The sequence below is a fragment of the Falco biarmicus genome, chromosome 16 (assembly GCF_023638135.1).
Source record: "Falco biarmicus isolate bFalBia1 chromosome 16, bFalBia1.pri, whole genome shotgun sequence".
Classification (NCBI taxonomy): domain Eukaryota; kingdom Metazoa; phylum Chordata; class Aves; order Falconiformes; family Falconidae; genus Falco; species Falco biarmicus.
This window is the reverse complement of record NC_079303.1, coordinates 6,048,264-6,174,538: the sequence shown is the minus strand read 5'-3', so window position 1 is coordinate 6,174,538 and position 126,275 is coordinate 6,048,264. Positions and strand designations below refer to the sequence as shown.

The window sequence follows — 126,275 nt, the reverse complement described above, 5'->3', positions numbered from 1 at the left end:
AAGCGGGTGCTGTCTAATATCAATGCAATTCTAATATCAGTGCAATCTGCCGTGGAAATGGTAACGCGTAGGCTTGACCTCTCAGGCTGAACTTTCAGGGTAATATGTGGGTGGTAATGACCTCTGAGATTGCAGTACGTCAAGAGGCAGGAGATTGTCTTCTGCAGGACATGATTTTACCAAGTTGGCTCCAGAACTGCCGGCGCAGTGCGGTGGTTTAGCTGTCTAATCCCATTAGCTGTCTTAGGAGCAGCTATTTTGATTGTTCCACAAACCTCTTTGCTTTAAGCTCATAAACCCTGTGACTAGATAACTGTGGAGAGGAGATGTGGGCAGCAGGGTGCTGGCATGATGTGAGGAGGCCACATATGTGGTGTGAAGGCAAACCTGAGGTCCAGAGCCAGAAGTGGTGGAGGTCAGCCTGGCTGCGTTCACCTGGAGCTCCCTGGTTGCCTCTGGACTCACAAGCTGGGCAGCTCTATCTCCTCATTTTTAAAATCTTCCCTTTCTCCTAGGGCAGGATGAGACAGCTATAACTTGTAGAGAAGTCCTAATCTTGGGAACCGAAGTGTGATTAACAGAGTTTGCAGCTGCCTTGGACAAAGACGTGATTGTCATCTCAGTTTAATCCGTTTGTCAACTGTTTAGCTCTGCTTGTCGCAGCAGTGATGCTTCTAAATGACAGTAACGCGTGAGAGCTCAGACCTGGCAGTAATTTTGTTTGCAGCTGGCAGACAGCATCCACACACACCGGCAATGGAGCATGGCAGAGTCACTCCGAAAGCTCGTGAATTGCAAAGACAAATTTTAACTATAAGTACTGGGACGCAGCCACAGACATTCAGGCCCTTGGTTTATCCATGCAGTAAGTGTGCCACAGGGAATTCCAGGTCAGCCTTCCCTGTCCCTGAGGGTGTGCTGCAAGCGTAGGACCTGTTTAAAGCTGGAATTGGGGAGGAGGGGGAGGATGACAGAGATTCATCAGCTGATGGCTTTCTTCAGGCCTGAATTCTCCTTTCTTGTTTCCCTATGGAATTACCATTGGTATCAATGAGGTGTTGGATTGTTCAACCTTGCCAGAGACCGAAGGCTTGGTCAGGGACTATATGAAGTGTTTCTTGAAGGCCATTTTTAATTGGACTCTCCTCTTTTCCCCATAAGGAAAAGGAACCTCATACTTGATTCAAAGCTTGAAGAGTTTTTGTGAGGACTCGGTAAGACTCCTCCTCCGCAATGTGCTGCTGGGTTTATTTTAACAGAAATAATTGTCAACAAAATCGATTGTTGGTTGTACATTATGAAAATGTAAGGGTGAACTTGTCTGCGTTCTTATGTGCTGGGATTCTGATCTTAACTTGTGCAGCTCTAGGAAGAGCCATGCATTCGGCACCGGTGTCAGGCAGCATTCCTTTTCCATAATCTCCTGCTGTTTGTGTCAATTGTTTTGCTTTTAGCTAAATAGTGGCATATTGCTGGTACATCTCCCCCCAGTTTGTGTACAAGGTGTGTAGCCTGCTCCTGCCTCTGCCCTGCTGCCCCTGTCTCTGCCACTGAACGGGTTAAGAGGGATTTTCTGCCCCAGTCATGACTGGCAGGACTCTTTCCCTTCTGCGCCTTGGGCAGGATCTTTCAGCTGTAGCTGTCTGGAGGGTTAATTTGAGCAACGTGACATAGTCCTGAATGCAACAGATTCTTACCAAGTCTGGGAGAGATTTTTAAATAGGTGAAAGTCCTCCACTATTAGAGTCTGGCAGTGCTCTGGGTGCAGCCCTGAAGTGTGGATGTGTTTCCATACCCTCCAGGATGACTGTGCCATTGTGTGTCTCCATGCTTCAATTTTTCCATTTGTGACACCCCAATAAGCCTGGAAGCTAGTATTACTCTAGCTAGTATATTCTGTATTAGATGGCTGTAGTGGCTTTGTGAGGGAGCCCAGAAAAGATAGAATATTTAAATTATTTTTTTTTTCAGCTGTGCAGCAGCTGTAGCCTGTTAGGAGGATGGCTTTTTTAAATAGCTCTGGGCACAAGGCACAGATCTGTGCCATTAAACCCAGATAACCCTCTCTCAACTTGGGCATGTCTGTCACTGTGTGAGACAAGTGCCCCCCTTCCCCAATGGCCCGTGTCAGAAGGGAGGTGCTGCCAGAGGTACAGGACCACCAGCCCACTTGCTCCCAGAGCGGTCTCACCGAGGGGGGCTTCATGGGGAGGGTGAGGCCACCACCCTCAGCTCTTCCCTGGGGCCCCCCAGCTGCCCCTGGAGTGGAGCCAGAAGCACAAGTGAAACCAATTTGCCCATCGGTGAGAAGGCTTTGAAAATAAACATAGCTAGAAAGCACTGGTACTGTATAAAATATTTATTGATTTTGCAAAATGTTGTAAAATGCAACTGTAAGAAAAATAAGAAACCGTGCTGTGCATCTTGCACATTTTTATACCAACAAAAGGTATTTTTCCCCCCACTGCTGCACAGCAGCAAATAGAACCGTTCACTCCTTCCGAGCCCGGTGGTCTCCTCCAGGCAGCCCTTCTCCCTCCTCGCTGGAACCACCGCGGGTACAAGCAGACAGCAGAGTCTCTCGTGCGTGGGGCGCTCAGGACGCATGCGGTCTGGTCACCAGGGCCCTCTGCACCACCGCCGCCTTCGCGCCCTTGCCCAAGATCACATCCTCCCGTTTCTGGGCGAGCATCTGCCCTCGCCTCGGGGCAGGTGTCCTCTCCTCCTCCTCCTCCAGCCTGCCCTGGGCGGTGAAGGGGCTGCACACCGTCTCCACCAGGCCGATGACCACGCCGAGGAAGGCCAGCACGCTGCCCAGCACGTACAGCTTCACCATCTTCCTGCCGGGCTTCTGGCTCAGCATCTCCCTGGCGAAGGGGATCAGCTCCTGCACGGTTTCCATCTCCCGGCGGCCGCTCGGAGGGTGCCGGTTCTGCAGGAGAGGAGGGGGCACGTCAGGCACCGCCGGGCGCTTCTCCCCGCGCCGCTCGGACCCCCCGCCCGCCCCCGCCCCGCTCGGAGCGCGCCCGGGTGATGGATGTTCCGCCCCGGCGGGGGCTGCCCGGCAGCGCGGACCCTTCACAGCCGCCCCCCCCGCGGCGTGCCCCCGCGCACCCCCTTACCCAGAGCCGGGGCGGTGGGCGAGCGCTGCGGGCTGGCTCGGCTCGGCAGCTGCTGCCCGGCGCCACCGCCGCCGCCTTATATGGCCGCCGGGGCGGGCGGGGCCGGGGCGGGCGGGGCCGGAGCAGCCGCCAGCACGGGCCGCCCCCCGCCGCCTTGGCCGCGCTTGCCCTTGATCCGGCCAGGCTAAAAAAAACCCCTTTTTATTTCTTTTCCTCCCCCCTCTTCTTTTTTTATCCTTCTTTCCTTTTTTTTTTCCTTTTTTCTTTTTCCTTTATTCCCCTGTCTTCTTCTCTTCTTTCCTTCTCTTTTCTTCCTCTCTTATCTTCTTCCTTTTTTCTCATCTTCTCTTCTTTTTCTTCTTCTTCTCTTCTTTCCTTCTCTTTTCTTCCTCTCTTCTCTTCTTCTTCTTTTTTCTCATCTTCTTTTTCTTCTTCTTCTTCTCTTCTTTCCTTCTCTTTTCTTCCTCTCTTCTCTTCTTCTTCTTTTTTCTCATCTTCTCTTCTTCTTCTCTTCTTTCCTTCTTTTCTTCCTCTCTTCTCTTCTTCTTCTTTTTTCTCATCTTCTCTTCTTCTTCTCTTCTTTCCTTCTTTTCTTCCTCTCTTCTCTTCTTCTTCTTTTTTCTCATCTTCTCTTCTTCTTTTCTTTCCTTCTCTTTTCTTCCTCTCTTCTCCTTTTTTTCTCATCTTCTCTTCTTTTTCTTCTTCTCTTCTTTCCTTCTCTTTTCTTCCTCTCTTCTTCTTTTCTTCTTCTCCTCTTCTTTTTTCTCATCTTCTCTTCTTTTTCTTCTTCTCTTCTTCTTCTGTTCTTCTCAACTCTTCTTCTTCTTTTCTTCTCCTTTTCTTCTTCTCTTCTCTTCTTTTTTCTCCTCTTCTTTTTCTTCCTTTTTTCCTCCTTCTCTTCTTCTTTTCCTTTTCTTCTTCTTTTCCTTTTCTTCTTCTTTTCCTTTTCTTCTTCTTTTCCTTTTCTTCTTCTTTTCCTTCTCTTCTTCTTTTCCTTTTCTTCTTCTTTTCCTTCTCTTCTTCTCTCCATCTTCTCTGCATCTTCTCTTCTTCTTTTCTTCTTCTACAAAACTCATTACTCTTTCCCTCCCCCCACCCCCCAAAAAATAAATTGACCTCAAAGTCTGATTTCAGAGCCAAGACATCATACGTGCAACTTGCAGTGCAGCTCCATGCCTGCTTCTGTAAGAAATGTTCAATATATTAGCAGGAGCTTTGCTGAGCCAGCCCTTTGGAGCAAGGGAGAGAGTCTGTGCCCATAGCTCATAAAATATTACAGCGTTTGGGTCTAGAGCTTGGTTTGTGCATGGTCCCATTCAGCAAAGAGGTGTCTTTGCTTTGCTGCCCTTTCTTGCAGTGAAGTGGGTAAAAAAAGTGCCTTGGGGAGGCGTAGCAAAGGCGTTACCCAGGACAAGGCGTGAAGACGTTAAAGGTTTCTATAGGTGGTTCATGGCAAAGGGAACCATTAGATAGCAGATAGACGTGACGTGTGACAGCACATTGATGTCTTGGAAATGAGAGAATAACTGGGAATTCCCAAGCTAGTGAAAGTTACTGTTAAGACCCTGTTTTTCAGTTTTCCTACACTTGATGCTGAAACTCTGTAATACCCACTTGTGTCACTCCTTGTGATTCACCTAAAGGACAGCACATTTCCATTTTGGGGAAAAAACAGAAGGCTCCACTGTCACACTTCTTCCCTGGCTTGCTGCCGAAGAGCGTTGCATCAATAACACACAGCAAATTACATCATCTGCTGGCTCCGTCAGCACACATATACTGCACTGGCTGGGAGGGCCATATGCATTTCAGTGGCTGCTGACCTTAGGGAAGTTGCTAAAGCCGCAAGAAGTTGTTGGGATTTACAACTTCTGATTTCGCATGGCAGGTGATGGTGTCTGGGCAGATTTCTCACGTGATCCGTGTGGCTGAGGGTGGGAATTGTGCTGCCAGGGCAGCAATACAAACTACCCCACGGTGTGAGCTGATGCGATAGCAGTGTTTTTAAGGAGCGGTTGGTGTGTGGGAAGAGGTGAAGGCTCAGAGGGAGCCTTCGGAAGATGCTGTAAAGGAGGCTGCAGCCCAGCGGCTCCCCAGGCTGGATTTCCTGGAGTGGCACCCCGGGGTGTTCGAACCCTGGCGAGGCACAGCCCGGACGGTGGGCAGGCGGCCCCCAAAGCAAACTGGAGCTGGAGGGGGCTTGTCCTCAAACCAGGCAGAGAAAAATGGGGGTTCTCTTACTCCGTGCCCCCAGCACATGGAAAAGGACTGTGGCACAGGGAATGGGGGTTTGATGCTGCTGAGCTGGGTTTTATCTTGGCCCACCTGGGAGAAACCTCCGTGTGATGTGAATGACTGGGGCTGTGTTTCCCCTTCCTGCTGCTGCTGCGACATCGCTGGTGCCGCAGCTGGCGCATCCGTGTGCCTGGCAGAGCCGAGGCTGAGCACCGCTTCTGTTCTGGGTGTGGGACGGGGCAGAAGAGAGCTCTGAGAAATGGGGGAACTGCTGGAGCGTGTGTTCATTAGCTAGAGAACTTCCTTCTTTCATTAGAGGTTTTGAACACCTTCCTTTCTGGAAACCTGCCCTGCGAGGTGATACTGCCCAAATTCTGATCGAAAATCACTGAACTGGCTCATAAGGGTTGGATCAGATGATCTTTAAGGTCCCTTCCAACCCATTCTCTGATTCAGTAATTAAAACCAGCCTAAAGTCTGGCTTCTGTTGGGGTCACAACTCCAAATTCTTGTTTGCACTCCTCCATGCTGTTTTCCTGCCATCTTCTCCTGCCCTGCCCGGGGTTCTGGGCATTAACGCCCCACTTGGCTCCTGACGGTGGGAACGCGGGCGCTGACTGTCCCGCCTCACAAAGGGACAAGCTGCTTGAGTTTGTTTGGGGTTTTGTTTTGGTCGTCCCCCCCCTTCCTTGCTGAGCTCTGCTGTGGGCATGTGTGGAGCAGTGAGTCACCCCTCGCTCCTCACATCCCGCACGTGGGAGGGTGGCTGGTGGCTTTCCCCACTGCCACCCCTCCTGCCACCCGCAGCACCCGCCCTGGGCGGGAGAGCATTGCACAGCAAGCAGAGCGCTCCAAGGAAACACTGCTGGTGAAAACTTGGGGATTTTTCTGCAAGTTTTGAATGTGCTTAGGAAACTGGATTGCAGGACTGGCTGTAAAAGTTGCTAAAGACTTGTCTATCCCTCCTCAGCGTCTGCTTTTTTTTTTTCTTTAAATAAAAGGTCCTTATCTTCTCTGCCAACTTGGCAGCAAAGGTTGCAGCTGATTCCTGCATTCAAGCTGTTTTTTTCTTCTGCAACGCTTTGAAAAATGACCATTGCAGAAACGATAGCTGAAGGAGACAGCAATTAGACAGGGAAAGTTCAAGGTCACCGTACCTCCAGCCAGGGCTGGCTGCATGGCGAGGCTACCAGCTCTTTGCAGTGTAAGATGTGCTCTCGCCTTCCAGCCCCAGAGCATGATGAGCAGTGTGAGCTGCTCAGGCCCTGCACAAACACTCGAAAGCAGCATGTCTGTGCAGTGCACAGCCCCAGAAACAAAGGTCAGTGTGAAGTGTTGGAGTAGTGACATTTTGCCTAAAAAAAGTTGAGGTGTTTTTTTTTTGGTTTTCTTTTAGCTTTTTTTGGGGTTTTTTTTTTGTTTGTTTGTTTTTTTTTGAGGCAGGATTTTCTTTGCCTCCCGAGCCTTCTATTTCAAGGTCTCTTTTCCAACATGAGGGCTGGGAATGGTACTTTTTAATTCATTAAATACTGATGGAGATGTCCGTGCAATCCTGAAGTACTAAGAGCTGGAGCTGTGGGGGGAGCACAGAGCTCAGGATAATTCTAAGCATTAACCAAGCAGCTGATAGTCATCTGTGGCAAATGCCTCTTATAGCAGCACTCAGATTGTGTTGATTTAATTAAATAATATTTAATTCAATTTTGTTTTGAATTTGAGTAACAAAGTCTGTGCAAGCTCGTTGTGTGGACATTTAAATTGGATTAAGAGTAGATAAAAGGATTAATGATTAACACTAAATTAGACTAATTTTAGCTGTTCCTAATCTTATTTAGGAGAGTCTGCACAAGGAGGTTGTCAGGTTTAATTGCAGCGTTGATTAAACCAGGCTTTATAGCTGGGAGAACTGCAGGAGTTTAACGTCATCTGGAAGAAGGGCTCTGCCTGAATGTGTAAAGCAGTGTGAGCACTTCAGGCTTAACCTAAATGTTGCTGGCTGGGGGAAGGCCCAGGTGTGTGACTGCTCGGGGTGCCTCAGTGAGACGATGCTCCGCAGCCTGGCTCCACTCACCGGCTTCGCACGCGCTGAGCTTGGCTGATGCCTGGTGCGCAGCGCTGGAGCTGCCAGCTCGTGTAACGCTGCTCTGAGTTTGCTTCGGGGGCGCAGGCGAAGGTGCGCTGCAACCATTGCTGCGCCGGGGCAGCTCTGCAGGAGCCCAAAGTGAAGTCGCCTGCTTGCACGGCTTGCTTCGCACAGGGATGACCTTGGTGCTGCTGTCGGGAACCAGAGCACCGGGAGTGACGCGATGGGTGGGTGTGCGTGAGGAGAGGAGCAGGGAGCATTTCCAGCTCTGCAGAAGGGCTGGAGAGGGGTCGCTCCCCGGGCTGTGAGCCCTGGGGCTTGCAGGTGGCTCGGCTCTGGTTTCAGCTGTGGCCCTTGGCCGGCGCTCAGCTCCATGCTGGCAGCGTGGCCACGTCCTGCGCAGGGGCATGGCAGGCGCTGGCCATGCCGCGGGTGCGTGCTGGTGGCTTGGCAGGGAGAGCTACGCTGGGAGGTGCTGGAAGGGAAACAATCGTGGTGTAAGGACCAGCCCCTGCTGCCAGAGCATCTCCATATGAAGCTCCAAGGAATCTTTGGGACAGCTGGCCTGCTCAGGCACAAGTATGCTGTATGTGTTGTTCCCCCAAAACACTTGAGTCAAATGGGGTATAAAAAGAAAAGGAAACCCCAAAGGCCAGCAAGGCATATTAAGGGCTTGTCCCTATTAAAAATGAATAAAATGATAAAACTTTGGTTTCATTACTCCGGCAGTTTGCGCTGTACTGAAGCACTGCGTGCCTGCTCGGTGCGTCCCCGCGAGCCGCCATGGGCACAGAGTGAAGCCAGGTAAATGTGAAGTGTGGGATGGCCACGTGGCTCAGCCGTGGTGACCCAGCTCTGCTGTGCCATCTGGAGGAATGGTAGCTGCCTCCTGGAGAGGAGGAGGTCACAGAGAAACAGCCACAGGGACTTTGGTGCTTTGCACCTAATATCACCCCGTTTCGTGCAGTTTTGCACCCTGGTGGTCTTCCAGCTGACCTGTGGAAGGCCTGGCCAAGTTCCTTTGTCTGAATCCAAAATATTATTTTTTTTTTCATTTTGTATTACTTACCTTGGAGGAAGACATTCAAATGCAATTAACACAATGCTTTTGTTCGAGAGCTGTGAGTGTGGGAGGCCAGCCCCACGGCGAGTGGCACCTTGGCCTCGGTGGCTACTGGAGGTCCCTTCCCAAGCCCAGCCCATGGCTCTGGGTTTTGTAGAGTTGTGGAGGGGAAACTTGAGCCAAAACACTGAGCTGACCTCTGCTTCTTGGAGGCATTTCCCAAAATATAGTGTAGTATCATCTCAGTGGGTCTCAGCAAGAGCACTGCTGAGGTGGAAGGATGTGTTGCCTCATCTGCCACACGTCCGTGTGGGACAAGGGTCAGGCTCTGCTGAACTTTGTCACTGGTAAGCGCGAGCTCTGCGGTGGGGCGTGCTGGGACGTGGGACTGTGCTCACCTGCTCCAGCCTGATGTGCCACCCGGGGAGGGGAGCAAAGATGGGGCAAAACACTTGTATTTTACCCTGGCAGGATCAAACCCCATGCATGGTGAGTCCCTTGTTCCAATTCCAGCAGGTGGGTGGAGGAACAAGCTGGCAGCCAGGAGCAGAAAATAGCGTGATCTCCTTTTCAGTCACCACTTGCAGTGTCAGGGCAGATATAGGGCTTTAAGGGGGCTCCTAAATACCCCATTGGTTTAAACTTTCTGCCAGCGATGGCTGCAGGTGGAGGCAGGGTAGCTGTGCAGAGGGGCTCACTGGCTGGCAACAGTGGGAATGCAGAGACCCCCTCCCTGCTCCATCACCATAGCCTGGAAAAGCCAAAATCCTGCAGAAAACAGCCGGACACTTTCCTAATGGAATATTTTCCCCTTTAGAAAATGTGGACGTGACAAAACCAAAGATGTTCCCCTGCAAGGATAACTTTATCGAACCTGGTGGAAGCAGGCAGGCTTCCCAGCCCGCTGACCCTGCCAGCATTGCTGCCCTGTCGGTGTGCGCCTGGGGAGGGCTGTGCTGCGGGAGGTGGGCAGCCACAGACCCCCCGCGCCGTGCGGGCTCCTGTGCTGCTGGTAGCTGCCTCCTACAAAACAGCAGCATTAAGTATTGTTTAATTTTGATATGCTCGAGCTATAAATGCGGGCTCCTGTGCTGAGCTTGTGTGCATCTGAGCATGTGGAAGGGAGCTGGCAGGGAAAAAAAAGAAAATTCTGACCTAAGGGCGAATAGTGACTGCCTTTGCTTTAGCTGCCACCGGCCCGGTGCGTGCTGTAGCGGGGCCACAGAAGACGGCAGCAGCTTACGTAGGCTGAGTTGGAGGCGCACTGCTCCCAGGGTAACTGGAACTTAAACCTAAACTAGGCCAGCCAGTTTTCAGTTCAAAGTTTTATTCGCTTTCAGAGCAGGTGTAGAGTTTTCAGGACATGAATTGGAATTTCATTAGAAATTCCCGAAACGCTTTTAAAAGAAAATACGACAATTAGCACAGAAGGTGTTTTAAATCGTCTGCATATGCTGGAATGAGGAGGTGGTTTGCTGGTCAGGTTTTAATTAAAATGGAGAATGAAAGATTAGGTGGAGGAAATGTTTTATTACTGAAATCAGCAGAGAGAGTTGTCAAAAAGTTATGACATGGGACAGCATTTCTTACCCCAGACAAAACCAGTTTCCCTTTTCCCACTTCCAGCTCCAGGTCTCGTGCCACCTTCCAGGTTTTTGCCACAAATGTTTGTGTGGGTCTAACAAGACGCACGCAGGCAGTACCTGGCCTAAGGATGGAAAGCATGGGAGGTTTCATCCCAGATCTGGGAAGGCAGGGGCCAGAGGGACTGGGACTCTGGAGTCTGCCCTCCCCTGTGTCAAGATCCTGCTCGGCATCACTGAGCAAATCACCCCTCTTGTAATAGCAGCCACCTGTATAGCAAATGTGCTTTCAGGAATTGTGTTTCAGGCATTTATTAATCCTTCAATGAAAAATGCAACAGCAGCATTAAGTATTGTTGAATTTTGATATGCTCGAGCTATAAAATTATACTCAGTTAGCATCCTTTTTCCTTAATGGAGGTTTTGTGTTTCAAGAGATTAAGTGTTCTTGCATGCAGTGCTCTGCCCCGATTGCCAGTTACCTTTGTGCTCCTCTGAACTCCAGAGAGAGAAGTTGGAAACTAATCGAGCATGATCATTCTAGACTGGTCAGTGCTGACTAATTGGTATCACACCTTGGCTGAGTCAAAAGCTACTGAACTCGGATGGGTTCCTTGGAAAAGCTCCTGAAGGAGTAAAGTGCCTGTAATTCAAACAGAAAGCAAGCATCTGATCAGAAGTAAAACAAAGCGACTCATGCAGGAGTCACATCCTTTTCAGCTCTGGCTGCCGCCGCCTGAGTGCATTTGTTACCGAGTTCACTCTGGGTGCAGCACCCGGCGGGCTGCCCGAGGATGATGAACCCGCGGTGCCTTCCTCTGCTGCAGCTCCATCGCCATCGGAGCCTAGAAAGACTGTGGGGAATGTGACCACACGTGGTGGTGGGGCTCTGGCTGAGGACCCTAGTTAGAAATGCAGAGGCTTGGCAGGGATTAGCCATCGCAGAATGTGAGCTTGTGACACGGAGTGACACACGTGTCCCCAGCTGGCGGGGCTGTTCTGCCCCCTCCCTTGTTTTTGGAGGGAGATTGGTTGTTGAACAGCTGGCTGTGAGTCATTTCTGTTCCCAATGCTGTGACCTCTTCCCACCTGAAACTTAAAATCAGCCCAGCAGCACCTTTCTTGGTTGCTGCCAGCGTGGGAGGGACACGGTCCTCTAAATCATGTCCCCTTCAGCCCACCGCTGGCACGAAGACCTGATGCCAGCCCACTGCCACGGGTACAGGATTGCACAATGTGGAGCTTTTCTGCCTCTGACAAGTGCCTCTGGGTAGGAGAGAGAAGCTGCTTAGCAGGTCACACACGTGCACCACAGAGCAGGAGCTCAAATTATCCTGCCCACACCGATGTCACCAGGTGTGAGGAGGCAGCAGCTCGGTGATGGTGTGGGAGCTCCTCAGGAGCTGGTCACACATCTCAACCTGGAGAAGAGACAAGGCGCAGGGGATCCCTGATGCAGCCCCCTGGCCCTGATGGGACTCAGGAGATCGGGCTGCAGTGCTGCTCCAGGCCGTACTCTGCAGGCTTTACTGTGGACAGATGACAGCGTCGCCCTGGGTACCAGGGAGTGAGGACGTGTTACAGATTGAGACACATCAAGACAGCACAGCCAGCTAAATACAGAGGAGACATAATAGTAAAAATGCACTATGAAAAATGAAATATAAATGTTGTAGCAATCCTCTGTGATCAGTGGGAAGGAGCAGAAAGATGCTGCTGGGACTTCCAGTGCCTTTTCCATTTAGCCTACTACGGCACCAGCCTGTGCTGGGCTGTCAGAGCCCACAAGCCTTGGAGGGCTGGCTAAGACTTTCCCTGGGAAACAAATAAAACTGCAGGAAATGGTGCTCCGACTCATGGGATGTACCCTGCCCTAACACGGTGTCAGGGGACACTGCTGCTTTTTTTCTTTTGTGCTTTTATTGATCTGCAGTAGATATTTTGAAAATGAGACTGTTCCTTGCTTTTGTTCTTGTTTGAACTTGCAGAGCCTGAAATTCCAGGTGATGGATTACCTTGCTTTGGCAAGTCACTGGAGGCAGGCTGGAGGAGCAGAAGATGATGAAGGTATTTTGGTTGTGATTGAGGAAGCACTTCGCAGTTCTTGTTTGTGTGGCAGAATCGCAGTGTCCCATGCTTTACAGTAATTTGGGGTGGAGCATCACCATTTCAGAGCATATTAATGCTCAACATTGCTGAGCTCTGGCAGAATCAATAGGTGGCATTTACAGTCTTCCCAAGAGCAGCTTCAGCCTCCCCGTTAGCCCACCACTGCTTTAGGGTACGGCTTTATACGGGGCAGAGCAGGCACCCAGCAGTGGATGTTTACCCAGGGCTTGCAGGAGTGCCACCTCCAGCATCCCCAGCAGCCTTTCAGAAACCCAAATCAGTCAGATCTTCCTCTCCTTTGCCTTCTCCAGCATAGTCACCCACCAGAGGAGGAGGCTAGGGTTTGGTGGGATTTCTTGCAGAGGCTGGGGTGGGTGGTTAGCGCTTGGCTGCATGAGGTTGCACTGTCGATGGGTTTGACTGCATGTGGGTCTGCTCATGGCCAGAGTACAGGAATGGTGACGGCAACTCGCAGCTCGTCTCATCTCTCAATTTCTCTGTAAAACATTCCAGTGTTTCTTCCTGTTTCCTTTTCACTGCCAGGTGAGATGGGGAGGAGGCATCATTGCAGGAGGAGGAATGTGGTGTTACTGCATTGCTGAGCAGTAACAGGGTAAGGGCAGGCACACCCCAGCTGCCGGCACACCTCAGCGGAGGAGAAGCTGAGCCAGTGCTTCACATATTGTAGCCTTAGGGACAATATTTTTTTTCCCAGCTCCCTATATACCTTTTCTCTGAGCTTCTGATCCTTGGCTTGCACATGCCTGTGTTGCTAGCATGGGGAATGGGGAGGAAGGTAGCGCACGCCAGCAAAGCAACAGGAGCAAAGATCCAGAGTCATCTGTCGTGCTCTGCTCAGCCGCTGAGCGGTATGGGAGAGGATGTGATTTTGGGGTTGTTTCAGTAAAGTAAATGGAAAAGGCTTGATGCAAGTTTTTACGGGGATGAAAAACTGGTTCAGCTGAAATGCAGCATGTCAGCAGTGCCTGGGGGGGTGGGGGTGGTGTGCAAGCTGCTGAGCTGCGCTCCCAGCTGCATTCACTGAACACCCTCAGTTTAAACACATTTGTTAAAATTTTGGTACTTTGCTGGCACAGTAAAACAAATAAACTTCTGATAGTGTTTCCATTAATACTCATGTAAAGCACCAGTGACCACTCAAACAGAAACTGCAAGAGAGCTCTAAATTAAGTCTGAAGTAGAGGAGAAAGGTTTCTCATCAGCTGGCATGCAGCGACGTACCCAAATAAGAATTCTGTATCTTAAAAAATCTGGCACACTGACTTTTTTGACTGCTGATGAGTTCACAGGACTGCATTTTGTAGGTAACTCTCAAGGACCTCTTGGACAATCCTGTCTCTTGAGAAATCCCAGTGCTGCGGACCGGAGAGGGGCTGTGTGACCGAGCCTGCCTGTAACACCCGGGCGCTGTGCTTGAGGTCGCCTTCGCACTGAAGTCTGATATATGAACACACGATGTGATTACAGTTCACGTGGACATCCCAAATTAGGCTTTAAATGATCAGGTTGAGGTGCTGATAGCAGCACTGCCTTGCCATCGCGATGCAAAGCAAAATGTGCAAAACCTGAGCGGGTGGGTAAAGCCGTGCCGGGGCTCTGGAGGGAGCTGGTTTCAAGCCGACTTGGTGGTGTCCTGGTGGTGGCCGTGTGAGCCCGGGTGGGTTAGCTGTGATGGGCTTTCACTTGCCGGTTACCTGGCTTACACTGCCGTCATCCTCGTCTGAAGTGATTTATGTCTGCAGCCATGCGCCCTGTCTAGGAGCTGTCATGAGTTATACAGTAACTGGGCGTGTATGTCTGAGGATCCCTGAATCACTCCCTTTATCGTTACTGCACCCACAGGCACCTTCTCTCCCAGGTGAGGCAGACGCGTGTTAAAAGCCAGGAGAGGAGAGGGCCGGGGCTCAGAGGGCTCTGGCGGTTGCAGGTCGGCTGCCGGGGGCACGGAGGGGGAGAGCCCTTGCTGTGAGCCAGGGACGTGCGGGACACTGCGGGGACCGGGGACGGGGTGAGGTTTCTGGCTGCTGGGGGTGTGCTGGCAGCACTGCTTCCCCTGCACTCTCCCGCCGGGCTTCGCCACAGAGACCCTGCAGGAGACACATATTCTGCAGGGAGTTTTAAGAGTTGTTTTTTTTCACAGAACGCGGCTTTGGGCCATCGCGTGTGCTGGCGAGTTTTGATCTGGAATCGGTTCTGGAAACGCAGGGCAAAGGGTGAGGCTGGAGGACAGAAAATGCGGTGTGCCTGGGAAGAGGTGGCTGTGGGGGTGTGTACGGGGAGTGTGCCTGTGCCTGTGTGTGTTGTGTGTGCGTGTGTGCATTGTGTGTGTGTGCGCACCTCATGCTCCTCAGGGCATCGTCTCTAGCCCTGCATTGCGACCTGGCATTGGTGCCGGCTCCCTGCCCATGGCACATCGCGGTGCTGGGGGCTGTGGCTTCTCCATGTCCCCACGGAGCCGGCAGTCAGCAACTCCAGCTTTGCTGCGAGCAAGGTGCTGTGCTGGTACCTGTGGTTCACCTCAGCAATAACATAAAGATCCAAAGATAGTGTTTGGGGAAGAGGGCAATCTCATACGGACTTCAGGGGAATCTTGTGCGTGCTTCATGAGTTAGATGAAAGGCTGGGATTCTTTGTGCATTACATATAATCTGAGCATCTGATTTTCCTCTTAATTATTCTTGATTTTTCACCCATCTTATTCTGTTGTAGATCAATTGAAATTATCTCCCTGTAAACTGAGGAGGAACGTGGAGGACCTGGACTGAGCTTTAGCCTGGCATTTTCTGCTCATTTTTGCTCATGCTGAAAATTCTTCCCTAGGTGTGTCCCTGGCAGCATGGAGTCACGCTGCCAGCTTTGGCCGTGGGCAGTATTTGTCCTCTTGGGTAAGGCTCACCATCCAGTGTTTCTGAAAGGATACGGGGGAAGCTGACTAAACAGAAACACTCCTAATGTAAGCTTTGTATTAGCAGCAGTATTGTGGCAGCAGCTGGGAGACCGGTGTTTGATAATGGTGCTGGTGTTTGGCAAAAGGCTGCTCTCTGACCTGAGCAACCCACTATGGGGCTGGCTGTGCAGGTATATAACAGGGGCCACCAAACAGGGCTGTTCAGTATGATGGGCAGGGAACTGAGCATCCCTGCAGCCCAAACGCTGGGGTCATGGCAAAGAAGAGTTTCAGAAATAACTGTTAATACAAAGCACTTTAAAAGTGCCTTTTTCATATTAAAACTGAAGGTAATTCAGAGGCAAAGTACCTTTGTCCTTTTTGCCATATGCATTGTGTAGGTCATCCCACGCATGACCTTGTAGTCGGCCTGTTGTAGAAAACAGCCGATGTGCAGGTTGATGCCTGTGTGCCACCCTGACACAACCCCAAGTCCTGTTTTCCTGCTGTTCCAGCTGCCCCGCAGCTGCTGGGCGCACAGCAAGCCTGCTCCCGTGGAGCCTGCTACCCCCCCGCCGGAGATGTCCTGCTGGGACGAGTCCACCTCCTGAGAGCCTCCTCCACCTGCGGCCTCACCAAGCCCGAGACGTACTGCACACCCCACGGAGAGGTACGTTCACCTCCTCCCTCTGCGCTCCTAAACCTCACGTAGGGATCTAGTGCCTTTACCCATCCTGTCCTTCCTACCCTTTTGCAGGGATGCGTTTAACCTGTTCCAGGTGTTTATCCCCCTTCCAACCGTGCTGGGTTGTTGCAGCATCTCTGGTGTCCCCTCAAGCCCTTCTCTACCATCCCAATGGTTGAGAAGAGGAGCAGAGCACAAACGCAGTGGCAGGGAAAGGGCAGTAAAGCTCTGGCGCGAAGCACTGGAGGCAAAGGAAACTTTTGCATCCGAAATATCCCAAGCCTTCCTATCCCCAGACTTTTTAGTTATAAGTTAGACTCGTATTTCACTCATCAAAAATGGGAACATTTCAGGTCTTTCACAAAGACTTGGAAAAGCTCCTGAGCTGAACAACTGTTTTCAATTACGCTGGCTGTGCGGGGGCAGGAGATCACGCTGGGCAGGATGACGTTTCAGCCAGCTGCGGGTTCCCAGGCTCCAAAGCTGCCACCAGATCAGAGGAAGAGTTTAAGGATAAGTCTGCCCGAGCACCGAGCTGAAAGCTGCAGGGGTGGTGTCCCTTCCTAGAGCTTTTTTCTGTCAGTCTGGCAATGTTAACCCTGTGAGAACCGTGGGAGGAGATGGAAAGGGAGAGGGTTCAATGCAGGACAGGCAAAAAGGGTGTTGGAAAAGATGCTGGAGAGGAAAGGAAATGGCAGACCTCCAGTGTTTTCTACAGTGAAATCCAGCTTGAGAAAGGCAGCCTTCTTTGGGTTTTAATTCCCTTTCAAGTTGAAGGCCAGGACGTGGCAGTAAGTGGATTTGTTGCAGAACTGGTGGTGTTCTCCTGGGCCGGAGAGATTTTCACTCCTCTGTGGGCTCAGGGGTGGCTGTTGGCTGGTGTGAAGCTGAGGCAGGTCCCTGGCCCTGAGGGGTGCGAGCATCACATCCTCCTGGATGCTGGGCTGGCTGCGGCGTCTGTCCTTTGCCGGCTCGTGTTCCAGGCTGACCGTGGTGGTCAGGCATTTCCGCCGTTCAGGCTCCCACTCGCTTTTTTGGGAGCTGTTTTGCTGCTCCCAGGGAGCAGGGCTGTTTGCAAACCCCTGCTGCTTCATGCAGGTGCCGTGGCCCACGGACAGGAAAAAAAGCAAGCAATTAGTTCTGCTCTGACTTCATCTCCTTTTTTCTTCCTCATTTCTGTTTATACTTGAGGAACATTGTACATACATGTACCTCTGAAATCTTCGCTTAACATTGACCTTTGACACGTGGCGAGGAGGCTTGTACTGTGGGAAGCAAGTGTCTGCAAAACCCTGATGAAGCTGGTCGTCCTAATGCCAGCTGGAGTGGACTAGTTATCCCCTTTGCCTGGCCTGGAGAAGAGTGGTCTTCAGCTGTGGTCACCGGCATCACCGGTGATCTCTGAAGCAGGAGCTGCGCATCTCTCTGAGGGCTGTTGTACCTCCAACAGAAATGATCCACTCGCTGCAGAAGTAGTGAGTGAGGGCTCAGGGTGGTACTGCGGAGGAAGGCAGGGAGCAGGATTGCAGCAGTCTCTTCTAGTCTTCAAGCCCCTAAAATATTTAGTTTTCATATTCCTTATACCTTGCCTTATGAGTACCAGAGTTAAATGGAATATGGAACAATTAATGCCGGTACGTTGAACTGGATTCTCCAATTCTAGCTTTGGGAACGGGACTTTGCTTCTTATATGTGTTCCTGTCCTTCACTGAAATGAGAGATTCATCATTACTGCTAGCAAATTCCTCAAAGACCCTTAGTTCCATTCTGCAGCTGTAATGGCTAATGGGGGCTTTCAGTATACCAGCTCCTATCTTTGCAGGAGAAATCCCCATGCATTGAGCATTTCCTAATTTTTTCCTCTCTTTTTCTACTTACCTAATTTAAGCAAAAATTAGTCCCCTGATCTCAGTTTTCCTATTCTTATCCCATAAAAAGTAAGCACATATAATTTATTGGTTCTTATGGCTTTTTTTATTTTGTTACAGTCCTCGCTCTCGTTTTGTTGCCAAATAGGTACAGATTTGGAGCGGGTTTTGCAGTCTCAGCAGAGGGCATGGGATGAGGGGTTGCTCTTGCTGGCTGGTGTGGCGGTGCCAGCTGGCGGGCCCGTGCTGTCTGGCCCCGCTGCCTGCCCACGCCGCCCCCAGGGTCCTCTTTTGCAATCCTGGTGGGTCACTCACAGTGGGCATCAGTTTCAGCCTCTGCTCCATTGTCTGCTCCGGCTCCAAATCCCTCTAACCTTTATATTTTGCACTACTGATTGCTCCATTCCTTGGCTGTAGGCTCAGTCTAGCGAAATCCAGGAGGGACACTCAGCATTGCCATTTATAGCGCAGGGGACTGCAGCGATGATTAGAAAAGTGATGGGGGTGGAAACCAGGCAGACCAATGCTCTGGCTTGGAAATCATTTAGCGCTTGGGAACTGGCTGTTCAACACAGCAGGGGAAGTAAAAGCCAAGAGGGAAACTGAAAATAAAATAGAAAAATAAGTGAGTCTGAATTTGGAGTTGTAAAGGCGCTGGTGTATGTGGAAAGCAGCTCATTGACCAAGGTGTGTTTCATGGCCCAGTTAATTAATCTCTTTATTTAAATGCTAAGTATAGCACTTTGGTAGGAATATGGAGCGTCTCACACTGCCTAGCTCTAGCTAGGGAAGGCATGGTGTGGCTTTCACGTGGATTAGCAGGTTCCCAAGTCCCCTGGCCTGGCCCGGCCCTTCCAGGTGACAGCACAAGGGCTGTGCATACCTTCGGCTCTCTGGGTACCCGTGCCGTCGTGTGTTTGCACCCCGTGAGATGAGTGCTTCTCTAGAGGGAGAGCATCTCTTTCCTCTGGGCTTGTGCGATGCTTTCAGTTTTAAAGACATATTCAGAACTGGAGAATAGCTACAGGCTTTTCTGGTTGGTTTCTTAATCTAGAAGAGATTCTTCAAATACCCTGCATGCTGCTGTGAAATCTTTTGCCAAAGAATAGGCAAGAGAGGAGCGAAGCTGGGTGTCCTTGTGCTTGTGTGGCTGCTCCATTTCCTGCATCCTACAGCAGAGCAGTTTGTGTGGGGTGACTACGTGGGTCCTCGTGCCCCAACCCTGGGAGGTTTTGGATATTAAAATGTTGTTTGCATAAGGTCAAGGACAAAGATTTTCTGCCTTCTCTCACTTGCTTTTCGTGGGCACTTGGTGAATGTGAGGGATGAAGGATGGGAAGTCACCTTTGTTACCCCTTGTGTCATGGTGAGGTGGGGTCATCAGGGTAGGAATTGAGAGGCACCGGAGAAACCGAATCCGTACCTGAGTTGGTGGGAGGGGAGTGGGAGCCACGGGGCGGGAGAGCTCCTGGCACGGCAGCGGGTTCCTCCTCCTGCTGACAGATGGTCGCAGCTGCCTGGCAGGAGTTGGTCTGTAGCATCTCTCCCTGTGGTGTCTCAGCACTGAGTCGTCTTTGGTTGCTTCCAAAAATACAGGCCAATGTCTGTGGAGGAGAGTATGTGCAAGACTAATGCTTCTGCCTGCTTTATTGCTAGCGTCTGATGGTTACATCTGCTTGCCCACCTGCATGAGTCAGTCGGGGAGCTCGGTACTGATCCAAGACATGCTGCCTGCTGGGTGCTTCAGCGGGCCCTAGGCGTGTTGGAACAGGGGAGAGCATGCTGAAAAGCCACTGTGCCTCCCAGCTCATTTGCTTTCCAGACCCACGTCGTCAGTCAAACTCAGGATTTTTTACACAGAAAAATGCATCCACAAAATCGTCAAATAACCATGGTCAGACGGGACTGCAGGAGGACCAATGCCTTGCTCAAAGCAGGGCTTCTGGTTTGGGGTATTGCGACATCATGTCAGGGGTTTGGACCGAATAATTTGTATTCCCGACCTGTTGAAGGTAATACAGCAACCAGGAGTTGCTGCTTAGTGCTTATCTTATTCTGGCATTCAGACACACCCCGCTCTTTGCAGCAGGGATATGTCCCTACTTGCAGTGAATGTGCAGAAGAAAAACCCTATTTCCCATTATTTTTTCCTCCTACTCTTCCCTTCTCTGTATCTTTTTTGCCACATGACTGCAAATTGACACATATGCTGGGAGACATCACGTCATTCCCTTGCAGACAAGTTGCAGAGGCAACAGGACCCCGGCAATGTGTGCGGGGCGTGGAGATAAGCTGGTGCAGTATAGGTTTTGCAGACTGTCATCCTGGCAGATTTAAAACGAAGTTTTGCTGGGGGAAAATGATGTGAGAACAGACGGGGTGAGGAAAACAGGCACCCACATGCTTGCGTTTAAGCAAAGGAAATGAACTTCTTTTCCTTAAAGCCCATACCTAGGATGTTTGTGCACCTTGTGTCTCCTTCCCCATCTCTGCTGGCGCCTCTGAATTTGGGGGTCACCAGTAAAACCAAGCTGAGGGGCAGAGCCCTCTAGTTGTGTTTTGAGCATGGCCTTGGAGCTCGTTTTCCAGTGTGACCTCTGACTAGCCAAGCAAGGATGTGACATTAGATGTTACGGCTAGGAGACAGATCGGTGTTTCAAAACCAAAGCAGTCCAGTGCAGCAGACACCAGCTGCTCGCTGAGATGTTCAGCTGTGATGCCATAACCGTGGGTAACTTCTACCACCTCTTCCCATGGGAAATGTATAGAGTGCTTTGCAGGTGAGACAAGCGCTGCTCTGCAAGCCTGGCACAGCGGTGTCCTGCAGCTGGTGTTAACGGGGAATGAAAATGGGTTGAAAGAGAGAATTGCGTTTAACAGGTGCCTTTGCTCCCAAGGTAACTTATTCTTGCTGCCCACCCTATTTTTTAATAACCCTTGATCTCTCTGTATGCAGATAAATTCCCACTGCTTTCCAGACTGTCCCCAGATACACTAGGAACTATAATCACTGTCCTTATACAATATTAATTGTGCAAGACCACACGAGGCTGCCGTATGGGAGGCTGCGTGCCAGGAGCCCGACTGACACAGTGCCTCTCACTGACACGCAGCTGGGCTAAATGCGGAGCCACCAAGGTCTCCGCAGCTATGAAAGGTCTTCATTTCATGACTGGAGAGAAGCAGCTTCCCATTTTTGCTGATGAATAACTTCAGTTTATTTTGGGTTGTGCACCTATGCCAGGAGGTTTTATTTCAAGGGCTCTCTACTCATATTAAAATGGCAGCTAAAGCTACTTAAAATACTTTGGTCAGAGTCCATCAGCTTGAAATTGTTTGAGGTTTTCTGCCCCTGCATGAGCGGGGAAGCATGGGAGGCTGGTCGGCAGCTGGTTCACAAGGTCAGAACAGGAGCAGAGCACCAAAAACCCGCAGCAGAGCTGTGGAGATTGCACGGGTGAGGGCTGGCTCTGCGCCCCTGTACCTGCATGCACCACACAGGAGTATCCCAGCGCATCATGTACTATAAGGGCATTTTTACAATAGCTAGTTGTTCTACATGGCTATTTTTTTTTTTTCTTTCCACCATTTATTTCTGAGACATGAATCTGTTTATTCTCAACATACTAACTTTCCCTCCAAAATGACAGCGTTGTGGATTACCTTTCCAAAGGCTGGGATGAGTTTCCTTTAGTCTCTGAACCTCCATAACCCGTACTGTGGGCAACTCTTAAGTGTAGCTTGGAGGCACAGAGGGCAATCAGTGGTTTTCACGCAGACCTACAACCTCTTTTACCTTCCTGTAGACCTTTTCAGCCCCACACCCATAGCTGCTCAGACACGTACCGATTCCCTTCTGCTGTGGTCCCGCATGGGCTGGGGCGCTCGGTGCCTGGCAGGGAGGGGACGACGTGCTGGAGAGCCCAGGGCTGCCCTGGAGGTCGGTGACCCAGCTTAGACTGTGACCTCTTCGTTTCCATTTGTCACGTAGCCCAGCAGCCCCAGTCTTTTCCCGGCAAGCCCAGCTCCGAGGGACCTACTGAGCCCATTGCTACGCTGGGAAAAAACCAAGAAGGGGGGAGCTGGGGAAAGGTGTGAGCTGGGGAAATCTCAGCCCGGTGGTGGGCTGTCATTTTTGGTAATTCCCTCTGTCCTGAGGAACTTTGAGACATATAGTCACAGTCAGGAATAGCAAATCCTGCTGTTGTGCAACAGAGGGGTTTCACAATTCTCTCCAAGGACGTGAAATGGATTTTGCTTCTAGTGTTAATTTTAGCTTTAATTAAAAAACACGGGGGTGGGGGGAAGAGAAAAAATAGGAGCAGGTTTTTGCAGGGAGCTCAGCTCCCTGGCTGCCTGGGGAGGGTCTGTCTCACAGTTTAAGCCCCATTTTGACTTGGTGCAGCATTGTTAAGTGTCCTTGCAGCTTCGTTGCCAGGATCACATTGTAGCTACTAGAAGGCACTTGTGACTTTGGCCCTGTGAATGGTCTAGTAAGTATGCATGAATCACTCCTAATGAATAATTTAGCTGAGATTAACCTTTCCCCTTGCAGAAAGCCTTTCTTCTCCCTTTGCTAATCACAGTCAGAACGGTTGTGAAGTTTAATCATTATTAGGAATTGTTTGCTAGATTACTTCTGTGGATAATTCCTGTAGCTTCCTGACAATTTGCTGCTAGTAGTCATTATCTGAAATGAGTTTTTCTGCCTGGACCCGATTATATTATTACTGATTCTTACTGGCAGAGCCAGGAGGAGTTGGTAGAGCCAGGGAAATTGCATGATTATATATTTTTGAGTTCTCTGTTTGCTTACTTTGCAATATTGTTATAAATATTGTAGTTAGCTAACTCCTGTGTGGGATATTTATAGACAGAGAACATAAAGACTGTGGAAAATATTATGGAAACAGATCAGTTTAAAGTGACAATCTCTCCTCAATAGCTGCCTAACTGCTGAAAGGTTCCCAGGTCTGGGTTTAGTTCCTAAACCCAATCCATGCCCTGAGCTCCCATCTGTCTGGTGCTGCCCGGCCCCCTCGCCGTGTGCCGCTTGGTGCTGCGGCATCAGCATGGCCTGGGCAGCTTTGCATCTGGTGTGGTACCAGTTAGTGCTTTCTGGTCAAGGGCAGCCTACTCCTTGTGTGGGTTTGTGTGAGAGCAAGCAAAAAGGTAATTCTGGGCAAAATTTTCTGTTAATTTTTCTTGAAGTTAAAAAAAAAAAAAAAAAAAAAAAGCAGTTCTTATGAAGCCAAGTCCCTTCTTGTAGGAATAAGCGACCTGGCTGGCTTAGATGAGCCTGGTTCAAGAGTAAGGCAATACATGTAAGCCATGAATTAATCTTTTAAAAGGGAAACGAGAAATGTTGGTGGCCCGCTGGCCACCACCTCCCGCTGCCTCTTGGAGCAGGGATCTCTCCCTACCCCAGCATGTGTGTAGGGTCATCCTTGGTGTTGGGGTTGGAATTGGCTGATTTCTTGTAAGTATCAGATGGAAAGATTTTAGCACAGAGGTGATTATAAAGTGCTACTTGTCACTTGTCACGCAGTGTCTCCGCTCCCCCACTGAAAGCTGATCTCATCACTGGGATCCCAAACATGCTGCTGTCTCTGGTGTCACCTTATGCCACCCCAGCAACTGCCAGCCCTCGCAGTGGGGTATCGTGTTGCCTTCCCCGTGTCGGCGGTTAGGCTTTGTGCCAGACGTGCTCCCCTCCTCTCCCCCAAACCCGCTTTCCTTCCAAGATGACCCTTCTGGGCCGTCCTGTCCTGTGTCGCTGAGACCAGCGCCGGCCATCGCTGGCAAACACCACACTCCATCTTCCCCAAGTTCTCAGGCTTTGGGACGTGTCGGTGTGAAGCACGTGTCCCACTGCCCCGTTTGGGTGGCTGCTGCCCAGGCCGCTGGCAACTGCAATTTCTAGTTGAAATGTTTTACATCACTTTTGCTTTTGGGAGAGCGTTATCCCATGGCTTGACCAGCTCTGTCCGCCTCAGTGCGCAGCCCTGGGAGCCTTTGTGAAGAGTGGGATCTGCTCTTCCTTTCCATTTCATCAGGCTGGAGATGCCAAGCCCTTCGTTTTGTGCCTTGAGTACCAGCCTTCCCCGCCCCGGCAGCCTCTGCACCCCCTTGCGTTTGCTCCACTCCGAGCATGGGTGGTACTGAGCGCTCTGGACAGGGCCTGCCTGTGTCCCCCATGGGATGCTGCTGCAGGCTCTGTCACCACCTCCTATGCTAACATCCCTCTGGGACCTGCCCTTCCCCACCTTGGCCTCACCTGGGTGCCTACCCCCTGTTGTGTGGTGGTCCTCGCCCAGCCTGCTTGCCTACCCTCTACCCTGCACCTGCCTCTCCCCTCGGCCAGCGTTTGGACCTTCCCCGCTCCCCATCTCTTGCTCAATCACTTCCCTGCCACTTTCTACCCATTTCTGAGCCTGCTCGTGCGGCCCCATGCTAGTGGCTGCATGGAGCGTTGCTTGGTTAGTGAAAATTTGGGTATTTGTTTGCTCCTCAGGGACCCTGTTTTCTCCTGTCCCCATGTTCCCTGTGCCACATCTCTGCTTGCTCCTTGAATTACTTGCTCAAGTGATGGGCTGAACTTTGAGCCACTCGACTTCCCACCCGCTGACTTCTCACCCGCTGAGCTGTTTGCTCCCGCTCTGCTCCCCAGGGGCACTGAGCATCGCCCAAGGCTTCTGGATGCGAGAGAAAGGCCTTTCTGTTCACCCGAACAAGCAGCCCCCTCGGCTGTGTGGAAAAGGCAAACTGGTCCTGAAAAGCTGGAAAGAGCTTTCTAACAAGCATTGTCATTGTGGAAAACAGGGAGTTTGCTTAAAAAAGGCATTTGTGGTGGTTTGCCAAAAATGTGTTTTAGTCGAAAGCATTTTGGTTTTAGTTTTCAGTCCATAAAACCATGAATTATGTTTTTTAATGGGGTGTGAAGGAGACAACTTGAGTCCTGTGTACCATTAGTCTTGCTGATTGCGGTTCTTCACGTCTCTAATAAACCAGCTTTACTGATGCTGAGTCTGTGCTACGCTTGGGCCCCTCGCCTGCAGGGTCCGCAGCGGGGTCTTTCCCTCTGACTGAGCCAGGACAGTCACTTCCACCTGCTCTTTCTCTTCCAGTGGAGCATGCGATGCTGCAGGTGTGACTCACGGCTGCCGCACGCCTACAACGGCCACCGCGTGGAGAACGTCCTGTCCTCCGCCGGGCACTCGCGCTGGTGGCAGTCCCAGAATGGTGAGTACCACTGGGCATGCTGAGGTCCCCAGGACACTACAGCTCCTCATCCCTGGCAGTAAACAGCACGAAGGGAAGAGCAGGAGGTGTTGAATCAATAGATTGGAAGGAAAGGAGAAAATAACTGACTTGGCTCAGGCAGCGAAGCAACTTATTTTCCTTGAAGCCCTCAGTCTGCACCTCTGAAGCTGCCTTTCTGTACCCGCAGGCATCGAGCGCGTCTCTTTGCAGCTGGACCTGGACCAGACATTCCAGCTCAGCAGCATCGTGCTTCACTTCAGGGTTTGTGTGCAGCATCTCTGCTTGTGAGGAGGTCACAGATGATGGCAGATGGGCCCCGTTGGCTCTCCGCGAGATGTGGGGTTCACAGTGCGCAGCTCCCTTTGGGCTCCTAATAGGAAGCATGCCAGGGTCCCCATCCCTCCTTTCTCCCTGTTTTTCATGGCCATTCTCCCGGGTGCTTGGGAGGAGCACAGCAGGGTGATGGGTTCCCATCCCATGAATGTCTGCTGAAGAATCTCCTTGGTGCTGGTGTGTACTTTGTGGCTGCAGCAGGGCTGACCGAGGGGAGGTGGGGACCCACAAGTTGTTGGTAAACTGCAGGGGAGGGGATTGCCCCAGCACCCTCCTGAGACCTGTGCCTGGAGGGAGGAGGAGGAGGAAGGCATCCCTAGACCCCAGGGTGGGAGCCAGCTGGGATGTGCGGTGTTACAGATGTGCCTCTTTCCCCATTCTGCAGTACCTGCTGCCCACTGCCATGCTGATAGAGCGCTCCACTGACTTTGGCAAGACCTGGGAGGTGTACCAGTACCTGGCCTCTGACTGCGCCGCTGCCTTCCCCCACATCCCCCGGGGCTCCCCGGAGAGCTGGCAGGATGCTCGGTGCCAGGTGCTGCAGGGGTACCCTCTGCATGGCGGCAAGGTAGGATTTGTGGGGAGGGACTGCCATGTGTGCCCGTTCTCCCTGCTGTGACCCTGGGTTTGGGGTGGGTGGTCTGTGCAATGCTGCAGAAACACGTGGTGGCCTGGAGGCCTTTTACACCTATTACACCTGGTGAGGGATGGAGCCTGTGGACATCTAGCATGGCTAAGGGGAGTCCTTGGGAGGAATCCTGCTCCTCTGGGAGGAAAGCCCTCACTGCTTTGTGACAAGCGAGGTGTTACATTGGTTCCTTGCAAAATCCTCTGCACCTCTGAAGTCTTTTAGCTGTGTTATGTGATGTTCTGCAGAGGCAGGTCCAGAGCACGTGCTTCCCAGAGCATAAGAAGAAAGCACCTTGTGTTTCCTGCTTTTTAACATTTTTTTTTTTCCTTCTAAGGTGAAATTCAGTGTCCGAGACCTGGCATCTACCATCACTACCTCTTACAGCCAGACCATTGACAGTAAGTGACTGGCCTCTTTCATATCTGAGAAAGGGAGAAGGGGGGTGATGCACCTCGTGCTTCTTCTTACACGTGATGGAGAGCGCTGAGACAGGGTAACCCCATGGGGGAGCAGATTCTCTGCAAACAGGGCCTTGAGCTGCATGTTAGACTGCTGCCCTGGTGCCTCTGAGGTAGCAAGGAACAGCGTTTGGTCTTTGCTGATGACTCCAGCTGCTGCTCTTTGTGCAGCTGCCTCTGTCCCTTGCTCCAAGCCCTCCACGTGAACCGCAGTGCCCTTCTGCAGCCGGTGCCTGGGTGCCTGCTGTGCCCTCACCCCTCTCCTCCATCCCCAACAGGGCTGGGGCAGTTCACAAACCTGCGGATCAACTTCACCGAGCTCCCCCACATAGCGCGCCAGGGCTACCGCTCGCCCAGCACCTTCTACGCTGTGACGGAGATGCAGGTGCTGGGGAGCTGCTTCTGCCATGGACATGCTGACCGCTGCGACTCTTCGGGAGACCTCCATGCTGCGGTGAGCATCTGGGCAAAGCAAAAAGCCTAGAGATGAGCTCTGTGGTATCAAGCTCCATCACATGCCCTGAGACAGCTCCTCGGGAAACCTTGACTGGGATGACCAGTGGTGGGATATGAGAGTCTTTCCTCTCGCTGGAGTCTGCGTATAACTGGGGGAAACTGCCTCATTTTGCCTGCAGCAATGGGGTGGTGGCCACGGGACAGCAGCCTGTGCTACCCCCACAAAAAAACCCACCTTTTTTGTGTTGGGAAGAAGGTGCAGGGGCTTTATAAGGAGTTCCAAAGCTCAGTGGCTGTGGGAGGTCATGCTCTGGGGGCAACTGCTCCCGCTGGCACTGGGTCTCTCGGCTGGGCAGAGGATGTGCAGGAGGTTTCAGCAGGCTCCTTCCTGCCCAGGAGGATTTGCCAGTGCAGGTTGTTAGCTGTTGTGGGATCTTCCTGGCCTCAGCTTATGATTGCCCGCTGATCATGGTTGTCCTTGGGTGGGTGGTAGAGGTGGTGGGAATCACCCTGTCACTGCGAGTGAGGAGCAGCCTGTCCCTCGTGCTGCCGCAGCCCTGTCTGGGTGCTGGAGCTTCATCTCTGTGCGGGGAGCCAGGGCTGCGCGGGGGCAGGAGCGGGCCAGCCGTATGCCGGGAAGGTGGGGGGAGGATGAAGCTCTGAACTGAGCAGCTCCCATCCAGGAGGGCTAAAGCATCATCTCTGCAGCAGGTCCACGGGCACTGTGTGTGTCAGCACAACACTGCCGGTCCCAACTGCGATCGCTGCGCTGCCCTCTACAATGACCGGCCGTGGGCACCCGCGGAGGACGACGATCCCCACGAGTGCCAGAGTACGGCGAGTGCCTTTCCCCGCTCCTCTTCCCGAGACCTTTCCTAAACCCTTCCCAAATGTGAGCAACGGGAGCCAGCTCCGAGACCTTTTACTGGGACGCGTGTGGGGCTGGATGTTAATGTGGGTCCCTGCAAAAGGCACCCCCGACACGTTTGCACGCGGGGCTTTGCTCCGCAGGGCTGCGGGCGGGTGGTGCTGGCTCACGCACTGCACCAGCGCTCAGCCACACTGTCCGACCGATGCCACTTTCTCTGGGGCAGCGAGCGGGTGTCACCGTGTCACACAGGGGACTTGGGCACCCTCTAGTGCTGCAGCTGCCACTTGCCGGAGGGGTTTGCAGGGTTGCAGCACTACCTGGGCTGTTTTGTTGGGCTTTTTTAGGGTGCAACTGCAACGGTCACTCGGCATCGTGCCGCTTTGACCCGGAGCTGTACCGTGCCAGCGGAGGGGTGAGCGGGGGTGTCTGTGATGACTGCCAGCACAACACTGAAGGCAACAACTGTGAGCAGTGCAAAACTAACTATTTTCGCAACCAGCAGCAAGATCTCACCCATCCTGAAGCCTGTTTGCGTGAGTGCCCAGTTATCCCCCCATAGCACCTTTCCTGGAGCCCCCGGCCTCCCCTCAGCCGTCCTATTTCTTGCATGTTTCCAGCCTGTGAATGTGACCCGGATGGCACCATGCCAGGCTCCATCTGTGACCCGCTGACAGGGCGCTGCGTGTGCAAGGAGAATGTGCAGGGGGACCGCTGCCACCTCTGCAAGCCGGGGTTCACCCAGCTGGCTAACGCCAACCCCATGGGGTGCCGCAGTGAGTATACTCTGAGACACCCCCTGCTTCCCAGCCTGCTCCCACCCCGCCTCTGTGCTCAGCATCCTCAAGATGAGGAATCTGAAAAATCTGAATGGGATCTGGTTCCTGGCCAGCTTTGATTTGGGGTTTCCAAGTCAAAGGCCTGTTTTGCAAAGGCTTATAAAACCTCCTTGCTCAGGCTGCCTCAGGTATCGGTTTGGCAAAAAGCAAAGGGAGGTTTTCTGGCAAAAAAGCAAAGGTTGGGCTGGAGGGAAGCTGAGGCCTCTGGGGGTGCTGAGTCCTGCTGCAGCGCTTGAGGGGTTAGCACAGTGTTGGAGCAGGGCTGTGGGTCCTTTGTGCAGCGCGCAGGTATGAAGGGAGAGACAGAAGAGCTCACCTCTGGGTGGTTGCAAGGTCCTTCTGTAGACCTGGCTTTGTGGGAAGCTGGGCTGGTGCTCTGCACCCATTTTTAATATGACAAAACCCTCCCTGTTTCAGGATGCACCTGCAACGTGCTGGGAACGCGGCAGGACATGCCCTGTGACGATGAGACGGGGAGGTGCTTCTGTCTGCCCAACGTGGTGGGGAACGACTGCGACCAGTGCGCGGCTGAGCACTGGGAGATAGGGAGTGGCCAGGGCTGCCAGCCCTGTGGCTGCCACCCGCACGGCTCCCACAGCCCCCAGTGCAACCAGGTACCACCCAGCCCACCCTGAGCATCCTCAGGGTAGATTCAGCATCTTTCAGCAATATTTCTTTTTCGTTTCCCTGCCTTCTTTCATGCATGCACCTGCAAGCTTGCTCTATTTCTTCCTTTCCCACCTCTGCAAATGCTGCTGCAAAGGGCTGCTGGTGGCTGTGGTGGGTTTGAGCTGCGCAGCCGAGTGCCATGGCCAACGGAGCCGTGTCCCCACTGGGGATCGTTCAGAGCATTGAAACCACCTGTTGGATGGTTCCATCATCCCCTCCCATCCCATCCATGGGAGCCTCCACAAAAAGGGCTGTCTGTTCCCTGGTATGTCCTGCTCTTATTTTCCTTTTTCCATTTCCTAGAAAACACTATGACAGGCTATTCAGGAAAATGAAAGAAGGTAGTAATTATTGAGACACGATTAAGCCATTTTAAAAGGCCTGATATTTAGAAAGTAAGTCCTAATAAGAGATCTTCATTCAGGCAAGGCAAGTTAATTATCCTCATTTGTCAAAGAAAAGCGTGTGTGTCACTTCAGGCTTAAGAGACAACTGGGAAAATTAAAGTAAAATGTAAAAAAAAAACCCCAACAAAACCGTGACAAATTCTAAGAGCCAAAGACATGTCCCAAATGAGCTCAGTGCAGGGAGGAGACCTGGGATTGCAAAGTGGCTGCCTATGGGCTATTCCTTTGTCTTTGAAGCAAAGCTTAAAACTCTGCTTTGCGGTGCTTGGGCTGTGCAGAGACTGTTGGCATCGCTGTGGCAGAGCCTGCAGCCTGGCAGGAGCAGCACGGGCATGTCCTGGGGCGCAGGCTGAGTAGAGGTTGTCTGGCTTTAGTGTTGGGAGCAGTCGAGGGAGGGCTTTCCCTGGAAAGTGCCCAGAGCTGGGTCTCCCTGATGTGTTTCTCTTTCCCCAGTTCACAGGACAGTGTCCGTGCAGAGAAGGCTTCACGGGACGGACGTGCTCTGCCATGCAGATGCAGGTTTGCCCAGACAGGCACTACGGAGTCATCCAAAGAGGGTGCACAGGTAGGGAGCATCCGTCTCGCTTTGACGTGGTGTTTCTTAGCGCTGTGAAATTAGAGGTTATCTGGGAAAGAGCACCTGGCCCGTGTCCTGACATCAACATTTCCCACGTTATTTTGCAAGAGAGCTTCCCTGTCTGGAACAGTCTCCCAGTTCATCCCCATCTCCCAGTTCAGCCCCATCTCCAAGTATCCACCAGTACCCTCCCAGCAGCCCTGGGCAAGCCCCTTGGCCATGCTGGTCTGGTTCTGCAGGGTCAGGGGCTCGGCAAGTTGCTGGGCTTGGGGGCTCTTCCCGTTCCTCTGCCATGCCACCTTCTTCCCAGGTGCTGCAGGGTCTGACTGGTGGAGCTGGGCTTTAGGTTGTGTTGGCATCCAATTAACAGGGTCTGGTTTTATACATACGGGGGCTGACAAGAAAGCTGGGGAGGGGCTTTTTACAAGAGCATGTAGTGACAGGACAAGGGGGAATGGCTATAAACTGAAAGAGGGGAGATTTAGATTAGATATCAGAAAGAAATTCTTTGCTGTGAGGGTGACGAGGTGCTGGCACAGGGTGCCCAGAGCAGCTGTGGGTGCCCCATCCCTGGAAGGGTTCAAGGCCAGGTTGGAGCAACCTGGGCTGGTGGCAGGTGTCCCTGCCATGTCAGAGGTTGGGAAAGAGATGGTCTAGATCTAGATGAACCCAAACCATTTTATCATTCTATATATAAATTCATTTTTTCTTGCCTTTTGGTGGGCTTCACCTCTATATCTCTCCACCTTTCCATCACCCAGAGTGTGACTGCGACTTCCAGGGCACCGAGGATGTGGGGTGTGACAAGACCACGGGCCAATGTCTTTGCCGCCCAGGTGTCACTGGCCCCCGCTGCGACCAGTGCCAGCGGGGCCACTGCAACACCTACCCTGGCTGCGAGCTGTGCCACCCTTGCTTTCGTGCCTATGACGGGGACATCCAGCGCCTGCACCTGCGCCAGGCTGGCCTCAGCAACTCCACCTCACGGATGCCCCTGGGGAGTGGGGGCTCCCGCCTCGGCCCCCGCCTCTCACAGGCAGAGGCCAACGTGCAGCAGGCGCAGAGCATCCTCGGCCACTCCTCTGTGACAGAGCAGAGCTTTGCCCAGGTGGGCAGTGCGCTCGCTGCCATCAGGTGAGGGAAAGATGCTGCTAATGGGGTGCATCCCTTAGCCGGGAGGAGTTGCTGGCTTTTTTCAGTCTGTGCGCTCGTCTTACTGAGCTCCTTGCATGTGTTCTGATTTCTTTCTGTACCTGAAAGTCTTGCTCTGCTCATGAGGTCACCAGGGGTGCAAGAGGACAGTGCTTCCGTATATGCCTGTCCTGTGCAAAATGTTGCAAAGGCAGGAGGCTGGCGGACAGGCTCCGGATAGTCAGCATCCTCAGGGCTTACTCAGTGTGCCTGGTCCCTGGCTGGGCACAGCCCTGCGAGCTGGCCTGGTGTGGGGGAGCTGCAGCCCGGCCACACTCTCTGCCACCTCTGCAAACCTGCAACGCCACAGCGTGTCCTCGGCTGCCAGCTCTCTGGGCTCAGAATTGCCTTTTCACCGGGTGCTGGCAGTGTCCCAGCCCAGATGAGCCCTGCTCTGTCTACAGGTGCTTTGCTCTCTACTTGAACTCACATTTTCTGCTTTTTCTCTCCCAGAGAGCAGGTCCAAGGCATAAATCCTGATCTTCATTTTCTGGATGAGACTGCCTCTCTATCAAGGGAGCTCGAAGCCCTCAACAGCAGCTTGCTCATCACTAACACCCAGTATCAGAGCAAGAAGACCCAGTTTGAAACCAGCCACAGCACGGATCTGTCAGGTACAGTGCTGCAGCTGTAAAATCTCTTAATTTGCAGCCATTAATTTAGCTCAACGTGACTGTGCCTGGTGGTTTCCCAGTGGCTGGGTGGATGAGATGGAGTTTTTAACCTGCTGTCAGCTTAGGAACAGCAAATAGATCTTCCCTCCCCAGTGAGAGGGGTGCTTCCTACCCAGCCCCTGGCCCATGACCCAGGGTTTCACTCTGGTGGGTTTTTTGCTCTGGTTTTGGGGCTAGGCAGCCCGCTCCGCAGGCACTGTGTTCCTCTCCCCCAGCCAGCACAAACTCCGCTGCCGCTGCTGGGGTGCAGCAGAAGCGGTGGGAAGGGGGGAGCCCCGCTGGGACCGTGTCACTGAACCTGGGAGGAAGCTGAGATAATGACGGCTGTGTGCAGATGGAAGGGATGGAGGGGTGGGGAAGAGAGCCAGGTGGCTGTCAGGCGCTTAGGAGAAGAGCTAATTAAGCCCTGTGATGATGCTGGTGGTAGGCTGCCATTATATCCCTGCTACAGCTAATTCTCTCCCAGTGTCTTGTTGCTGCCCCCCCCCTCCCCGCTGCAGCGGCTCAGCTGGCCCGGGACGTATGAGCCGTGGCGAGCGGCTGCTGCCCGGGCAGGTTCGCTCTGCACCTCGCCGGCCGAGCAGGGCTCACGGTCCGTGTCCTGACCGCTCTTCTTGCAGGCTGTACCGGAGGGGAAAGGTGGGCCCTGCTCGGAGCCAGGGAGGGGGTCCTGCCCCACCAAAGCCCTTCTGGGCTGCACGGAGCGAAGCCTGGGATCAGCACGTGCACGTTGTCGTGCTTTAGTTTTGTTTCAATTTTAACCCCAACCCAGAGTTCAGTCCTTCAAGGAGAGCTCTGCAGCTCACCGGAGGAATGGCTGAAAGGCATTTGGCAATAACAAGAGCTTTCTCATTATGCGTTAGTGACTAATCATGCTGGCTGTGTCCCGCTCTCTCTGTGCACGCAGTGTGTAGTCAGTGCCTTCATTTAGGTGACTGTGCTGCATTTATGAGTCACGGAGGCATTTGTGTCGTTTATCGGTTTTATTCCTGCAGGAGCCTTCAAGACAATCAGATCTGCTTATCAGACATCCACCAATGCCAGCAGCCTTGTTGCTGGTGCCTCTGGGCTGCTGGCCGAGTCCCGGGAGAGCCGCAGGAGTGCCGCGGGGCTGGAGGGGGGGCTGGCAGAGGCCACCTCCAGGCTGCTGGCCCTGAAGGGCGAGATAGCCTCATCCCCCAACCTGACCCCTGTCATAAATAAGGTGAAGATACAAAGCAGTTTTCTGACTTCCTTGCTGCAAGTGTCTAGTTTTCGAGAGGGCCCCGTAGTGCTCAGGAGGCAGACGTCTCATCCTACAGTCATGCATCTTTCCTCAAACAATCTGGCATGGCAGGACAAAGTCTCTGTCCAGAGAGGCTCATAAATGGCATCCAAACAGCCTGATGCTTTGGGGCATCAGTGGAGAACTGTTTGAGCATCCTTTCCCCTGCCTGGAGATGACAGATACCAAAGCATTGCCCCCCGCCCCCTCCCCAGCACACACTTTTTCCTCCAAGGACTCTCTCATGTGTCAGTTCTTGTATCTCAAAGACCCACTTAATTTCTGGATGAGGTTTCTTTTATTTCTCCTTTGCTGCTTTGTTATTGCCATGGAGATCCATTTCGGTGTCTCCTAATGTACGGTTGCTGTGGAGACCACCAACCTCCCCTCTCTGCTTTTCAGGGCACCAACATGTTCCCAAGCGACCAGCCAGTGCTGGTGCTTGCACTGGCTCTGGGTTTGCATGTGCCCCTGCTGCAGTGTGCTCTCTGGTGGGTGGTAGCTCCAGAAGATGCTTACGATGAAAACCATTGATGCCCAGGCAGAAGGGCAGGGTCTTCTCATCCCATTCCCCCTCCCAAAGCAAACTACACAGGTTGGAGAGGGTTCCCCTGCCACGAGGGATGAGGTTCTGCCCTGAGAGTAAATGAGGTGTTTGTTCCATGCAGACATGCTCTGTTATGCTTCATGAGCCACTGGGGTTTAGCCCCTCGTTGCTCCTGTTTATGCTCTGGCTTGGGGTGGTGAGGAGATGCCGACCTTGTCTCAGGTGAGGGCATTCAGCACTGCCGTAGCTCTGCCTGCCCTTCTCTGACACAGTTATGGTCTCCAGTCATTGGGGCTGTGCTGCAGGCATTGCCACCAGCCCTGCTGGGATGGATGGCTCCATCCCTCACCCCATGCCGAGCTCCTGCGGCACGAGCACAACAAGTTCCCCAGCTCCCTTGGCGAGGGTCTGTCAAAACTCTGAGCGCTGTGACGTGCTGGTTTGCCTCCCCAAGGGCACCGAGGTCTCACCAGTAAGCCCAGCGCCCTCGCTGCCCCACCACTCTCTCCCTCTCCAGATCTGCGGTGGCTTCCGAGTGGAGACATGCACACCTGCCCGGTGCCAGGGGCTGCTCTGCCTGCGGGACAACAGCACTACCTGCGGGGCCACCCGCCCCTGCCGCGGCATCTTCCCGCTCGCCAGTGCGGCCCTCGCCACGGCTGGGGAAGCTGCCAGGGAGTTTCGCAGCCTGAGCACCCGGCTGCAGGAGACGGTGCAGCTGGTGAGTGTGGCAGCCCTGCCTGTCCCACGGCCGAGCCCCGCACTCGGCCCTGTGGTATCAAGCAGCAGAGCCTGGGGACGCAGCTGTGGAGGGAGTGAGCTGTCATAAATACCCAGTCGCAAAGTCTGTTGGAGACTTGATCAGTTGGGCGGCTTTGGAAATTCAGGCATTTTTGCGTAGGAGACTTGCTGCTGCGTGTGTGGGTCCTGCCTCCCCTCAGCACAGGAGCCGCAGAGCTGAAGGCACGTGAGCGGCTCTGGAAATGTCACGAGGAAGCCTGTCCTCCTCCTGGTTTGGGATTAGCATGGCAGAAGGGCTGGGGCTGCAGCAGCCTCCCTGATTCCGCAGGTCTATCTGCTCTTACCATTTGATGCAACCTAGTAGAGCACGTGTGTTGGTGCTGTTGCAGCTTCTTTCTAAGGTGCTTGCAAAGATAAAGTGAGTTTGCAAAATAATTCAAAATCCATTTCAAAGGTGTTTTAAAAAGCTAAACAGTACCGTCCCTCTTGGACAGCTTCCTTTGCAAAGCCAACCCTCAATCTTTGACATTTACAAACCTTTAAAGTGGTGGCATATTAAGAATGAGGAATAGCGTAATTTCAAAGTGCCTTGCCCAGTTCACTCAGAGTTGAGGTAGGGCTGTTGGGCTTCCACATCAAGAAGAAATAGCTCCATCAGGATATTGCTGTTTGCAGGTTAAAACGACAGAGATGTCTGCAAACCAGATTCAGAGCAGTACTCGGCGGCTTGTGGAGCAGATGACCGTAACGAGGACCCAGATAGAAGGAGATGTGCGGCGCATCCAGCAGTTCATCCAGCAAGTTCGGAACTTCTTGTCAGGTAGCACTCTAGAATCTGTAAAGCATGTGTATGCAGGTTGATTTGTGTGTGGAAAAAACCTACTTTTTACAGTAATGTTATGTATGAGAGTACAGTACAAGGGAGGCAGCTGAATGGCTCACCCCCAGTTAAGCTCTCACGTATCCAGTTTATCTGCAGGTGGGTATTTATGTCACAAAGGTAGTGCACATCCTCTGAGGCAGCAAGGCAGGCTTGGACAGTGTTTTCTGAAAAACAGAGAAGAAATTTCAGCAGTACACAAGTCTGACTGTCAGCAATTGCAGTTTGGCCAGCTGATTTGCTCAGGCTGAACTGTGCGTTCAGATTGACGCAAATTAATCCCGACTGTTTTATCTGTGTCAACTTCCCTGCAGTGCCACCAGGGCAAGTCCTGTCCGCTTCCTTACAGAGGTGTTTGGGAGCCATCTATGAGGTCCACAGAGCAGGAGGTACCGCATGGCCTTGACCTTCTGTACCTGGGACTTTGTGGAGGGGTCTCCAACATCCCCCCAGGAGCAGCTCTCAAATATTACCTCTAAAACAATGAGCTGAATTAAGGCAAGTGGGAAGCCGTGGAGGAGGTGGGCTTTTGTCTGTAGCACGGACCACAGCTCGCTTCGAGTCCCGCTCTCTGCCACGGTGCCTTGTGCCATCTCCAGGGCTCGGGGGCAAACCCATCCCCATGGCAGGCGCTCCCCCAGGATTTGCGGTCGGCATTGACCCGACACAGAGAAGCTCACCGGCAGCGCTCCCTGACAGGAGATAAACAGACTAACCTTCTCTGGAGCAGGCTATTAATCGGACGAGAATTCCTTGTTGTCCTATAAACCAACGGGATGACTTATTGTTCGCAGACAGATTGTAATAACATAATGAGCCTCACGAGCATTAGCTGAATAAGAGAATCAGGTCACTCAGTGCTGCCTGGTGTTAATGATGAGTGAAGATATTTGAGCTAATCGCTGGGCTAATGTCCCTTGGGCTCTGCCTGCTTCTGATTCCTCAGATTTATTAACTTTTATTTGTGAAATAAAAAAAGGCTTGTCTTGACACACAACCTCATCTGCTCAGTGAGGTGTACCTGACTGTGCCCTGGGCTTAGCCATGGTGTTCTCATTGCCAAATTAAAGGTGTCATTGCGGTCCCTTCCTGAAAGTTTTGCCGATGTGAATGAGAAGCACATTGAATTCAAGGGGATTAGATTCAGGTGGATCCTGGCAGCTGTCTGAAATGAAGAGACTGTGTGGAGAGCACGCATGGCTGGCTGGCTGCCCTCATCCTCCTTTGCATTTGTACTCCCACCTTTCCCCTCTCCCTTCTCTGACACTGTCTGCCCCTTTGCTCTGTAGACAAGGACACGGACCCTGCCACTATCCAGGAAATCAGTGAGTCTGTTCTCTCCTTACGTCTCCCCACGGATGCTGCTGCTGTCCTGAGAAAAATGACTGAGATCCAAAAATTGGCGACTAAGCTGCAGTGCCCAGAGAGCATACTTGCCCAGACAGCCGAGGACATCGCAAAGGCCAAGCAGCTTCAGCAGGAGGCTGAACAAGCCAGGTCGGTTGGGGTTCAAGGGTTTTTGGCAGCTGAGGGTTACTCAGCTGGAGTGAACGTGGTGGTTCTCAGTTGGGTTGAAATCTTGCATAATCTGAAGTTTTAGGCCAGGATCATCTTATGTCCGTATAGTGCCTAAAAGAATGAGTCTGCAGTCTCCACAGACACCTCCCTGGTGCCCCAGTACCAACAAGAAAACCTGGCTGCCAAGAATAAGTAGTTGCTGTTATAGATACGAGAACAAAACAAGGTCTTTACCAAAAGTAATGGAGGCTTTTCTCTATCTCTTGAGTCCCTGTGATGAGAGATGACAGGATTGCCCTAGTATTACTTGATATCGGTGACCTACATCCTAAATTGCACAAGAGAGCATGAGGAGATTAAATGGGCTATTTGTTTTCTGGGTGAAAGTTGGGAGGATTATCCCATGGTCCCTTAAAAAGTAATTACAGAGTGTCCTTGCAAATTTGGAGCATCTACTTTGTCACATGTTGACTTGCAGCAATATCCCAGAGAGAAGGTTAGTGGGATAAGTATGTAAACTCCTTGGTAGTGTCTGACACCTGCTTAACCTGCTGGAAACGATGAGCCAAGGGAGCCTGGCTTTCCTGAACAGCCCCACTGCAAGCAGAAAAGTATTCACTGAAACCGGTTCAGTGGTTATTGCTTTCCCTTCAATACTTTTTCTTGCACTGCCTCAAAATAAATGCGTCTAACTAGTTTGAAGGAAGGTGTTTCTCTCCCCTTCTCAGTTTGTCTCCTCTGCATGGGGGTATGAGGTGGAACTGACACTTCTCTTGAAACCTGCTGGAGTGCAGTGTGTCCAGGTGTGGGGGTTTGTGGCTTTTGTGTGAGAGAGGTTGCAACCTTCTCAATAACCATCCTGATGCTTCTCAAGCTTCCTTCTTTTGTCTCTGCAACCTTGACTTCCAGTCCATGCAATTACCCGCGCTCACTCCTGGCTGTTTCCCATGTTTCCCCAGGAACCAGGCGAATGCTGTGGAGGGCAACATGGAAGAGGTGGTCAGGAACCTGCGGCGAGCAAACACAGTGCTCCTGGAGGCCCAGGGCGCTATCAGGGGCTCTGGCTCTTCCCTTCGGTTCATCCAGGAGCGCATTGATGAAGTGAGTGATGCTCAGTGACTTCCAGATAACGATACTGTGCCCTGCTCACTGCTCCTTTGAAACTTCCCTGCTTGGTAGAGTCCTGCACCATGCAGCCGGGAAAGGGGATCTGGTGATGCTTTTGCTGTAAAAATCTCTTCTTTCTGCTGTGCCTCACTTGTGTGCTTCTCCAAGCTCCAGTCATGGTCCCTGCTGGGGCCTGCAGGAGCTGGGGCTGCTGCGCTGCCTGCTGAAACCCCACTTCTGCGACATACCTGTTGGGCAGCGCAGAGGAAAAAAACCATCAGCAGCGGGGTTTGGGGTTTGGATTTGATTTCCTTAACATGGAGCACTCTGCTTGTAGATTGAGGCTGTTCTTGGTCCAGCTGACAAGAGTGTGAAGTCCATGGCAAGCCAGCTGGACGTGCTGACGGAGAGGCTCTCACAGCTGCAGCGCGGCGCGGACCAGAACCGCCTGCGGGCCACCGACGCGCAGCAGACAGCTGGGGTGGCGGGCGAGCAGGCCAGGGGCGCGCAGCAGGTACGGGGCTCCGGCTGGCCACCGGCCGGGGTGGGCACAGCTGCCTGCCGCCTCCCCGCTGCCGTTAGACAGCAGAGCCGGCTGCGTCCTGGCGTGGGTTTTAGATAAGACAGAGATTTTCCTGTTCAAGCTGTGGCTCACCCGCTGTTGTGTCACTTATTAATGTCACGCACGGTATCCCACTACTGAATTTTTCCAGGACCTTTCTCAATCCTGATGCCTTTTGCTGGAAACTTATTTTTGCTGTATCTCCTGCCTGAGGCAGAGCAGCCCATACAGCTGTCGGTCAGCATCTTTGAGAGAACATCACAAACTGTGAAGCGTTTGTACGATAGCACAGTGACAGAGCTCTAGCACAGTGTCTGTTTAATATTTAAAATGGTTTCAACACTGGAAAATCCCCTTCCCCCCCCCAGTCTATTCGCTTGATACTACCTGTACTTCTTATTTGCTTTTCCACAGGCTTTCGAACAAGTGAAACAAATGTACGCTGAGCTGAAGAGAAGGATGGAGCAGAGCCCAGCACTGGGAGAGCAGGGCAGCAGGGTGCAAAGCATAGACCTGGAGGCACAGGCTCTTTTTGAGGAGACTTCGGCCATAATGCTCAGGATGGAAAGTAAGACTCTTTGTGAACTCACTGTAATGATCTCATGCACTGGGGAAAGGCTTTGGACTCCCAGAGGGGTGAGGGGAAAAGAATTACGAGGAAGACGACATGCTTTTGGCAGTGAGACGGTGCAGATTTGGGCTGTATCTGCTGGTGCTGTGCCAGTAAATTTAGAGTTTGCAAGGGGGGGCGTGCCGCCGTGGAAGGGACCCCCTGCATGCGGTGCCATTGTGCCCCCCTTTTCCTCCACGTGCTTGCTTCCGTTTTTAAGCATTCAAAACTAATGGCTTTGTTCGGAGCAGTCGTTTCGGGTTTTTTTTTTTGGCAGGGGAGAAGGGGGAACGCAAGATGGTCGGCGTTTTTCTTGCCCCACCAGAGCTGTGCAGGAGGGAGGTGGAGGCTCAGCCCAACCTGCTGGGGAGGGCAATGGCCTTGGTGTCTCCCTCCCGTCCAGCTGCACAACCCTTTCCTGCCCTCTCTCCTCAGCTTTACAGACAGAAATTCAGGAAAGCAACAAGGCTTTGGTGTCCAAGTCGGCCAGGCTGTCGGGCCTGGAGGAGCGGGTGGGCAGGATCCGGGACGCCATCAACACGCAAGTGGCCTACTACGAGAGCTGCTCCTGAGCGGGCGCCCCAGCGGCGTTGCCTTCCTTCTCTGCAGACACTGACTTGTGTATTTATTCCCATTTTCTGGCTGGAGTTCTCATGTGCCTATTTTTAGCAAATGGAGTCTCTGTACCTCTGGAAAACAGCTGCACTGAGCCAAAGGAGCAACCCCACGGAGAGGGCTAACCTTGGCTGGCCTGGCCGAAGCTGCCCGGTGGTTGGGGGAAACGGGGGGAGAGACATCGGTCTCTGATGGCAAATAAAAATATCCCCAAAGCTGTTATTTCCACAGGGCTTTATAAACCAAGAAAGTATTTCTTTTTCTTTTGTTCTTTGTTTTAGCCAATTCAAGCTCTTCAAGCTGAGTTTCATGGTTCAAATTAAAACCCTCATGTGGGGTCTTTTAATACCTTTATCTATATTACAGTTAATCCTTAAAACTTGCTGTGGCTTCAGTACTTCTCTCCTAGATCTTTCTTCAAATAACCAGACCACAGAAATGGAGGATTTTATCTCCGTTGTATCTATACAAATAAGAGGAACACAATCTCGTACTCAAAGGTGAAGTCAAATGTCTTGTTTGACTTCCCACCACAATTTGCTTATTTGCCAGAAAAACACCAGAGTGAGCAGGACTGCAGATGCACGGGGAATGCTTTACAAGGGACTTAACAGACCATTTCCACATCAAATTTCTGTGAATAACCAAGAGGCACTTTACAAAACAAAAGTCAGCTTTATTAAGCAAGTATTTATTGTGCAATTACAGACTTGGAAGCAGGAAACTTAGACCTTGCTGTGATTATTATCAGACATATGGAGGTTGCTAGCAGGTTGTCTCTCCTCTTGTAGCTGAAATGAGAACTGCACAGCCCGGGCAGCTGGTGGATGCTGAACTCCAGAGTGCCGAAGCCTGAGAGTAACCAAAACCCAGGGAGTGAATAGGGTGAAGACTGTAAAAATAATTGACCTGCCACTGAGTAAAACTCTACATGGCTTTGGTTTATAGGATTTACATTGTGCAGTGCACTTCTTATGCATTGGACAACTAAACAGTGTACAGAAACAAAAGCTTATAGCACTGAGCAATGTATGGATAATATACACTGAATATGCTAGCAGTAGCCTCAGACTTTGCGTTGCCTTCTCCCAGCTTTAACAATCCAGAAACACTCCAAGGTCACTGCATGGATGGATTCCTGGGACTAACGTGCTGCTTGGAACCAGTCGGTTGCTGCTTTCTGAGACGCTGCTGCCTGCCTGCTCCTGGCAGGACACAGCCTCCTTTCTTGCTTGCACTGCTGATGTCTGGCTTTGAAGTGCAGAAAAGAGTAAAACAGCCCTTCTGTTTCTGCAAGAGAGAGAAATTCTGTTGAGGATTGAACTTGTTTCACTAGACTGCTGCCTTCAGAACGTGCTCTGTTAATAAGCAGTAGCATGGGTGTTAGGGACAGCTTAGATCTCTTTGTGTGCCCTAGTTATAAAGGGTTGTTACATGTCTGATCATTGGAATGGATCTTTTTGGAGCCTATAGTAGATTTTACTTGCATTTGTCTCTTCTAGTAATCCTTTGTATATTACAGTCCCGTCCCTACAATCTCATCAGTAGGCAGTGCCATAAAATATGACAGGTAGCTCACTTTATGGAGCTTTTGTGGAGAGCTGTGCTAGCATATGCTCACCTTTGAGGAACATTCTTTATTGCAGGATCTAATAGCAATGCTTCTTACCGCTCATATATCATGTGGTACAAATGATAACAATTTAGCTAGTCCGGAATTAATCCAAGCTGTAGTCAAACAGGATTTTGAGTGTGCTCTGCTCAGCTACAAAATGAACCCCTCCATGCTCTACTCTGGTGACAAAGCACCTTCAGCTGACCTGCCTGGACCCAACCTGGGAAAGGGCACAGCCCCTCGGGCTGCAGCGATGTCCCGCCTGCGCTCAGCCGCGGGCCAGCAACCTGTTGTCAGCCCTTTGCTCATGCCCATAGCTGAGACCCAGCTGAAAAGCCCCAATACCAGCTGATGGAGCTGTTTCATTCCAGTGTGATTCCCAGTGAGTAGCTTTGAGTAATAGTAGGGTTCGATATGACAGGTCCATGCTTGGCTTCCCCGCACACATTCCTGGGGCAACCCTGTTGTAAATGTAGAAGTCAAATTCAGAATCACTGGGCTGGCCTTAATGGAGGCTGAAAGATGATTTCTTCCTTAAAAGATGTTTTAGTTAAGGCTTTTTCTGTTGCAAAAAGCCTGTAAGTCAATTTATTTCATGTACAATCACTTTGCTGTTTCTGCCTTTCCCTTTTTTATGCCATAATGGTATTAATTAAAAGCAGCTGGTGATTGGGTTGCAGATCACTTACCGCTGGCGATGTGGGGAGCCCAGTGGCTGCCTCCTTATCACATGATCAAACAGACTCCAGTTTGCCCAGTGCCACAGTGAGAAGAGTGTTTACTGGTTTTCATTGGAACAATAACTTCTGATTTGAAATGACTGCTTTGAAATGGAAGAATCGGAAAAGAAAAGAAAAAAGAGAAACAGCAATATTTACAATCATTCTGCAGGTGAACTGAAATTGTGTTTTTAATACAAAGAGCATCAGCTGCTGAAAGCAAAGCTTAGCTGGGTGCGAGTCAACACTGCAGCAAAGGCAGGGTCCAGTCGCTTGGCACCAGCTGAAAAATTGGCATCAGCAGCTTTAACCACCGGCAGTTTCAGTTTCTGGAAAGCAAATGGGCTGGAGCCACCGGAGCGTGGCAGCGGAGCCTGCTGCCTCAGCTCCCTGAAGCTTTGCCACGCTGCCTGCGCGATGTGCCTCACCTGATGCTGGTACGAGCATGGAAGACGCTTGGCTGGGCACTGCTACCCGGCCAGCCAAAGCATCTGCTTCTGTCCTTATTCCTCCCTCCTTTCTACTTCCACCTGGGCTGGCAACTTATGTGCCAAGGAACTCCTTCCCGAGATGGTTATTCCCGTACACCTCATTGGAAGTTATGGCTAATGACTGGGATACCTACTGGGATTTTGCAGATTTTTTAAGCAGCACAGTCTCGGAGCAGAAGGAGGTCTTTGTTTTCTCGTGCCCCATGCAGGCTGGACTGCAGCCACAAGAAGTTCTGGTGGGTGGGCTATAGTTATCCGGCAGGACCAGGTGGCTGCCCGCGGGCAGTGCTCCGTTCTCCGAGTGGCTTTGCAGCTTCGTCTCTGTCATTCCTGTGTCTTGCTCCAGCTGCGTGGGAGGGTTCGGGCAGCCCTGCGTGGGGACTAGGGGGAGCGATGCATCCTTGTCTTCATTTGGTGCTTCTGGCTGGGTGGCCACCATGGCTGTGTCGGGTCTGGACGCCTCTGAGACTTGTATAACCGGGGGGCTGTTTTCAGCCGCCGCATGACCGTTCATGTGGAGCTTTCTCATGTGGTGCACGACGGCCGCGGCGTTGAAGGCTTGCTGGGGAAGAAGACAAAAAGCCCACAGTGAGCATTGGGGGATGCCAGGCTGGGTGGGTGCTGTGGGCCAGCAGACTGGCCCCCTGAGGGCAATGGCTGTGTGTGGGGAGGGGGGGACAGTACTGTCCCGGTTAGCACGCACTGTCTGTTTGCACAATATGTGGGAAGTGGGATGTGCTTGTTCCTGGCGTAAACATCGTAGTTTCCACTGAGTGCAAACTGCTGATGCTTTTGAAGATTACAACCACTTCTACATGAGGAAATTGGGGGAACAGCTGTAAATTACCCCACAGTGTGAAATGGAGACTAGAGCTGAATTTTGAACATATTTAAAATGCTATTGTACACGTGCTTCTTAATGGCATTTTTCTCTCCACCTAAATTCTGACTAAAATTCTTGATATAAATGAAGTACCAACTTATCTTTGAGGCTGAAAGGAGGAAAAGCTGGGTTAAGCTCCCTGAAAGACCTGCTGATGGAGCATCAATTTCACTCCCTCAGTATAAAGGCAATTATTTCTTTCCCCCTCCCCATTACTTTCTTGGTGAGGCCACTCCAGCGCAATGTTTGTGGCGAACCTACCAGTATGTGTTGCAGCAGGGAATATTGGTCCAAACATAGTATAAAGAGGAACCACACACAATTTTCAGGCAGCCTTTGGAGGATCTCAGCTTTTGGGTGCTTACCCACAGGGCTGAAGCCTTGCTTATTGCTAGGTGGCAGCAACTGGCGTTTGTTAGTGAAGTGGCTCTAGGCTCCCACCAGCAAACGACTTACCCTCCATTTGCTCTTTGCAAAGTTTTTCTGAATCTGAGCGCTGACAGATGGGTATATGTCACGGTGAAGGGCTGTATTTCCATTAATCCTGCAGATGGGGAGAGAAGAAAATGGGCTCGTAGGCAGATGGCATTTGTAAGGCATTCCGCATTCTGGAGGCAACTAACTGCTTTGTACGTTCAATCAGCAATAATTAAACCCAAAGGAAAAACAGCAACAAAATGTAACACAAACACACACTTCAAAGCTTGGAAAAGCTTGGGATGGGATTTCTTCTTTGCCTCTGTTTATGGAGGCAAATATGCACAAATTGCATCTTTAATTATTCATCATTTTCTTTCTTTGCACACAAAAAAGGAACACCCAGGGCCACGCGGGGGCAGGTGGTGACGTTAATAAGGGGGGCTGGGGAGACACCCCTGTTCGCAGCTACCACCGAGGACACGGAGCCCGATGCGGAGGCTGGTAAATCCCCGAGGCCACCAGCTACTGCCGGGGCCCCGGTCCCCTCACCATGGGTGCCGCAGGGCTTCTTCACAGGTAAACCTCTTGTTTGGGTTTTTCTCCAGTAAGTGTCTGATGAAATCCTTGGCTGTGTGGGAGGGGAGGAGAAGCAGAGAGAAAAGGTTATTTCGTCCGTGTTCCGAGGTGCGATCCTAACAGACGGGGCAAACGCTAGTGCATAAACATCGCAAGGGTCAGCCCCGGGAAGGAGGTGTTGATACAGCTTCATCACTCCATTAAAGGGAGATTTTTGTAGTGAAGGGCTCCAGATGAAAAAATGTTAGCCAGGGATGTACCAAACTTCACGCTTAGATTATGTGAATTTGAGATGAATTATTCAGCTAAAGAGTAACTCTAAAACCCATAAGACACTGCAAACTGAGCAGATGTAGAAGTTGCTTTAAAGAGCACCTACATCCCTCCTTTTTAAAAAAATCTTGTTTTCTTTTTTTGAAAGGAGGGTTGTGGTGTTTGTTAATAAGTCCTAACAAACCTCCTGCTAGTTTTGTTTGTATGTACAAAAGATTGATGTTCAAAATACGCTGCTAAGATGCTGGCTTCAGTAAACTCGGTGCAGGCGAGCTCCACAAGCAGATTAGTCTGGTGGAAGTGTGCAGTGGTGGCTGACACGGCTCGCTGCGTTGCTGCAAGAAAGTGTGATTTGATGGGAAGACAAGCAAAGGGGAAGAGAAAAAACCCCAGAAAAATAAGGTTACCCGCCCTGGAGTTCCTCTAATTCTAAGGGAAACCTAAGCCCACTCTGAGGTCACTTATCATTTCTGAAAAACTGGGTTATGTTTAAGAGAGGCTTCAGCCGAGGATGCTGCATTACAGGCAGGTTGCAAAGTACCCCAAGCTCTGCCAGTGCAGCCTGGCTTTGGTGTCATCCCCCCACTACCGCAGTGCCAGGAGCCTCTGCAACCGATTCCCATGGCTGGGGGGGTTGCTGCTGTGTGGGTGACTCAGTTCAGTGATTCATCCTTTCCCATCCCTGCCGAAGCAAGCGAAGGGCGTTCGGGGGGTGTCCGGGGTGTGTGGGGGCTGGTGCAGGCTCGTGCCCACAGGTCACTGGGCTCTGGGTAGCAGCTTGTGGGGGGAGCGCAGGGCTTTACCTGATGGAGCTTTACCTGACTCGGAGATATCATCCCAAAACGGAGACTCGAACTCATAGTAGCCTTCCTTAATCTTTTCAAACAGTTTGGATTCGGTCTCTTCGTAGAAAGGAGGATACCCGCACAGCCTGGAAGAGCAGAAAGCAGCGGTGCTTCAGCACTGCCGCCCGCATCTGCACGGCCACGCTGGGCACGCGCGGGCAGCACGAGTGAGTGAGCAACAGAGGTGGCTGCTCTATCCATCCATCTGTCCTCACAGCTAAGCATATCGGTAAAGCTGCAGAAAAGAGTTAAAAACTTAACTACAGCAGCGAAAGGACAAAGCCACAGCTGGTACATAGCTGCGTGGTGTGGGAGGAAATGAAACAAAAAGTATCGAGGGAGACTGAATGATATTTGTAGGCAACTGAAAAAAAATCCAAAGCATAGGATGAGGCACATAATGGAGGAGATGTGATTCCTTTCATCTCTGCTCCAGTACTTGATTCCCCACATCCCTTTCATTTCTATAGTCTAGTGAATCTGTGCAAAGGCAGAATAGAGCGCTGCTGTATTTCCGCAGCAAAATGGGAGGTCTGGTATCACCTCCACTTGCACCACTGCTCTGCAGAGGTGTATGAAGCGATGAAGGAGTTGGGAAGCTCATGGAAAAATAATTGGGATGCTGCTTGCTCTTACTCACAGGATGTAGGTGATGACCCCGATGGACCAGCAGTCTACGGCTTTGCTGTATGGTTTCTGGGCAAGGACTTCAGGAGCTGCAGAACAGCAAAACCAAATGAAAATTCTGAGCAATAATAAATTATCCAATAGTGGGAAAAGCAGTAGCTTCTTGTACACTCAGCCTCTGAGGTGCCAGTGCAAAGAAACAGCCAGTAAGAGCCCTATTTACCAGTTGGATTGGTCTGTGCTTTTTGTATCTATTTTGTGCCATTGAATAGAAAGAACAACGGACAATTTCTGCCTGCATCCTGAGGTTTTAACCAGTAAGCTGTGGGTGAAGCCAATGCAGTCTGGTGGACGTGAAGCAAAATCCTATTGTGTTAAAATTATTTCCGTAATTGTTTGATAAATGCATGACTAACACTGAAATATATGGCTTTGAAAGTTATCTTTTTCTTTGTACTTTTAAACATTCTGAGATTTTTCAGTCTCTACCCTCATTTGTAATGCAGTCTTTTACGTGGGCCATGCAGTGCATCTGTGGGTAACATGTTGTTAATGTAATTATATATTCTTTTCCTTTCTTCTAGGCAATGCACTGTATGTGCGCAACCTTTTTTCCAGACAGTCCACTGGCACGAGCCCACTCCTGGTCCTTACCAACGTATCCCGGAGTCCCACAGGCAGTGGACATGATGCCGTTCTGTTCCATTTTAGACAAGCCAAAATCCGTGATCATGATTTTGGAGTTCTCTTCAGGAGTAAGGTAAAGAAGGTTTTCAGGCTGTGAATGCAGAGCGGTCAGAGGTTGAAATTTATGGTAGAAAAATGGAAAGGAACAACAGAAAGTCGTGGGGCAGAGCAGGCAAAGCCTGCAGTCACGCCAGCTCCCCGAGAGGTCCCACCTTCAGGTCACGGTGAACTATTCCGTTTTCATGGAGGTACTTCACTGCTGTCAGGACCTGGTGGATCACCACACTTGCATCTTTCTCAGTGTAAACTCCTCGTTCCAAAATTCGGTCGAACAGCTCTCCCCCGGATACCCTATGGAAATGGTAGTTCAGAAAGAAAAAAAATTTAAACAAAGCTAATCATACTTTTGTGTTAAGCAAGCTAACCTTCTGGTCATTTTACAACTCCACCTCTAGCAAAACTGTTCCTTGGGCAGCAGTTTTTGTGAGGCTGAGGCTGATGGAAGCTCTTGAGTGCAATTTCAGGGTGCCAGTAAGCGGGACTGGTGAGCCCAGGGGATTTGGTTAAGGGCACGAGGCACCTCCCGGCAGGTCTGACCGCAGGCATCCTGCTCTGCCTCCAGGCTCTGGTCCACGGATATATGTTTTTATGTGATTGTTTCCTTTAGCTAAATTTGCAAGCTAGCAGTAGCAGCCGGGTGCTCAGAGCTGATGCCCGCAGCAAGCTGCTTTCTCTGTAGCTGACATGTTGCCCATTTTCATTTCTAGAAACCCTGCATGGCACAGCTTTAATTAGAAATACTTCTGTCTCTGCCCTGCTAAACTGTGATGAATTAATTTGCATAAATAGATCCTCATCTTGGTTTAGAAACTTGCTGCTAAAATGAGCATGGGCCAAGGCAGTATGAGAAGTGTCCAGGTTAGTTCAAACCACGCGGCTCTCGCCTGGTGAGTGAGGGGTGCTTGAATCGCTCCTGTGCGTGCAACTTTTACGTGTGAGGGACTCCTGTGTGTAGGGGCAGAAATGCAGTGCATCGCCCTCGTCCTGCCACTCCTTCCTCTGTGGCCTGCAAAGAAGTGGCTCTGCTGATACTTACAGCTGCATGACCAGGTAGAAGTGGGTTGTGCTCTCATAAATATCTTCTAAAGTCACGATGTTTTCATGCTTTATTCTGCAAAGATAAATGTGGGTCAGAAACAAACCTGGCAAGGACGAAGGTGGCTTTTCAAGTGGAGAATCCAACAGTCCTCTTGCTTTAATTGCCAGTGAAAGTTCACTGGGTTGTTCTGTGGCTGATCTCCCTCACCCTGCGTGGCAGAGGATCGTTGATGTGACTGCAAACTCCCTTTGGAGCACCAGGCACCAAAGCGGAGGACCAGACCCTTTGTTTCTAACAGCTGCCTGCTCTGCGTCAGGTGCGTTTCTTGGACTGCAACAGCGTTTGCTCTGTCCCTCCTTCCCCTGCGTCTGCTCTGCTTCATCTATTTCCTTCCACAGATCTGGGGCAGCACGGCTGTGTTGGGGTTACAAACCCAGCCAAGGAATGATGGAAGAAACTTTACTAATCTACTAATTCACAGTAATCTTTATATATTCTTTTAAAAAGAAAGACTTATTTCTTTATCTTATTCTTACTGTAGAGCCACACGTTTTAGGAAGGGACATTTGTTCTACTTTACGTTACAATGTCTACGTACTCACTTTTTCAACACTGCTATTTCGTTCTCCAAGCTGCTATCCCTTGTGAGAGGAGACTTCTTGATGCATTTCAGAGCAAAGAGCTTGCCAGTGCTTCTTTGCTTCACTAGGAAAACTTCTGAAAAGGCACCTCTGCAGAGAGCAGAAGAAGTTGTACTTCAGTATATGCTGCTGCTGTGAACAGGAAGGATACTCACAGAGAGAAAGAGGAAATAGCAAGAAAAAACAATACGGTACTCATTTAACTCTAAGTGGATGCTGGTTGTAAAGCTAGAACTGCATCTCCAGCAGCCCCGAACTTAGGATATTCAATGCAAGATTATGCAATATGTAGAAAAAAAAAAGCCAGCCACAGTTTTCTCTGTTTGTAGAGAAAAGATTATTATTGCTTAGTTCATCATGAAGCTATGTTGAGGCGGTGGACAAAAAAGACCCCTGCAATGAAATGAAATCGCATCCTTCAGCACTGCCTCAGTCAAGAGTTTTACCCCGGCCTGTGCCAGGCTATGGGTGAGCTTTGGTGCTGCCCAGTCCAGGGCACACCCGGGGGCGGGGGGGGGGCAGGCAGATGGCAAACGTGGTTTCAGCGTTCAGGGATGCTATTGCAGCAAACCCAATAAACAAGGGCAGTGCCTCGGGGGTGCAGGAGGAGGCTCCGTCACAGAATCATTTAGGTTGCAAAAGACATTTAAGACCGGCGAGTCAAACCGTCCTCCCCGCAGGTCCGGTACCGCGGCTCACAGCTCGCTGCTGCTCCAGGAATTGTGCGCTTGAACCCATTGGGACGGGGGCGGATTTTCCTGGGGGAAGCGTGAGCCCAGCCGAGGGGCTGTATCCATAGCCACCTCGTGCTGGGGTGGTCTGCAGCTCGGCTGCCCACTGGGGTTAGCAACCCCCCCGTGGAAAGGTCTCAACAGCCTCCACTCTAAGAGGGACAAATTCCTGCTTAATACAAATTGTGTTTCCTCGGAGTCCCCATCGGCTTAGAGCCGTCCTTCACTTTCCCTGGTCAGCGTCGCCCTGAGGACTGAGATAGCCAAACTGCAGTGAGGAGAGCCCAGTTAAACTGCAGTTTGGGTATATCAGCCAATGTTCTGTATATCCAAAGTGCAAAACAACTGGATAACCTCAGTTAATATTCTAATTCGTCATCTGCTGTGTTTTCCTTTCTGCAGACACTGCTCGTACCGTTAGTGACAAAGTGACAATGAGTGTCATCTACGTTCCTGATAAGGGTTCAGCCCAGTGCAGCGATGAGCAGGTATTTATAACATGTCTAAAGCTCACAATCCTGTTAAAGGTTTGTCTTGGGCAGCTGAACACTTGTCCTGGGGTAGTGACAGTGCATACTTTGCCAGGTCAGTCCTCAATAATCCTTATCAAATGAGCAACAGATTAATTGATGGCAGTTAAATGGAACTTGCCACTGAGTCTGCAAAGCCCTGCAGGGAGCCGGAGGGCAGAGCGAGGAAGGTGAGCGCGGAGAAAGCACCTTCTTGGTTGGGAAGCTATTGCAGCAAACCCAATACGCAAGGGCAGAAACCCTCTGTCTCCTGTAACCCCCTACACAAAGAATGCAGCACGCTGTGCCGAGGGATGGGCTGAGCACGGAGCTGTACCCATCTGGCATGCGGCGCTTTGCTCGGGTGCCTTCGTTAGCAAGTGGCAGCCGGCGGTGACGCAGGGGGCTCCTCCTCCTCCTGTGGGCCCTTGGGTGCTGCCAAAACAATGTGCAAGACCACTGGGGTTGCAGGGAACTCGGCTGTGCCAGGACTGGTTCCTAGCAAGGAACCCCCCTGCTGAAACCAACAAAAAGCCCCATAGATTTTTGGGAAAGCATTCCAACAAATTAATTAGAATCTTCACATCGCTCTGTAAATGATATGTAATAGTCTTCTCTCTTCTGGCCCAAAAAGCAGGTGGTGTTGGGAGCTTTTCCTTGTGTCACACATTTTTCTCCTTTCATCGATATAAAGTCTGAAGGCTGTTTCATGGAAATGCCTTTTAAGTTCCCGAGAGCATTCAGGGAATAGACAGGGACGTCCTTGCTAAGGTCCCTAATCCAACAGCTGTGGGTGCTGGGGAAGGCGATGGTAAGTTACCAGGTAGTTTTAGGTCCTGGATCTTCATTTATGTTCTTCAGCTAGCTGAAGTGGTGCATGTGGAAAAAATCCCAATTTCTAATGCTAAATTTTCCTATTAATGTAATAGTAGGAAATGAACAACCTACAAATCAGATGCTAGGGCATCTGTTCTATGTATCTGTCCCAAACAGTTTATAATAATTATACCCCTTATTAAAAAATGATAAATCAACAAGTTGACTAGGAGAGAACAAAGCTTTTTCTAATCTCATTTCTTTAGAGAAGGCTGCTGGATAATTCAACTGATTTCTGAGGCTGACCAGGAACATGATAATTTAAAATGTTGCTGAGCTCTGGGGTAGCTGTTTTTAGGGAGCTTTGTTGTGGTTTCTGAAGTCACAGAAAATTTGGCTGTGACAGAACTTGCTGGTGGAGGTAATTCAATTCCTCCTTCACCACCTTGGAAATGTTTCCTTATCTCATCCGCATGAATAGGCAAATTAAGCCGTTAGCCTACAGAGAAGTATTGTATAACTTGAACATCCTTTTCTTGTTTCATCCCTCAACTGAGTCAGAGTTGAGAGGCTAAATATATGACTTATTGTTACAATACCTCTCTCTGAGCCATCCCTTGACCTTGCTTGACCTTGCGGCAGCAGCAGACCAGTGTGCTCAGTGGGAAAAGACCAAAACTTAATGAAGCTGCTGTTCAGGCTTAGTGGGAAAGGAGGAGAGGGCAGAGCTGACCGGGAGCCTGGGGCTGGTGGGGAAGTTGCTGCTTCGGTGCTGCTTGGCAGGCGTAAGCCATGAATCAGAGCATCAGCAGCAACCGTGCAGCAGTGACGGGGCACCCCCACACACACCTGGAGACTGGGGTTTGTCTCGGAAGGAGCTGCGTTCTTGGGACATTGGCCAGTGCCAGATGGGAGCCGCTGTCTAGAGGTGGCTCTGCCTGGGAAGCAGCTGCGGTACTTACGATCCCAGGGCCTCCATGAAAATGAATGTTTTTCGGATGTTGCTCGTCTGTTTCTTCCAGGAGCTGCTGTCGTCCTCTTCCTTGCGACCCATCTCCTCCAGAGTGGAAGCAGGGAACGCTGTGAGGAAGAGGAAGAGGAGTGGTGACTGATGTGGCAGGTGCTCGCATGAAGAAGACGACTACCCAGGAGCTAGCTGGATTCAGGATCCCGTGAATGGCTTTTGCTTGGTCAGAGGAGTCGGACTTTTCAAGCATGTGAAATTTTGTGCTGCTTTTTCTACTCACAACTGTTTGTGCTGCACGTGCCCTTGACGGTGTGTCCCGCTTCAGCCATCAGTGCAGCATAATACCAGATCAGCTGGGTAGGAGCTGGTGGCCATATGGTAATACTTTCTTGTCAGTATACTCATTTAGCGCGTGTTGGCAATTACAAATGTTTATATTGTGCTTCATATTTAGTGGTTAAAAAAACCCTTCTTGAAAAGTTGCTAATTTTACCTACAGCATCTATGACTTAATGGATTAAAAGTTAGGTGCAAATAGCAATGGAGATGGATTATAGTTGAGCTGCTTTGTTGCTCAAATAATAAATAGTTTAAAGAGCTCATGACTGCAGGGAGGGGAATTGATAGAAAACGTTTTGTTGATCTGTCTTGTGCAGTTTGTGCTGCTGTCATCTTTAATTTTTGTTAATTGACAGATTGCTTTTGCTCTGAGTCATAACCTTCCCATTGCCTTTTTCTGGCAGGGCTGCAATGCCAGGGTGCTGGCTGGTGGGAGAGCGCCGGCGAGGCGAGGGGGTGCCCAGCCTTTAGTGTCCTGCCCTGCTGGTGCATCTCTGTGCTGCAGACGGGGAGCAAGCAGTGCCAGCGTGCAGGGGGGTGGCAAGAGCAGCTTCCAGAAAATTCAGCTTTCTGGAGTCACCCAGCTCTGCGGGGCGGCAGCTGAGCTCATCTCGGCGTTGGAGGACAGAGCTGCAGGACATCTGGTTTGTCGGTAAATGCAGCCGTGGGACTCCCGGCTGATCCACATGTCCGAAACATGCACCGCCGCTCACGGGCAGCTTGCCCTTGGTCAGGTCCGGGTCCCCCACCTCCCCCCCACCCCCACTAAGCTCTTTAGATGCGGGCTGGGCAGCCCCGCTGTAATGCAGAAAGTGACACTGTCAGCCCAGGGGGAGCTCATCGGGACGGTGGGAGAATTAGAGCTTGCACAAGGTCTGGGAGGTGTGAAATGTTATACAAACATCTAAGCCCCATTAATAAGATCAGATCTAACATTACAGAACTGGAAGTACACTGGAAGGTGAGAAAGAAGCCCTCAGGCTAGAAAAAAATAATAATAAAAAGAAATGGCTTGTCTACACTATCGGGATACAAAAGAAATGGGCTGAAAATATCCCCAGGCAGCAGGGGCTTGGGTGCTGATGGCAGCACGCTCAGCACATGGAGCAGCCCCTTGGTATGTGGAGCATCGCACTCCCTGAGAGCAGGAATGCCTGCCCCAAAGACTATGAGATACAGCCGAGCCTTTGAAAGATAAAGCCCTTTTTTTTTTTTTTTGTGTAAAAATAAGTGTTTGGAAGAGGCAGAAGTATTAAAGCAGAGAAAAAGCTGAAAGATCGTGTGTCATGACAGACATGTTAGATACTGAATTCCTCCTGAACCTAGTTTATTTCCTTAATTAGCACAGTTTCAGGGTTTTAAGCTCCTTGACACAATTTTTTAAAGGTTAATTTAACATTATTGAAAACAAAATTGGCTCACTTGTAAACAGTTGAAGGCTTCAGTCCATAAAATCACCAAAGGCCAGGGTACACCTGATCTTTATTTACCTTCTGGTTTCTGATGCATGTGTAACTCCTAGAAATACAGCTCCTTATCAAAACCAGCCATACGCTGCTGTTTAGGATCTGTGAAGATCAAAAGTTCTTCACAAAAATGCCCATGAGTTAGTAGAAACATTTCTGCTGGTATTTTGAGCCCCCAAATGAAGCTTTCTTTTGCAGTCATCCACCCATCCCAAATCTCTACAGATCTGGAATGTCAAAAAAAGAGAACTTTCAGCAGAGACATGCAGCTGCCGGTGGAAGGTGAGTTTCACCCACTTTAAATAAATACCAAATGTATGATGCCAGTACGGTGTTGAATGATGGGTAAAATTCAGATGACCTCTCTGAGGTCTTTCCAAGCCTACTGTCAAACAAAGAATACGAACTAAAAAAACAGAAAAAAACCAAACCCAAAACCCAAGTAGGTCGGCCTGGCCCCAGGGACAAACGGTATTTTAGTCTCCGTTCCCATGCAGCTCGGCTGGCACAAGGTCTTTGGGGCAGCCCGAGAGTGGCGCGGAGCAGAGATCCCTCCTGGGGAGGCTGGACCATGCTGGCAGCCCCAGGCAGAGGTGGCTGTGTGCCCCCCAGCAGAAGGGGACAGTGGAGCCACGGACACCCACTTCTGTGAATTTGGCCCATTGGAGCACGTGTCAAATTTGCCCAACATTTGCTCATTGAAGCTTGATTCCCTGAGTATTTTCATGTTTAATTCTTTGTGAATTCAAGTTTCTTTTTTAAAAAGGATTTTGCTTCCATAGGAAGGTAGTACCGTGTTTTCTTTAGCCTCCTGTGAATCATCTGTTCATCTTATAGTTCCTCCTTCTGCCACTCTCTGCGTACGGCAGTTGGTTTTGCTGCTGGCTGCAGGGAAGGCTGGATGAATAGCTCTGACTCCCTACACGTGTATTTGATTTCCTGCTTTCTCAGTTTCCCTGTGCCATCATGAGCAACTCATCTCCTGCCTCCCCTCGCCTTCCTGTGAGGAAGGGGGATAAACGCTGCTATTTTGAGAGCAAAATAACGAAATGTTTGAATTGCCCAAAATGAAAAGCTGCATATGTGCTGGGGTGATGAATGCTTGCCCACCTTCCTCCTTCCTCCTACTGGGTCACGTTCTTCTCAATACTTTTTCCTCTTTTGATACACGAGAGAGTGTTTGTAGAGGGGCTTGATGCAGGATGCAAGGGCCTCGGTCCAGCCACGATTACGGGCTGATGAGACCCGTGACTTTCCTGATGCAGGCTCCGGGAACTCCTCTGACTTTCTCTCTCAATCTAGTTAAGCCACTTGTTGCACCTCACAGCAGTTTGTGAGAAGGTAACGTTTGATTTATTTGTTGTCTGGTTTTGGTTATCTATTCAGGCACTGGCTCAGCAATGCCCTGACCTTTCTCAGTGCTAGTACACAGCATATGGGTACGTGGGGTTCAACGTATCTGCTCGCTTAGCTGAAGAAACTTTACTTTCCACAGGAATAGAAAACATCATAACAAAAGTTGGGCAAACAGACTCTGTGCTTGGGTGAGCAGGTTCTCCTGCCATATGATGTGTCTGTCTGTGCGCTTCCATCACGCTCCTGACATACATTTTTGTCAGATCCATCCTGACACCCCGTTCACATCTGCATCACCCCTGGATTGGTGGGCATGTCTGCCAGCCACAGCAGTGGGATGCACGGACAGAGTGCACCCAGTATGCACTTGAAAAATGCATCATTTTAAACACCTAATCTAGAGAAGGGTCCGTGTTTGCCCTTTTGCCCGTTTACCTTTTGATAGTGCAGGAACAGCGGTGTGTTAAGATTACATAATAAAATGGAATTGATGTAGGTAAAGACCTTTGGAGATTAAAATGAAGTACATAACATTGCTTTAATTTGTTTAGCTTCCCTCTTTCCCATCATAACAAATTAAGCAATATACAGGACTCCAGTCTGATTGAGTATGTGCTGAAGGTAGTAAATAGTTTCAATATTAATGTCTAACCTTTGGGCCCTTCTACAGACTGAGTCAATAAATGTGACTGCTGCTATACTCTGTTTGATCCAGCAAATGACACATCATTGCTTAGAATGTAATGAATGTTATTATGACCTTGCTTAAATATTTTCTGAAGAAATTTGTTCCGCTTTCACATCTCACAGTAACAAATCCATCTGCAGACAGACACTCAGCTTCTGAATGGATATACTGCATTAGCAAAATTGTTGTAAGACATGATTAATAGTCTTGTGACAAAGTTACATGTGGAGGGGGAAGATACATGCTGCTTTCATGGTTTTGCCTTTAGAATTAGAAAGAAGTTTACAGAAAAAAAGTCAAAGGGCTTTGGTTTAAAAAAGAACACCAAAACAAGCAATCTGCATGTGAATGAATGAACTGCCAGGCCAGCCTCTGTGTTCAGGGACAAAAGAACAAGAAATTGGAAACATGAGCTTGCTCTTAGAAACAAACCCAGGTTAAACACTCTGTCGATTCAAAAGCAGTGTGTTAACTTAGCAGTCCTTGACGAACACTTACAAAATCACAATTTTCATTATAAACGTTTCAGATTCCTTACAATACCTTTGAAGTAAAACGTCAGAAGGCAGCTTTCTATGAAATTGCTAAATATAGCACGAGAGCTGGAGGATACTAGACTAACAGCCTGTGCAGGGAAGTCCTCCAGCATTTTCCTGTTACAAGATAAAAATCGATTTAAAAACCCAAACCAAACAGGTTAGCCAGCATCCCACCTGCTTCACTGCACAGAACAGACAGGAAAAGCGAACGGCTATGAAGGAAATAACGTTTTGCTTACCCAAGTCAGCACAAAGCGAGCAACTCCCGTCCGCTGCTGCTCCGGCTCAGCTCCCGCGGTCTGCGGGGATTAGAGCCCCCAGCTCAGCGCAGCGGGAGGAGGGATGGCTGCGCCGTGGTGCTGGTGCTGGTAACCAGGCAGCACCCCACACCCCACGGGGAGCAAATCCACCAGCACGAGCTGCCTGTGGGTGTGCGTGTGCGTGCACGTCGCCGCTGCCGGCAGCAATGGGGCACGGTGGGCAGCGGCAGCCGCGCCCCGCGCGCGCCGAGTTGGGTATTGAAATGTTCCTGGGTGGAATGCAAATATAATTTGCTTTAATCAAACAAATGGCTTCTTGGTATTTAAAAAAAAAACAAAACACCCACCCTGTTTTCTTTTGTGTGGTGTTGGGAGATCGCTGGGGCTGCACAGTGTGGAGCGGGACAGTTTCCCACTGGGATGCTCTGGCACCCCAGCCCTCCCATCCCCAACACGGGGATGGTGATGCTCTCCACCATTTTTAGATAGTACAAAACCATGGGGAAAAATCATTGCAGCAGAGATTAATCTCCATCACCAGAGTTCTGGACTATTTTCAACCATACAATGGGTTTATTTTGACTTTCCAAAACTCTGTGTGTGTGCCTTCCCAAGAAGCACGGCACATATGAATATAGGAAATATTCATAATTCTTTGAATCTTTTATATAGTGTAGGATTTTTAGAGATGGCAATAACAGCTTTACTGACTGCACTCTCAGTTGATTTACACTGCCATCTAGAATAATGCATGAAAAAAGTGCATATCACTGCGAAGTTTAGTTTTATATGAGGAATAAATCAACTCTGAGGCAATGCTAGAAAATCACATTATTTTTCTTAAGATTTTTTTCTTCAGCAACTTAGTTCCAAGGCAAAGGCTGCTTGGTATTCTTCATTTCTTTGTTGGCCAGGCTCTGTCACTGTGAACTTCATAGTGTTAAGGATTTTGGTCAGAATTTCTGGATGGGGATTTGAATGCTAAGGTTTTCTTTAGTGCTAGGTTTCAGTGGAATTTGCATTGATCTGAGCTTGAAATCCATGTAAAGCTTCACCTATTCCTCCCTTCAATGTCTTCCATGAGGCAGCACCACAAGCTGTTGCGTGTCCTCGGCCGTAGCTCCTCCTGCGTCCCGCTGCTGGCATCCTGGGGGAGACACCAAAATCAGAGTAACTTGAGGTCATTTATTAGGCTATATATACACTGTACATATAGATATAGGCCCTATAGATATGTGGGCGTAAACATGGATGTACAGGTCAACGCCTCTGGTCCTGCTGCCACAGTGTTTCCACTTGCACCCTGGTGTAGCAGAAACCCTTGGCAGGGAGGCACGGGATAGACCTGGGGTGGGAAAGGTGCTGGCCACTTCTGCCTCTTGCTCTTTCATTCCCATCTCTTAATTCCCATTTTAAGGTATAAAACCAATTTAATGCTTTCAGTATTATTGTTTTGGTCACATTCAGTTCTCAGCTAGTTTCTTATTATTTTATACAATTTTGGATGTTCTTATTAACTTCTTTTACTTTACCAAAGGCTTTTGGTCATTGTATCCTAACTAGAAATTTAATAGCCAGTTAAAACTCGTGTTGTGAGATAACACAGAAACCGAGGACACCCCGGACCACGGGGTGTGGGGGCGTCGAGATCGATTCTGCAGAAGGAACCCGCACACCTGCAGCAGAGCCAAGCGCTGCCCGCAGGCGCCGTGAGGCGGCCGGTAGATGCGCAGAGGGGAGGCAGAGGAGGAAAGCAACAAGTCCTTTCTTTATTGAAATAGGTTCATTATGATCATAATTCCAGTTAGAGTGCCAATAAGGAGAACAAACCGGCATCTCTGCCTGAGCATCCATATTCCCTGCCATGCTGGTGTCTGACCTCTGGCTCTGGTTTGCCCTGCGCGGGGGGCACCGAGGCAGCCCAGGCTGGGTTAGTTGTAGGGTGGTAAAGAGGAAATTAAATTAAAAATGGCGTGATTCGTGATAATGCAGTTGCTTTGGGAGAATTTTAAGGCAGAGATAATGAGGATGAAAGGGAAGCATTTACTGTGCTCCAGTCCTTGGAATGTGTGGTGTTATTAGTTGTGTTGAGGAGGAGGAGGGGGCGGCTGTGATAAACTGGAGTGGGTACGCACACCTTTGTCTTGCTCTTGTAGCACTTGCTGTAAATGTATTATAAATCCTACAGGAAGAACATGACTGCAGCAGGATGGTACTAGGGACAGCCGTCAGTTAGGAGGAGGAAGAAACTTGCCTGAAAAAATGGAGCAGGGCTCTTCAGTATGCGAGGACTGCAATGTTCTCCACATCAAGAGTGTTCAGAGTTTGGCCTTCAGAAACACACTGCGAAAAACACCAAGAATCCAGTGGGAGCGAGAGGGAAAAGCTCCCTCATGTGCTTGGCTGTGGAAAGAATCAGTCGAGATGGTGGCTCTCGACCTTGCCCGACAGAATCTAGGACAACAGGCAATTCAGTTCAGGGACTTTTGCTGAGCTCTCAGTGGGCTCGAGTTAAAATAGCAGTTATTAACCAAAGACACTCAGAACGAGCGACAATCTACTTTTTAATGGCATGAATCAGAAGTGAGGAGGTGTGATGGAAGCCAAGAGCACAATGTGCAAATTACAGCAGCCTGTTTGCAGAGGTGTTCGAAAGGCGCCGTCAGTCCCGGCCCTGCGGGCTCTGCTCTTCTGGTGGGAAGTGACCTGGAACACTTCTGTCAGTTTTTGCAAAGAAGCGAGAGAAGAAAATACCTCCTGAATATTATCAGTGAAAGGGCAGCAGGGCTGTTTGTGCAGGAGGCGCATGCGCTGGGGTGTTCAAACAGAGCAGTTTTGAGATGTGACACCCTGAACGTAAATACACGCTCATAAAGCAAATACAAAGAGCCAGTGTTGGTAAACTCAGGATTTTCCAGTAGCTTGACTCATGGGTTGTAAATCCTTGGGCCTGGCAGCCCAGAAGTGCCGTCCACAGGTGGACGGGCTGCCTGGCCGCTGCCTTGGCTCTGCTGGAGCATCCCTGGGCTCCCAGGCTGGTGCCAGCAGAGAGCACTGCAGCACAGCCCATGGAACAGCATGGCCTTTGGAGCAACAGGAAAAATTCAAAATAAGGACTTGTACGTGCAATGCAGATGGGATTTCTGAGCGGTTGTCTGGGGAAAGGCATCATTCTAGATGAGCTCCTTGAAATAATGTGCAATTCGATAACGTATTCCTCTCGAGCGGAATCTATAAGCATTATCTGCTTTCCTTTGTTGCCTTAAAACAGAGGCACTGACTAGAAAGCAGGGAGGTTCCCTCATTTGTAGCGTGATTGGGAATGAGTTGGTGTGGAACTACATGCTGCTGCTTTGAATGCCATCGTCTCTGTTGGAAAGAGTTGTTCCTTTCTACAGGCTTTGTTTTTATAAATAAAGCAGTTAAATTGGCAACCGAGTTATCGAAAGAACTTAGCTGCAGGTTTTGCGCGTTCTTCTTAACCTGGTAATTATGATCCTGGGAGCTAAGTGGTAACAATTCATTTTCAAATGGTGAAGAATCGTGTAATTAGCTCCTGATAGGCATGCGCTGTTAATTAAGCTGTTCAGTGGTACATTTACTGTACAGCTTGATTATCTGTCCCTAAATAATTCCAGCTAGCATGTCTCTCATATTGCCATTGTTTTCATTAGAAAACTGTCTGTCTGGGACATGTCCTGACCCACTATACAAGCCACCAGCCGAAAATTTACAACCCCCCCCAACCTAAAGATCAAACATTAAGGGGTTGGGTTCGAGAGTGAATTTCTTCAACCAAAGAATGGGTACTTTTGAATGCTATTTAGTCTGTATTGCACAACGCTATCCACATGAGGTATATCTGATCGTGTGCCCAGACGCGTGCCCGTCCGGCTTGCCAGCTTTCAGCCTCGCGTTCCTGGTCTGCACAGCTCCTGCCGTGTAGTGCACTTCCCATGTTGATAGTTCATACTTGGAGTTGACTAATAGGAAGTAGCAGCCAATTAGGAACCTAAAAGGGCCTTTCATTAGCTTTTTGAAAAATTAAGTACTAATTATGTAGGTTTGAATAGATGTTTACTCAAGGGGTTAATTATGCATCCATAAAAAGCAAAACTTAATTTTGTGCATCTGGGGAGGAGAGGCTCAGGAAATCATGGTGGCTGCTGGCTGGTGAGGCATGCGAAACCTTGGAAAGATCACCCTTTCCAACTGCTGCCATGGCCGCTCGTCTCTTTGGAGAACCACAGAGGGACTGACCATCCCTCACTGGAAAGATGGAGGTAAGTGCTGAAAAGCGCAGACTAGGAGAGCCAGTCTCCACACTTCACCTTATTTTCTGCATCCTAACCATGTAAGTGCTGTGATACATAGAGGGCTGCTCCTGGGCTGCCTTGCCTGGTGCTCCTGGGCTCTGCTCCCCACTGCCATCCCCTGGGCTCGTTCTGGCCGTTGCCCTGGGAACTTAGGCTGGTGCGGGGCCAGGGGCTGGGACCACGGTGGAAAGCAGGCTTTGGCCTCGGCAGTGTGCCTGGCAGCATCCTCTAGAAGTCTTCAGTGAAGTGCCTGTTCTAAATGGGAAACTGGACACCTCCCTGCTACGTAATCCCAATGAGGAGATGGTTAAATATATCAGTTGTTACAGAAAAAAAAAGGTATCAGGAACAGTAAAGTTCAGAATTTCCAGAACAACTATTTTTACACCATGTGATGGCTGTTAAACACCAACGTTACTAAGGCATTCCCAGTAAAAATATAGCTTTCTTTTTTTGGTCAAAAATTAAATCTTTTGGTTTACTGAAATCTGGCTGAAAGACTTTACCAAGAGCAATTTTTCTTTGTCTGCTTATTACTGTGTGCAGTAAATAATCAGGGAGATAAAGGGATTGTAGAATTTAGCTTAAGAAAGAATCCAATTAGATTCTTCTGGGCCTGTCTCATATGGGATTATGTGTGTTTCTGTTAAGATTTTTTTCCCTCCTGGGCCAGATAACAGCTTCAAATAACTTTTTCTATTTTATCTGTGATTACAGGCACAAAACCAAGAAGAAAACCCTCCTGTGATACACCACCACCACCACCTTCCTGATCTGCCCAGCACTCTGGGGGGAGGATGGAGACAGCCTTGATCTGGGGTTGCATTCCGTCCCTCGGTGCAGCCAGTCGCACCCCAGCCCTACGCGTGCCTGGGGATCACAGAGAACTCCGGGAAGGGCAGCCAAGGTGTAAGGTCGAGATGCTGAAGTGCTGCCTATATCACTGCTGGAGAAGTATGTGGGAGTCCGGCCAAACCAGCTCCACATTTTGAGGTATCACTTGAGAAACATCATGAAACTGGGAGAGCACCTCGAAGTGTCAGAAAGAAAATGGGCATTTGTAATAAACTGATACCCCGGCTGCTTTTGTGTTACCCAGAGTTTGTAGGTGGCTCCGCGTACCTGCAAAATACCCTCTCGAGACAGAGGAACTCACATGGTGAAAATACCAACAAACACACTGGCTAGACATCACTGTTTGGGAGGTTGTTAATGAAATAATTTTTCATGACTCCCTCTGGATTACCTGCTGCTCTCAGGTACAGTGTGATGGCGTTCCAGATATTTTTCACATGGGTGATATCGTCAGTGTAATTGCAATGTACTGTGATTTACAGTTTCCTGGGCTCCCTGTTGCTGCTTCTCTGGGGCTTCACAGCAAGTTTTAAGGAAGGTGGGACCACCCTACGGACCGAAAGGAACCGTCGTCCACAGGGAACATCGAGCAAACGTGCGGCGAGGCAGAGCAGCGGGACACGAGGCCTAATTTTTGCAGGAGCAGGAGTGTTTGTTTTGCTTTTTGAGTGATGACAAGTGAGCAAACAAGATCTGAATTTCACATCTGCTCCAAAGACTTCTCTTACTCTCTGTAAGTAGCCAAAACATATCAGGAGTTGGTAAGACAACATGTCTGATGGATTTATGCTTTTTTTTCATCAGCTTGCTAAAAAGTGGAAGCTAGATGACAAAACATTTCATAAGCAGTCACGGAGTCCATCTCTCGGCATGTGGGAGTACTGATAAAAGCCAGCTTTGCCTGAAATTGTAAACTGCACTTTAATTGCCTTGGTTGCAGCTCTGTAGCATCATCCTTACATTTCCCACAAGGCTTGGGTGACCATCAGCACCTGGAAGTGTTCACGTTACTCACCTACGCCTAAGATGACCAGAGACGTGGTTTTGTATGATTTCCCGAGGTGCTGTTACTCACAACGGGCCGGTCCCTGGGTCTGGTGATGTTCAGAGACATTTTTGTCTGACTGGTTCCTGCTAGATGTAATTATTCTGAATATCTGCTTTCTGACCATTTGCAAATATATGTGGGATGGCTGCTGGCAGCTAACATGTCTGCTGTGACACAGGGAATATATCCAAGCCTATTTAAATAATTTTTTCTCTGTTCTGTTTAAAGAGATGGCAGTTATCCTTACGGGTAAATAGACTACCTTCCAGGTACTCTGTCATCTTTAGACACACCGCACAGTTCGTTATAGCAGCACTAAATCAAAACCACTTCTTGTCAGATGGAACCTGCCCGCCTCCTTCCTATGAAATCTGACAGTTACACGGCGGGTAATGGCTTTCCTGCTCAGGTGACCCGCCGGTCCCTCTCAGCCGCACGGTCTAAGTGGGTAATTGGGATGGTGACATAGTGTCTTGGTTTTTTTTCCCTAGAAGCACAATTTTTCTAAGCACGTTAGAGAATAAGGCAAGAATAGCTGAGTAACGAAGGGGATGCATTACTCAGGTATGTGCTGGATGTCCCTGGCATTTGGCGTGCCGGGAAGGCAGACCACAGAAGGTGGTGAGGGAATGGAGCCGACGTGCCTGGAGGCTCTAGCCCTAGGCACACCCCGGGGTTTGCAGCCTTTCTTTAGCTAAACCCTTTTCACAGCTGTTCCCAGATGTGCAGTCTCTGCTCCTCACACCACCACAGAGGCACAGTGCCTGCAGCGGGGGCTGTCCCCACTCCGGCACCCCAGGTCCCCTCATCCCACACAGGCTCATGTGTCTGGATGTTGTGAACTGCATGGCAATAGTGAAAGAGGTGCTTAGACATCAATGGGCTGAAAATGATTATATATTATTAAGGTCTAAAAGCGAGTCAAGCTGCCTAGGTGGCCAAGTGGAAGAAGGTGAATTTTAGGTTCATTTTTCCCATCCCCAAATATCCAATATTTTTAGTGAAATTGGCGGCAAGAGAGTTGTCTCCCAGTGAATGACAATGATTTAGTGTACAGTGATGGACATAAACCCCAAAGCTAGAGTGGTGCAGGCGTGTTCTTCAGCCCAGCCTTTTGCCAAGGATCTTTCATGTAAGACCAGAATTATGACAATGCTTAAAACTGGCATGAAAGTGCTATAGCTTCTGACATCTGAGATTTATATTGATTGGTTTTGTACCAGAGCCACCTCCCTCCTCATGAAGCTGCACATCAGCTTCGAGGTGCTGGACAAGAGACCACCTGCCTTTCTCCTGATTTATTGCAAGAGTCATCTGGTGCCATTTGATTCCTCCTGGTATGAAACCATTCATTATTTATATTGCAAAGAACTAGAAATAGCTGTCAGGTGTCTGTTTTCACATTGGCATTGGCAGAAAGGAACGCAGAGTATTCTGAGCATCCTTACCAACATGCAAGATGTAAAAGAGAAACTGCCTTGAGGCCACCTTAGAAGGAGCAAAACGTGGAATTAAAGTGTAATTTCTATGTGAGATGCTGCTCGGGGCTCCCGTGCTGGCATGCAGAGCACCAGCGCGCTGTGGGGAGATGCACGTCCTGCTTACCACCGCCCGTATGCTCACAAACAGCTCTAGACAGCACAGAGAGGACTTAGAACTTACTTTTTTTTTTTTTTTTTTTTTTTTTTTCTGCTTAAACCAGTCTGTATGGTTTGAGCTCCAGTGACCTTGGTCTGGGAGGTTCACCTGAGTTTACACAGTTGATTTGGTTTTGCTTGGTGAACAGGTTTCTGGGCTGTGACCCTTATTGTTTTACATCGTGGTTTCATTTCAAGCTTCTGGTTCATGATAATGTCACAGCTCAAATTGCAACTAAAGCTCTAAGCATCTCTCACAAGGAGATGGGGGGAAATCACAGAAAGAGTTTGAAGTACAAGATGGTGATAGCACACCACCACACAAGGTGAAGGTGGATTTAATATGAAAACTTCATGGTTACGGCATCGTATTTTTTATTTCTTGTGTGCATGTGGGCACACAAGGCAGTGCTGCCTTCTCTTCAGTTACAGTGTAAAACCAGATTTGGAAAGCGAGGCGAAAGGACAGACAGGGTGGGAGCTGGAAGGAGGTATGGGATTCAGAGCCAGGAAAATCGGGCTTCTTTGGAAAAGGTGGTCCTTCTGCAACAGAGAGGCCTCTGTAGATGTAAATGCAGACTTTAAATCATTCTCACATGGTGTTTCACTGAATTAATGTTAATATTTTCTGCAGATAATTAATCGAGAAGCAGATGAACAGTGAAGACGACTCTACCAGATACTTCCTAACAAAGCATTTTCTTCTTACTGTCTTCTATTGCCTTCCTACTCTGCTTAAAAAAATATATCCAATCACGTATGATATATTAGTGCAGATTGCTGCCAGCGCAAGGAGCCAAACGGTGAGTATCCTGGAGGGTGCGGATGCCAGTTCCTCAGAGAACAAGAGGGACACTTGCCAAAAGGACGGCAGTTTCTAGAACTTACTAATGAATTTGCAGAGACATCCCAAAATGGTATGTCCAGGCATCTCACTAGTAGGATAAATATTTATTCATCTTGTTTTTACTTTATGCTCTTGTTCAGCACAAAACACTTCATATTTGATTTATTAAGTGTGAGTGACCGATTTTACCAGCACTGGGGTGCACCAGCGGGACACGGGGTCTGTGGTTCTTACCAGCATTTCGATCCAGTTGAGCAGCTGCCCTTGACCCTGCTGTTGGCAGGGTGACACCGTTTGCTTTAGATGACCTTTAATTGCTGCTCTTTCCTCTCCATTGTCTTTTTAATGTGTTTTGGATGCACCTTTAGCAGACAGCGATGATTCTCTACAGACCTCTCTGGGTACCTTTTATCAGAAGCATAGCACAGGGTGCTACTGCTCTCTGCCTCTTCCCATGGGAATGGACTTTCACAGGGACCGTATGTTTTACTGTGGAAAAAAAAAAAAAGGCGGCCATACGCATGCTGTTGAGTTGCAAAATGTTTACTCTTTGAGCAAAGGTTTTGCCACAGAACGGCTTTTGCTGTTGGGAGACAGCAGACTATGGGAGAGTTTTGCAGGATGCTATGGGAATGGGATTTCAACCCAGTGCTGGCATATGGCTCACTGGGAGCAGGCAACGTGGAATCCAACTCTACAACGAGGAGAGTTACAAAGCAGGTACGTTTATTGCAGTGCAGGGGGGATCACTCCTCCTAACTTGCACCCCGTTTCAACAAGCAAACGGGTATTTATTATAAAATGTCATGCATATACGTAAGGTTTCTGAAATCTCAGAATCTCCTCCCTCTGGCGCCTCTTCAAGATGTACTTTTTGCCTTCTTGGGCAGTTACCTAAAGTTCTTGTTTATCTTTGCATACCTTAGCAGTCTTTGTTATTTGGTTTCTGTTATCTACTGGAGTTCTTTATACGTCATCCATTATCCAGCTGTTGTTCAAGGGTAACACATCTGCTGGGCAATGATGAGCCCTTCCTTACGGCCCGCTCTAACCATGCCAATTTAATGCGTGCCCACTGGGCTGGTTTAAATCTGTATCAGCCTGATCCTCCAGCAGGGATCCATCCTCTTCGGGGTGGGGGCCATTGCAGTAGGAGGTCGCTTTTTCTTCTAGCAGGTCCCCTGTAGCAGCAGAGCTGGAGGTTTGTCACTATATCACAGGTACAGTCCCACAGGCTGGGCTGGCACCGTGGTCATGTAACACCCCCCACCTCCGTGCCTCACATTCTGTCAATAAAATCATGTTTATTAGCAAAAGTTTGTTTGAACATTATTAATCTTTGAGGCTTGGTATTTGCTTGCTTCTCTCCCCATACTGCAGAAGTCTAGGCTTACTTCTCTCCCTTAGGAAAAATAAATTAAAAAACTTTTTGTGCAAGAGAAGGAAGAAAAAAATCAGACCATTTTCCCAAGGCTACAGAATTTCTCAGATATCCATTTCAAGGTGTTTATTACAGCCTTTCATCCCATCCCTTCACTGTTGAAACTAAATTTCCTGCCTGGCAACAGATGGGGTGCCAATTTATTTTTAGCAGTTTGTTTGCTTTGCTTGAACCCTTACCAGTATCCTGCTTTTAAGCCCTTGAATTACCCTGGGGGCTAACGAGCTGGGCTGAACTTCTCTGCAAGGAAATTCAGGAGAGAAGCTACCTGTGACAAGGAACTATCCTGGCTGCATAAACCCAATGTTTTACTCCATCTAGGGGACCTGGAGTATGTTTTGACTGTTAACTGGCATGCTGAGCAGGCAGGTATTAATTTATTTTTACAGGAAGGAAAACAGCAGAGATTAATGTCACCTCAGCAAGGGCTGGATGAGCGTGTAAGGTCGTCCTCAGTCTTAGCTCTCCACAAATCTGACAAAAGATAGAAATGCATCAAATAGCCTTAGGACAGGCATGTCACCCCTGTTTGCATGATCCTGTGCATACATTTTTTCCTGGGAAAGCAACAGTTCTATACAAAACTTCTCGTTGCTTTTGTCTACATAAGGGCAGCTGTAAACACCACAAGCTTCCTTGCAATTTAGGAGGAAAATAAAGGAAGTAAGATAAATATATCATTCCTCTGTGCTTTTCAGACTTTTGAACCTTCTAGTGTCATTTTTTTGTATGAGACATCAGGTGTGTTGGCAGTGGACCAGCCCGTTGGCCTTGCTAATCTAATAAACCCCCTGGATTAAAACCGTTTCTGTGGGCAGCAGCCGGGAGCCGCGGCTCCATCCCAGCCCCCCATGCTACCCCAACGCGGCCCCTTCCTGCGGGGTGGAGAGAGGTGATGGGGCAGCGAGACACAGGGATGCAGACAGAGAATTTTTGCATCAAAATTAGAGCATCCCACTGTGCTGGAGCCTATTATGTGTTAGGAAGGGGTTACTCCTGCGAAATATATTCACATATAAATAAAGTAATATTGTCCTCTGCCTTATGAATTTGTGAAAAGCTAAAGCGGAGTAAGGAAAAAGGCACACTGCTGGGAGCAAGGCTCTGCTCAGGTGGGGCAAAACGCAGCACCTGTGCCAGCCCCTGGCACCTGCTTCCCTGCTCTTGGCTCTGCAGAGAGGCCAACCACCCCAGCTGCCGCCTCTGCCCCTCACGTTTTGGCCAAACAAACAAAGCCAAGTCCCGTTCTCGCTCATCACCACAAGCGTTCTGCAGCAGGACTTGCTTTCTTGCTCTCCGGGCTGGGAGGTACGCATATGGATGCACAAATCCACGCAAAAACTCTTTGGAGGACTTTTTAATGCTTTCTGTAATGAATGTCACAGGGATCATTTCTTTTAATCGGCCAACGTCTCTGCAAGCTGTCAGCTGCTGCTGCACAGAGAACAAAGCATCTCCCTTGCCTGCTACTGAAAAGGTCTTAATGAAGCTCTGCCCGTTTCTGGGGAGCCTAAAAATCTTTGTGCTCATTCCAGCATAAAGGTGTATACAAAATACCAGAGTTACCATGTCTCTCTCTCGGGGCCTGGCTAGAAAATGAATTGCTTTTATTGAAGATATTTTTCTGCTGGTCTCCTCTCACCCATTTGTTTAGTTGTTTGCTAAAATGATCCTTTGAGTTGCAGAGAGCTCTTTTAGACCCCTCCTTTTGGTTTTCTCCCCCTAAATGGCTTTTAATAATTAAGTGTAATGGAGAAGCTTTGATTGGATTCCTCACTCAGATGGTTAATTAGGTATACCTAAATAAGTTACAAAATTTATTCCTTTGGACTCAATTCCTTTTCCTTTATCCAAACCAAAATACACCATTCTCTAGAGATTTCTTGTTTGAGAATTGACTGAAGGTAATTATTTCACATAATTAAGATCACTAAGCAAAGTAATTTAATTTTCTTCCCTGCCTCTTCCTCCCTCCAAGAAATGTAAATGTCTGTGTAACACTAGATCAATAAAAAAAACCTTTTCAAAGGTTAAGTTGGCCAAGTATGCTGTTAAGTTAGAAGCGACTAGCATGACATGAAATCTAGTAAAGATGTTTAGAAAAGTAATGAAATTTCCAATGGAATGATTTTTTTTTTTTTGCCTCCCCCAAGGATTTTGGGGTTTAGGTCAGTTTTTTTTGTTTGAGTTGGGTTTTTTTTTTTTTCATTCTGCTGAGGGCAGAGCAGGGACAGCAGGTACAAAGACATGACCTCTGTGGCCAGATGAGTTGTATTGAAATCAGCTGTGCTGGGGCAGGGCTGGCCTGGCTGGGACCCAGCAGGTGAAGGAGATGTAAAATCATTGGAGAAAGGTGAATCGCATTGAAATGCTGAGGCTCCATGAGTGACATGTGCAGCAAACTCTATTTAGCAAGGACTGTACGAGGGCAGTAAGAGAGAGATGGAAGTTCAGGGCCTTGCAAGATTGGAGAAGTTGGGTAAGAAAAGGTATTTGGTGTTTTTACTTTCTTTTTCCTTCTTGGGTTTTTGTGATCTCTGAGTGTGGTTGCTACACAACTTAGGTACAATATGGTTAGGGAAGAAATTTGCTCTGATCTTTTTGTTGGTGTGAGGTAATGGGGGAGGAGAAGGTTGTTTTTCTCTAAATCATGTTTTTCACGTTTACTAACCTTTCCTTTTAAAGCTGGAGAAGGGATGAAGTTGGGAACTTTCCTTTTGTGCTTGTTCTTGGGGCTATGAGACAGGGACCTCTTCACCAAACCCGTTTTATGTAACCAAAGAAACTGTAAAGCAATGAGGTTTCTTTGTTCAGCGAGACTCTGAGTCCTTCAAGTTCCTACCAGTTTTACCCACTTCTTGGTTGTGGTTTTTTTTTTGTCTCTTTGCAAATGTTTCTTCTTGTATGAGCTATATCCTGTCTGCATCCCATGCTGCCTGTGCAGAGCTGGTGATACTTGTATAGAAAGCATCTTTTTGTAGTTCCCTTTCCCTCTAGCTCTGTGGTGTCTCAAACTGCAAGTTCAGAAAGTGCTTAGTCTCCCAGTGTGGGTCTGAGTACAGGCAAGCAAAAAATAGCGATGCTAAGTCTTAAGCAGCTTTTAAGGATTTAAACTTTATTCAATCCTGTATCCTGGGCTGTGCCTTAAGCCCAAACCTCATCTGCAGTTGGGTCAAACCTTCCTGACCTCGTTCGTGTTGCCTGAATGCAAAAGCCTTGGGCTGTGCGGGAGCTGGCAGCTCCCTCCAGGTGTGCGGGCAAGGGGGTGCTGAGCCGGCCGTCTTCTGGTGGTGGTGAAATCTCTCACTGCTGCTAAGGAATAAGCTACAGGCTGAAATGTTGGGGCTGTGTCTGCATGTTTGGGGTAGTTCTCCTTGCTGAAGTGATTTTTAGAAGGCAGAGTCCCTGCCCACGTGTTTACTACCTTGCGCCGCTTTGGCCTCGCTGTTTGGAGTTTACTGGATGCTATTGCTGCTTTTTATGGTTGTTTGTAATATGATGAATGCTTTAGAGAAGCAAAAGGTCTGGGGCTGTTTAAATGTGACTTTGCAGAAAGGACAGATCCTGAACAGCATGTCCAGGTCTCTAATAAGTGCCTGCAGAGCATTTGGGAACAGTGGTGACTTTCCATAGCACCACGTTTCCCACCTGTTAATTTCCAAAGCTTAGCTCAGTTGTTTTTTTTTTTTTAATTTCAGTCACTACTGGATAATAATGACTACATGCTTTTATTAAAGCTTTCTGGTGTGTGTTTATTACAATTTCTGTTTTACAAGGGCCACTCACTGAAATGCACAAGCACTTCAGCAATCTGCCAGTGCTCGGCTTTGAAGGCAGTGTAGAGACGAATACCAAAGATCTGCTATCTTAATTAGTACAAGAGGTTACGGAGATGTTAATACCTGATTGTACAGGGCTGACAGAAAGGATTAAAGGTGGTGGAATTAGTTGCCTGTAAAACAGAGGGTTCTGGACGTTACTGTTTTTCCTGAGCTCAAGTTTGCAGGCTGAGGTGAAGGTGCTTGTTGGTAGAGTCTGAGCTGGAGCACGGGGAGACGTGTGGCTTGAGCTTTGGCTGGGGTGGGAGCTGCCAGGAAGGTCTTAATTCCTTCAAGCTTTGGTGGTATCAAATTCTATCAGAAATAGTTGAAATAATGCCTATGCCTTGTGGCTATGAAATATGATCTTTCAATTTGTGTTTTGCAAACAGCCTTGCTGCTGGGAAGCTTTTGTGGGGCACCAGCACACGGCACGTGTCTTATCAGCACCTATTCCTGTGGCCTGAGCAACGTGACCGGTGCCTGCGGCACCTGCCTGAGGCTCGGTACGCAGCAGCCAGGAACGCATCTTCTCCAGCACCGTGGCAAACGGGAATGGTTGTTTCTGTAGTGCTGGGATGCTGAGCAGCTTGTGTGTGAGGGTCAACACCAGGGAACAGGCACCTCAGGAGCCCAGCTTGCTGCCGGGCTGTGGGCCAGGGCGCTTACACTGGGGAAAGGGTCACTCCAGCGGGTGTTTGTGGCAATTAATGGAAATTGGATACTGGACAAGATGTACCTTTCGCAAACCTGTTCTCTCTGGCCTTGTCCAATCTCTTCTTACAGATTATGTCATGAAATTCTTGAGATGCAGTCAGTCCCCTGTAACAGCCAGAAGCCCTGCTCGTAGTCCTACAGTAGTCGCTGTGTGGGCATGGAATAAGAGATGTTTCAGTCTTATTTGTAGCCCTTAAGGTTCTGTGGTGTAGGAGCCTTAAGCCCACACTGCTTCCACAGTCCTTACCCTGAAACGTTTGTACTTTCAGGCCCCGATTTGCAGTAAGGTGGTTTTGGCTGAATCTGTCAGGATATCTGTATGTGACAAGTAATACTCAACCTGTCTAAAGGTGGTGAAAATCTTGCTGTAATTAATTAACTTATTGTATTTTATGATGTTTGGTGTGTCTCCTTGGCACTTAGAGGATCTCAGATCTTTGATCTGGAGGGTGTGATTTATTGGGCAATTATACATCTACACACCATCACTCATGCTGGAAAGAGGCCCTGTGATCTCATCAGTCTGGGAGAACGTGACATGGAAGGACTTTTATCAAATGAAGGGGGGGGCTGATGGATGGAGAAGTCAGGGAAGTATTGATTCAAGCCAATATATTATTTTCTACATTAATATTGTGCAGACAGTAGCAAATAGAGACCCTGTGCTAGTGTTGGTGTTTTTTCCATAATGAAGAATTACCCTTCTGTGAAGTTTCATTTCAATGAGGAATGATGTTCTGGGACGTTAAATGATTTCTTATGGAAATGTTAGTTCTTTCATTATACAAAGAAACGGGCAAAATGCACAATTATTTTTCTTGTGCTATCAGGAAGAAATGATGTGAGGTGAATCCTCCTGGGAGCAAAGTCTGGGAGAAGAGTTTTCTGGGTGTGCTGCTCTGCTTTGGGAGAGGGCTTAGAATATCAGATGCTGCAGGTCCTGGCGGGGGTGTGTGACTCTTGGAGCCCATCTGAGGGAGCACAAGTGACGTGTTTTGTCTCTCCAAGAACAAGCTGCAGAAGATGTGGTATGTTTATATAGGTGCGTTAAAAGGAATGGTGGCCCAGGCCATCCACTTGTAGGTAAACGTTACTGTAGGTCTTGGGCCTGGATGGTGGTTATGGAAAGGTGAGATCAGGAGAAAGTTTCTAATCTTTCACCCTGCTGACCTTCCAAATGGCTCCTCGTAGGGGCCAGAAGGTGTGTTATATGCCACAGGTTTTGCCCTTCTTTTTAATTTGAAGGTCATTCCTTGGAGTTTAGCAGAAGCTTTTCTGGTGATGACGGATGCATTCTTCCTGCTATCTGTTCCACCTTGTAATAGTGGATTTATTAACATATCAACAGAGCGCTTCCCATATTCATCAGGGCCAGATGGTGATAAGAAGGACCTCTGCTTTAAAAATTACCTTAGTCATTTTCTTCCCTGGCTCCCACTAACAGAAGAAAGGGAGGGGATTAATCTTAGACCGAAAGTGTTTCAGTTGGCGCCAGCCTCCAGAAGTCATTAGTAAGATAACCAGCTAACGAGACTGATGTAAGAGACCTTGACTTGTGCCAACAGAGGAGTGGGTGAACCACTATGCAGCGTTTTTGTTTTCATTGGGATCAGGCTGCTTTGTGCAAGATGTGGCACAGCTCTCCAACAGCAGCTGCTGGTAGAGGTGGTCTTTGCTCTGCAGACCACACATGTTCCGTTACTCTGGCAGAGATAACCGACCCCCACTGGAGAGATTCAAGAGGTTAGCGTGCCCTGTAGACTTCTCATGGCTTGTGTTTCTTGACATACTAAGTTTAGGGTAAAACAACTGAAGATGCTCTATCAGTGTGCACGGGTTTAATTCTGAACTTAGAGCACAATGAACTATTTACAAATGAGGTACCCTATTTTCAGTAAATTAACCCCTTTCAGCTCAAGAGCGTTAATGCTGTTTTTCTCCTGACATCAAGCATTTGGCTGTTCTGTGTGCTTGCCATGTGTGTTGGCTCGTGTTGTCTTCTTGTGTTTTTCATGTCCCATGAAAACATGAACCCAGGCTTGGAGACCAGCAAGGTCTCGGTGTGAATTCCCACCCCCCCCCCCCCCCCCCCCGCCCCCACCTTTACTGTTATCGGAACAGGGAAGACTTTCACCTGACTTCCCTACCCGCTGGAGGGATGCGAAGGCTAGTTTGGACTTCTTTGGATGAAAATGCCACGGAGGATGCCTCGGGCCACCTGGCCCGCCTGTCCATCAGGCGGTGAAACCCGGCAGCCTCTGCAGGAGCATCCCAGCCCAAACTGCCGCTGCTCGTTGTGCAAACCGAAAGAGCTCTGCTCCACCGAGCAGGGGATGGCTGTATTTTCCCCTGGTCCCCACTGGAGGTCACTGGAACATTGTTTACCATTGTCTGTTAGAACAAAGGAACTGCAAAACTGACTTCTCATTAAATGAATGTTTTAAATTTTCAGAAACTGTATCAATTTTACATATGAAAATAAATATGCAATTTGCTCGTAATCCCTGTGTGTAAAGGGTATTTTATAAATGTTTTTTACACCCTGAGGAGGCATCGGCAGTCTTTTATTTTGCAAAAGTATGAATCAACTGATAGAAATTTTGAGAAAGGTTCCTCTAATGGGTTCTCTGTGCCCCAGCTTTCTTTGTCTTACTCTGATGGACGTGTCCTAAATGGAAAAACCATACCTTAAGCCATTCGATGTTTGTAGTCAGGAAACATAAATATTGCCAATCATTTTGCTGCGTATGTGTTATTGTATATATTGGAAAGAAGATAAGCAGTTTGGTGTTCTGCAGAGGTCATTGTATTAAAATTGGTTCAGACCAAGGAGGCAAAGAACATCTTTCCCTCTCTGCCTTTGTGGGCAGCAGTTCCTGCCCACTCAGATTTTTGGGAAGTCTGGTCAGGTACCCCTCCTGTCCTAGGTAGAGACCCCCCTCAGGCATGCACTTGGTGCTGGAGCAGAAGCAGATGCTAGACTAACAGGATCTAATTATCGGTAATAAGAGCAGTTTGGCAACTAGTCACGGAATCGGCAATGAAAAAAATATCCAAACCCCAAAGCTTCTTCTCAACCCATTTATCAAAATGTGTGCAGTTGCTGTTAATGATAGACCAAATAATAATTAGTATTAACTAAAAGGATCCTTTTGTATTTCCCAGTCATATTTAAAGCCAAGAAAAAGACTCCTGACTTCTGGGTGATATCCAGTTTTAATATAGCACTGGGATTTATATTTTAGTCTTTAAATCTAAAGTGTGTTTGTGAAATGTATCAGCTTATGGTAAATTACGTGCCATTTGCTGTGAGTTCTTGACTGCGAGAGCACACGGAGTCCATCAATTAGAGCAGTGCTTGGTCTCCTTGGAAAATGTGTGGGAGGAGTTGGGGATTTCCATTTCAGATGTAGGTACTGCCTTTGAATGTGTTCCCACAGGCAGCTGATGGATCCCAAAACCCTGCTGGAGTATTTCTCAGATAAATAGCTATGCGTACATGAAAAAAAATCTCAGAATGCAACACTCCACAAACATTTGTTACAGAAACGCCGTTTGCTATTGAAAAACTTTCAGCAGAAGTTTAAACTGCTCAGAAGTCCATGGGGAGCTTGGGTCTGGGGCAAGGAGGGAGCAGGGGCAGCCTGAGCAGCCTCCCGTGGCAGGCGCTGTGTGGGTCTCTTGCTGCTGCCTTTCCCTGGTGCCATGACAAAGTGTCTGTCCGGTGCGTTAAGATAATGTACCTCTTGGCCTCTGACAGTCGTCAGAAGCCTCATGGGAAAGTAGTTTTGGTTGTTTGTTTTTTTTTCTTTTTTCATGGTTGGCAACATGTTTTCTCATATAGCCCCCTTTAAGCTCCCTGTTGGGAAAAAGATGAGTAAGGGACCCCCCCAGTTTCAGTTGTGTGGCAGCACGGTGCAGAGCAGCAGGCTTGTCAGGGTTTGAAGGAGCCTCTGGCACACAGAAAATGCTGGAATTGGTCTATTTGCCTGGCTGGAGTGTTGGCTTCAGACATGCTCTTCAGGTGAAGGGCTAAATTGAAGTGAGATAAATATCTTACCAGTGGCTCTTAAGATGCTTGCCCACTCTGCTGCCCTGCACCTGGGAGGATGCGGGAGGATCAGCCCAAGGGAGATCTGCTGTCGGGCTCTTCACAATGAACACGCTCTTGTTACAAAGACTTCAGAAAAGTAACGCTTGATTGTGTTTAGTGAGTAATTTTCTGAACCTAAATAACAGGTTCATTTCAAATTGATGATGAATGCAGGGACTTCAGTCCTGAACCACGGAGATTTGATTAACACATTAAAACAGTGAGGTACTCAGCTGGAATAAGAATCTACTTGCCCGTAAGCCCTCTGTAATATACTGTGCTGGAGAGATCCATGCTGAATGTTTGAGAATACAGTGGGTTTTTTGTGTGTGTTTTTGTAGGTGAGAATGGGGCAGGCCATCTCCTGTAACACTACTGCCAGGTATTAAATTCCAGAGGTGGAGGTCTCTGGTGCTGCCCTTATTTGAATTTTTTGGTGAATGTGGGGGACAAGAAAGCTGGCTTGATATAAGCTGCCAGTAACACTTTATCCCAGAACGTGCCCGAGAACTATCCCTTTATTTGTCAAATGCATCGGTTGCCTCGAGGGATGTGTAAGAATCGGAGCAAGCCAGGAGAGATGCAGCACGGCACCAAAACTGAGCCTGGACTGGGTCTGGAGCAGAACTGCTTGTGCTTCATGTAAGAGCTTATCTTTAAATGTTTGCGCTAAAGCCCTGGAGCCTTAAGAAAGAAGATGCAAATAACTTGACTTTTTTTTTTTTTTTCCCATGGAAGCAATTAAGGAACTGTGTTAATAAGAAATCAAGTTGTTTGTAAATTTTAATGGTTTAAAAGATGCCCTAGGGAAATCACAGACAAATAGGACACTGTTTGATGTGGACCCTTGCTAGCCAAGCAGTTCCATCTATGTTGTAGATGTGATCAATTAAAAAATTATCAGGAGAAAATGACGCATTCTTTTAATGTGTTTAGCCAGAAGGATTTTGTAACATAATGATTAGAGGCTAGAAGGAGAGTGTCATTTTATTTTATTTCCTCTCCATTTAAGAAAAAGGGGAACTACCACATCTTGCTGTAGGCGGGTTGGGAATGCTAGGAGCAAGATCGGTGGGAAGTTACATTAATATTGCATGGGATGACCAAAAATGGATTCAAGTGTGCTGGTAGGCAAATGGCATCAACTGTGTTTGTTCGAATATCGGGACCCGTCTCCGGTGTGGGTTTGATGCTCGCTGGTGTCACGGCCCCCTGTGCCAGTGAGGGGTGGCCAGGGTGAGATACACCAGCCGTGGTGGTGTGAGGCAGTGTCCCCAGTGGGGCTGGAAATGTGGGGCTTAAAACCTGGTGCCTGGAAGTGCTGCTGCTCCTCAGCTGACTTCGCCTCCCTGATTATTTTAGGCAGGCAGCAAGACACCCCCTTGCAGGGGTTAACCCCCTCCTCGCCGCCTTGCTGGCAGGGTGGCTTGGTCCCTGTGCTGAAGATGGCTTTCCTGGGTGCTCGTGGGGCCAGGAGGTGACCAAGCACGGCACTGTGCGCTCATACAGGAGCGTCCCCGCTGTCTTACACCTCTGTTTAGTGTTTGATGTGCCTGTGAGGGTTCATCTTTCTGTGGAGTTTCACATACCACCTGCTTGCTGACACCAGTTGGTGCTGCACTTTTGTCACTGGTACGCAGTGGGCTGAGAAAATCGGGAGTACAGGTAGCAGTTTAGAAGCAAAAAAAAAAAAAAAAAAAAATTAGACAGCAGATTTGTTTTATCTTTCAAATCTGTGACTTCAAAGCCCATTTCATCATTTTGAGGCCCAGCTTGTGCTTTATGCAGCGTGAGGGTTGGCAGCACCACTTCTGCTGTGGCTTGGAAACAGTCCTGCAGAAAAGTCCTTTTGGTTTCGAAATGCGCTAATATCTGACATATGCGAAGAGCGTGAGCTGTGGTTTTCGTACTGCGTCGGTAGCTAAGGAAAATATTAATGTGACAGGAATATAAGATGGAGCTTAAGGCACAATACTTTTGAGGCAGGTGAGAGCTGGGGAGTGACTAAGTGACAACTGCATTTACCGCTGTCTGGGTATGTGATACGTATGTGGTCTCCATAGGGCTGAATTATTGTGATTTACAAGAAATTCACGGAACTACATTTAGTTTTATTTAATGTATGTCTACACATACATGAAAATCAACAGAAGATTTTGTTATTGCCATGACATGTTCCTTCTGACTTGTTCACTCCTATGATTATTGCAATTTGTTTCTCCTGAAATTCCTGTAAGGCATGACAAGACACCAAAGTTCTGGTGAGTTACACAAAGGGCTCCTTTGCATATTAAAGACTTTGTATTGTCACTTGACTAAATTTGGGAAAACATCTACCACTGTGAGTGTCATTAGAGAGAGATGCATTCCGGTGCTCATTACTGGGGTGCTGTGACAAATAGGTGGAGGAAGGACTATAAAGTGGCAGTGTGCTTTTTTTTTTTTCCCCCCAAGCCTTGTCGAGGCTCATTTTGCTTCTCTCCATCTCTAGCAGTCTCAATCCCTTGATAATAAATGCAGCTCGCATATGAACAACCCCCCGGACTGATTTCTTTCCACTGGAAGAAGTGATTTAAAAGAAGACGGAAAAAGACATTGAATGTGTTCATTATTGATAATCTTAAAGATTTACTGTGGGCTTTCAGAAAAGCTGCTGCCTTAAAGCAAACCGCTTTTATCTTCTTTTTGTTTGCTTAGTTGGCTTTTGTGGGTTTTGTGGTGGTTTTATTTTTTTGTTCAGTAGCTCATGTAGGTAGAAGCTTGAATTTTTTTTTGAGTGGGGAAAATTGCCAGCCCCACTAGCAGTGGGAAAGCTCAGTGGGAACTGCATGAGCATGCGCTTTGCCAGCAGAGTGGTGTGTGACTACATCAGACCTGGCTTTGGGTGTCTGTAGCCACTCGAGGCAGCTGGCTCTGCCCGTGCTGGGGAGCATTGTGGCATTACCAGCACAGCAGCCAAGTGCCTTGGTTTCTGGGAAAGGGCTAGGCTCCTACCCTTAGGCACCTGACTTCTTTAAAGCATTCTGAATTAGGCATTAATTGCAAATATTTAAACCAAGAAAAAACACCTTGCCAAAATAATGGTGAAATGAGCTCAACAGCTGAAGCTGTTTCTAGTCTTGTCCTTCTGAGCCCATGTGGCAATACCTGGTCTCTGTTCCCCTGGACCATTTCAGAGCACCTGTCTTGGGTGCAGGGATAAACCATTCTTCACATGGTATGCAATTGTGTTACAGTGCAAGAAGCCAGGAGGAAATGGAAGAGTAAAGGGGAGTTTAACTTGGATAACTCCCCAACTGCTCCTTCGTGCTAGCTCAAGGAAAGATGTCGATGATGTAATTATCACAGTGGCTGGTGTTTTGCTGCTTCCAGCTTTCTCCTTGAGGGAGCAGAAGCAGTTGATGCGGTGCGAGAGGTGGGATGGCAGATGGGAGTGGGGTGCATATGGACTAAGCCAAAACACAGCAAACCGGAAGAAAGGGAATCCATGCTAAAATGCCTGAGAACAGTGAATTTCTTCATTGGGTTCTGACCTTCCTCGGTGCATGTTAAAGGGCAGAGGCAGTCACCCTGTGCTGAGAGTCACTAGGAATTAGGGATGTTTAAAGTACAAGATACCAAGCTGGGAGGTGTGGACCAGATGTGCTCATTCACCTCTTTGCCCTTCAGTCAAAGGGCAAAGTCTCCAGAAGTTCCAGAATCTCTAGTTAAAGCCAAAAATAGGTTCAGGGAAGAGCAGATGGCAGTGAGAATCGGGAGGTGTGAATGAGCTGCCATGGGGATATGAACTTGTTTCACCCATGTAACCTCCTGATGGGCACTGTGCTGCCCTGACACAGCTGCCTGCCGGAGCCAGGTGGGGAGATGATCCTGGGGAGAGCCGGTGGGTTATGAGCTTCAGATCTGTGCAAAGCATGCTTGTTATATCAGAGTAATTAAGTTTCCTATATGGATGACTTGGGAAGTGGAGAGCACCAACCCAAAGGTCCATGAAATTGAGAAGCAGCAGGTGCTCAATACCTTGAAAAATTCATGGACCTCCAGTAGAAGTTTATTCACTTTTTTCCCTCCCTCTGTCAGGCATCTCCGAACTTGAGAGTATTTGCAAACAAACACAAACTTTCTGGAATTTAAATCCCAGAATAAAAGAGGAGGGTCCAAACTGTCGTGGGGGAGGAACCAAAACAACCTCGTAATATCTTAACTAAGTTGAGTTGTACAGATGGATACTATAAAAGCAGAGCAGGGAAAACTTCACCCTGATGTTAAAGCAAGGAAATAACTTTATCTACTTGTCTGGGGACTCTGGGCATGTCATCATCTCCCTGTTTTTGCTCTCCTTTTGCAGAGTGTGCTTTCCTCCGTAATTGCCATGCAGGACCTTGGGGGGAAAGTGCCACGTAATAGCTTTTGGCACAGAAGGCATAATTGGCTGGTTGAGCTCTTGGGCCGTTAGGAGCCTGATGACTAAAAAGGTTTTGCAGAGTTCAAAGCGAAAAAAGCTGGGTATATTTAGCACAATACTAATAGGAAATACAAAAAACTTGGTGTATTTTTCTTGTTGGATTCAGTAGAATGTGTCTTCAACTAAAGACCCTCTGGTTACAGGGTTTTCCTGCATGTGTAAGCTTATCAGGCAGATGTAAATCTGGTGATGTGGGGCAAAAGCAGAACTGAATGAACTTTGTTTTCCTAAGAGGCAGAATGAGCCAGGTACCTTGTGTGGGAATTGGTCGATCGTGCGCTCTCGATCGCTGTTTCCTCGAGTGCCTCTGCCTTCCACATCGTGGCATTTGCTTCTGAAGTGAGAGAGATTTCCCCAAGGTCTCCGGGCATGTGTAGCTGTATTTCATCCCCGCAGTTAATTCAGCAAAGAGTACTGGAACACAGAGTATCAGAAAACATTTTCTCTGTGTTCAGAAAGCAAAACCATATGCTCAAACCCTGTCATCAGTTCAGAGGCATTTAATAACCTCATACTTCACCAATCAGAATAATTAAACAGGCTCATTATTTTAAATATTCATTGCGTCCAGATTCCATGTTTGGCTTTCTTGGTCAATTTGGTTCTTGTTAATCTGGGGGAAGGAAAGAATGTTCTCTAGTGCTTAATTTGCATTAAAAACACTATAATTTGTAAGTAAATTGGAAAGCTTTTAAGTGAAGAGGGAACATCAGCGACTTGACAGTCAAAGCTCTCCTTTGTTTTTCACGCATAATGTTCCAGAAAGATGATCTTCTTTTCTTGGAATTACATGGTAGTAAGAATGAAGCCTTGTAATTGTTCATTAATCCATGATTATTAGAGTGGTGGAAGAAAGCACCAGAAAAGAAAAACAAACCCAGAACGGGTAGTGTCTTGCCTGTGATACCTTTACTAGAAAATTGATTTTAAATTTCTAAAGTTATTTAAGAGGGGGTAAATTATGGTCAGAAGAGTTGCCGCTGGTCTGGGGGATGGAGGCTGGGGGATGGAAGAACTCTGCAAGGTGCAGGGAGCCCTCTCCCCGCTGGCTCATGTGCCGAGCCTGGCCGGCTGTTCAGCCCTGGCTGATCCTTCCTTGGATCCAATTCTTGTTTTTTCCTTTCTATTATTCCCAATTGTACGAGACTACTGGTAAGAGTGGCCTGCAAGGAGTAACAGCTGGAACTTGGCCAAAAGGAGTAAAAAGATATGAAGATGTGTCACTGTAGCTAAACAGTGTGTGTGTAAATTTCTCCAATTTTTGTACTTGACCAACCTGACACAAAGAAAATTGCTTAATTGGCTTGGTTTTAAAAAATGCCCAGACAGGCTGTGTTCTTACCTTTCTGGTAGATCTGATTGCATGGATATTTCTTGGAAAAAAAATCTTTGTGTTGTATTGAAGATGTTGCTTTCTTTGTTGCTTCCACCTCTTTATTTAGGAGGAGGAGGGGAGAGGAGTGAGAAATGCAGCAGAGAAGCTTATTTCAGTGCAAATCTATTGTTCATAATTGCAGTTTTAAAATCTTCTCAACCTTCAGTTGAACAATGATAAAAGAATAATGGCTGTGAATTATTAGCTTGTTCCTCTTACCTTCAAAATAGTTCTTACATTGTGATACTTGTATTTTTGTACATTGTTAATGTGTGTGGCTTCTATGGCCTTCATTTTCTTTAGGACCTCTGATAATTCTGCATCTATATTTTTGTTATGGATATGTATCTAGGGCTAAAATAAATTAAAAAAACCCCTCTTTATTCCATGCTTCCAAAGTAATTGGATCCATTTTTCCATTATTCTGTTTCTAGGCCAGGGTAATGCAACAAATACTGGTATAAAAAATAAGCAGCCTAGGGAGGCTGGAGGGGCTGGTTTTGTACCGCACTGAATCATTGCTGTAGGTGTTTGCAGAGATGGGCTCAATTCTGAGCTGTGAAGCTGCTTGCTGTCACTGAAGTCCAAATTTCTACCAGCTCTGGTACTTGCACAGCGAGCACAGAAAGCAGCCAGGGTGAGGTGCAGTGTTTTACACCCGTTATGTATTTCTTCTGCATATAAATGGCCTCCGGGTTATATGGGGTGTAGGGAAACCAACCCAAGGGATTCTTACCTTATGCATGCCGATAGCTGACAGTCTGGATCTGCTCACAGAGCAGAGGGTACTTCTTCATTTTTATTTGATTTTATTTTCATTTCTCAATTTTCTTTTTTGCAGACATTTTAGAGATTTAATGGCAGCCATGAAAATTTCTCAGAAGGAGAGGGAGAGAAGATTTGAATAGCAGTAAATAATAACAGAAAGAGCCAAGGCTCCTAAATGTGTATGCTATAAGCCTTGCTTTTTTCCGGGCTTGGTGTTAAACGCCTTGCCTTCCAAATCATGGAGCCTTGCTTGTAGCAAGCAAGTGCTGTAACTGATGATTATTTATCTTCTGTGGCAAAAGAATGGCAAATCGAGATGGATGTGTTTCCACCTGTCTAAACTGACAATTTATCATCCTAATTCCTAATGGATCAAACATTTGCTAAAAGAGGATAATTGTTTGGATGTGGAACTTGGCTTTCTGATGCAAGAGATTTATGATGTGTCAGGTTGTGGACATAAAGTATAACATCATATTATGCTAATTCTTGTCATGCTTATGCATGTCATGATAGTGTAAGATGATGTGACTAACGTGTGAAAGTAGCAAGTGTGTCTGAAATGGGGAATGCCCACTACTGATTCAGAGGGCAAGTCGTACAGAGACATGTCCTGGAAGTAGAACCGTCTTAAGACAACTAATTAACTGAGGTGGAATGCTGGGTTATTCCTGCCTCTGTCCTCAGAGCCAGCTCTTGGTATGGCAAACTCTAAGCCATGGTGTTCCTGCACAGAAAAATCGGTGCTTTCTGGTCCATGTGTGGACGTGTGCTCCTTCTCATGCCCAAAGAGGGCATTGGTTTTGTGTTTTTTTCGCCAACACCCCCCCCGGAACTGCATGAACAGTAAGAGAAGAAGGTAGCATTTTCTGTAGCAGAAAGCATTTGTAAAAGGAGCACCAAAGTTCCCAGTGACCGAGTGAGAGTAATGTTAAGGACAACTAATAACAAGCAGATGAAGGAGCTCTGCCTTGGCTAAATGGCTTTCACTGCCTGCCAAAGTAGCAAAGACATGTCTCATCACCATGGAGAAGGTAGGACCAGACTGCTAATGTAGAAGTAGGAAGATAAATGATCAATGTGTGGAGCAGGAACATCTTCTGCAGCCCTGTAGTTCAGGATCTGAGCCTCTTAATCGGCCATCTGGCTGGTGCGGGCTGCGTTGGGGGTAGGAAAAGCCTGGCTTGTCGTGGAGGGCATTACACCCGTAAAATTCAGGTAACTTTGATTGGAAGCTGCTGCTGGCATATGTTATCTATGGCTGTTGAACACACATTCGATTCTGAGGACAAACATGGAGTTGTCAAGGATTTGATTGTGTTTTTTCTCAGCTGCCTGAGGAGTGTTAAACCCTATTGTTTTTGACAATGCACCTCAATTAGGTCTTAAAAATAAAATTGGTAGTACATGCTCTGTGAAATTGGAGGAGCTGTGGTGGATTCCTTGGAGAGCAGAGCTGCTTGATTTAGGCTTAAGGATGATGTTTCTCCACAAGGGAGTCACCAGTCACAATAATTACATTGCTGTCTTCTCATAATATGATTTATTTAGATGTTGCCGTATGAATTAATTCTCTCTAATTGCTGCTCTTCTCACTGTAAATCAAGGTTTCTTGCTTTCTGGAGAGTAGTGAACATGATCCTACACTGAAGTAATTAGTCCAATTAGAAAGGAAAGCAGATGTGGAAAACCAATTACTTTCAGGAATATGTCTGCTCCTATGTAGTCCAAATGCTATTCAATCAAAATGTAATAGTTTAATAAAACACTGTTTTATTTGTGAAATCTATCCAGCGTTAAGGCTACACTGGCTCTTTGGGAGGAACCAGTCTGGCTTAGCTTTGTGGCTGGTGAGCTTTCTTCTGGCTTGTTCCTGGTTTGTACAGCTCCGGTGAGAGGAAGCAAACGGTGATCCCTGTGAGCGAGGCAGGATCTCCCTTCTCGGAGATGTTGTCCTGCAGTGAGAACGGAACAAGCTGCCCTTGGCATTGGCTCACTTGTCAAGAAAACATCCAGCAGGGAAAATACCGGCAGAGGCTGAGGAAACGGGAGAAAGAGGAATAACAACAGAGGGTTGTGACAGTTGCACCCTGGTTTTGGCTGGTGGATCCCACCAGAGGTTTTGCCCGCAGCTAAAACTACACCAAAGGGATGAAATTGGAGTGTGAGCATGGCCCCATCCGGCTTGCTGGGGCTGTGCCGGTGCTCGCTGCTCTCCAGTCATCTGAGCTGTGGGCACAAACTGGTCAGCAAATGCCCATCGGCACCTGGATCATGTCCTGAGCCAATTAAGAGCTGCTGTTAAAAAGGAAATGCCAAAGAACAGTCGTTATGCTGGTGGTGTGAGAGCCCACCATCCCTGCCAGGTCTGGCTGGAAAGTTCTCTGTGGAACCTTTGCTGGCGTGTGCGGTGCAGGTCAGACTTGCCTGACCCTATCTATGGGGTTGCAGTGACTGATGTTGCTGGAGAATTTAAACCTCCGAAGCTCAAGATACTTCAGAAGACTAAATAAATCTAGAGGAGGAGAAATGCAGCTACCAAAGTGAAAGGGAGGAAGCAGAGATTTGAAAGGGAATTGAGAGTTGACAGCAGTGCTGCAGGAATTCGAGGATGAATCGTGCTGCTGAGCTGAGAGTCTCTGGGGAAAGAACTAATCTTGAAAGGGTGTGTGGAGCGGGAGGAAAAGAGAAGGCACAGAAAATCCTAATGCATGTTGCAGAACTGAAACCATGAGCCAAACCTAGCTGTCTTTATGCAGTGCGCTCATTTGCCTCCACTGCTGGAGCAGAATGAGCCCAGTAATGAACTTGCATTTACCAGCGGTAGCACTGCGTGTGGGGCTGGACCTGTCAGTCTTGCTCTCGCTCTCTCACTTTACATCTGAGTTCTACAGTGTTTATCAGCAGGGACTTTTCAAATTTACAAGCAGCAGCAAGCTTCCCCCAGTCTCTTCCACTCAACACAGTTGTCAAATCCAGCATTTCTGCCCAGCCTGAAGTAGCGCATGCTTATTTCTGAGAGAATGGCCACCAGACTGCAGCCAGTGCTTGCAGGTGAGTTTCATCAAAGCTAATTCTGCAAAGTTTTAGTTGAACAGATTTCTGTTACAGCAGGAGCCTGCATAGTTGGAAGAGGTGGTCCTGTGTTCCTATGCCCACCATGCTTCCCCCAGTTTGGAAACAGGATTTATTTTACAAAGGACACACCTAGTTTAGCATACAGAAATAACCAATAAAACATCAAGCGTGAGAAATGGAGGGAGGCAAATGCTCGGTGCTTTTCCCTGTAATTAATTTCACAGTGCTGTCCTCAGAGCAGCAGCTGTCACAGCCCAGCACCAGGAGGGGCTCGGCCAGAGAGCAGAGCGTGGGGCTCGCCTGCCGGCAGTGAGCCAAGCAAAATCCGAATGGCCACTTTGGGGTTTGTTTTTAAGTTCTTCATTAAAATACCTGCAGAGGAGTTTTGCATTGGAGGTTCACCCATCTATTTTCTTCTATCTACTGCAGAAGAAGACAAGTGTTCTCATAATTGGGCCATTAAAGGAGGTGTTGAAATGTTACTAATTGTCAAAGGCAATTAAGTGTAGCAACATGTCACAGGTAAATTAACGAGACTCCAGGTGTTTTCAACAAACTGCGTTTATGTGAGTGTAAAACAATTCTGATCTTCTCTGCTAGTTGTCTGTACAGTTTTAGTATACTGTTTTTTTATTGTTTTGTGTTTGTTTTTTTTTTTTCCAGAGGAATGTAGCTATGCATCAGTGCCTGAGCTGGCTGTATTTATAGGGTCTTTGATAGCCTATATATTGTATAGCCCTGATTTTCTTCTAAGATGTTTGAAATCCATAGCTACTCTTTTCTGGAGGATGTTCCTTTTTCTAACCAGGCCTGTGTATCCAGACTGTTCCAGACTTTCTGACCCCACAGGAGCAGAAATTATGCCAGTTTCTGTTGCTTTTCCAGACTAAGAGGTGCTTCAGAGGGAGATCCAGCTACTGAAGCAATAACTTGTAATCAGTGTTCCAACAGATTTAACTTTTTCTCTCTCTCTCAACGTCTTTCTGAAGCTGTCAATCTGTAATTCATAGTTTTGGTGCCTCTTTGTCATGGCCTCGCATGAGATGTATGAGCAACTGCTGCATCTGCCTGGGTGCAGAGAGTGGGTTCAAGGGCAGGAAACCAGATGGTAGACACCACTGCAGGCTCTGCTGTGCCTTGCAATAGACATCCTTCCCTCTTTATCCCACTTGCCGTCATTCAGCTTCCCTTTGATCCTCATGTCTCAAGGCCTCGTTGCCTTTCACTTGGTGCTCAGCTGCTGCCTCCCCCTCCCTAACACAGGGGTCTTGCTGCTGTGGGTGGCTCCAGCCTTCCTGGTGCTGCATGTCCCAGTTGCTGCACCTGTGACCCCCTTGCAATAACTGACCTGAGGCTGCTGCCCTCCTCTCGGACCTCTGAACACGTGGGGCTCTGCTGGGCTGCATGTTGGCAGGCAGGACATGTTGCAAGGGCAGCAAGTCACCTCCTTCATAATGCCCCAAGCAGAAATGTTCATAGCACTGTGTGCATGGGAAGTGCAGCCAGGCAGCGTGGGGCTCTGGGATGACCCTAAAAATCTTCCTGGGGATCACTGCTGTAAAAGGGTGATGTTACCTTCAGTTATCCCTCCTTTGGTCACTAGCCCAGGGCTTGGCTCCGGTTCTGCCACAGAGCTTGTAGGTGGCCTGAGCTGGCTGCTGGCCAGGAAATCTTTTGAAGACCCAGATAAGAATTAGAGGTCGGTCGGTCTTTGTGCTCAGACCCTCAGCAGGTATAATAGAGCTACTGCTTGGAAATGTAGTGAGGATAAACATGCTGATGATATTGTGATTCCCACAATGATTTGCATGCAGCAGTAGTGCAAGTATCTCTTAATACCCTGCAGCTACTTTTTTTTTTTTTTATGGACTAGCACATCTAGTTAATAATGAGATTTTGTAAATGTGACTTTATCACTAAAAATATTATGAGGAAAAATGCACACATCCAGATTAGTTTCTGCTTATTTGTGCACCATACACATTATATGTACAAGCTATTCTAACATGGGTTTAAGCTTTGCATTCACTAAAATACTGATGCGTCTATAGAGAAGTATAGGAAGCTGTAATCGCAAGGTTCCTGCAGACACTTCTTATTACAAACAGTAAGAATGCTGTTATCTTTACTCCATGCATAGCTGTTTTCAGGAGGACCTGCAGTGACCCAAAATCACCGCCGAGAATATTCAGAGTTTTAACCTTTGAACAAATCTCATGGGTTTTATTTCTGGTTACAATTTTAACATGCAAAATCTGGAGTTACTAAATAGAGAGTGGCCAGCAGCTGTATCGCTCCTGCCAAACCCAATGGCATACTGCCCTCCCCCTCAGCTCACAACACTGTAGATATTAGGAGGGACCACAAAAGGGTGGAACTGTCACATGGTCCCATAATTATCGCTCTTTGTTCCTTTTCTCTTCCTGCTGTATTAGATGCCCTCCCTGCAAAAAGATTTGTGATTGTGTGTGTGTGCACACGCGTGTTTGAGAGTGGGTGAAACCCTAATTGTATATTATTAAAATATTATGATTTTTCCCTTTCCAAGCTGTAGCAATATGTGGCACCTCCCCGATGTCTTGTGCAGCTGGCTTTGACTGGCACTTGCAAGGTTATCCTCCAGGTGCTGCATCAGAAATCTTTTGACACAGTGTCAGTAATTAAGTGTACAATTAAGAGAATGTCTGCAATTAAGTTCAATCAGTCAGTCAATCAAACCTACATTTGTAAAGGGTTTCTAAAGGGCCTCTTCTCCAGCCTCCCCTCTGCTTCAGAGCTCTGCGAAGTTACCACCAGCCACAAGGCATCGTTTGTTTGAAGCGACTTGAAGGGCTGTAAGGTTTGTTGGGAGGGTGCCTCGGTCTAGCTGCCTACTGAATGAAAACTGACTTTAGGTAAGGAATTGAGGCACAACACTAAAATGTAACTATTAAAAAGGCTGAGAACTTCTGCCTTTTCTAGCTGTCTGTCTCCCTGGGCATTCAGCTCAGTAGTATTATTTCTCCTCTTTTTTCCCTATGGGAAAGAGTCAAAAAGGACAGATATTTTGCTGATTTTTGTGCCATTTCAGGCACCTCTCAGCTTATGTCTTAGTTTTTGACAGGGGAGCTGGCGTGGCTGTGCACTTGCTGCTTTTGTGCTCCCCAGTAAATGAGTCTTAAGTGAAAGCACTGCCCTGCTTGGGGTAGTTATTGGTGGTAATCTTTTTCCAACTGTGCCATGCTTGAGGTTTTTATTTTAGTCCCCCTCAACACAGCAGATGAGTCGCAGGTGCAGGGGACTGTGCCGTGGTTTCTGTGCCCAAGCCCTTTCTGGGAGCGGAGCAGCTCTGGGTCGCAAAGCACGTGGTGGAAGCCACCAGCGTCGAAGTACTTGTCCGTGGCTTGTGGGTCTTTGTAATGGGAGTTCAAGAAATGCTCTTTGAAGTCAAAGCTGCTGGCATGGCTCCTGCTCTTGCTAACATGCCCCTTCCCAGAGAGAGGTGTCACTTGGGAGGCTTGGCTACCACATTTGTCCAGCTTATAGTCTGTACTCTGTGAAGTTAACGCTGAGCCTGTTGGTAACCAACATTTCAAACAATTACGCTCCAAATCAACCCATTTTAATGGGCTTCTCCAGTCTCCCAGCACCAAGTTGCAGTGACAGACCCTACTCAGGGCTCGGGATTCACAAATACCAGCAGGAGAGGGCTCTGGGTTTTAAGTTCTTCTGTGCCTGTGAACTTCGTGGTGTTGTGAGCCTGCAAATTGGGAAGAGTGAGTGGGGAGTAAAGCAATTAGGAAAGCACTGGTTTCTCTGTATGGGTGTACCTGGTGTTAATAGAAGCCCCTTTGATAAGTATAGGCTTAATATAATGCCTCAAGTACCAGTGCTGGTAGCCCCAAGAAGCAGCTTCACTCACACATTTGGAAGGCTAGTGGCTGGTGGTACTTTCACTGTTTTGCTTCAATCTCATTCCTGTTGCCTGGAAGTAAGTTGGTGGTGTTTGGGGTTTTTTTTTTTTTGTCTGAATTGCCAGTTCTGTACTATCAATTGCTTTCTAAGGCCTGGAAATAGTCAGCCTTTAGACTATATATTACTCTAGAGAGTAACTTGAGGTGGTGTTTTATTTTTCCTTCTGGTGCTACATCAGTGTGAGCAACAAGCCATGGTTCCTTTGATAATGAGCTTGCATTTACATAGCGCCTGTCATCCCTTAAAGGAGTTTTGCTAACTGCACAGTGTATTGACTAAGACTTGTCCATAGCAATGTGTGCTCTGGCACTTCGTCTGGTCTCATTATATTCATTCCTTTAATGTATGGGAAGCTGTTGGCCAAAATGTCCTTCATGTGGAGGAAAAAAGAACAAATGGCAAAGTGATGTATTACTTGTAGCGCTGTAAATATTCCCGAGCATATCACTAATTCCCAACTATATTTCTGTCTTGATCCGTAGAGCTCACGGTGCCCTACAAATGAAGACCTCTTATGCCTGGGAAGCTGATGCCAGCCAGGGCGGGAAGGGCGAGAAGGCGGCGAGTGCTGTATTGTGCTTCAGGGACCTATGGCACAGCCAAGCAGCTTCCCAGCGTGGAGTCCTGCCCTCGGGACCTGTTGCTGCCCAGGCAGTGGGAAGGTAGGTACCCTTATTTTATTACCCTTAACTGGTAAATAGACAAACTTATGCATTTTTTCATCTGCTTATGCTTGACACTCTCGCATGTTCACTCTTTGTCTTGCTAAAAAAACTTGCAATTTGCTGCCACTGTTCTTGTTACCCTCCACCACTAATTACCACCAGAACTTTGAGGAATGGCTTGTTAAGGTTTTGGTTGTTTGGGGATGCCCTGAAAAAAATACCTTGGGAAAAGATATGGAACTTGTTTGTTTTGCTTTGTATTTCAAGATACCTACAGAGATGGGGTGTTAGATGAATAGATAAAAAGTACAGAAAACTGAAACAGTACAAGGTTGGCTAGACTCAGATTTGAAAATACGTTGTGGTCCTGTTATTGTGATTTTGGTTTGAAATAGAGTGTAACTTTAACACTAAGCAGAGAAATAATTTTTTTGTATGATAAGGAACACCCCCACCCCCCCACCCCCCATCATCTCGGGCTTAAGAATGAGCCTGGAAATAAATGTCAGATAACTTCCAGTTGCTGTTGTTGATAACTTCCAGTGCTGCCTGGAAGAGCTCAGCAGCACTGCACGTGGACGCTGGCTGTTGGCTTTCAAGGGAGCAAGCCCTTCAGTGGTCTGTGTGTGTTAAGAAAAGCCATCAGCAAGTAGTTTTTGAATTCTTTCCCCCTCCCCCTTCTATTTGACTGATTTTAAAAGCAGGATTAGGCAGGCAGCTGAGAAATAATTCAGGATGATAAATTCTTGAAATCTGGTACTAAATCTATCAAGGCAAATAATATGTCCTGATGGTAGGAGGATGTTATTTTGATTTTGTTTTAAATTCACCAGACCTCATTTTTTTGGGGGCGTTTGTCTCGGGGAGGTGAGGACTTTGAAAAGGCAATTACAAATTGGTGAATGATTAGTGTTAGATGTGACACTTTTATGCATCAAATATACTTAACTGCATTAACCTTCAAGGAATTTACACTGACACCTTAAAAGATCTATCTCATGCTCAGCCTGAAAAATCTAAATTCCCCCTCAACTTAAATCTTATTTACACTCATTTTATTACAAAATAAATGGGTCTAAAATTTTAATGGAGTTTTGCCAGATTCTGAAGGCAGTGTGGCAGGAGAGTTGGAAGGAAGCAGGCATTGCTGGTGTGATTCTTTAGAGAAAGTCCCTCAAGGGAATGCAGAGCAGTGCCCATGTGCTGAAACGAGGTTGCATTCTGGTTTCTTCACTGGCTGTAGCAGCCTAGAAGGAAGATGACTGAAAGCAATGAGGTTACATGTCTAATTTATCCACATTAGTGTTTAATTTCCTGCTAATAATGTATTTAAGCCTTCCAGAAGCAGCTTGTGGTCTCTGTAGACTTTTAATCTTTGTATGTTAAGCAGAAAGTAAGTACATTTTCAAAATGGGATTCTTACTGGAGACCTTCAAAAAATATTCAGGTCGCTAAAATGCCCAGGTGCTCTCCGTTCACCCAGCGTGCTCAACCTCTGTTTAGGTGCCTGGTGTGTCCACATTTCCATGCAGTTGCCCTTCTCTGTCAGTGGGAAGCGGTTCCTCTTGTTGCTGATTCATCTCCATGTCTCTTGTGCTTCACTCCACTGAAATCTGGTTAGGTATGAGACAGACTCCGGTGGAATGAAGGACAACAGAACCCATGGATCGTCCTCATTTCACGCAGAAAACGCAGGCGAGTTTATCGCATATTAACGTACCTTTTAGGGGGGAGCACAGCTGGTACGCCTGAGATGTTTGAATCTTACGTAGGAGTGAAACTCCACGATGAGTGCTCACGGGGATGCTATGCACTGAAACTTTCATTGGCTCTTTTTTCCCCTTATCCCTGATTTTTTTTTCATCTACTTCAATTTTAGCCTGTAACAAAGTAGCCAGGTATGCTTTGTAATGTTAACTGTGGGAACAGCTTACCAAAGGATATAGCAATTCCCCATCTTTTGAAGGTATTAAACTATTAGGAGCTTCTCCAAATTAAATGCTCAAGGGTTTCAGTTTTATGGCTTTTACAAGGGAGGTCCAACAAGATAATCACCATAGTCTCTTCTGGCCTGAAACCCCTGAATCTGCAAAAGCCGAAGAATGCCAGTAGGCAATTTCCTTCTACGTGCGGGTTCTTTTTAAAGACCTTTGGCAATAACAATAATGTGTTAAGCTACTACTTCCCTTTAGCCTAGATAGGGGAGAAATAATCTTTCTTAGTCACAGCCCCACATGATGTGGTAATTGGAGTCTGCTTGCTTCAGGCTTCTTGTAAAGCATGGGCAGAGAGCAGAGCAAGGAACGCATCGCTTGTCCCAACACAGCACTGCCGGCTGCCGCTGCTCATGCACATGCCTTGGTGCATCTGTGAAATGGATTATGCATATTATGGGATTGCCCTAAGGCACTATGAAGATTCAAATAGTTAAGCTAAGCTCTGTCCAAACCCTCTAAAAGATGTGTAGCCTCTTCCAAAGAACTTTCAATCTGTGAAAAAGACGAAAATAAAGAAAATGAAGACTGTGAGAAATACTCCCCCCACAAAAACCCAGCTCAACCCATCCCTGCATCTATGCAGTAAAGGTGTTTCTGTGATCCTTGCCAAGGAATCTGATTATAGATTGAAGTATCTTACTTGTTTCAGTTATGTCCTGTTTTCATCTGTGAAATTAATACTGAAGTCTGAATATAATGCATACACTTAGCATTGCATGCTGCTTCTCATCTAAAGAATGGAAAAACTGCGACTCTCAAAGTGCCTAACGGAATGAAGGGTCCAGTTCTGAGCAGCGACATGTTCTGGCAGCTCTCCCATGCACTTGGGTAATTTAAGATTTCAACTTTTAATTTGCTTGTACTTTGCAGCTTGGGAAAAGATAGGTTAGGATGCAAAAATTTGAAGGTGAACTGAAATGCTTGCCTGTACTTAAAAAAAAATAAATACAAAACCCCCAACAACAACAACAAAAAAAACCCCAACCAAAACCAAACCCAACACCCCACCCCAAAAAACTAACCCACAAAATCTCCTACTAGGGAGGTGCTGATAGAGGGTTTAACAGAACAAATAGTTTAGGATATTCTCTTTCCCTTTTGCTTTTAAATATAAACCTGCTGCCTGTTGCTGCGTTGAAGCCTCTCCCTTCGTTTTGTCAAGACATGTTAAAAGCTTTTGGGTAAGTCCTGAGAAAGGGTGGCCTAGGCAGGAACCCATCAACTGAAATTCCTCTATGCAATCCTGGCTTATTTGAAATGCCTTTTATCAGGCAAGTTACAACGGGCTTTAGCACCATAAATGCCTTAATGCACAGCTTCCAGCTATTAACCACTTCGTGCCTGGAATTCACAAAGCCAGTATGCCCAGGAGAGAAAATAAACAGCAGCAAGGCTGGCTTTGGCTTCGGCTTCCTTCAGGAACAGCTCAAATTATTAAAGGTGCTTATCGACAAAATCTTACATTAAAACAATGGTAATAAACTTGAAAGACAAGCTCCAGGGACCCACCTCCAACAGCTAACTACCCTTCAGTCTTAAACAACCAATTTAAAGTAAATTAAAGGTTACTAGTAAGAGGTTGGGTTGAGTTCTTTTTTTTGTTCTTTCCAACCTTTTAATGAGATACCACTTGTTTTTTGCTTCTCTCTGGGGAGAAGTTTGAGAGTCAGGCTGTGGTCTTTTGCATCTACCTGAGCAACAGCAAAGGTCTGCTGCATCCTCAGAAGTGGCAAACCTTTCACTGAAGGTCAGACAAAATTGAACTGGACTTCTCTGAACTTTAAAGTGAGCAAATGTTTCTATATTTCTTTTGTCTGTAGGGGAATTGAGAGATATGGATGCTCTGAGCCAAAGCTCATTGCATTTGTTACATTAAATGGGCTTTGTGTTAGGCCTGGTGATTTCAAGCCCTTGGGACCTTTGGTGCAACGCCCTGCCTGCACCCACAGCGCCAGTCACTCAGTCCTGGCTAGAAAGGTACAGAGTAACTTGTCTACAGTGAAACATAAGCTTGTGTTTAAAATTAAGCATAAGTCAAAAAAGCTCAGATCTGACACGAACTGTGACGTCCAGAGGCAATGCTCTCCTGCAGCCCCCCCCGACCCAGGTGGACCTTTGCTTGGGCTTTTTCTAGGAAACACTCCTACTCAAAGCATGTTCTGTAGCTCATTTAGGGATTTCCATTTCTCTGCTGTACTCCAGCATTACCCTCATGTTTTCCCAAAGCCTTCACTTGAAATTATCACGATTCATTTTTAAAGGGAAAACAGTTTTGTGTTACTCTTGATTTTTGGGCAAGTTTTACAACATAGAAGTTGAATTTGTAGTTGGCTTTACACCTGTGCATTGCGCTCAGAGAGGAACGCGGTTTCACAGCAGTAGCTGGAGTAATTGACAGGGGTCAATATTCCCTTTTAAAAGTGAGTGAGAAGGCCTTTGGATTTCTCTCTTGCTGGAATGCAATAGCATTAACCAGACATCCACAGAAGGGCTGGGGAGGGGGGTGGGTGTGTGTGTAAGCAGCCTGAGCATGCTGCCCTCCCCCCCCCCCCCCCCAATCCCAGGGATCAGCTCTGGCTTTTGGGAGAGCGCTTGCCTAGCCCAATCCTTGAGCATCGAGCATCCATATATGCTGAATTAGAATAGCAGCATGGGACTTCTGGACTTCAAAGACCTTAGCAAATGTGCCAAACTAAAGCAAATTAAAATTTTCTACAAGAACCACCCACCCTCCATATCACTACTTTCTTGAATATTTCACTTCTCGATATCTCTGGATAGGTAAGAGAGCATATTTCAAGTGATTTGCATAGAAAATCAAGAGAAGAATCAACTGATTGAAACTAAGCTAAATTCTTACAAATGGTAGTTGAGAAGGCAGCTCAAATGAGGTGTTCATTCCACTAGCGTAATTCCAGAGCAACTCCCTGGGTTCTAATTGATTTACACTGTTCTTTAAAGACCAGTGCGAACCACATAATTCCTACCAGTTTAGGAAATAACTTTCCATGTATCACCAGTTGCTGCTTTGAATAACTTTGCTATAACTATGACTTAAAATACCATAGAAAATGTTTAAGAAGCTTGCGCTTTTCCTTTTAAAAGCTGTTTCCTGGCCTCAGTTTCCAATAAGCAAAGGGCAGCTGTGTTGATGTTCATAGGGAACGAGCAGCGCTTCTGTGGGATGAGTGACATCAATATGGCTCGTTACAGCATCCTGCATCTTCTCGCCAATGCAGCAGCCTTCCAAGGAAACCACCTTTACACAAAGCGACTCCCAGCCACAGCGCTCCCCCAGTTCACCAGAGTTTTAGGGAAGATATAAGGACACGTGGTCGTGCTGTTCACTCACCTGTCTTGGTTAGCTAGGTACCAATCCTGTCTTGCAACCGCTTTACTTAACTTTAAACCAGAACGAAAAAAATATATATTAAAAAAAAAAAAAAACACACAACAAAAAAACAAAGCAAACAAAAACCTAGGTAGACAAACTAAAATAAATCAGCTGGCAAATAAATACACTCAGGGGCTACTTCTTGTCGTCTTTTCCAGCCGCCTTGTGAACAGAATCCCAGGGGTGGTGGAACGGCGTGAGGGAATGGTCCTTGTGCGGGTGGCACCGAGCGCTGGGCTGCCCGGCCCGGCCGGCAGTGATGCAGCGGCGGAGGGGTGCTGCACGCCTTGCACAAAAAAAGCGCAGGGAGGGTTAGAACAACGCGGAGGTGGTGGGGCGCGGAGGAGGAGCTCTGCCCCGTCCAGGTGCCGCCGCAGGTGCACTCTTTATTTGCGCGCCCGCTCAGGAGGCCGCGCTCGCCCGCGGGCGCAGCCAATGGAGAGGGCGGCTGGGCGGCCCCTCCCCCGCTGCGCGGCTGCCTGCGCGGGGGCGCAGGGCCGGGGTGTGCGGGCTGTGCGCTGCCTGCGCGGGGGCGCAGGGCCGGGCTGTGCGGGTCCTGCCCGCGCCGGGATGCGCTGAGTGGCCGCTGCGAGGTGGCCCTTGGCTGGTGCAGGGCTTCAACGCACAGCAGCAGGCGTTCTCCTTCACGTCTTAATTCTTGTTGCATCAAACTGCCTGAATTCTGTACTTGCCTTTCCACGTGAGAAACACTTTGCTCTGCTTTTGCAGAGCTGCTAAAGAAACAGAAAACACATTTGAGAGTGAGCACTTGATGCGATGTGTTGCAAGATTGGTACCATGATGTAATAATCCCTGTAAACTGCTCGGGTAGCAAGAACTCAATAGAGTGGGGGTAACGCTGTGTAAAGCATTTGAATAGAAGAACCTGGCAGAGTTTGGGGGTATCACCCTGTAAAGGGTTTGAATAGGAGAACCCGACAGAGTGAGGGTATCGCCCTGTAAAGGGTTTGAATAGAAGAACTTCATGGAGCACGAAGATGCTCTGCCAAAGTGCTTCCGTGCAATGGTTTTAATTCCAGCTCTAAAGGAAGTCAGTTCATAGCGAGACTCCTCCAGCTGCACTGTGTGAATCTGTTGAGTCTTCCCCCCTTTTTTCTTCTTTAAAAATAAACCTTGATCTTTGCCCTCCTTTCCCGCACAGTGCAGGCTGGAAGGTGCCCAGCCCCCACCTGGCACTGGCGATGCCATGCTGGAGCAGGGGCTGCCCCTCAGCATCCCGCACCACTGCTGTGGGAGAGCTCTGCAGGCCAGGGTTGCGGTGCCTGTGCTTTGCATTTAGCAAAAATATTCTGGAAAGCAGACTAGTTTTTCATCTTTTAAGTTTACTAATCTGCACAAATCAAAATATTTCAATAAGCTTGCCTTTCTGGTGGAGCAGGCTGTAGATAACTAACTGAACTACACACACACTCCACCCCCCCAAATTTCACTTCTTTGTCTTTTTATAGTGCTAACAACTTGCTACCGTTCTTCCATGCTGTTTTCCATGTAAGGACTGCACATAAATCCTGCTTTTCCATTTGTTCGTTGGGTGAACCAGAGATTTTAAATCCAGGCTGCTTTGGTTATGACATAGGTCACAAGGTTTGCAGCTTTAATTTTGATTGTGCTGAATTGCACTGAGCAGCAGTGCCTGTCCTGACTATCTACAATTATGAATTAAAAGTTCTGATTATTTTTTATTTTTGCCACACATTTTAATCGTGGAGGTGAATATATCGGTCTGTAAATGCATCTGATGGAATACTTTTAGAGACAAGGAAGTTAGTGTTTTTTGTATAAGAAATATGTACTGAAGTTTATTTCTATTCATTGCTTGCTTTTATTTTCTTAGGGCTGTGTGAAACAAGCCAAACTCTCCACAATTTTGCACTGCTGCACAGTTTGAAGCCAGGGCAGTAGTTCTTTCAGATACAAATCGGTTCTTTGTTTTATTTGCTACTGCAAAATAACAAATACCCTTAAAGTTTATAACTACTACTGTCAAGGACAGATGCGGCGGGACTGGCTGTGGCATGGATAGCTGGGTAGGAACGTAATGTTGTTCCATAATACCCAATCATATCAACTGTCAGTTCCCTTAAACTTTCAACACGTACCCGTTAGGTAGAAAAAACTGCCAACACATCATAAAACTGCTGCTGCAAGCTCTCAAACCTTGCTGATGGAAATATGTCAGGGGATGAAGGCTCTTCCCTGCAGTATCTGAAAGGCACATTCCACTGTTTGGCTTCCAAGGAGGAAACCTGTGTGGTCTTGAAGGCTTGTCAGCTTTGACCTCTAAATTTGTCCAATAAATGGAATCAAATTATTTACTTGGTCTGCAGGTTTGAGACATCAAACACAGCAGAGGAAAGCTCAGGGCCACGTCTCCTGAAATTGCCCACTGTAAATTCAGTCCACAAGCAGGTGGAGAATAATTACTTGAGGGCTTTCCCCCGTTCGACTCCAAAGGTTATTTATGATTGTGAAAAACATCTTTATAAAGCAACTGCCTACATAGGCGTAAGGATTAAATGGAGCCCTCAGACTATACATTGTTAGTATTTCCCATCACAGAAAAATGAACCACAGTGTAACACCACATTTTGCTTTTTTATTTTTCATGGTCTCTTTGACTCCGCTGTGCTGCAGCATGACCAGCCTTCCTGCACCCTTTCCCTGTGCAGCACTTACTCTCCCACATGCATAAAAGGAAAACCATCTTGTAACCTTTCTGAAGTGAAGCCAAAAAACCTTGTTTGATCCTAGGGAGTCATCTTCCCCTCTCTGTTCTGCAATCTCCTCAAACCGTAGCTACGGTGAGACATGTGGTGCTTGCAAGTCATCCGTGGGAGCGCGGTTCGTTTTGTTCGACGCTGACCTGAGCACGTGCATCACTCGCTCAGTCCATCTCTTCAGCTGCTCCTGCCTCTGGAGACAGGCATGTGCTGAATGAAGCTTATTGCTGTGAATAGCGGGAAATACTTGTTGCAGAATTAAGACTTAAAGCTTGTAAGAAAGCCTTTGTATTCCAGAACAATAGAGGAAAGGACAAAGATTGAGACTTGCTTAGGTTTCTCTGAGATTTATCCCTGTACCATTGCCTAACCACTTGTTTGAGACTACAGATCTATCATTTGAGTTACCGATAACTCTTGCTTCTTTTCAAAGCCTGCTTCACAGGTATTCTTGCTTTCTGACGGTAGCTACTCAGAAACCTATGTTCTCATTTACATCACAGTGATACAGGAAACATGTCGTGTTTCACCATTCAGATGAGTTCTGCTCATCCCTGACAGGCAGATGGCTCTGGGATGGCATAGGACACCTGTAGCAACTTTAAGACTGCATCTACTAGAACTTGCAAAGAAAAAGGCAGGTTATGCCAAAATGTTTCCAGGGCCCTTGCCCCCGTGAATTCCCATCTACGCTAAATGCCATTAGATCCTTAATGGCTTGGTATAGTCAAGACTCCAGTCATGCTCCTCATTCAATGAGATGCCTGTACAGAGGTCAATCAACTGGTGACGGGTCCCAGTAATTTTATTTCAAATATTCTCAGCCATAATTGTTCATTTGCAACTTGCAGAGGAAAGAAACCCAATTACACCAACCTCTCATCATCTTCACCCCATCCCCAGGCTCCATGCAAGTTTACTTTCTCCCTTTCACTTCCAAATTTAAAAGAAAACACTGCCTCTGCTCTGTTCCCATTGCCCCTTTGGCAATGGGAGTTGGCATGAGCTAACACACCTGGTTCTGCAGCATAGTTAAGTATCTGGCTCTTCCACATTAATAGGTTTGGTTCTTCTCTTCCTTTAGAGGCACCCAGTTCGACTGCAGCTTGCATCCTTGGCAGTCCCGTGCATCTCCCCTGGGCGTTTGGTATCAGTGAGCCGGCAGGAAGGCTCCCAGCTCCTCCTCGCTGCCCGGTCTGGGGAACGGGGCTTCTTCCACGCTCAGGCTCTCGCACCCTCTGGCTGCAGGGAGGACATGGCAAAGCAAGACTGAGCGGGAAGGGTTGGAGCGAAACCCAAGTGTGCAACAAATAGTAGGTAGAGCTTCCAAAGCAGAGAAGTTACAAAAAAGGTGCCCAGGGGTGCTCGGGCAGGGTAACTCACGCAGCCTGTGCTCCTTGCCCGGAGCTCCCTGCACAGGGCTAGGGAGGGTTCTCGCCCTGTTGTTTTCAGCAGGGATCCTCAGACCGAACCAGTGTGCGAATAAACACACGGGAGCACAACGGGGCATTGGACTCCTTATTTGGTTATGACTTCTGGAAGAAAAAAAAAATTAAAAAATTGAGACTTTAAGGTCTTTTTTTTTCCAAGTTTGGTTTTGTCATTTCCCGCTTGTTCTCCTCGTTTATCATTAAAGAAGTAAAACAAAAAAAATAAGCAGAAAAAGGAAAAGATGGAAAATAGAGAAGCCGAGGAAGAAAACTATTTTACAGGAGACTTAATTCTGTCCTTGCAACAGGGAACACTTCCATGAAAAATATTTGCTTCTTCAAAAGAAGGAAGCTCTTGAGGAAAAATTATTTGTACATGTTTAGGGGTCTTTTTGCTCGGCTTTACTGGATCACTTTGCAAGTACCATTCACTTAAGACACCACTGAAAAGAACCAACAAGCTGTAACCTGCTCGCCTGCACTGTTACTTCTAGGTGCCAGGTCCATGTTTCAACACAGCACTCGGGGCTTATAAAAGGACGCTGGTGACACATCGCATTAGCTTTGTATTTCCCACCGATGTTTATGGGATGGCAAACTAAGGCTGAGTTTAAGAGCATGCCTACAGGTGCTGAGAGATTGGAAAGGATCTTTCTGTCTTTCCAGTAAAGTAGAAAATCGGATACCTTGCTGTTTCTTCCATAGTGTTTTTCATTTTGCTGTCTCAGACTTGCACGTTCTTGGAGGTGTGAAGTATTAAGCAGCTAAATCCTAAACCAGGAAAAAGAAGGAAGCCCAACCTTTAACCGTAATAAGATGGTCTCTCCTGCTGTTTCAGTAAACAGAAAATTAGCCCCAGTGTTCAAATGATGCAGATTTGTGTTGGGGTGGAAAGGAGTGACTCTTGATAGGAACAACTGAAAAAGTACATAAATTTGAGCATGAAAAAAATTCCCAGTCTAAAGCCATTGATGGTGTGGGTGTCTGGATGCAGTTGTGTTGCTGAAGTGAGCTGATATGGACACGAAGCTCCTGGAGAAGACTATGAGATACCTCCATGCTGACATATCTTCTCTTGCTAGATGAAGTGCTGTGTATATTAATTTTTGTGTAAAAACTGCACACTCTGCCAATGTAGCTGCATACATAGCCAACAGGAGATCTGTGCGGGGAGTGACGTGCAGCAGGGTGAGGAGGAGACTCAGCTGCTGCTGCCCCATCTCTGCTAAGGCTTTCTGGAGGGGCTGTCATAAGGGAAGGGCTCAAATAACCTTCAGGCAAAATAATTAAAGATTGATTAGACAGTAATTGTAGATCAGTATCCCAAGGCTCTAAAGGTAACAGGTCTTTTCTCTCCTCTGCCTTGGAAGATCAGGCAGAATGGCAATGTTTTAATTACTGGAAGGTTACCTCCGTTTTCTGTGTCTGTAAGAGACTGAGAACTGAAATTTGGAGTAATTCTTGAATTTCTACTTTAGAACATAACCATATGCTGTTACGTTTTTACTTGGGTTTTAGATCTGGGTTTATAAACAGCAGTATTGGAAGATGAATGAAATACAAGCTTTGGATGTCACTTTATCTCCTCCTGTGTTTGTAACAGTCCTGCACCAACATGTGGCTCCCTGCCTGGTGTTTGCAGGTAACTCTGAAAGCCAAACCGCTTTACGCACGGTGCGATGGATAAGTGTGTGAGAGAACCTCCACGAACCGCTCGTGGGTAATCTTTCAGGCCAACAAATGACCTTAACCCGGTGTTTTAGCTGGGGTAGCTCAGACGCGTTGCTGGCAGTGAGTTTCAGCTGTAAAGTCTGTCTAACTCTTACTGAAAGAAGCTATTTGTGCAGAGAGGCAGGTTCCAGACCTGCACGCTGCAGAGCCATCAGGCAAAACAGCCTCTGCAGTCACAGGTCGCTTCAGAAGTAAAACTCCCTGGGCACACTTGGGTCCGCACGCTTGGTTTGATTACAAGGCAGAATGTTCCATCCGTTTGACAAGACCAATGCAACAGTAATTTAAAAATGAACCTTTTATGTGGCTCAAAGCCACCACAGCACTGCTAAGGAGTATACTTTTGAGTTTTATTTTTATCTCAGCTTAAAAAAAAAAATAAAAAGGTGGGGGGGAAGAGGGGCATGAAGAAAGTCTCAGCATCTGCTCTCACAGGTAATGAACTTCTAAGCAGAAAGGATGAAATTTCTGACTTCTCTGAATTTTAATGCCTTGCTGCCCTTTTCATGCCCTGAAAGAAACATTTGGCGTTGTTTTAGCTTCTCGGTCTGTGGAGGTCTCTGCCTTTCTGTACGCAGCTGCATTTTAAGAGCCCTGTTTGCCCGTTCCCAGGCCAGTCTCGCTGGCTGCATTCTCTCAACAAAACGGAATAACTGATGGCACAAGTTCAGGGCTAAGGAGGGAACGTATCGGGAAGCCGTTATAACTGAATCATAGATACAAATATGTGTCTATAGAGATATGTGTAGTTATGCTATAAAAATGTACAGAGACATAGCACAGGGTGGAAAATTAAATTACTCAGAAACCTATTTCCTAGAAAATATGGAGGTAATATTCCTCCCTCTGTTCTGTAGTTTAGAGCAGTACTAAAAAGTAACTTTCCACAATAGCAGACGTTTTAAAGAATCTGATAACTTTTGTGGGTGGGAGGGACAGAGGACAATTTGTTTTCCAAGGAATCTGTGGGCTACAGGCACAGTTATTTTTTAAAAAAAAAAAACTAGGAAAGCCATAAAGAATGAAGCCAAGCCTCTGTGGCCCACCGTGGGCATACATCTGCAGCTGCACGATCTGTAAGTCAGCAGTATGTCTGCAGAAGATAAATAAGTTATATTGCTGTACACAATAGGAGACCCAGGCCCAAAAATTACATGAAACCCCCACCTGCAGGAGGAGTCAATATCTTAGTTATTACACCGAAATGAAATGCACTGCCTGCTCTTTTAGAAAGCTTTTCCTAAAAGTTGTTGGGTTTTAGTTTCATTCCTGTTGCCTGGCTCAAACAAGCCACTCCTGGGAAGTTCATCCAGTGTGCAAACAGATGAAGCGAATATGAGATTTCACAACTGAGGAAGGGCAGCGGCACGAGGGCAGTTCTGCAGCCGGGGCTGGTGCTGGAGCGTGGCAGCGCGTTAGCCGGGGCTGGTGCAACGTTCCCCCTGAGCAGCTCAGCCTGACCTCTGCCACCTTCGTACTTGCGGCACGGATGGGAACGCTGCTGGCAGGCCTGACGTTATTTGCAGATACTGTTTTCTCCTGGTTTGTGCAATTAATCTATTTGTGATATCCTGCAGGCTGGGTTTTGTTTCCTGCAGTGACATTTTCGTTACCTTTAACACGTGCCAGCACATTCCTTTTAAAGAGGAATGGGGCGAGCTGTGCAACCATGCCTGTGCCCTTTCTGCCCCAGTTTCTAAAGAATTTATTTGGGCATAGACATCTGTCAGACCCTTCATCTTGGATTTGCTCGCTTGGGGGGGCACAGGCTTGGGGGGAGACAGTAAGCTTTCCTTTGCCTCTCTGTGCAAAGGGGGTATGCCAGTCTTTAGTGAAAAACTACCTGCTTTGGTGAAAAACGTTTATCCCTCAGCTTGTGTGAGACAATTATTAGATAAAGCAGTGTTACGTAGTACTTGTGCCATCTTGATATTTTCTGGGAAACTTAAGGTTTCTTGTGAAATGACGTGCACTGCTGCACTGGGATTATGCAACTGCTGTTAATGAGTCCAGAGGTGTTCACAGAGCAAAATTACCAGCAGTTGTTCTGACTCTGTCCTTATAAAGCTACAAGTGCTGACAAAGCTGAGATTCAAAATGTAGTAGTGAAAACTTTTAGTTTGGATAAGTATTCTTGGAATTCTGGAGGCTTTTTCATAATGTTCTAGACTTTTCTGATATTTTTTCCTAAATCCATCTACTGATAATGCCAAGGAGTCAGGATGTGATTTTTTTTTTTTTTTTTTAATTATTTGAGTCAAGCTGAAAATACTGTGAAATGTGTTTTCTGGTTTGGGTTCTTTGTGTTTTTACTGAGTAGAAGTAGGAAGCAACTCAAAAGTTTCTGCAGCTGTTGACCGCATCTGCTTGCAACTTTGTGCTGGGGAAAAGTCTCTCCCAGCATTTGATGCGTGCAATTAAGAGAGATCCTTGGAGAAGTGACGGTGTTGAGGACAGGCTTAGCGACACAGGTCCTGGCTCGACCCACTCCCCGCTTTAACCCCTTCCCCGTGGCCTCGGTGCCCATCCCCAGCACCTGTCTCCTGCCCAGCTCGCTCTGGGATGCTCGCTGCCATGGTGGGTCAGACAGACCTTCCTGCCCGGCTCCTCGGAGCTGTTCCAGCACGCTGAGCTGCAAGGCTTTGTCAACTCATTCCTGGCCTTTTGTCTGCAGCTCAGAGTGCAGCTTGTGAGTAACCTGAGCCCTTCCCTTTCCCCGACATGAAGGTACACGCTGGCTTATCTGAGCAGCAATTCCAGCCTGGGCCAAGGACACGCCTTTGGGAACGCTCAACGCTCCTTTCTTTAGTCTTATTCAACTTTGCATTGCCCCGACTTGTTCTGCGATGCTCTCTAGGCTAACAGTGCATCTGCGAGCGAACCCTACGTGTGAGCTTTCCCTGCCTGGTAATGCCCATTCAAATCCAAAGAAAATGACTTGGCCTTTGAGCGTAGCCACGCTTCGGCTGGTGCCACCTACGGTGGATGCTGACAAGCTGCCGTGGGTGACACGCACTCATGTGTGGACTCTGGCTTTAGCTGGGTGTGTTAAAGTACCACCCAGATGGTTTTAGATGGTGTTTAAATAAATAATATCTAATCTGAGGCTTCATTCTTCTGACCAAGTCAAGTACTGGCAGCATTTAGGAACATGCACGCGGAGACTGGCAGCTGTATAACGTGGTCTGAAATGCGAAGCTTGCTGTCCTGAAGTGGAAAACCAACCATTTCCACTTCTGTAAGCGACATCTCCAAAGGCAAACCCACCTTCTTGGGGGGTGTCTTTGCAACTCCACTCAAACCCCGTACCGTAACCCCCCTGAAAATGCAAGGAAGAGGTGAAGCGCGGCTGGAGGCTGTGCTGCAGGGGCAAGGCAGCGGGTTCCCGAGGGCTTGGGGTGACCTCACATGTCAGGGTTGTCAAAGGGAGCCCCTGCAGCTCCCCTCCCCCCCTTCCCACGTGTGGGAACGATGGCACTGTTCTGTTCAGAGCCATATATTAAAATAAGAGATGGATAATTTTAACTGTACTGCATAATAGCTGATGTTCTGATCTTTATGTAGATTGGGGGGAACAGGGGAGTATTCGTGTATGTGTGGCTTTGGTTGAGCAGGAGATGAAAGGGTTCAGGGAAGTATTTAAAGTATATGCCTCAGCTTTGCTGGAAGTTGGAGGAACTGAGGCCCAGCCAATGCTAATAATACGTATTTCATTATTTTGGGTTAGAAGTGTGATGTTTTTACCAGGGCAGTTACTTGGGCGTGTCCCCACGGGTGGCAAGTCGCAAGCCTGCCTTGCTCCAGCGGGGCTTCAGCTTGATGAAAACGAGTTGTGTTAGAAACAGCATCAGTGGAACACCAGACCTGCGCACGGGCTTCACTGGTGTTGGACTGGGGTAGCTGGGGTGATAAAGAAACTGTTGGCAAGGACTGAAGCACGTGGTTTAAGTTGCGTACATCTCAGAGTGCTTTGCTGAATCAGGACCAGGACGGCCGCGTGCGTTACTAACAGCTCAAGTGCCGATGTGCTGGCTGGCTCCTCTTTTAGCTTTCCCCTGTGCCTTCTGCCGCTCCCAGTGTGGGATGCATAGCTTCAGGCCATATTCACTTCATAAACAATGTCTACCTCAGTAACTTTGACCACACCTTGGGGGAAAAAAAAAATTAAGAACTGCAAGGTACTCTGCTTGCAAATGGTGGGCTGTTACTACCTTCCAGCATCACACAAGCAAAAGACATAAAACGGATGCTATGTCCTAATATTCTTCTCTTGCACTATTTACTGTTGCAACGTGTATTCCCATGCTCTCCTGTCTAAGGTGACATCCTCAGCCCTGGGTTTTTGATGATGACTATTATAATGAGACAAAGGAAGAGAGGCAGCTCACGTTTGATTTGGATCCCTTTGCCTTTTTAAAACTCGAGGATTTCTAACTCTCAGCAAAATCCCTACCACATGAGACCACATTTTACACGTTACTTGTTTGCAGACCTGATGTACAGGGTCTTTATGCAGAATCCCAGTATGCCATTGTTCTGTTAATGATTGAGTGAGGTGTTAGCTTGCCTTTCCTGATGCTATCTTGTATTTTCATGTTCTGAGAGAGCATTTTTTGATGTGTACAAAACCAATGTTAAATATAGGCATAGATGCTACTTTAGGGAATCTTTCTCATTCAGACAAGAATGAAAGCCATTTCACAGTTTAAAAGTCTTTTTTTTTTTTTAATTTCATTTCATGAACATTGAAAAAGTCTGCACTAACTGCTATAAAGATACAAGTGATTTATCTTGACTTGGGATGGACAGAAGGTAATTTTGCAGAGGTTATAGGTGTTCCCAGAAGAAATCCAAGACTCACTCCCTCAATCCCATTGAGAAAAATGCAGAATTCTTCCTTTGCCTCTGCAAAGCTGAGCCAGAGCACCCAGGGGCTGAGCTTAAAAGCTGTGAAGAGTATTCACCCCCAAACCATGCTCCCTCTGCATGAGCCGTGCTTTTTCTTAGGAGGGCTGTGTAGGCAAGACTCTTGAAATGGGAGACCCTGCCGCAAATTCAATGTCGTATGTGCTCCGTCTCCTTTTCCTCCACAAGTTTTCCCACCTTAAAGAATAGTCTGGGGCATAGAGGCAAGGTTTGCTCCTGCTCGGTGCTGGCCATGCTCCTGGCAGCCTGTCCACATGCTGGTAAAGGGGCGATGCTCCGGCTGCCTGCAGGGAGCTCTGCCGGGGCTCTGCCCTGGAACCACGCACCACGCCAGGGGACAACCTGCTTATAAGGATGTTCTCAAGGCACCTCATGGAAAACAGAGTTCAGAGACAATCTATATGATGTGACTGTGAGAGGCTGTTGTCACTGGGTGAGCATGAGTTACATTGTCTGTGTGTGTCAGGGCTGGGTGGCTGAAGTTTTTACACCACTCCACTCTATTTAAGCTCCTTTATCTGAATGCATTTTGATGGAGTTATTCCAGATTTCTACCAGAACAAGGAAGTAGAAAGTCACACTGAAACTCTGCAAGTATTTCCACACCCTGCCTTTGCCTGAGGCTTTTCGTGGCTGAATGTGGTGTTGGCTGGGAGTATGTCAGCATCTCCAGCTGATGCTGGAGAAAGTTGAGGCAGGCTCAGGGTGGGATGTGGTCCCTGCTTGGGGCTGTCAGGCTCTTGGCAAGGGTTTAGACCTGATCCGGGAGGGTTTCTGCAGCAGGACTCAGCTGTGTGCCCTCTCTGGATCATGCTTTGTCTTCCACAAGCTCTTGGGTGGAGTGGTGGCTCCTTTGCTGCTCATCTCACCTGACTTGAACAAGTGGCATTCCTGTGTCAGGAGGTATCTGCCTATCTGTCTGCCTGGGCTCAGGGAACAAACCTCCCTAGTGCCATATCGGTGCCTCATGCCCAGCACCAGGCACCCTGTCACCTGTCTCCAAGCCAGGTCAGCGTCTCGAGAAGACCTGCTGCACACATCTATTTGCAGGTGACATAACGGGGTCCTTGGCTGGTCCTTGACTTCATTACAGCTTTAGAGCATCTGCCACTGGTTTCACAAGACTTCCCCTTTTCAAGCAAACCTGAATACAAGCTTTGCAGGTCCACAACTCATGCTTTGCAGCAGCTGCCCTTTGCTAGGCATCCAGCAACACTCAATACCACAGCTAAATTCTCATCCGCTTTGAATTTATTTCTTTTTTATCTAGGCAGCAAACATGAAGCAGCTTGCTTCATCAGTGTATTGCTCTGGAATTACTGTAGCAAAGGCATCAGGCAGCTGGGGCGGTCTGACATCAGTCACTGTCTTACGGGTATATTCAGTTTCTCAATCACATGCAAACCCTTCTTTGCCTGTACTTGCAAAATCCCGCAAAGCCACTGACTTTGAGAAGCTGGTACTCCCTCCTGCTGCAAAGCTGAAATAAACTCGACTCGCCAGAACCCCCGTTTGTTATTTACAGTTTGTTCACTCTTTGCGTAGTGCTGTATCTGCCTGGGAGCGTGCAGTGAGCTGGGTCTGCTTTCGGGGGCTCACTGAGGAGCCCCGCGCCAGGCTGCGGGTCAGACGCCAGCATCCCCGGGATGGTGGAGCAGCGTTTGCCAGCGCCTGCCGGGGCTCAGGTGACTGTTCTGACAGACAGAGCAGAGCCCAGCACGCACGTGCTTTACGCTCAGATCTCATCAGCACCGCGGGAAGGGGTGTCTGTGATGTGCAGGTGACACATTGCAGATAAGCAACAACTCTTCCTTAGGGGACAGTCTCTGCCCTTGGCTGGCCTCACTATCTGCTGACTCTCTTAGGAGTATTATATGAGTTGTCAAGGAGCATCAGGGTGGTCTCATCTTTGCTCTGTGTCTGTTCTGAGAAAAGTCTGGTAAGAGAATAAGAGATACTGCTATTTGTGTCTCTGCTGTTCATTTATTCCTGTTGCCGGTGTGTGTGAGTATGGAATATAGCATACAAACCCAGCTGGTGTGTGCGTGTGTCTTTGGAGGCAGCGGGCAGCCGGGCAGGCTCCTAAGGTTAGGAGCAGGCACACAGACCTGAGGCAATCAATCCCTGTGAGTTCTGCATGTATCCAAATACATAAGTAAACGTTGGTCCAACAGGTGTTAGTGAAGGAATAAATATCAATACTTAAACCCCCACCAACCAAAGAAAACCAACCAGTATTTTCAGGTTTAGATATATACTTAAAAAAAAAAAGACCCTGATGAAGAGTGTCATCCGTTACCTCAAAGACAGCACAGTCCGTGGGCTGATAGTCCGGGAGGTCTGTTTTTCCTCTATGAGTGGAGAATGTTTTAAGGGGTTCATGCTCATTTGTATTTTAAAGCTTCTTATTCTGAAGTGCAAGACCAGGGGCTACATCTTCAGCTGGCATAAATCTGCCTGGCTGCATGGAGATAAACTGATTTACGCTGGCTGAAGATCTGGCCCTGGATGTAAGAAATGGAAGCAGGTGGATGTAATTTCTCTAAATTTCCACTCAAGCTGCACATGCCTGGAGCACCAGAAATTGAACGGCACTTTCCCTAAGAGTAAAAAAGTTATTAGCTTCATATTTGTGTTAGTGCTTCGCTGCCCTCCCTCTTGACTTGATCATCACATGTAGCCACGGGCTGTCTCTGGCAATGACTCTGTCTCCCCAATAAAATTAAAAATCACTTTTGTTTCATATCTTTTTAATAAGACGTGTCCTTTTTAATAAAGGACTCTGCTCTTTAACGGGTGATGCGCTGATGAACAGCAGGCTCAGACATTATTGCATTTCCCTGATTTGAATTTCTCTTTCTGCATTTCAGCTGTAACAATAAAGCTAAGTAAAAATCCCCGAAGACTGTGCACATGCAGCTCAAACACAGTTTTGCTACCACTGCTGGGTTGAAATTCATGCCTGGTGTAAATGCATGCATGATGTTGTGCAGTTAGGTGTAAAGAATAGATTTTGTTCTTGAATGTACGCTATAGGAAAGAAGAGAGGCACAGGTTCAGGGGCATATGGTCCAGGTCCACAACTTTCACCGCAGTTAATGGCATTCTGTGAGCTGAGGGTCTCCCCCATCACAAAGAATTAATGCCTTTAAGCATAAGTGCTTGTAAAGGAAATAAAGACAAGGCACAGTGACCTGCAGGACAGAAGGAAATATTTCAGCGTCTACTGGCTGTGTGCACAGAAATACACACGCAGGCACATGCAGCTGCTTACCACCATTCACTTTTATTTTGTGGGATAAGTGAAGTCTGTATTTTCTTAATTTTTTTCCCCTCCCTTGTTCAGAATTCTTTCACCTGCAGTAAAGTGCTCATCCTGCAGCAAAATCGGAGCGAGCCCTTGGGTAGGACAGTCTCAGGGTTTAGCTGTTACACCGCAGCTGCTGTTACTCCAGCTGTTGTAACATCCCCGGGTATTTACAGTGGTTTTATGTCCCCACCATGGGTCACAGCTCTGGGCTGAGTGGCCACCGAGGCTCTCACAGCGGCAACACCAGGAACACAAGATGCTCCGGTGGGGTTTGTTCTGTCTTTAACATCCAGGCTGTTTGCACAGCGAGCCTTGAATCCTTGGTGCTGTCAGGCAGCAGAATGACTCGGGCAGTGAAAAATACCCGCCACTTCCCAGTGCCTTCCCACCGATGGGAGTGGAGCCGGGACCACCTGGCAAAGTTTTCAGCAAAGTTTTCTCTTATCCCTTGATAAGAGAAGTCCAGTTCAGTGAGCTGAAGAGGTCTTCACGACCTGAAAGCAATGAAGAGGATCGGATCCCTGGAGGCTCAGCCCTCAGGGCATACACAGACATGCAAGGCTAAAAGGTTGAGGTGGAATTAAGCAGTTTCTTTCTCTCTTAGGATAATATTGAATTATATTTCATACATTTTCCTTTAAAAAAGAATAAGAGCAAAGAACATCAAAAGAAAGTTTTAAATGATTTTTTTTTCAATAAAAAGATCATTGATTTGATTTCTAAAATCTTGTCCAGAAATTTTTACAGGATTCTATTTGATTTTATTAGAAAATCAGTTCAGTGATGTTGAAATTAATTTGCAAACCATCTGATGCTATTAAATTATACTGGGAACAGCTTTGGTTAAAATCACACAATCTGTTCCTTAGCACAGAAGTAAATAGACTGTATCTCTAGCCCCAGAAAAAAAGACAAAGGTTAAATTCCAGGGATTTGCTGAGTATTAATTTTGTTAAAATAATTTATGCAGATTTCCTGCCTCTCAATTGTTCCCAGTTTGAAGAATCAAACAAAAGCAAATGCCTCTCTATGTTTAGCATCCTATATTGATTCATTTATCCCTGGGATCCTGTCAAACTCAGACCTGAAGTAACTTTATGAGCCAGATTTTTTCCCAAAAGCAAACAAGCAAGACAATTAAACCTGAGGAGTTCAGGAGGCTTTGGAAACTGGCTTTGTAACCTGTCCCGTGACGTGCATGATCTGGATTTCCAGAGCATGATACTTTCAGGTGGTCAGCATCCACCTGCCTGAAGGTGGACGTTTGCAGAGACCCATAGTCTGTATCGGGCTGGGATGTTGCGACGTGCTGAAAAAAGGTCTGCAGACGTTCCTGCTCCAGCGAGGCAAGACAGTTGATAGGAAATATATGAAAATAATCATCCCATTAATAGAAGGAAATAGGGCCAAAGGGGACCTTAGACGTAGCAGATTACAAAATAAAATATAAAAATAAGAAAAGCTGGACTTTGGGCACACGTGGCTTCCCCGAGGTTTCCTTTCTAGAGCCATGCTCTTGGTTTCAGGGCAGCGCGCCAGGAGATGCGTATCCTCAGGGCAGGGATTTTCCGTCTCCCACAGCGAATTCTATGCACAGGGGTAGATTTATTCACCTCTTGAGGGCAATGAGGACAAACACCAGCATTGTCAGATGGTGTCTGGGTGTAGGTCACTCGAGAGCCTGGTTCCCTTTTCCTCTTACATGAGTGTAAATGGAAGTAGTGAAGATAATATAGTGTCAGGCTGTAACACTGCTGGGTTTCTGCTGTGTTTGGGTATATGCTCCCATCAACCCGGTCTGCCTTCTTCCATCTCCTTAGGGGGAGTAAGACAAATAGGACACAGTGGAAGGATTCATGCAGATTTTTATTTTCTTCATCCTGTAAATTACGTGTGGTTTTCTTTAAACAGTATTGGGAAAACCAGGTCTGATGCCCTTCTGCTAAAAAAAGCAGATGGGGTAAAGGCTGAGAGCATCATCGCCCGTTTCCCTTCAGTTACCACTGCAGGTTGGGGGGTTTCGCCAGGAGCAGGCAGCCCGATGGGCCGGCTGACCCTCCCCAGGTTTGGGTTTGGAGGGGCTTGAACACTTCAAAAGCGAGCTCTGTGCCGCCCCTGCTGCTCCAGCCCCGAGAAGTCTGTGAGTGATAAAACCTGCCTTTAATTAAACCAGAACCTCCAGCTCCGCTGCTACTCGTGTGCTGTGGTTTCTGGGGTTTTCCAGCGCACAAGGTGTGACTGTGGGCTATGTTTTCAGGGATGGCAGAGCAAAGATGATACAGTTGCAGGCTTTTTGCATACTTCTAATCCTCAAGCTTTTCTGTGCCTGTTACTTGCTGTACAAGTTACAACAACGCCGGGCTCTCCTCTGCCCAAATCCACCCCAGGAGCTGCCGGCTTCCAGGGAAGATGCTGCTGCTGCGGGGGGTCTGGCTGGCTTCTGCTCCCTGGTGCCACCGGCTGCCTTCACAGGAGTGCTCAGCTGTTCCAAAATGCACAAGTGCAGCAAGCGAAGTGCAAACCAGAAAATAACCAAAAATAACTCTAGTTGACTCCCAACAGATTGTGTTCTGCTTATCAGCCCCCTGGGGCAGGGCCATGAAACAGGGTCACCTTCGCGTTAACTCAGACAAGGTATGGTGCAGTTGGTGTTGACCTGTTGAGTGTTGGGGGATATCACATTCAAACACCCATCCTGCACCCAAGCGTTAGATCTGAAAAGTTCTTAATAGTCAGACTAGTCCAGGCTTTGCAGCACTCACTCTTCTTTTGTTCTGGGCGCACCAATTAGTGCATTAATAGGTGAAGCACCTGAGCATCGGTCTGTGTTGGGACACAAACATGAAAACCGAGGCTAAGGATGGCTATGCTGCAGCGCAGAGACGTGGGAGAGGCTGCCTACGCAGCAGGAACACTGTTTGCATTGAAGGTGTAAATGATCCTAAATCAACCCTTGCAATTACAGAGCTCTGAACCCCAAACATGCCGATATTTTAAAGGGATTGTAGTGTCAGGCTTTCCAGGGCACGGTGGGCAGGTGGAAGGTCATTTTACGTGTTCCCACGTCCAGGTAAAAACTCTGTCATCCTGCTTAAGCCCCGTGGAGTTGGTTGGCTCGGGCTGCAGGCAGAACTCGCTGCCAACGTGAGCTGTACCCCTGCGGTGCTCGGCAGCCCCCTGAGCAGCGCTGGCGGGGCGAGCTGGGCAGTAAGGAGATGTGTGTTTTAGTGCTGGGTACAGAGCGCTGCCAGGTCGTGCCTCCAGCCGAGTGCTACCACCTCTGGGGTGTCGTTGAAGCCTCTGCTGAGTGCTAAAAGGGGAGACAATTTGTCTGTATCATGACTAGGGCAACTAAATAGGAAGACAGATTAACACTGATTTTTAAATTTCTGTGGAAGTTTAAAATGTTATGGGCATTCATCTTCTGGGGTAGCCTATGGTCTTTCTGTCGTGGCTTTTCATGTTCTCCCTCCCACTATTTTTCTTTTTCTGTGTTGGAGCAATGATGGAGAGGAGCGGATTCCAGGTGTGTGAGCCATGTGACGTTTACTGGTTGAGGTTCAGAAATTCCTACCCTGGGGTGGAGGGGGAAGTTAGAGGGAGGAGAAGAAAAAGAAGAGAAATGAGAAAATAAAGTAGGCTCCACCACCTGCCATGTAATGATCGGTTCTGGAGATAAGGCTGTTTTAAGGTGCATTCCAGACATATGGGTCCTGCCCAGACACAGCACAAAAGAAAAGGGAGACTTAAAACAACAGCCAGCTCCTCCTCCCCCCGGATCAGGTGTGCACACACATAAGAGAATAGCTAACCCTCATAAAAACCTCTCTCATTGCTGATGTTTTCTTATAGCTTTAGTTCAAAGCCCACTTCAAGCACACAGGCACATGCAGCCCCTCTGATCAAGTTGATGCCTGTCGCTGGGGGTTAAATGCAGGGGGTCCGAAGCCAACCCAAACAGAACATCACCCCAGAGAAGCTGCTGGCAAGTGCTGCGTGAGGACTGGAAAGTGCTCCATCCCCTTCAGTGATCCTTGCAAAGAGACTTGTCGTCTTCGTTAGAAAACGAAATTAAAAACAATTGAAGGTTTCTCCCTTGAAACAGAAAGATTCCCTACAGCTATCCTGGATGCGTGTGCATGTCTCAAAATTAAAACAGGATTAGACTTTAACGTTACAGCTCATGCCGCAATTATGGAAACATGGGGCCCGATCCTGTTCTGCGCCACTGAGGCTCCTCCGCGGTGGTGTGAGGTTGCAGTTTCCTAACGAGGGGCAGAGACACGAGCTGTAGAGCTGTGAGCATGGGAAGAACAGCGGGATATGTCTTCATGAGGCAGTGCTAACCTCTCTGTAATTAGTCTTCCCCCATGTTATCTTTATGCTCCTGTGATTGTGAGCCGTTCACATTGGAGACAAGAATAAGGCCTTACATTTTTTCGAGATGCACTATAAATTTACGTCTTGGGGGTATGCGGCATGTCTCTCTTGGTGACAAGGGTAATATAAAGTTGCTAATTCACTGGGACTTGCCCCAACAAAAACTGAAGGAAGAACAACGGGTAATTGTAACAACATCTTAGGAAAATGCCAGCGTGATAAAAGTGGAATCACCCCGTAAAAATATGTCGTAAAGCTCCTAAATTTCAGCCTCGCTTGTCATGCTATTCCTAAAGCAAATTTGCTCTCTGTTGGACTGTAAAAATGAAGTGGCAGGCACCGGCTTTTGATGCAAAAAGAAGAACATAACTTTGAGAGACTGAAGCTTTATCCTAAATCTTAGAGAGATTTCTGGGTTTTGTAGGGGAGTGGTTTCTTTTGGAAAGGCAGCTATTTTTAGAAAGTAAGCCAATTACTACTTTAATCCCTTTCAGTCGTCTCTATAATTAATATTGGTGTGAATTTTAATAAGTGCAGTAAGAACAACTTGTAAGATGGTGCACTGTGCTTATGTAGGTGGTAAACTAGGGGAAAGTATCTAAACGGTGCCGTAATCTCATTTCTGGTTTTTTTGCTGTAGTTATGGTAAAAGTGCTTTGGTTAATTACAGCAAAATGTATTTAGTTTGTATTTAATCAATGCATGCTTTTTTCTCTTCAGCACCCGATTAAAGTTTGGCAGAGTTTATATCCATGTTACAAAATGTGGCCGGGTGTGAGTGTGAGCGGCGGGCACCGGGCTGCTCTGGGGGGGCACGGCTGCACTGAGCATCCCTGCGGAGCCCGGCTCCCTCGCGGCCGTTCCCGAGGCTGACACACGCCTGGGCTCCATTGCATTGGGTCTGCTGCTCCAGTAGCGTGGAAATCCCTGTTTATTTTGAAATCTGCATCAGAATTTGTTTGCTTCAACTTCAGGTGGTTACTTCATCTGTGCTTTGCATGGGTTATACCTGTTGACTCAAATGGAGGGTGAGAGGAGATATTAGAGATACTGATGGGTTTTTGTAGAAAATTCGGGTCAGTTTTTTCCAGGTTTCACCTTTAACACGGGGGGAATCATTTGGGGAGAATACAGCAGTATTGAGAAGAAACTAAGACAGGTGCAGCCACTGATGTTGTATCACTGCATAAATATTCAGTGCAAAAATTAATGAAACTCTGAAACTTAGCAAGGATTAAAAACCCTGACTTGCCATTTTATGCCCTGCTCCTGGTGTTTCACCCTCAGTAACAGATGATCTCTTTTACAAATAACTTGCTTTAAAATGAAATCCCCGTGAGCTTTCTTGTTCCCTCGAGTGAAAGAACTTTATTTCAGCGGCATCTTCAGGAGCCTGCGGAGAAGGAGGCTGAAGGTTCCCCGAGCTGCTGGGCAGTGGTGGGAAGCATGTGGAGAGGTCGCATGGGACCTGGACCTCTGGGAGCAGGTTGAAACGTGGTGTAGATGTGGTGCTAGCTTAGCCCTTGGCATAAGAGCAAATTTCAGCTGTACCACGCGATTTACAGGGGCTGTTGCTTGGGGAGAGCTGGTGAAGGCAATGGCCTTTCTTCACTGTAAGGATCAGTTGTCATGAAATGCTGCCAGTGTAGGGCTCTGTAAGAGATCGCACGCCGAGGCCTCCGCTCACGGTGCTTTTCATGCACCCACGTGCCTGGCCAGGCACAGCAGCACGGTGAGCTTGGCGGTGTCTCTCCCTCCTGGCTTTCTGCTTCACTGTCCGTTCATCCACAGCCCCACACCATTGTCTTCTGTGAGGACGGTGTGATCTTGTCAGCCTCTGCCTGGGCAGAACCTCAGAGGAAAACCAGTGGCAACAGCAATGAGTCGCTGCTGCGTTTTGGTGTGGAGATGGGCACTCCTCCACACGGGCTGTCTGAAGGGCACAGCTTCCACCTCTGTGCAAGTAAGGAGGGTGAAAAAAAATCTCTTTTTTATTAAAAAGGATGTGACAGATAGTAATAAATGCTCATGTGAACTGCTGAAGGCAATTCTCTTTACATATATATATATATATATAACTGATGACTTTTCAAATAGTTGTATTCATGAAATTTTAGCTTGATTTCCCTCATCTCCCAGAAGCGTGCTCAATCTGGCGTTGGTCGCCCTGCTCACTGGAGGCACAGCAACCAGCCTCACCGGTGGTGCCACACTTCGGTATGCGTGCAGTTGTTAACCCCCACTCAGCTGCTGCGGGTACCCGATGTGCAGGGCTTTGGTGGCGTACAGTCATTTATTGTTGGCATTAGAGGAACTCGGAGATGGTGCCCTTCTCCGTGCTGCTCCCCGGGCACAGGTCAGCGCTAGCGGGGCGGCTGTGCGGAGGGCGCGGGGGTCCAAACGACAGATGGTCAGATTAGGAGAGAAAAGAAACACTGGTTTTTTTGTTTGAAATATAAGGCTGAGAGCAGGGGATGAGACTGCTGAGACTGCTTGGAGGACTGTGTGCCTCTGTCCACTGAATCTTTGGTTTGTGTTTTTCCAGACATGGTTTTTCTTCACTTTCTCTCCAGTCTCTTACTCGCTCCATCAGCGTGTCTTACTCCTGTGGGGCAACACTCATTCTGTCCCTGAATCTCCTCTGGATGATTTCCATTCTGTGAGCTCATACCCTGCCCGATCTGACTTCTGGTGGATGGATCCGTGTGTTTAACTGCCATTTTCGCTTATTCCAGAAGTACTTTGCCTCTGCTCATCCCTTCAAAGGAAGCCAAAATTTCCTTCCAAATTGTAACTCTTCTCTCAATATTCGTTCCATCCCTCCCACTCCCATGAGTATTTCAGTAGATCTGGCCAGCAATGGAGATGTTGGAATTTTATTAGGAATAAATGTGAAATTCAAATTAAGGTCAAAATTGAAAATATATCTATAAATATTTGAAAAGGTCTGAGCTGAGGCAGGTTTCTCTTCCCCTTTGGGTCGAAGGTAGTGTTGATGTACAAAGGTATTTTGGCACTTTTGAGCAGACAGTTTTGAACAGCCTTTAAAATATATATTCAAATAAATTCAAAATGGGCTAAAGCCCACGGAAAGGTTAGAATATCTTTTTTAAGTTGCTTCCTGAATTTTACTTTCCTTATCTCAATGCATTGTATAGCTTTCTGCCCGTTTAGTCCATTTGTATTCAACTCGTGGAAGTTTCCTGATAATTACTTAGCCCCATCCAATTCCCTAAGGTCCCCAAATGCAAAACAATTCTTCACAAGACAGAGATTACTTTTTACAAGCTTTAACAGGAGGGGGAAAAAAGGCATTAAAATGATGTGATCTAAAGTAGAGTTTCACTGCTGAACCATTTACTACAAGACTTCATTTAGCAGATAGCAGATATTACATGATTGTATGTAAGAGAGGGTTTGAGTCTGTCCTTGCTCATGCCAATGCCAAATTACCTTCAACATCAACAGGGCAAAGTCATGGGGGATGCGAAGTGATGTTATTTCACTGAATTCAACATAACCTGTGCAACCTGAGGACCCGACTGTAAGAGCCATATCCCCATGTCAATGAGAAGAAAATCAAGCCCAACGGGGTTCTGAATCCATAGGTGTTAGGAAGAGGCACGTTTATTGTATCTGTTGAAACACTTGCTCACCTGACATACCTTTCCCCTCATATGTTTGTCACGGGGGCCAGGAATTGCACCCATTTTCCCCAGTCAAAAACCTAATGTTTGATACTGATAATATTGATACCCTCTTCAATTCCCTTAATTTCCGTTGCCTTATCTACCAAATTCATAAAGTGGTTTTCCAAGTGGAAAACTCAAGTTTCAGTGAAAGGAATTTCGTTTCTGCAAGAAAAAAAAGAGAAAGCTTATGTACCAATCAGTACCGATGCTATGGTACAACCTGTAAAAATCAATGGATTTATCTCATATAACATAGAGCAGCAATATGGTTAAAGGTAAAATTATGTTGATGCCGCTTCATTCACAGGTGAGTCGCTGTGCGGATACAATGCCAGCCTGCGAGGCCAATGTATCTGCAGGAACTGGAAGGGCTGCCGGGGATTTGCCTGGAGGGTTATTTACATTTTACTTGTGCTGACAAGCTCCATGCCAGACCAGGGCTGTGCTGTGGGGCACATGCTGGAACAGGAGATTGCTCGCCACCACGAGCAGCACGCAGCATAAACTGTCCGGATGGCTGGACGACCCCGCAGACCTCTGCGGAGTATGTGGAAGGTAGCTCCGAGAGCTGCTGCTTCCCTCAGAAACGCAGAGCAAGGGCAGGACCTAAGGGAATGGGATAGACCTGGTTTTAGGAGAGCCCAAAGACAAATTATGTGGATATTTGAATTAACATTGTGACGGCGTTTGTCAGGAGCAGGAGGTGAGAAAGGTGAGAAGGGAGAGGGACGTATCCTGGGAGGCTGGAACCCACGCTGTGCATTCTCTGAACCTGTGCCGAGGATCCGTGCACCCCAAAGGAGCTCTGGGGCACGATGAGACAGTGCTCTGAAGGTACACCATGTTGTCTTGCTCACACAATATAAAAAAGGGCTCATCTCCAGCTCCCTTGGTCCTCCGGGGTTGTGGGAACCTTCATTTGTCACTGCAGAAAGGAGTCTCAATATTTTATGAAAAAAGCGTTTTACCACAGGACTTTGGTGAATATCAGCATAATTTAAGTGTGATTTAACGGAACCTTTCATTGACTTTTTAAATTATGCCTCTCCATCACCTACCCTATGGGTTTCCTTGCTTTTCATCTTGCAAATCCCATTACTTATTAATTTCCCCATAATACATAATAGAGGCAGAAAAGCATATAGCGTCCCATTCAGCAATGATTTACAAGTCTCTTAGTTCTGAAGCAACATAAGAAAGAGCAGACATTTTACGAGTTTCCTCTGTGCATGTTTTCTTTGGAAAAATGTATAAAGCAATGCATATAAACCTAAGGCTTCTTTGGGCATGATCTCATAACGACAGCTATTGCAGCTTTACAGAAGATGCAATCTGATGAAGATTACAGAAGCACAGTCAGGGCAGAATTAGTGAGGAGATGGTGAGCAAGATTTACCTCATACTCATTATGATAATGGATGTAATACCCATGGAAATGCTGATGGGCTTTGCTTAGAGAGGAAGAACTGCAGGCAAAGAACAAATACACAAAATGGCATTATTTACCCACATTCCCAATCAGGCTTTTGCTGGCCTGTTAATCTTTCTACAGGGGGCCCATGAGAAACTTTGATTCCTTCGGCGTTTGGAGAAAATGACTAGCATATACCATGAATCAGAGGGGCTCATTTAGGAATGAAGAAACTATTACTCATCCTGCTCTGGCATGAATGAGCATCTGGCAGCATATTCTGAAATTCTGTGAAGACAACAGGAGGCAAAAGAAAAAAAGAAAAAAACTAGCTCCAGTACACTTCTTGTCAGCTCAGCAGGCAGCATATGAGAATTGGAAGGAGGTAGCACAAAGACAGATCTGCTGAACAGAGCCTTTATAAGCTTGCTTTCTGTTTCCATCCATCTACTCTTTCCAGCTTTTTTTTAGCACAAGCTGGGTATCCTAACAGAATACACGAAGGCAAATTCACCCGGTCGGTCCTGGAAGTTGCATTCTAGAAATTTGCAGACTGCAGCAGTTCAAGGAGACAATGCTCCCGGTTAATGCTCTGGTCCCGTTGAACTGGAGCTGGTGGAGTCCTGAGAGTACTCGGATTTGTTTATGTGTGCTCAGACCCCTTATGGTATAGATAATGTACTGGAGAGTGAATGTGCTGTATTCCCAGGAACAGACATGGAACAGTGAGCATCAGGGTAATGAAGTGCTTACATAATTTTTGAGGGGCAAGCCACATCTAGGTCAGTAGGTGATTAAAAATGGAGCATAGTATCTCACAGCAGAGAAGCAGAGGGAGCTGTAAAGCATGGGGCAGGAAATAAAGGCTCATTTTATCTTTTAATGGTTGTGTTCCATGATCATTTACAACTACTGTGTTGTTTCCTCTGCTTCCTTATCCATGTGCAGAGGTGAAACTCAGGAGTGAGCAAACCATTGCATGTGCACATTGTTCGTTCTCCTACAAATTAATATCCAAAGCCAATGTGAACACTGATGGAAGCTGAGGTTACTGGGGGGCCAGGACATCGCCCCACCTTGCTGTCCTGCAAGGGCTCTGGCTCGCTTCTCCACAGCTTCCACCTTAACCAAAAATCAGAAGATGCTGCAGTGCTACTCCAGGATTTCTAAGGAGATCCGGCTAACTACAAAGTGCAGGGCTGGGGCCACGTTAGCAGCATATGTGTATTTTATTTTTTTTTGAAAAGCGGCAGAGCTGGAAGCTCTGTGTGCGGGGCGGGCAGGCGGTGGAATGTTCCCGGAGCTGCAGGGACTTGCCTTGGCCGCAGGAATGCTCGCAAGACACAGCATGCTGCCCTGGCCGCCGTCTGCATTCATTCACCCTCCAGGTGTAGGCAGCTGCTGATGCCGCTCTCAAAATTTAATGTGACATTTTTCTCATTATTGTTATTTCTTGTTGGCCTTCTTTTCTCTCTGCTGTACTTTTTTTTTTTTTTTTTTTTTCCTTTTTCCCTGCTACTTTCCTACAGCCGCTTGCCTATATCATAACTGTCAGGCTTCCTGAAGCAGCCATTCCTACAGGCAAAGGCATATTGTCAAAACAACCCCATATTTGTATTTCTTCTTGTTTCCTCATCATGGCAAAACCTTCTTTTACAAAGAAGTCCTTTCCTCCTGTTCTTTTCCCCTAGGTATTCCGCTGAATTGATTTCTCCTCTCATTTTACAGATGAGATATTCCAGGAACAATCAAAATAATATTAGTACTGTCAAACTTAATCTAGGATACATTAATCTAGGATATAGGGGGGAATCAGGTCCAGAAAACTTTGACTTCTTTTTTTATTGGAGAGCTAATGAAGTAGAAGGAGGATGACTGGCTACTGAAATTTAAGCAACCGAGAACAAGGAAGATCTTTTATTCAATAATTGGAATAAAACTTGATTCTCCAGAGATTTCAAGGAGTACAATCAAACAGGGAGACAAAAGAAGACTAACTGGTTTTCTTTTTATTTTTCAGAAGTAAATTAACAGGTTGGGGTTTGGTTTTTTTTGGTGGGGGTTTTTTTTTGGGTGCCTGTACTTACCACAGGCACATATATAGAAAGAGACAGTAAATCAGGAAAAGTTTGACCTCTCAAAAGGTCTGAAGTTGAAGTGTTGGCCGAGGTGTCTGCAGCGGCTGGCAGGGCTGTGCCAAGGGGCCGTGGGACCTGTGTTAGATGCCTCCTCTGGGATGAGATGAATCACACCTTGCAAGTACTGATTTCTCTCTCTTATCTCCCAAGGGAGCCTAAGGTGACTAGTTGAGATCCAGACGTTTAGACAGATGAATCACAAGCTCAAAGCCATGGAGAATATAATGAAAATTTGCAAGCCTGGGCCCAAATCTTTCTAGTCAAGTCGAATAATTTTACTGTTTTACTGAATAGACTGATCAGATGTCTTTAAATAGCTTCATGCTTTACTGGTAGAAAATGAAGATAAGTAAATTCTCTCCCAGAACAAAGACACCTTACTTATTTTTTTCCTGAGACAGTGTAGGCAATGGTGTCCCTTTCAGTACGTACTTCCTTTAGTAGTTATCTGTCTTTTCTAAATAAACACATAATTTACCTCTCTGTGCAGCCTCCAGAGCTCCCCATGCCTTCCTCTGAGTAGAAATTTCAAAGAGATTACCAGATCAGACTCACTTTTAAACCATCTGGTTCCTGTACTTCATGTCAAGGTTTCCAAACTACATTGATGTCTCTCAAGCCTTCAATGGCTCGTTTCAAGTTCCTCTGTCCTTTGAAACGCGTGTGCTCAAGTGTGAAGTTCTTACCCAGAAAACTCTTCTCCCTGTGTAAGTAGGTAATATAATGATGCTAGAAAGCCTCATTCTTCTAGGAGACCAGCTTAAGTGTCCCAGGGGAACTAAAATCCACAGTGACAGACTGCCTCCTTCCACATCCCTTCTCAAAAGTGTTTCGTGGTGGTGACAGGTCATTTAAAAACAGGGTAAGGAGACTAGAAAATGAGGGTATGGAAGATGATACTTTGTGAACTAGTCAGGATAGATTCAGCGCTGATCATTTCTTCTTTGTTTATTTCTTTGCTTGATACCTGTTACTGAATCATCCTGTAAATCCCTTGTGATCTCTCTGAGCAGGGACTATCCGTTTTATTTTAGCAGAGTATTTTGCCCAGAAAGGTCTAGCTCTCCGATCAAGAGCTGCAATGGCTGCAATAATAAGTTAATATTACCAGAAGCAAGATGCATTTTGTCATGCATCCCCTTTGCAGAAAGGTACAAACCAAATATTGACTTCAAAGGATACATCTTTGTTCTAAACCTAATGCTCAAAAATATTTTACAGTCAATTATTTGTGATTAGAATTAAAAGAGAAACCCCCCTCCCCTTACAGCCTATAATTACAACTGATCCTTTCATGAAGTATAAATCCAGTAATTAAGTAGTTTCAAAAGTTTTAATTCACTGGGCAATTAAAAAGAAAAATGTTGGGTGTTGAGACAGAGAACAATGCTGATGTGTTTTTGGGGTCTTATGTTATCAATGGAACTTTTAGCAGAAACATTTTTCTATTGATCCTCGTGGTTTTAGGAAGTAATCCTTCAGTGTGCAATCATTACCACTTCTTAATGACTTCTCTCATAAGCCACAACTTCTCACTGAAGTTGTGATTTGATAGGAACAAACTAACTGTCTGAGTTGTCCTGGCATCTAGCTGAGGACCAGCCCCTGGAACTCTCCCTGCCCCAAACAGCCTCGTGTCAGCAGCATCCGAACTGGATACTGGCTGTGGTGTATGGAGGAGCAGAGCCCTTCCCTTTGCCAAAGGATTAAGGCTAAGGGGAAGCTGTGCCAGAGCTTGCACTGATGGGAAGTTTACTAACAAGACCTTCTCATAACTAATTTTTGTCATAGTTACCAATAGTGACATTTCAGTGCAGCTATTCAGTGGACAGACAGCTTTCTAAACCCGTGCCCTTATTCTCATCTTCATGCTATTTAAATAGCACGTGTTCAAAATAGCGTTTGGGGTGGTTCCTTGTACTTGTGTTGGACGTTTTGGTGCTTCCTTCTTGTGTTGGTCTATAAAATCCCAAGTTTGGTTCATTCAGTCTTATCTTTGATATGTTTATGCTTTGCACAAAGGGTATGGGAGAGGAATATTGATATGAGTTCCACAAAAATAAATACTTCAAACTTTTTTGTTTCAGAGAATTTTCTTTTTCTCAACTGCTTATTGGAATTTAAAAATATGGTCAGAAAGAGATGTATTATTTTATACACTTTTTCAGAAACTGTGCATCTATTTCTCAAGATAGCTCATGGCTGCACAATAATTTAGGATTCCAGTGAAATTATTAGCTTGCTGTTTAATGCTGAAAAGGCAGAGCTTGTAATAGGATTTATACACCCCATCTCTGCTTCTCTTTACATCCCACTGGGAAAAAAAACAAGCGGAGGTTGTGAAAGCGTCACGATGAAGTAAGTTAAAATAGTCTGTAGCAACATTTTGGTTGTGCTGGTACTGTCAGAGAGCAGCAAGGGTGTCTGAAACATTGGAGGGAGCAACAAAGAAACTGGATTTAAGCTCAGTGAAGATAATACCAAATACCAGCCATAAAATGTCAATAAGATCTTGGACAAGTTTATCTGGCTGTTGATAGCAATAGATATTAACATATTTGGCAGTTTAAATAAACAAAACATTAATTACTATTAATAACTTGCTGAGGAAAGAAGCTAAGGCATGGTGAGAGCATAGGAATGTCTGTTGTGTCTCCAGCTGAGATAGTTTAGCTACGGGAAAAGATGGTTGCTATACAGGACTGTTACAGAGCCTAGCATTTTATATGAAAACAAAAATAGAAACAATTATCTTAAAAGTAAATTACTGGATGAATTCTAGGGTGAGTAATAAAGAAATGATTAATGGGGATGATCTAATAGGGAATTGAGGGACATCAGTGGACAGCCACATAAAATAAATATGTTGAAGCAATAAAACCTCAGACTAGCACAGAATGTATATTTACAACAAGAACTGAACTATAATATAACTGAATTAGTGGACGTGCAATAGAATAAGAATTGGAAGTAATTAATTATTATGGAAAAAAATAGTGGTTGGGTAATATATTTTTGTGTTTTCCAATATGAAATTATTACTCAGAAATATAATGCAAATAAACCCAAAGTAGATAATTTGAGTTTGCAAATGATCTTTCTGTGTTGGTATTTAATCCCGCGATTTACATTTTCCCTCCAGGATTTTTATATTTTATCTAGCTCTACATACTAAGCCGAGTTACTGAAGTAGGATGTTCCAAGCATAATAGCTGCTGTATTTCCATGAGCCAATTTCAGTCCCTCTCCTTACCCTTTTTCCAGTAAGTGCATAACAAAATCCAAGAGGTACCTGTAATCCAGACTCCCATGAGGTATTATATTCACGTTTGGACACATCGTTAGTATGGAGTCAGAATGGAAACCGTAGGGCTTTATCCTCTCTCGAAGCTTGTGAGGCTAGGAGGAGGAACAGGGTTATTGCCATGTTCATATTTTGAAACTGGGACTTAAATTTATTGAATTCATTGCATAAGGGAGGCCTTGTATATCTTCTTTCTGGATATTCATTGGTCTTTGGTAATACCTTGTGTGTGAAATCCCTTGGCAGCTGTGCTAGGAGAAGGTGTGAGGTGGATCTAGAAGGTTCACAGATTTTTTCCTGTCTATGCTATAGGTATTTTTTGTTTTGCTCCATGGCTCGTCACGCCGTGCCGTGTATTCTCGACAATCTGCCGGGCTGTCTGTGCCGTGCCCTGCGTGTGTTGGCTGCGCGGTGGGGGGGGGGGGGGGGAAGTGCCACTCACAGGGAATGAACCAGGGAAGGCTCAGCTGAGTTTCAACATCGTGGATGTAAAAACGTACCCAGAGGAGCAAAGGTTATGCCCACAGAAATGTTGACAATCAAGCCCCATTTAGCATCCTGTAGTAGCCCGCTTCCACTGAGAGGGAGGACACTGCGCCAAGAGAAAATGAACCCAGCAGCTTCGCCAGCCTGTCCGTGGTCCTTAGTCACCCGTGCCATTTGCCAAGATGGTGACAGATGCTACATGTGAAAAAATGCAGGAATGGTGTGAGGCAGAAGAGAGCTGTGTGGTGTTTGCATTTTAACCACCTGATGGAAACACTTTGGGTTTGACTTGTTTCAGTCACAGATCAAATCTGATAAGCCAAATTTAGGGATACTCAAGTGTGTGGCCATGAAGGAGGAGCTGTAATTTTTCTCCTCTGAGATCATGCTTATGCACTTTTCTGTAAACACAACAGTAAAAAAACACTGATTCTTTTTTTCTCTTGCAATTTCAGTATCATTCCAGGTATTATTTTTAGATGGCCCTTCAACCCGAAAGAGTCATACAGAGTTACCTCACTGGCAACTGCATATTTTTTCCAGAGCAGGGAATACCCGTGTGCCTCCAACACATACGGTGTGTTACCCTCTCTGCGGGTGAGAACAGCGTCACAATCATTTGGAATCTTATTTCCAGGGTTCTGAACAGGCCAAGCTTCCAGCAGCTGCAAACGGAGTTGCGCATTCTCAGCGTGTCTGAAAATGAGGACACACTCGCTTTTCTGCCTTGTCTGCATGCTGCTGTTTGAAATTAAGATGTCCGGTGCTTCCTGGCTCTGTTCTTGCTGAAACTTTTCTTAAGGTGCTTGACTCTGATTTGGAGGAAAGTCTTTGACCTCTTGCGCAGCCCTAGTGAGGCTCTGCGCTAGAAGCGGTTGGAAAGCCAGAGATCTTGTATAAAATCTTAAAGTGTTTTCACCTTTTCCCTATTTGGTAACACAGTTTTCCCCTGTGCTTTTTGACTTGCCATCCCCCACCACTGCCTCTCCCCTTCCCTAGCATAGGTAACCACACATTTTGATGGAGGTTTAATCTCCTTCCTTCCTTCCTTTGCAAACCCACCTCCTCCCTTGCCCAAGGCAACCTGTCAACTCAAAAGCATCACAAATCAACTTGACAGTGGAGATCTCCCCTTGAGCAACAGCGCTGGGAGTTACACTCCTGCTGATTCTCAGATAGAGAGGGTGGGGTGCATTTTCCACATAAAACTCAGTCACAGCTAAATGGAAGTAAATTTCCATTCCCCATTCCCTTTGTTCCAAACTTCTGCTTTCAACAAAGCGAATCCACAACCTCAGGAGGATGCCCAGGATGTTGCATAAAGGCAGCCAGGTTAGGAGAACTGCAGTGGCAGTGCCGGTGCCTGTTGACTGTGTTTGGCATCTGCTTCTGCCTTTGCCGCTGCCTTTTCTAGTGCCGTTGAGCTGAGGATCTCAGGCTCCGTCAAAAAGTTGAACTAAACTGCAGAGGTCAACCATCACTACAGCACCTGTTATGCCTGTTTGGAATCTGAGGGTGCAAGAAAGTGAAAAAGATGTCCAAGCTGACAGCATAAAGAGTTGTGTAATTTTATTTTTTACTTCTTTCTCGGTGTTAGAAGCATGGGGAAGTCACACACGTACTGCTGAGTCCTGCCAGTAACACAAAGCATCTGAACTCTCTGGTTGTGTTAGACCTAAATCAGCAACCGTACTGATGTTAGACAAAGGGCTCATCCTTTGCTCAAGGAAAAAGACCACATCTTCCTTGTTTTTATATGTATAATATTATCACTATTGCAAAAGAAAAAAGCTAGAAACTAGCCCTAGCTTGTGCTGTTTTTCCAGGACTTCTTCAGGTTGGTGG

General features: G+C 47.6%; 3 protein-coding genes across 6 annotated transcripts; 1 reads left to right on the top strand and 2 right to left on the bottom strand.

Moving 5' to 3' along the window:
- Nucleotides 1-2,344: 2,344 nt before the first annotated feature.
- On the bottom strand, nt 2,345-3,205 carry G0S2 (G0/G1 switch 2). The gene is made up of 2 exons (XM_056361595.1): nt 3,123-3,205; nt 2,345-2,932 (listed from the first exon to the last, which is right to left on the bottom strand). The coding sequence occupies exon 2, from the start codon at nt 2,900-2,902 to the stop codon at nt 2,597-2,599; it is 306 nt and encodes a 101-aa protein (XP_056217570.1). The 5' UTR covers nt 2,903-2,932; nt 3,123-3,205; the 3' UTR covers nt 2,345-2,596.
- A 5,695-nt stretch (nt 3,206-8,900) lies between these two features.
- LAMB3 (laminin subunit beta 3) lies at nt 8,901-40,248 on the top strand. 3 transcript variants are annotated; one of them, XM_056361815.1, is made up of 25 exons: nt 8,901-8,992; nt 12,075-12,153; nt 14,357-14,429; nt 15,037-15,101; nt 15,619-15,773; nt 24,784-24,898; nt 25,107-25,180; nt 25,638-25,820; nt 26,218-26,281; nt 26,620-26,795; nt 27,509-27,629; nt 28,013-28,201; nt 28,286-28,441; nt 28,922-29,118; nt 30,034-30,145; nt 30,919-31,291; nt 31,802-31,962; nt 33,018-33,226; nt 34,351-34,554; nt 35,250-35,394; nt 36,744-36,951; nt 37,932-38,073; nt 38,417-38,593; nt 39,056-39,209; nt 39,687-40,248. In XM_056361815.1, exons 1-25 carry the CDS (start codon nt 8,915-8,917, stop codon nt 39,821-39,823), a joined length of 3,747 nt encoding a protein of 1,248 aa, XP_056217790.1. In that variant the 5' UTR covers nt 8,901-8,914; the 3' UTR covers nt 39,824-40,248. The 3 variants fall into 3 exon arrangements, with proteins under 3 accessions (XP_056217790.1, XP_056217788.1, XP_056217791.1); XM_056361813.1 differs by having other exon boundaries at nt 27,506-27,629; XM_056361816.1 differs by lacking the exons at nt 8,901-8,992; nt 12,075-12,153 and having other exon boundaries at nt 14,215-14,429; nt 14,926-15,101; nt 27,506-27,629.
- Nucleotides 40,249-40,374: 126 nt separating this feature from the next.
- CAMK1G (calcium/calmodulin dependent protein kinase IG) lies at nt 40,375-56,570 on the bottom strand. Of its 2 annotated transcripts, none has more exons than XM_056361817.1 (13): nt 56,393-56,570; nt 51,761-51,878; nt 48,704-48,832; nt 48,099-48,173; nt 47,215-47,353; nt 46,970-47,093; nt 46,329-46,404; nt 45,662-45,774; nt 44,544-44,622; nt 44,031-44,118; nt 42,826-43,253; nt 42,171-42,304; nt 40,375-41,156 (listed from the first exon to the last, which is right to left on the bottom strand). In XM_056361817.1, exons 2-12 carry the CDS (start codon nt 51,850-51,852, stop codon nt 42,208-42,210), a joined length of 1,440 nt encoding a protein of 479 aa, XP_056217792.1. In that variant the 5' UTR covers nt 51,853-51,878; nt 56,393-56,570; the 3' UTR covers nt 40,375-41,156; nt 42,171-42,207. The 2 variants fall into 2 exon arrangements, with proteins under 2 accessions (XP_056217792.1, XP_056217793.1); XM_056361818.1 differs by having other exon boundaries at nt 42,171-42,301.
- Between the last annotated feature and the right edge of the window lie 69,705 nt (nt 56,571-126,275).

Bases quoted from the DNA above. Each gene is read 5' to 3' on its own strand.
- CAMK1G (XM_056361817.1), bottom strand. From the start codon at position 51,852: ATGGGTCGCAAGGAAGAGGACGACAGCAGCTCCTGGAAGAAACAGACG. The intron at 47,094-47,214 runs GTGGGACCTCTC...CTGCATTCACAG, and splicing joins TAGTTCACCGTGACCTGAAG to CCTGAAAACCTTCTTTACCT. The intron at 42,305-42,825 runs GTAGGTATCCCA...TCCATTTCAAAG, and splicing joins AAAAAATCTGCAAAATCCCA to CAGTCATTTCAAATCAGAAG.
- G0S2 (XM_056361595.1), bottom strand. From the start codon at position 2,902: ATGGAAACCGTGCAGGAGCTGATCCCCTTCGCCAGGGAGATGCTGAGC.
- LAMB3 (XM_056361813.1), top strand. From the start codon at position 8,915: ATGTGCCACCCGGGGAGGGGAGCAAAGATGGGGCAAAACACTTGTATT. The intron at 14,430-15,036 runs GTGAGGCTGGAG...ATTCTTCCCTAG, and splicing joins CTGGAAACGCAGGGCAAAGG to GTGTGTCCCTGGCAGCATGG. The intron at 15,774-24,783 runs GTACGTTCACCT...TTTCTCTTCCAG, and splicing joins ACTGCACACCCCACGGAGAG to TGGAGCATGCGATGCTGCAG.